The sequence below is a fragment of the Pogona vitticeps genome, chromosome 1 (assembly GCF_051106095.1).
Source record: "Pogona vitticeps strain Pit_001003342236 chromosome 1, PviZW2.1, whole genome shotgun sequence".
Lineage (NCBI taxonomy): Eukaryota > Metazoa > Chordata > Lepidosauria > Squamata > Agamidae > Pogona > Pogona vitticeps.
The window spans coordinates 116,612,615-116,745,760 of NC_135783.1; the positions used below are offsets into that span (position 1 = coordinate 116,612,615).

General features: G+C 39.4%; 2 protein-coding genes, 1 long non-coding RNA gene and 1 other non-coding gene across 8 annotated transcripts; 1 reads left to right on the top strand and 3 right to left on the bottom strand.

Annotated features, from left to right (window-relative positions):
• Positions 1-14,100: 14,100 nt before the first annotated feature.
• On the bottom strand, positions 14,101-21,181 carry SDHAF4 (succinate dehydrogenase complex assembly factor 4). Its single transcript, XM_020785858.3, has 3 exons — positions 19,257-21,181; positions 16,661-16,813; positions 14,101-14,957 (listed from the first exon to the last, which is right to left on the bottom strand). Exons 1-3 carry the CDS (start codon positions 19,705-19,707, stop codon positions 14,848-14,850), a joined length of 714 nt encoding a protein of 237 aa, XP_020641517.3. The 5' UTR covers positions 19,708-21,181; the 3' UTR covers positions 14,101-14,847.
• Positions 21,182-23,227: 2,046 nt separating this feature from the next.
• On the bottom strand, positions 23,228-96,345 carry FAM135A (family with sequence similarity 135 member A). 5 transcript variants are annotated; one of them, XM_020785840.3, is made up of 22 exons: positions 95,827-96,333; positions 81,318-81,402; positions 79,631-79,755; positions 71,067-71,146; positions 65,538-65,677; positions 61,379-61,449; positions 59,756-59,929; positions 55,007-55,133; positions 54,267-54,420; positions 50,029-50,106; positions 46,280-46,335; positions 44,843-44,998; positions 41,928-42,001; positions 40,716-40,870; positions 37,385-39,692; positions 35,014-35,174; positions 34,321-34,412; positions 33,003-33,100; positions 31,070-31,221; positions 28,316-28,426; positions 26,501-26,614; positions 23,228-25,067 (listed from the first exon to the last, which is right to left on the bottom strand). In XM_020785840.3, exons 3-22 carry the CDS (start codon positions 79,705-79,707, stop codon positions 24,862-24,864), a joined length of 4,584 nt encoding a protein of 1,527 aa, XP_020641499.3. In that variant the 5' UTR covers positions 79,708-79,755; positions 81,318-81,402; positions 95,827-96,333; the 3' UTR covers positions 23,228-24,861. The 5 variants fall into 5 exon arrangements, with proteins under 5 accessions (XP_020641499.3, XP_020641498.3, XP_020641500.3 ...); XM_020785839.3 differs by having other exon boundaries at positions 95,814-96,333; XM_020785841.3 differs by lacking the exon at positions 50,029-50,106 and having other exon boundaries at positions 95,814-96,333.
• On the bottom strand, positions 27,087-27,250 carry LOC140703648 (U1 spliceosomal RNA). Its single transcript, XR_012082950.2, has one exon. It is a non-coding gene; the product is annotated as a U1 spliceosomal RNA (small nuclear RNA).
• Positions 96,346-96,524: 179 nt separating the features above from the next.
• On the top strand, positions 96,525-103,268 carry LOC144586920 (uncharacterized). Its single transcript, XR_013542034.1, has 3 exons — positions 96,525-96,846; positions 99,452-99,549; positions 103,162-103,268. It is a non-coding gene; the product is annotated as an uncharacterized LOC144586920 (long non-coding RNA).
• The last annotated feature ends 29,878 nt before the right edge of the window (positions 103,269-133,146 follow it).

Consider the following 133,146-nt stretch of genomic DNA (forward strand, 5'->3'; position numbering starts at 1 on the left):
TCCCTGGCCACCAGAATCTTTGCTTTATCCATGGCCTCATTTTCCCGCCTGCTAAATGTCCAGCCATTGAAATGTCATGTGCCAACATTAAAATCTTCTTCCTCCACTTCTGTGGCACTGCCAATTGTTGGTCCCCTTCCTCGTCTACCAAGTACAGCAATCCCTCGCATATTTCCAATCCCTTCTGCCCTCTTACTATGGCTCCCACCTCCTGGGCTCCACAGAGCATCCTGCTGCCACATTCATGTCTGCTCGCGCAACACTACTTGTAAAAAATTGCTTTCATCTTCATTTTCCACACAATCCCCTTGCTAACCATCTCTAGAGCCGAAGACTGGGCAGGTTCCCACCCAGTCCTGACCTAATAACATTTCCTGTGATAGTTCTGGTACTACCTCCACTTTCATCTGTCGTTATTCTTTTCCTACTTTCACTTCCGCCCACGTTGTCTGATAAGTCTTAACGTCTGATAAGTCTTTCACATACTCTTCCACATTCCCCCCATGGGGTGGAGTTTTCTTTACCGACGTCCTCTGCCATGCAATAATCCTCCACTAGGCGGAGTGCCTCCTCCAGGTTCTTGGGGTTGTTCTTCTGCACCCAGCTCTTCACGTTTGTTCTCAATGTATTAACCAGCTGTTCCATAATAATTACTTCCAGTAACTATTCTTTGTTTCTTTCTTCTGGTTTCAGCCACTGCATCAGGTTGGCTTTCATTCTTTGAGCGAGGGTTCACGGATGCACCCCCGTCTTCATCCGTAACTCTCTGGACCTTTTCCTGTATGCCTCTTCTGTCATGTTCAAAGTCCGCAGGATCGCTGTCTTTACCACTTTGTACTGAGCCGCATCGTCAGGGCTCAAGGTATGTATTACTTCTTGTAGCAGCCCTGTCAAGCAGGGGATCAGAATCAGGGCCCACTGCTCCTTCGGCCATCTGGCCACTATGGCCACTCTCTCAAATGTATGCAAGTAAGCCTCTGGGTCATCTGTCGAACTCATCTTTTGTATTCTAATTGGAGCTGGTGCTGCTACTAGTCCACCCTTATTCCAACTGTAATTCTTTTGTAACTTGTCCTCCTCTACTTCTTGTTTCATAATCCATTTTTTCAATAATGTCTGTTGCTCAGCCAAATTCTCTATCAATTTCTCCTGCCTCTCGATAGTTCTTTGGAGTTTTGAAATTTCTTCCTTTCCCGCCTGAGGGGTCACCCCACGTTGGGCGCCACTGTGATCAGGTTTATCAAAAACTGGTGACAGTTCCCTCATTTTGGCGGGAATAAGAGACAGAGGCAGTTTTAAAAGTCCAACAGATTAGGTTTTATTAACATCAACTTCAGGATCACTAAATTAAATGGAACAAAACAACTCAGTTCAGGGATTGTCCTATAACTCAAGATCTTGGGTCCCAGTGTAAATATGTCATTTTTCACATTGGGGCTGGAGCGCTCGTGGTCAGTCATCACTTTCAAGGGGGTGCTCCTTACTGTGCACACTGTCCCACAACAGGGGTGGGGTCTCGCCCAGTCCCCTTCTGGAGGTGGAATGTTGTAGGAGGGACTGGGCCGGATCACTTTCCTCCCCCTACCTTGGTTGCAGGGTAAACCACAACCGTCCATTCTAACTGCTTTGCCTCTCTTCTTTCTACCTTTGGTAAATCGGGGTCTGGAAGTAATCCTCCTCCTGTCTTTAAGTTCGGAAAGTCTTTTAACAAATCATCGATCTTGTTGGGTGTTTCTTCATTTCTTTCAGTTTGAACCACGCAATCTCTCGTTCCTTTTCTTATCTGGTCTGTTTCCACTCTAAATTCCCACGCATCGCCCCACTCTTTTATAACCTCCTCCCACACTATCAAATCTTGTTCCTCCCGTTTTCCCTCCTCCTTGTCTTCTGCCAAACACACCTGCACTCCTCTTTTCCCCTTTATTCCATCCTCCTCTATTTCTATGAGCACTCCCTCTGCACGTACACACGCCTCTTCCTGTGCACTCTTGGTTGAGGACGGCTCACTAGCTTTCTCCCCTTCACACCTTACTATTGAGAAATTCAGAGTTGAAAATAGGATTTTAAACAGATCCAATTCATACCTCTCAATTTAAAAATCAGGTACTGATCCAACACTATATATTACAAGTATCTTTTGTATTTAATTATTAACACTATTATGACCTGCTACTGTACAATAATATTTAAAAGTCCATGTACTTACCTATTTGCCTTCTTCTGCAGGCTGTTAATATCTTCTTGAGCCTTCATCAGCCTATCTTAGAAAAACTGCAGTTTTACACTCTTGCTAGTTTACTTTGGAGAGGGGGAAAGACAGCATGTAAGATTTGTGTGTACTAGCTGCCAAGTATGTTCTGTGACAGCCTGATCCTACAAGCTACTGTGTTAATAAACCAGCTCTAAGGAAATGGCATGAAATCCATTGCATCACAGCAGCCAGTGATTTTGCCTTGTGATGTGGCACAAGCATTATGACGTCGTTTAGGACATCACACTTACAGTCACGATAGTTATCCTCAGCCATAGCAGATGTGCTGTGTGGTGCTGCTATGTGGCTGCAAACTGGTGGGATAGGTCTCAGCTGTAGTTCACTGAAATTTATCCCACTTCATCCAAAGGATTCAGAATTAGTAACAGTGTGCTAATTATTTAACCCTGTCTTTCTTCCTCTCCTTAAATCCTTGGCTAACCCACACTGTGATAATACCATAAATAAAAGGTAGTATTAAATATTGCTTTATTTCGAGAAAATAACCAGAAGCAGGCTCTGATGGCTGATGAAATTCTTCAAGGTTACCTTTACAGAGAGTAAATATGACAACATACCAAATCATCCTCCTCCTACTGCTCCAGTAAGGATGGCGTCAGCTTGTTATTATATTCATTCATCTTAAAATTAACTTCCCAAGCTCTGTTTTCCTGTGAATATATTTAGCTTTTAAATTGTGGGGTTGGCAGCCATCAAGAACATCTCAAGAACCATCTGAATTTGTGAACAGATGGTATATTTAATTAGATGATAGCAAAATTCTCCTTCCCAGAATAAGGTGGGGTCAAAAATGTAATTAGCTCCCCGCATTGTTATCTGTTCAGCCTTGTTAGGATACTGCTTGATGAGTGGTTGCTGTAGCTCACCACTTGATATGACTGTAAATTGAAGATGCTATAAGAAATGAACTTTCCTCCTTATCTGCCACACAAGATGGTGATTAACAAATGAATGGATTTTTTTCTGATGAACCAACAAATCAATTTGTCAATTTGTTTTTTTCCCCTTTAAAACCCTACAAAATGCGCCCCCAGCACCTAGAGACACAAAAAATACAGAGAAGCTTCCTGTGACTCTCCTTTACAATCACTTCAAGCTTGGTGAAGATTGGGTTTCATACATCCAAGTTATACACCTACAAATTAGACCTCCCCCTCGCCCAGGAAAGTGCCCTTTAGCAGCTGGCTTGGGGCAGCCCAGTCTTCCCCAAACTGGGAAATACCATAGAAGAGAGCCAGGAGAAGCTTCTCTGTGATTTTGGTGTCTCTAGGTGCTTGGGGAATTTTTTTTTTAGGGGAGCCCTTTGTGGGTCTATAACTTGGACATCTGAAACCGAATATTCACCAAACATAGAGGGAATGTAGAGGGGAGTCAGAGGAAACCTATCTGCAATTTTGGTGTCTTTTGGTGATTGGGGAGCCATTTTATAACCTGGCACATCAATGAATCAAAAATCGCTAAAAAATAATTGATTTGTATTCATCAGGGGGACATTGATTCATATGAATACAAATACTGTAGATGAATTTTGCAATTCATTTTTCAGTTCGTGCCCATCTCTATCTAGGATCAAACCAATGGTGGGGTAACAGTTATTGAAGTCTTAGTGGACTTCATTATGTTCTCCAAGGCTGCAATAATTGTGAATAAGAGTAAGTTGTACCATTTGGTGACCAGATGAGCTGTAGCACTTAGATACCCACCACTGTTTTTCTGGATATTTGCTTTGGTACCTTCCAGGCTTATTTATGATTTATTTATCCAGTTAATTAATGTTTTTTTAAAAAAACTTTAATTAGGAGGTTGCAAAACATTGGCTTTCCATGTGGGCCCCCAGAAGCATTCTGCAGCCCTCCACTTCATTTTGAAGTGCGCTCAGCTGCCTAGAAAAGAGGAAAAAGTAATACAGGTGGTAATAGAGAACAAGGAAGTGTTTTGATTGTATTATTTCTCTGTGTTTTACTTCTCTGTTGGGTGTGGTGTGCATTTTGTCTCTCTCTGTGTTTCTCTGGGCAATGCATCAAGAGTTTTCGTCCATGAAACTGGTAATTTGTCATGCTTTGTGAAAGCAAATACATGATTTGGCATTTAGAGCTCAGAACCTGCCTGCCAAGTCAGAAGCAACTTGTAGTGACCCTAATAGGGCTTTCCAGATGAGTGAGATTTAAGGAGAGGTTTTACCAGTTCCACTCCCCCCGTTGAGTTTCCGTGATCAAATGAGGATTTGAACTGTCAAAGAGCCTCGTGGCGCAGTGGTTAAAATGCTGTACTGCAGCTAAAACTGTGCTCACGACCTGGGGTTCAAATCCCAGGTAGTCGGCTCAAGGTTGACTCAGCCTTCCATCCTTCCGAGGTCGGTAAAATGAGTACCCAGCTTGCTGGGGGGGCAATGTGTAGCCTGTATAAGTAAAAAATTGTAAACCGCCCGGAGAGTGCTTGTAGCGCTAGGGGGCGGTATATAAGTCCAATAAATAAATAAATAAATAAATAAATAAACTGTATTCTCCAGGGTTCTAGTCCTGCACTCTATCCACACTACACCACATTGGGCATGTTTCCTAAAGCCTCATCAATTTGTTTCTTGCAAGATAAGTCTTGGATCTAAACACGTAAAAATGGTTTTATATTTTGGAGTTTACACTCCAAATGGATGTCTTATGACTGGTCGTACCCATCACAGCAACCATTTTGTGAATAGATAAATCTTCCCAATGACAGCTGTTTTGTAAAGTGCCTATGACGTTCTTTCAAAATACCAAGTGCACCTATTGAATAAACATGTTTATGGATTCCTATAAACACAGGTAGAATAATTAAGAATGAAATCTGTCAGTGTGAATCAGAGACATAAAACGAATGCCTTCATTCTATGTATCCGTTCTAAGATTCTCAGCAGTATTACATCCTTGTAAGTATATTAATGTATCTGATGTCAGTGCAACAGTAGATAAGAATTTTTTTAAATTCCAGTTATGCCATGTAGATTAATTATATTTAGCAGTCATGTCACAACAAGAGTTGCAAAGTTGATAGTGTTTTGGTATAGTTCATGACTCCAGCAAACAATTAAGTCCTAGTTAATACTGGACTATAGGAGAGCTAGATTAGCAATAAAATGAAGGAAGGATTCTAATCTAAGCAACAACTACATTTAAAGGATGTTTTGTGTCAACCAAGAAATGAAATGCTGCAATAAAACGTTTGTTTCAACATTTTAGGATACAACAGTATTTCATCTCTGTAATGTATCAATTACAGAACAGTGTCCTTGTTTAAAGTACTGTAAGACTTCTGTTGTTGTGTGCTCCAATAAACTAGTGCTCTGGAAATTCTTAAAATGGAAGGCACCAGATTTTGCCATATGGAGTGAGAAATCCATCAATCTTGACAAACAAATTTCTTCAGATAGAAGCTGATGACATTTCCTTCAAGCAGCAGGCCATCATGTGTGTGTGTGTGTGTGTGTGTGTGTGTGTGTGTGTGTTTGTGTAGTTTACCCCATGGCCCCTGCTTGTTTCACCAAACAAAGAGCTCAACACACCCTTTAACACGCTGCCACCAGTTGATCTCTTTCAACCTACAGTGGTGCCCCGCATAGCGAGATTAATCTGTTCCGGATTAACCATCGCTATGGGAAAACATCGCTATACGGGACAAAAAAGCCCATTCCAAATGGGCCCAAACCTCACCGTTATGCGATGTTCCTCCGTAGCGCAGGCATTTTCGCGCCCTCGGTAAGCGAGGGCAGGGCGCGAAAACGCTGCGCGCGGCCATTTTGGGTGTTCCGGCGGCTATTTTGGAACCGCCGAACAGCTGATTTTTAAAAAACGCTATGCGAAGATTGGTAAGCGAGTTTTTGCCTATCTAGGCATCGGTATGCGATCGCATTAGCGATCTCAAAAAATGGATCGCTATGTGAATTCGTCGTTAAACGGTGCGCTCGTTATGCAAGGCACCACTATATGTCTCTGAAGTCCATTCAGCACTGAACTTTTAAACAGAAACAGGTTTATTGATTACAAGTTGTTTTAGGAATAGTTCTTCAGCACATTCTTAAAGTTACACAAAGCTTCAGTATTTTACTTTAACCTCTTCTAAATTAATACAGGTAACACTCTGACTAATCACTCCTTAAAGACTCTCTCTGCCTCAAACCCCTAAACTCTTCTTCAAAACTCTGCCTCTCTGACTGAACTGACTAGACTCTGACTCACCCCTCCCTTCTAGTTTCTCTGGCCCCGCCTCCTGACAGCTCTCATTGGTACATGCAAATACATTGCTGAATATTCATGCCAGGGGTGATTGTTACAGTATGTGTGTCTGTTATTGAGTTTGTGCAAGAAATGTCACCTGTTGATTTGACTCTCAGCATCTCAGTACATATGAATTAAAATTATCAACACTGGCAAGATTGTCTATGTGGTTAACTCCCTCTTTTTGGTACAAAAGGATATTCTAGGAGGGGAAAATATCTGTCTTTGAATTCTGGTTTTGAATCTGAGAGCTCTGCTTTGGCAAGCCAGTTAATCATCCTCCCAGCTACCATCCTGTACACAGCATTCTGTTCTTTTTGTGGCTACATAAATGAATGGAGAGAGAGAGAGAACGAATATTTTAAAAACCTAAGTTAACAGATTGTGTGATATACTGTCTAAAATGCTACTAGCCTAATAATGATATTGTGTTAAAATTCTATTGAAGCATCTGAAGCACTCTACAACAGAAAAGAAAAGCTTGAGAATGAATTATCTAACTTAAATCCCTCCATAAAGAAGCATCATCTGGCAGAAATTCAGCAAATCAACTGTTGCGTAGCTCAGGTGACCACAGCAAAAACAAAACAAAACAAAACAAAACCCCTGAACTCAGCTAACAAAATTGTGAGTTTACATAGCAAAACACTAGAAGAGTCTGTTCTCTCTCAGGGCCTATTTGTCTGCTCTACTAAATCTACAATTCTTTGATAACCCAGATAATTTTTCCTGCTGTCTACAACTTAGAATTTCTTCTATCATGATACTTATAACTGTACCAGCACACAACTGCCACCTTCACAGTACATTGTGGACAGCAGCGAACATTGAATTAGTGTTTTTAAATAGAGCCCACTGAGCTCAAACTGAGACAATCAGCAAAACAGTATCATTCCCCACACAATCTTATAAATGTGTTGTGAAGTCATCCACTGTTTTTGAAACAATATTGGCATCATAATTAAGGAGACCAGTACAAAGAAGGAACTGTCATATTTAAGTTGAACTTAGGAAACAATGTTCCAACACCAACATTAAAGGCCTTTGTTTTCCCGATACTAATGAGATCTATCAGAAGGAACTATACAACTTGCTGACAGAATTTCCCATAGATGTGTAGGACAAAATATACAAGGATATACTCCCAGGAATTTCAAGCAGTCATCTGTGCAAAGGACACAACGCGAGTAACTATAGATGCCTTCTTATTTCAAGCACTGGTACTGTCACAGGGTGTCTGGTTTATAATGACTGTATTCTCAAACACGGGGGGGGGGGGGGAGTTTCCACTCCAGATGCAACTGAAATTCATTGATAATCATTAAAAAAAAAACAATCTGGCTTTCCTGGGTGTAGAGGCCGTTAAACCTGCATTTTTCATAGAGATGAATTAGAAGCCCTCAGGACACCCATTGCTGCTGAGGCTATCTTGCAAATTCCCAACTTAAGTGGATATGTTTGGAATTTTGGAGCGTGTCATAGGCATTCTCATAAAAACGCTGCCCTGGTGGATGTGGTCAGTTTAAAGACAACTGTTCATGGGGCAAACTGATGGGTCTAAAGCAAAGTAGGGGTTGTGTAACCCTTCCAGATAGTGATGGACTGCAACTCCCATGATCATCAATTACTGACTGTGCAGATAGGAGTGTATGTCCAACAACTCCTGGGGACTCCTAGATGTTCCAGCCCCTGTGCTAAAAAGTCTCGTGTGAGAATCTAAGACAGTGTTTTGCACAGTTCAGAATGTAATTTGAGACATAGTTGATCAGTCTGGTATTTTTCGCAGTGGAAACATTAGCTGGAGAAAACAATTGATTTCCATACAGTAAATACCAACTGTACATTTATTTTATCAAGGTAAGTCTGGCAATTATCTAAGAAAACACGTTGACCTTCTTACCTTCCTTGCAGAAATAAAAGTGACATTTCATGCTTTTAAATTTTAAGTGAGTTGCTTGTCTCAAATATGATATTCTATTTTGGTAATTTGCGATTAAATTGGAAAAAATTAAGATGCCCCCTCTTCTCTTTCTCTCTCTCTCACACACACACATACATAAACACAGAGTTTGAAACACTGATATATGAATCCCTTTGCAAGCTAACATGTTGTTTGTCCATACTTCTGAATTGTGACTAATTAGCATTTCATTAAAACGAGCAGTACATTTTCTATTATCTTTTATTGGCCTTGCATTACTGGCCTGTTCTGGCAAGAATATGATCTGCAGTAGTCTTGAGCTAGACATAATCTCACTATGACCTTCATGTGCCCAGGCAGAATGAAACAAACGAGCATAGGAAAAATACACAGAAGAGGTACTGCAGCAGAAAAGCAACTGCAGAAATTCCATAATGAGCAAGGTTTTAAGGCACAGTTGTTTCCTCTTACTTTGCAATTCAAAGTTAAAAATCAGACAAAACAGAAAGGTGCACTCACTTCTTTCTAATCTCATACTTCTGAAAAAATTTTCATCTATCAAAACACTAATATGAAACCTCTCACTCTTGATTCTTGTAGAATTTTATTTGAATTTAATAATATAAATTGAGGTAGTTCATATATATTGTGTGCTAATTCTACAAACAGAATTCAATTTTAAAAACGAAAGTAATATTTTTGAAAGCAAAAAATAGGACCTTCCCCACAGAAAAACACTATTAAAAATGCCTCTTTGAAAACTGGATATGCAATATGCCAGTCTCATAATGCAGTTTGCCACAAAAGCAACTGTGACTATCATTCCATACATGCAGAGGACAGACAGCACAGCCAAAGCTATGGGGCAAGTGTATATGTGGGTTCTGGGAGAGCAACAGAAGCTTGGTCTCTTTTCCCTAAGTCTGTGTTATGAGTGGCGCTGGCTGCAAAAGTGATGTAATAATAAAGAAAATAGTGCCAATGATATGTGAATAATGCATCTCATTCTTTATAGAGTAGTTACAACAAACGTCTATGCTTTATAAGACTAGACCTGTAAGTCAGCGATTCTGCTTGCAAGCATAGCTAGAATCTTAGCAGTTCCCTTTCAGGAAAATTAATTAGTAGGAACCTTATGACAAGACCAGGACAAGTCAAAGTAAAATTTTAATCTGCCTGGTTTTACAAGTTTTATTCAAAGAAATACCCAAGATATATCCCCGTATCCTCACCTGCTTAATGGGGAAATAATTCCAGAGCAGAATGCTTGGACTATTCGCTGCTTCTAATCATCAAAATGATAGTGGCCACAGAAGGAGCCCCCCCCCCAAGAAAGTGCAGACCTTGAACACATTTGGGCATCCCCTGGGCACTGGCAGCGCCCTGTGGGCTGAGATCTTTCCCCCTGGAAGCATAACTGAATCGCTTCTGACCTGAATGAAGAAGAGATTATAATCAGGGATCAACACAAACAGAAAACTCTGGTATAGTTCACAGGGCAGCATGGAAACATTCAAGGAAGTTGGAAAGCCGGGGGGGGGGGGGGAAGATGCTTGTTCCCATTGTTATGAAATTTTCTGCTACTATGCTGTAATCTTTATTGCTCCAACTTTCAGTGTTTTATTTTCCAGGTGAGGTTTCTCAAGAATGCAAAAGTCTGACAAGTGTCCCATTTTCCCCCTCTCTCTTCACAACCTCAAATAATAGTGTGGAAAAATGTACTGTGTTTTGTTTTTTTAAAAAAATGTCCTAGCAATTATTCCTCTGAACTTAATCCTACTTCTAGGAAGCTGTATTTTTTAGTATGTCACCCCATGATTCTACTGATACCACCATTCTATAGATTCAGAAGACCACTGAATATAGCTCCTTGGGGTGGATGGTTCAAAAACAATTATTTTGGTAACTGACAAGGTTCTCTCTGATTTCCAGCCTCTCTGGGCAGGGCTGTGCCCCTCGCGTGGGTGGTGCTGCCCCCCCCCCCCCCCGCAGGGTTCTGTCACGATCAGAACCAATGGGGCTGGAAAGGATCGCTGTTTGTCAAAGGTGGTGGAATGCTGTGGGGGGGGGCAGAGTCATGCAAATGCAGCCGTACACTTAGAGGGAACGTTGATAACTGATAATTTCTGGGGACTGTTCCAACAGTATCCAAAAACCACTGCCTGCTTTTTGGCAATTTCACCACCAAACTGAGAGGCATCCGGAACAGCCCCCCCCCCCGCACCAGTTTTCAGACTTAATATCTTTACCCAAATAAACTTACATTTTCAGAAAAATATGTTCATTAATATTCAAATTAAAGATCCAAAGTTTCTCTTTAATTTTAAATGCATTACTGTCTATTTATTTAAATGTACATTTTAAAAAATTCTAAGTATGGCCACTCACATATCATCAAAAAAGAGGAAAGAGATGATCCAAAAGGGCATAAAAATACTGTTTTGCATAACGTTTAAATATATTCATTAAATATACTCATGCAAAGTTAGAAATACAGTACAGTACATCTTGCCACAGTGGGGAATACTGCATCTGGTTGCTAGTTGTTAATTACTGATGGGCAACTTCAAGTCTCCTGCTGCTCTGCTTGATCATGCATCTTTAAACTAGAAGTGGACTGGGCAGCCTTTCAGAGGCCTGCTCTCTGTAAAGTGGAACATGTGACCACCCTAATCATTGTACAATATAGAACTGGCTACCTCTACATTTATAAACAGACTAAAAATGTTTATAAACATTCAAATTACACATTTTAATGTAAAACTCAAGGTGGTTTGAAAACTGACTCCCTGTCCATTATTTTATATCTCTAGAACAGGGGTCTCCAAACTACATCCTGTCCTTATCATTTTATCCGGCTCAGTTCCTTCAGCGTTCGGGTGCTCAGGGTGGGTGGGAAGGCAGGGGGTGCATGTGTGTGTATGTGGAGGTGTGAAGGGGGTGCAGGGGGTCTGTGTGTGCGGGCAAGGGGGCAGGGAGTGCATTTGCGCAGGCGGACGTGCCTGTTCCTTTGGCCCTGAAAAACGTTGAAAATATCTGGTGTGGCCCTCACAGTCTAAAGTTTGGAGACCCCTACTCTAGAATGATGAGAATACGGCCTCAACACAGAATTTCTTTCTGTTCATATGGATGACGTGGGTATTTTCATGTCACACTTCCTTTACACCAAGACTGTGTCAATCAGTACAATGTCAACTAATTCTCCATGTGGGATGCAACAAATTATCTTTCTCCTCTTGGAATCTCACATTTCTCATTCTTGTTGTTTGCTAGAACTATTTGGACTCTTATGTAAAGCTCCTCCTACACCTTTAAACTGTGATTTTCCTTATGTAACCTCTATAAACAGTATTAAGCCTCCTCACTTTCACACTGCATTTTCTTATCTTTACTTCCTGGAAGATATATGTTGTGTGTTTTGCACTTTTTCTGAAACATTTCTTCTGTTTTTATCCCAAACCTGCTTCCAATAATTATCAACCTTTTTCTATGATTTGCTGGCTTTTCTAGCAAACCTGTAAGGTCCTCCTTTTTTCCTTTGTATCCAACTATTCAGAGCCTTGCTAATATCACCCACAAATTTGTGAGTATATGGAATCCTACTTTAGTTGCCTTTTGAGGTGTCAGAATACAAGTTGCCTGTCTTAAGGACCATCTGTTTCCATAAGCACCAGCAAACATGAGAGATAAAGATGCAACACCATCCAAGGTCTAACAGAGATTTCCCTGAACAGTGTCAAGATAATTTTGCTCAGGTTTTAGTTTTAGTGATGTCTTAGTTTCACTAATTTTATTGTATTTTATGGGTATTTCAAGTAGTGTGTGGTTTTAGATATCTGAAATTTAAAGTTTCAACTAAGTGTTTTTATGTAGTTTGCAAGATGTCCTGACTTCTCAAGAAGGTGGAAGTACAAATAAGATTTATACTATTATAGTCTTCATTATTTTCTTAAGCTCTTGGGAGCTCTTCAGTACCATAAAATGTATTATCATTTCAAATACTGACAAATAGTTTCAGTATTATCCAATGTTATTTATTGCAATCTGCCATTAAGAATAAAAGGAATACAACTTATATCCTAAGATATATATCTTCAAAAGGTAGCTCTTAACAATCAAAAATTTCCTTCTCGTTTAAGCAGCATAACCACTTATGGTTTTTATGGCTGTAGAAAATAAGGTTACGGAGGTGCAAAATACTTTATGTGATTTTCTTGCACCTCAATTTGCACTTCATCACAATGAGACAAAACTCAGCTTCTCCTACTTCTTCCCCAATTACTAGTTTCCACAGAGAAATGATAATAAGACCTTTTAGTCTGCACCAGTTTATCAGTCCATTAAAAAACCCCACAGAAATCTAAGAACGTACAGTAGTGCTGTGAAACAAGTGCTACTTGTTTCAGATACTTGATACATGACAATATACCTAAATCCTAATACTTTGTGACATAAGTTATGAGGACAGCTCAGCACATTCATAAATGGTAAGATGAAAAACCCAGAATTCTCCAGATATTAGAATACCATTGTAAAGGACTCCCACTCAGTTTTTTTTTCATTATCAGAAATTTTAAGTTTTAATAAGATGAAAGACAATTCTGAGTAGTCCAAAGATAAGAATAATCCCTGCATCTCTTGACAAACTCTAAACTGTTTGTTGTGAGATTGTTTTTCATATATACTTCTAGGGATTGAATTTCCTTGTTAAACACAAATGAAAAACACACACATGAAAGAGCCTTTTAGTTTCTTTTTCATGTTCTTTTGTTGATTTTTGAGACTCTTAAAGACAAATGATTCATGTTAATAAAATAGAAGCACAAGTTCCTTTTTTGTGTGTGTTTCCCCCTTCAGTTAACCTTTCTTTCACTCTTTGTTGAATCACAAGAAGTGGCTGTGCATATGTGTTTTAGTCTGCTGTTTTTCCACAGATGTGGGACTTCTCCTGTTTATTTTTAAGGTTATTAAGTTAGTGTGTTTATTTAATCTAATGAAGGTATATATCATGGTAGAATTTTTGGATTATTACCATCCAGTTTTCGAAATTTTATTCTTGGGCAAGGTACTAGAGCATATAGTCGCTTTTCAGATCCAACAGTTTCTGGAAGAGACCAGTTATATGCCAGTTTAATCTGTCTTCAGGCTGCATCCTGAGTTTGGGACATTTTTGATAGCCTTAGTGGGAACTGAAGAAGAGTACTGGGGGGGGGGGGAGATTTTTTTTGCATTTCTTTAAGAATAATTTTTGCTGCTGCCTGCTGTTTCACTTGGTAGTGGTTATGGTTGGTTGTGTTGTCGTCTGCCTTTGGAATAGCTCTCTGTTGTCTTGCCTTTGCTTTTTAGGTGGTTCTACAGGTGAGTGTCATGAATTGGGTAAAAGGAAATCAAATAACCCCAAACAATTAGGCCCTTTTGAGCTAAATGAAAGAACTGGCATAAAAGAGGCGAAAGTGAAAAGAAACCACTCCCCAGAAGCATAGGTTTTTGCTGTGCACATTCCTGTATATGTCTACTAAAATTCATATTGCTTTTTTCACACTATGGGATACAGATCCGCAATATGAACCCAGCTCTTCTGATTTTTCCTACGAGATTTCTATTTAGAGTAGAGTCATTCCTTAGCCAAAGACAGTGACAGCATAAATCAGATCTTTTTCCGAATGAGTAGATAAATAATTTATTCAGTAATGGGCAACAATAAAGAAATATTTCCAAAGCGAAAGAATCACAGAAAACATAGAGACAAACCTAGACAGAAAAATGAAGATATATAGTAGAACTGTTTTCTCAAGGACTACAATTATGCAGTATTCATTGTGTTTGGTTCAAATAATTATATATAGCTTATAGTATGTGGCAGCTTCAGTATGTCTGACAGACAGCTGCCATTTCCTCCATCACATGCCTAAACAATGTTTTGCATTTAAGTAGAAAAGGCTGTGTGCTTTTATAAAATGTTAGAGAAACCTAAACACAAGGCAGAGCAATGACTCATTCATTACTCTATATTTAACAGCTTTTCCTTAAATTTACTATGCAGTCTGCATCAATGAAAGAATTTGGTCACATGAAATCCATCTTACAATTCTTGCCCGAAAGCTAAATTCAGCTTGGATAAACAGGACATCCTCCTGTTTAAGACTGCATCTTTAATCAAAATCTCTCTCTCCCCCCCCCCCCCATTTCTGTCTCTATCAGGGACATGGGTCAAAAAAGGGACAAACACATGCACCCGAACATGTAATTTATCCACAGAAAACATCCCTCTCAATTGTCATTAAAAATGTGATGTGTAATTCTACATAAAAGTGAAATGGAAGTTGGCCTCATCTGTGTCATAGTTCTTCATAAGTTTCACCTTCATCCAACTTTCTGTCATGTTTACAATCTAGAGTCATTTAGAAATCTATACAGCGTCCTTTCCGTTCCCAATCTCCATAACGAGTTGGTTCAGGGCCTTTGGGTCCACCTTTCTCTTTTGTAACAGGATTGATGTCATCTGGAAATTCTAAATAAAGGACAGAAAAATGCTAATAAACAGGATAGAAAGCTTTGAAGACCTTTTTCTTATGATGGCACTTCAGGCAAGGGGTGTCACTAAGTAAACCAGATCAGTGATTTACAGAGTTTTTCCAGTTTTACCAGTGGAACTAACTCCACCCAAAGGTACAGTGAACCAAAGAGATATGATCAGTACACAGTTTAAAACTAGTGATACTACATGGAGTTGTGCTGGAGTGATCTGTTTGGTGTACTGAGTAATAAGCTATTATTAATAACGCTCCAACATATTTCTACCCACCTGAAACAGTTTAGTGTACATTTTTGCAGCCAAGCTGAGACAATGATGTAACCAGCCTGAGAAGAGCATCACTTAAGTCACCTCTAGCTTTTTAAATTTACCCTATTTGACATAAATGGGAAGCATGTTATACTGCACAGGGTACAGAAGATCCATTGCAAATGAAAGTTTTTGAACCAGAAATCAAACTTCTCTTTTTGCTCTCCTGGCAGAAGAGGCTATTAGGAATCCAGGGAGCATAACTTTTGCTGACTATAAATGGAAGTTCTCTAACAAAAGCATGTGATGGCTGCATATTTATATAAATGTGTGTTTCACCTTCATGCAATGGCATAAACCTAATTAGAAATGGTCTCCACCCCTGCTCTAATCAACTGCCATCCAAAGATATGATTATATAGCCATATGCTCATAACACCCAACAACTAAACACCTATTTAGACATCTGAAGAGAAGCTGCTGAAAGCTGTAAACAGTTAATGATTCTGAGACAGTATCTGTTTATAATAGAACAGGTAATGATCCTGAGGCAAGAATTCAATTTACTGAGGACAGGTGGAGGTGGCGGAAAGAACGCAATACTGCAAAAAATCAAAGATATGTTCCTGGATTTTAGCATTAACAAACTGAGACTCATCTATAATGAATCCAGAAAGCCCAGTAAAATTAGTGCATAGACCATCTGAGTACACAATGCCTCAGATCCCTCACACAGCCACAGAAAACAAAGGAAACGATCTTTAAGAATGTATTTATAAATGCTTGAGGATCAGAAGGCTGTAGCTCTGTTCATCTAAGGGCATGTAGTGCACTTGTGTTGAGGAAGTATGCTAGCTCCACCCTCTCATCATGGCTGTCAACATGAGAAAGTCAGTGTGGGGAGAGTGGAAGGATGGTCTTTCTGACGAGGCTCTCCCTGTGAGCCAAAACCAGCTCACATTCTTCAGATGGCTGATTTCACATGTTGAAAGGGACAAAAGAGGAGGCAGGGCTAGTGTGCTTTCATCAATGCCTGTGGACTTCACACAGTTAGGTACAGGCACTCCTCACTTAACGACCAAGTTCTGTTCCTGGGACTAGACTAGGGCGTTAAGTGAGCAGGTTGATAAGCAAGGAGCAATAATAATGTATAAAGTGTAATAAATCATGTGCTGTTGAGAAGGGGCCTGGCAAAGATGCAAGCACAGATTTACAAGGGTTGTAAATGCTAGCAGTTGTTAAACAGGTAGGTTGTTAAGTGAAGAGTGCCTGTAATGACTGAATAGGGATATTGTTAACAGCTGAAAGGTGTAAATGTAGCCCACTGAGCATTTTCATGCTTTGGGCAGTTGCTATTACTACCCGATTCAAGACAGTTGTAGAACTGGATACATCTGAGTAAAATTTATTTTTTACCTACCCACACTTACTTTCTAGTGGCTCCTTCTCTGTGTTGGATTCTTCTGATTCATCAAAACGACCTACTGGCAATTTTGGTTTCCTAAGTGGTTGTTTGGTAGGTTCCACATTTCCTTTTGAGCTAAAGTTAGCACTTCCCAAAGAGCTATGCAGTAAAACTGACCCTGTTGTGTACAAACATAGATTGATCAATTGCAAATTTGTTCACAGAATGTGTACATTTCTAATATGTTTAATATCACTTAAAAATGAAGTACTATACCAAATGTCCAGTATAAATTGAGATGCATACAGGGAAGCCTGAAGCCTAAAATGATATCACATAACATACACACATAAATGTGTGCTATGTTAATCTAGACAGTCATGAGCATGTTGGTCAACAGCAGGCATACATTCATTAATAAAGGTCTCTACCAAGAAATTTCCTTCTCACCTGCAAACAGAAGCATTTCAAAAGAGATTTACAGAAACTGCAGGAAATTTCTATTCATAGTGGCCCTTTTCAGGGTTGAAACATTAACTTGAGGGAAATTAAGAACATGCTTAGACCTTGAAAAGGGCCACTGTATATCCAGCAGCATGTAATTATTACTATTTATTCCATTAACTATGAGCATATTAAGTTAATAATTGGCCTCCTCTAGTCCAATTTATTCCAGCTGGCAACAGATCTTTAAGGTTTTAGTGGTCTCTCACATCCTAACTACTTAAAGAGATTTTAACTAAAGATGAGAACTGAAGTGAAACCCAGTCCTAATGAGACCTTTTATCAGTTACTAATCAATTTAGAATAAGCAACTGTCACTTACTACATTCAAAATCAGCAGTTTGGGTCATAATGAGACCAATAGCTGCAGAGCATTTTCAGCCCTGTCATTTCCCAGTAGAGTAACAATGCATTTTTGTTCAGTTTATGGTTTAGAAGTAAAATTAAAACCAAATGTCCAGTTACTGGGAGGACATTAAGAACTCGACATTGGTACCGTAACAACCATACTCTTTTTTTGAAAATTATTAGCAATTATTACTTAGGGACTGAAATTTTTATTATAGTAATCATCCCTCCTGGGTTCAATAGCCGGTGTTAAGGATTGGAAATTTTAGGGCGAAGGGAAAATGGCTGCAAATACAGAGGTAAGTAGATGAATAATGGCTGAAGATCCTCAAGAGTCAAACACATTTGTGTTAGGAAGGGAAGATGAAAGGGAACGGAATTGGGGGGAGTTGAAACACTATCAAAAAAAGTGCATAATCTCCAACATTTCACAGATGAGGACAAGGACTCTTCTATCTGGTGCGTATGTGGGACAGAGAAAGATTTGGGAAAAGAAAGATCAAGGCAGAGGAAACAGAAAGAAGCTGATTGTTTGCTCCAAGTGTGCTTTCTCCTGTACGACTCTGCCCTTTATTCCTCTCTTCCCAATAGTAAAATAAAGATCAAATGCACTTCTGAGGATGAGCAGAATGCTCTCCCTTGTAATATTAATGGATAACTACTACATGTCGCTTTTAAATACACTTAAAGGAACTGGATTTAAAATGTGGTTACATACAACAACCATTTCAACTAAGCATGCAGTTACACACTAAACTCTACGAGTGTTCCCATCTTCCCCAGGAAAACGTATTCGAAAACAATCGCTTCCCTTTTTTTTCTTTTTGAGCAAGACTGAGATTTAAGGGAGGGTGTGCTTCTCAGCACATTCCCGCCCTGTCAGTAGTTTGTTTCTGAACAAATCCTGTCAACAAAACATGATTCTCTATTTTTCTGTCCAGCTCCCATGTTTTACAGACCTAATTGCAAAGCCCTCGTTCCCTTCAGCTGTTGGAGAAGCCACCGATTTAGACTGGTTGTTGCGGAAACAGACCTAGAGAGGGGGAGAGGGCTGCCAGGGGAGCTTCTGGCTCCGGAGTAAACCCCACTCAGCCAGGTGGCATTTACCTCGAAGTGTACACGTATACAGGATTGCACTGGAAAGGGGAGGGGGAGTAAAAAGGACTAGGAGAAAGTGAAAGAGCAAGTGAAATCGAAAGTTCCCTCCCCTCCAGGCTTTCTTCAGGCCCGCCCCGCCATTCTTGTTACGCAAAGCGAAAGGGGAGGCTTGGCCGCGCTGTTGTTACCGAGAGCCGCCGCCGCCGCGGCCTGGGTGGGCGCCTCTCGCCAACCTTTCCCATCTCCCTTGCACCCCGTCCGGGCACAGCCTCCTCCTCCTCGTCCCGCTCAAGGCGTGGAGGGGCGGGGAGGCAGCAGCTGCAAAGCCCAGAGTCAGCGCATCCGGCGGCCGCCACCGCCGCCCTTTCCCGCGCCTCGGAGAGGCGACCGCCGAGGGCGCAAGAAGGACAAAAGCGTCCGGCGCACGGGGTTGGCGAGGACGCCTGGGCAGCGGGTGCCTCGCGGCAGCGCCGCCCCAGCCCGTCCGGGAATGGTTGGCGTTTCAAGCAGCCAGACCCGGGGGCTCCCTCAATCCAGCCCATAAGGAAGGAAGTCGGGTCCGAGGTGACCCACTTCGCGCCGGCTTTCAGCTCCGAGGGGCCGAGGCCGAGGCGGCTGCGCAGCTCTCCCGCCCTCCGTCACCCCCCCTTCACCCGTTGGCGCTCGCTTACTGGTTTGTCCCGCCGTGGGGGCTAAAAGGCGAGCCAAGGCGAGCGGCGGCCTCCAAGCCATGGCCGGGCCGGAACGAGCGAGCGAGCCTCCCCCCTTCGCTCCCTCAGCTCGGAGGCGGGCCAGGAAGGCCGGGCTGTTCCCAATAAGGCGCCGCCCCTGGGCCCTCGTCACCGTCGGGGCTGAGCCCGGGCGCTTTGCTTCTGTGGCGGGTGGTCTTTGAACGCCTTCGGGATACGCCCGGCCCCAATCTTTTCCCCAACTCTGATTAGCCGTGGCTGTAAGAAAACACGTTGGCATCCCGCGGGTTCCCTGGCGATGGAGGAGGAAGAGAAGGAGGGCCTTGAGCAAAGAGGGAGAAGGAGAAGAACAGCACGAGTTGCACCAGAAGCGGAGTCTTCGGTCCTGCTGGAAGGGCCGACGACAAATCCAGTCGAGCGTGTTTCTACTCATTTTATCTAGCTCTGAAAGAAGTCGGTTGCCGCGCGTTTAGAACCGTGTTGTGCATGGTGTTGCTTTTATCCATTTTTTCCCCGTCGGTATTGCGCTCCGTGGTTACTGAGAAACACTCGTGTCACTTTAATTTGAAGCAGTTCTACTTTTCCAGTTACGCGCCCAGCCTTAGGAATATTACACATAAGGAGAAGTCTACCAAATTCAAGAATAACCGCAGATATTAGTGACTGTAAGTATACACGGGACCAAAGAATGGGGACCGCGTGAGTATTCTGCATTACACGCGTAGTGTACAGTCACACGCGTTTATAAATCACTATTAACAGCCATAGAAACCGTGGAAGCAGAATGGTGGGACAAAAAGCACGATGCTTCTACAGCAGAAGTTAGCAGGGGCAAACGCAGCATTCAACCAGGACCGATGGTGATTTTCCTGCCTCCCTGGCCCCCCAGCCATAACCATCTCAGCTCATCGGATTTCCCAACCGAGAAGAAATTTTTCAGGCCAGTGGGCCTGCGACCATTCTGTAGATTCAACCCAGTGCCTCAAACAATATTTTTGAGAGCCAGGCTTCTGTCTCAATAATGGTACAAGAGGAACCAAGCCTGGTTGCTAGAATTAAAGGAATAGTTAAAATTGGGTATCAGAGTATTCTAAACATTCAGTGGTGGAAAGCAGACATGGGAAGTTTTAAAAAGATTTAAAAGGAAACCATACAACAGTCAGGGATGAAGAAATAAGGTTCAGATTACAACATGAAGTGAAAAAGTAGTAAAGCCATTTGACCTACATCCAGTTAGCAGCACCAGCTAAAAGTAGCCAATACTGTAGATCAATAATAGGATTCACCTGAGCCTTACCACTGAGCAGCTGATTCCATGGATCTAGGCTGACTCAGACTACAAATTGGTTTTAGGCCTAACCAGTCTAGACTTGTATGAAAGTGTGGCTGTGAGCAGCGAAGTTTGAAACTAATCATTAGCTGTTTAAGTGAAATGCAACAACACAAAAGCTTATTTTATATAAGCCCATAAGATGTGTTGTAGGAGCCAAATAAGTCTACCCTTCTCTGCTGGATATAGTAGCCTCTCTTGTGCCATTAAGTAAATTTGCAATGGAGACAGGAAACACAAAGTACTAGCTTAACATGCCAGTGTAGGACACTGCTACCAGAGCATACTGAGTATAGGGAGATAACATTTTTTTCTTACTTATTCCTTTGGGAGCAGGGTAGGCTTATGTTATTCCATGTATATCATCTGAGGCAATCAGTTTGAATATACTAGGTGTTGATATTCTCAAAATTTAGCAGAGATGCCAATTTCTGCTTCTGCTTTATTTTTAATGACAATACACTACCCAAAGAACTTTGACTAGCACGAAAATTTCAAATGGAGGTAAGAAATAAATATGAAAATGACTGGCAAATTTGTATTGTATGTGCAGGAGTATAACTGCTTTGTGTACAGGTGTGTAGGCTGATTGGATTGTGTAGTTCCTGCCTGGAAAGGTTCCATTTGTATATAAGGGTGTGTGAGAGAGTTAAGAATTGGGGAAGAATGAGCTGGTAGTGAGAATGAGTGCCCTCTGTTTTGAGGAAGTTGTGGATAAAGGTGTTGTCTTGTTAGTACAAGTGTCATCTAGTTAGTTACATAAAGTATGTATAAGGAACAGAAAGTAAAGAAGAAAAGTAAGGGCTTATGGCTGCATGTAGAAGAGTAACATTTCTACATTTTTGCCTTTACCTGTTTAACTTATTCATTTGTGCATGTGTTTAATAAAATTATTTTTGAGTTATAAACCCTGGTTAGTGTTTTATACATAACACCATAAGATACTATAACCCCATATATAGCTGGTCAATGCGATGACACATGGTTCATGTAGTATTTGCAAAGTAAACAAAGCTGTGTTTTACCAAAAACATATTTTTAAAAGGGGACTATGAAATAAGCTCTCAGTTTTGGTAGAGTTACAGTAAGTAGCAGTGTAAAAAGGAACATTGGCTGTTTGCCTTGGGTGAACGAAGAGAAGTCCCTGTTCACAAGTTTAAACAGCAGCCACCACCATACATACTTCAGGTTCACAATCCAGTAATAGATTTCGGAATATAGTATAGTCTACTCATAGTTTTAAGTGAACTATGATACAAACTATTCTACTATAGTAGGAAAAGTAGTATCCAACAGTGGCATTCTGCTGGAAGGAGGACAAGATCCTGTGGCACTGGGTGGAGATGAGCAGCCTTCAGATGGGTAGGTGCCTCCTAAGCCTCAAAACCAGCTCTTGGAGGGCTAAGAAACCCTCTGGAGCTGGTTGTTATGTGGTGGAGAAAGGGAGGGAAAGAAACTTCTACTACAACTACCAGCAGAATGGTGAATGTTTACCTAAAAGCAATTGAAGGGAAATACAGTGGTGCCTCGCATAACGATTTTAATTGGTTAAAAAAAAACATGTGAAACATCGTTATGCGAAACACCATTTTCCATAGGAATGCATTGGAAACCGGTTAATCCGTTCCAATAGGCACGGATTGCCGTCCTTAAGCGAAAAAACCCATAGGAAACATTGTTATACAATGTTTCCTCCATTGGAATGTATTGAAGCTGACTCAATACATTTCAATGGCTTTGCGAAGTCAATTTTTGCAAAATTAAGTGTGTCATAAAAGGGTCAAAATGGTTTTAAATGCTTGGATTAGCTTCTGCACCCTCTAAAACTGATGCAAAAGTTAATTTGGCTTTGATCTGACTTTTCGTTAATTTATGGTGAATTTTTTCCCCCAACTTTTGACAGCTGTCAAAATCTGACAGCTCCATTATTTCCTATGGGGGAAGAAAAAATTCACAAAAAATTAATGAAGACTCAGCAACTGTTCTAAATGCTTGGGTGCGTTAGAGGACCCCCTAAGTCGTGTGCAAACCTGATTTAGCTTTGATCTGAACTTTCGTTAATTTATGGTGAATTGTTTTCTCCCCCATAGGAAAGCATGAAGCTGTCAGATTTTGACAGGTCCATTGGTTCCTATGGGCCGAAAAAAAAAATTCACCATAAATTAACGAAAAGTCAGATCAAAGCCAAATCAGGATTGCACATGACTTAGGGGGTCCTCTAACGAATCCAAGCATTTAGAACCGTTTTTGACCCTTCTAAGACACTTTTTTAATTGAAAAAAGAAACATCGTTAAGTGAAGCAGGGGACCTAAAATCGCATTCGTTATGCGAAGCATGGTCCCAAACTTAGCTAAGTGAAAATTGCCCATAGGAAACATCGTTATATGGTGCATATTATTTTCTAAAAAAACATCGTTATGCGAATTCATCGCTAAACGAGGCAATCGTTAAGCGAGGCACCACTGTACTGAAAATTCATGCCCACATCCATGTGCTCTCTGCTGTTTGCATCAGTGCTTTCCTCGTGGTGTTACCTAAGCCTAAGTCTGATTCCTTTTTGCCTGCTTTCAAAATGAGAACTGTTTGTACCCTACATCTTGGGGGCAAACAATGGGAAAAATATTGCAATCTTAGAACTGTTCTTTTAATACATATACAAGGAACCACATTTTTTTGGTGAATCACTATACATAAGTACACATAGGCACTGCAACTAGTAATAGAACAACGTTGCACCCTAGGCACAATAACTTAACTCCTTAATTTGGTGGGGGCTTACTTTTGAGGAAATATGCATAGATTGGGTTGCTGTACACTAGGTGAAATAAATGAACAAGCAGCAATGTCTATTAATACATCATCCTTAGTAAAATTCAGTAAAGTGCTGCAAATGATTTTAAGTCTATGTACAGAATGAAAAACAAATACCATATGTTAGAGCAACAGAAGTTTGAACAGATTCATTCCGAAAGTACTGAACTGAATGATATTAACACACTTGCAATAAAATTCTAAGAATAAATATCCAAACAGTAACCTTCCATATTCTGAAACTATACTCCTCAACACACCAAAAAAAGCAAAACATTGCTTTCTCTCAGTATGTTAGAAGCTTTTTCCATTTATTAATGCAAGATGCAGTAACACAACGCTAAAAATTAAACATGCACTAGATATACAAATTTATATTATCTGAAAATATCTCATCATTACAGTTAGTAAATGCACAAGACCTCCTTTTCAACTTCCAGTGCATTACTTTTTGAAGCAAGTAAAAGGGTTCAATATTGAACCTAACGCTGTTCAGCACCAATAAGAATTCAATAGACCTTTAACCATTCCTGTATAATAAAAACATTTATCAGTATCAGTAAAGTTTCCCATTTTGTTCAATTTCAAGATGCAACTGACTTCTATTTACAATAGTCTCTTGTTCAATAAAATGTAGTATTTAAAAATCTATATTCATAAAAGTATTGCAGTAATTTATAACTTGCTTTTTAAAAATGTACATACAAGGAAGTCCCATGTAAAAGGTTCACTGAAGAATTGAACCAATAATAAGAGCAATTTTATTAAACTTAGCAAAACTCCATTCGAAGGCAGCTCACATTTGAACATTCAAAAATCCTTAATTGCTGCTTGCTTATGAAAACTAAAGTTCCAGTAATAAAGATGAAAATGTAAACCAACATGCTATTGAGATCAGTAGGAAAATGTATCCACAGGCATAGCATGTTCAGTAATGATTCTATAGAAAACAGAATGTAGTGATATAATAGGTGATTCAAAAGAATGGTCTTGAACAGACCTACTATTATTGTAATTATTTTAGCAGCAGTTTTCTTCCAGTTCAGCTTTCTACAATACTAAATAGAACTATTAAATTTAATACCTTCTTAGACTTGTTAAAATTCATCACATAACATGACCTTCTGTAGTCTAAGAGCCAAACAGACCTACCAACTGTACATAACTGTGCTTGAATCTCAGTTCTGAAATAATTAGGTACCCAAAATAAGAAAAATAGAAAAAAGTAAAAACAAACATTTTAAAAAAATATTGCACAGCCACATTACCTAGAAAGTAAAACTGATGTTAAAAAAGCTCTTCACATGGATGATATAAATTACCTTCCATATAAAAAAGTATAAATATCTCTTAAAATACAGCGGCAGCTACAGTTTTAATATCACACATTATTTGAATCATCTGTTAATGAGGTAATAGCCAAGTCAGTTATGATGTTTTTCTTCCTACTGGAAATATTTGAGGCCTGCAACCAGGAAAAACTTTTCCAAAAATATGTCCGAATCCAGAACAGCAATGTGTGCAGCTCTTCCGATGAGAGAATCAGCTGTGTTTGGCAATGCACAATGCACATTATAACGAACTAAACAACATTCCTTGTTTTGAAGAACAGGCAGAAGCAGATTCTGAATCATTTCAGCATATATTGGTCCTGTATATTAAAAAAGGAAATAGCATTATTCATACAATTAAACCCTTGTATCTTTCCTTTCCATCAAACACCTTAAAGGAAATGACAAGGGAGTAACAATTTTAAAGCATTGTAGCATAGAGGGGGAAAAACACAGTTGTGCTCATTCAGGTTAAAGTCCCATCCAAATCCAGGATTCTGTTCCCACTATGACCAATCAGATGCTAAGAAAATGTCAAAGTAACCTTATTTGCTATTATTCTAACCATTGGCAGTTCGCAAAGCGGCTTTCCTATGGCCGATCTTCGCTAGACAACGACGATTCTTCCCCATTGGAACACCTTAAACAGGTTTCAATGCATTCCAATGGGGAAATGCTTTTCGCTAGACAATGATTTCGCTAAACAGCTATTTCAGTGGAACGGATTATCATCCTCTAGCAAGGCACCACTGTATCATTTTGCTTAATTCTTAATTTTTAGTCCTAAATACAACAAAGTTCAAATGGGCATAACCAGAAGCAGTCTGACAAAGACAAGCAGGCAAGGGTTGAACTAAAAGCTTAGGCCATTCCAGTATATAATTGCATTTTTGCCTAGGGACCATATGTGTCAATAAAATAAAATAACAGCCCTTAGCGTTTTCCTTTACAAGAAAAATAAGGAAAAGTTCTGTTTTGTCATATTGAACAGGGTTTGGGGGCTAGAAAATTGATTTCTTCTATGTACATCTATGTCATGGGGCACTGAGGTGCCATGAGCCACCCCTGTGGATTATTTTGGGGCAAGTGGCAAGAATCAGCCTGAAAAGCAAGGCCAACAAGGGGCAAGAAGCACAGGCTGGCCTAGTCTGTAAATCAATTTTCAGGAGAGACAGAAATGGGTTCCTAGACATGGGGACTCCCCCCTCCCCCTTTCCTGCAGCAAATTACTAGTTCCTAGTTCTGATTCTCTACCAGCTTATCTGCTGTGTGGTTCAGTCCCTAAACCGACATAACCTTTGAGAATGCTGATGAGTGTCGTGCTATACCCTCACTATAGTGCAAACTGCCAACTCACCCTAGAGGGGAGGGTCAAGATGACAGAGGACTGATCTCATATCACTGTAACCCATGAATACTAAAATATTCAACCTATGGATGACAGAGATGTCTGGTAGTATCTGCTGAGGACAACAGCCTCAGGATTCAACATCACCCCATGAAAAGATGGAAGACCCAATAGTCTTCCATTTTATGTGTTAAAAGATACATCCTTAATATGAAATTTCTGAGGATTACTGCCCTACAGTGACATTCTTCAGGTGTCAACAGAAGCATTATTAAATTACATGCACTGAAAATAAGCTGCCCTAAGTCTCTATGAGGAAGAGGGGATATAAACAAAGAGGAAGAGGAGGAGGAAGAGGCATATTCTCTCTAAGGGACAGATACTGTTTCACATATTGGATATTACCTGTCTGTTTATCTTTCAAAGCTGTTTTACACATCTCAATGCGTGCAGAATGATAAGGAACATAGCGATCTTGAAGAGATCCTACTAATACTATGTTTCTGAAATACTGAAGACCTGTGAGAAACAATAATGGTAGATATAAAACACAAATTTTAAAAATGTAACACATATTTTATAAACTGCTGGTTCAGAAAGAAACATACATAATAGTTTCTTGCTGACTAAGAAATATTACCATATTTTTCACTCCATAAGATGTGCCCCCCCCAAAAAAGTGTGGGGGAAGTGTGTGCGTCTTATGGAGCGAATACTGTAAAAAGGGTTCAAAACCTCTTCAGCCACCACCACCCAGAAGCCTCCCGCCGCTGTGCTGGGAGGCCTCTGAACTGGCACAAGAGGCTGCTTGCCATGACAGCTGCATTGGACCTCGCCACTCTGCCATCTGCGCTGCTGGCTTTCCAGGATCTGCCTCCTGGAGCCCACCTGGAAAGCCAGCAGGGCCAACAGCAGCAAATTTAAATGGCAGAGGGCAGTGAAAACAGCCAAGGACCAAAGGGGAAAGAAATCAAAGTGATTCTAGAAAGACCAGGGGAAAGCGCAAACACAGTCCCCCACTGCCACAAATTATGCAGCTGAATTTCCCACATTTGGAGAAATCACAGGGATCAGCACGCCTGAGGTGCAATGGATGAGCTTCACCCTGGAAAAACCACTTTCATGATTATGGTATCTCCCCTGCCAGGTAAATATGAGTTGGAGTGGCCTCTACATCCAAGACTGAGACCCACTGCATTTCTAAAGGCAGTGCAGGCAGGGGAATCACTTTTCCCTTGCAAAGGCGGTCTCAGTGACTTGGATCTGGCATTCCCCCTATTTCTCTCCCTAACAGCATGGGAAGAGAGCTATTTGGTTCGGAATATTTTTTTCTGCTTTCCTCCCCTAAAAATTATGTGTGTCTTATAGTCAGGTGCATCTTATGGAGCGAAAAATACGGTAATTTTGTAAGGCAAATTAGACAAATATATAAAGAGGAATAATCAGTATTTTGGGGATATGCAGTTTTGGGGATCGTGAAAACCAATCGTCTTGTGGGTTTTTTGCCCCGTGAGGCAATCGTCTTGCAAGGCACCACTGTATTATAGTTCTCTGTTTTGTTCAGGGAAACCCACTGCATTTATAGTGTACAAACATAGTAGGAAGCATGTTTATAGGAAGCTTGTTTACAAGACTGCATGATGCCAGAAACGGAATAAATTTCAAAAGGGTTAGTTCTGGGACTAAGGGTATTCTGAGACAAAGAACCATAAATTAGACTTGGTTGGAGAAAAGATATTTCCAATGGAACCATTTCTGTTTGCATGTCTTTGCAAACCCCATGTCTAGCACACAGTGATTACAGATCTAATCAAGTCAGCCAAAAGGCACAGCTGTCCTTACCATTTTAGGAGTTAAACCAAATGGAGGAGGGGCTTATTCCCATCCTACACCCACCCTTCCATTTTATTCAACAGTACTGTGAGAACTGGGAGTTTTGTTCAAGTGGTGCAACACAGGCTACGTGTCTTGGATCTCAAAATCCATGTAAAAGCATAACAAGCTTCTCTGGTCCAACAAATGTTTTAAATTTATCAATTTCTTGTCTCAACAGGTAAGTTGTGTATCTTTAAAGATCAGTATCACATGCAGAATTGAATTACTGACTGCACTAGTATGAAGACTAACCACTTTGTCCTCAGATAATACATGGTGTGTAAACTGAAGGACATGATTCATTACAGACAACAGAATAATCTTATAGATGTTGATGTAACCTACCTGCCTTTCTACTCAGTTTGTACAAGAAGGTTTGCCGAGGGTCTGAATGATCTCGACAGGTCAACTGTAGTAAGGACCCTGACTTCTTCCACTTCTGCATAAACCAGAGACCTGCATTTTTAAGTACAAGTACATATATGTATACACAGATAATCATGTATATCATTACCATATACTTAATGTAGCATGACATTAATAATTAATCCACCAACTAAGGTTCACAATATTCAAGGAGTTTGGTGGATCTATTTGCTCCTGTTCTTCTACCTATGCTGGTATAGCTCAATGAGTTGGAACACCTGGAGCCAGCAGTACAGATCCCCACTGTGCCTTCTAAGAAAGTAGACAGCAGAGATCACCTAGAATGGGTTATATTTCGAAAGACTGCTAAACCACTTCTGTGTAATTTGTACCTAGAAAACCCTGGGAGGGTTAGTGTAAATATACTCAAATTATGAACATACCTAATGAATAAAATATATCAAAAAGACAAAATTTTAATTTAAGGCAAATCAGACTGTATATCCAAGTCAATTAAAATGCTTCAAAGCAATGACAACACTTGTCACACTGCATTTTGATCCTTCATTTTGAGGATTTTCATCACTGTTGTCATCATCTTAGAACTGCAGAGCTGGAAGGGACCCTATGGATCATCACGTTCAGCCCATCAAGGAGGCACAGCAGAGAATCGAACTGCCAACCTCTGGCTACCTAAACCACAGAACTATCCAGCAGTATTTATCCTTAAAGCAGAGATGGGCATCATGCAGTCTGCCAGTCGCATGCAGCACCTGCCTGCAACTCTCCCATACCCCACAATATTTTTCTAAATGAATGCTTTCAGCAGTGTTTTTCTTAAAAAGTCCCCTTGTGTCCTCTATGGGGTTATGCGGGGGCAATTCTGCCCTCCTTTGAGAGGTCCACCAGCACCCCAGAGACCAACACACACAACACACAGTTTTAAAATTGATTTTTGCCACTAGGTGGCATAAGAGAACTTTTTCAATTAATAAACAAAACAACACATGCACACCCTACAATACTAGGGTGTGTGTGGGAGTGCCCCTCCCATCGAGGGATGTGATTGTGTAGCTTCCAAGCTCCTCTGGAGGGCCCACTCCACCATAGAGAGAAGCCCGGAAAGAAAGAACAAGAAACCGGGCCTTCTTGGTGGGGCCCCTCGACTATGGAACAGCTTGCCGCCAGAGATTTGCCTGGCACCCTCGCTGGGTGTTTTCAAGAGCCAATTAAAAACTTGACTCTTTAGGCAAGCCTTCCCTCCTGCCATTACTTGACTTTTACTTTTCTTGTTCTGCTATTTATTCCCATCTTGATTATAGTATTATTGTTGTTTTTAACTTGTTTATCCATAATATATTGTGAGCTGCCCTGAGTAGACTTCTGTCTAGAAGGGTGGGATAAAAATCCAATAATAAATAAATAAATAAAAATAAAACCATATCAGCATTATCAAATAAAAGAAAACATAATGCCTATTATCCTGAGCTGTTCTCACTGCTGCTGGTGTAAACATTTAGGGCCCCAAAACAAACAACAACCCCCCGCAAGCTGAAGCTATGTAGTATATTACGTGGTTTCTTTTCACACATGAACCTCCCTGCAATCTGATAAGCAGCCCCTTTTCAAGTTTTATACTAATTAGAAGCCAGAATGGTTTCCACAAGAAATGCAGCCTGCTTGGTCGTCTCCCAGGATTTCTAGAGTGCCATTCCACAGGCTGTCCAATTAATATTCTTTCTGATGCTATTCCAGAATCAAGTTAAATTGGCTTTGCTCTGCTGAATATTTGAAAACTGACCACTGGTATTAGCATTTTCTGTACAGTTATTCATAAGTTTTGGTCTTTTATTAACAAATGTATTGATTTTGTTGTCTCCTCCTCTTGTCATTTTACCATTGTTCATGTGTATATATCACTGTTTAAAACACACCATTTTGGGGGAAATCAGTATGTGTATTATGAGAATACACATTATAATCAAAATTCTCAACAATTTCTTCAGTGCAGCATCCCACTGTGACAAAAATGATGAAGTTTGAAACTTGATTGCCCAGCTCTCTTTCTGACATTAAACAGCCACATGTTTGTGGGAACTCCGGCGTTCATGAGCTTCTTCATGTAGTTTCATGGCAGAGAAGCAACTCTGCAGCTATCCAGTTAAATACAGTGGTGCCCCGTATAGCGAGGTTAATCCGTTCCGGATTAACCTTCGCTATACGAAAACATCGCTGTGCGGGGCAGGAAAACCTATTGGAACGCATTAAACTTAGTTTAATGCGTTCCAATAAGTGTCTAAACTTACCCCCTCCAGCGATGTTTTCGCTCCGGCGGCCATTTTGGAGCCGCCGATCAGCTGATCGGCGGCTCCAAAATGGCCGCCGGATGACCCGAAATGGCCCCTATCAGCGTTTTCGCGCCCTCCCCTTGCTTAGGGAGGTCGCGAAAATGCTGCGGGGGGGCATTTCGAGCCATCCGCAGCCATTTTGGAGCCGCCGATCAGCTGTTCGGCGGCTCCAAAATGGCCGCCGGAGCCCCAATCGTCGCAAAGCGAGTGCGGCGATTGGGGCTGATCCGTATAGCGATCCCCAAAAAGGGATCGCTATACGGATTTTTCGTTAAACGGTGCACTCGTTAAGCGAGGCACCACTGTATATATCACCAGTGAGTTAACATGTGTACCACATTAATACCACTTCAACTTTCAAATGAGCACCAAAACTTTTTTTTACCTGTATTGACAAGAGCACTGCTGTTGTAGAGTGTACCAAGATGTGGTCCAGACAGAGACAGGAAGGTGTAAAGTTTGTTGAGGTAATATTTAAACCTAGGCCTTGTAAGCACTGAGCGGATTATTAAGTTTCCTAATGAATGCCCGATAAAACTGAACAAAACAGAAGAGAGTATGACATTTTGGCAAAACACTTTTAAAGACATTTGCAAGTAAATACAGCAATGTTATCTCACTGCTGCAAAACAGACCTGTAAACAGCAGTAAATGTTTCTTGGAAAAGTTATATTTTTGGCTACAGTTCCTAGAATCCCACCCACCCTGAACCTGACTACTAGCTATGCTGGCTTGATGATTCTGGAAGCTGAAATCCAGACACAATTTTTCAAGTACTGTACTGTAAACAGTATGCTTTCTCTGAAAATGTCAAAACAGCTTTGCAAAGAGTAATATAAAGGGAACTTCAAAAGCTTTAAAATGATCACTAGTAGTAACTGGAAGGAAACAGGTTAGAAGGCATGCTTTGCCCTTTTTCAACTAAGAAAGTAATGTGCTTTTATCTTTGTTAATTTGAGAGGTTTCCTCAGTATTACATCCGTATGCAATCCACTTGTTTTCTACAGCTTCAATTACAGAAAAAGGGAGTGTTGCATATACTTTAAAAACATACAGTTATAACTTTTTTAAAAAAACTAAGTTTTCAACTGATATTCTACATACAGTGTCTACTCAGCAAGCATATGATCACTCTGGTTTTTCTTCATCCCCTTGGAATCTAGGTTTTTGAAAAACTGTTTCTATTTCTGCAAACCTCTAGGTTCCCTCAAGTATGTTGACACTTCCCTCTTGCTTCCCAGTGGTTCTATTTTCATTTCCAGCCAATTCAGTACATGAATTATCTTCTGTTCTTGCACCTAAGCCTGCCATTTCTACTGACACCCTTCTACAAATACACTGTCATAACCAGTTGGGTTGGATATAGCTGTTCCCAGTATTTCCTGCAGCTAACAGAAGTGACCTAGCTTCTTTGCAAGCTCCCTGTTTTGTTTCAAATTTCCTGTTGATCTCAGTGCTACTATAGATGGTTTCATTTTATTTTATTTATTTATTTATTGGATTTATACCCCGCACCATCTGGTAACCAGGCCACTCTGGGTTCTTGCTTTCATGTGTTCAAAAACAGTGGCTTAGAACCTGAATAGCACTTCCATTCAACGCTGTTCCAGAGCCAGTTTTTAACAGCATATGAGGAATAAATAAAAACTGATTCTCCCTTGCTTGTACTGGGGGAACATTCAGTGCACACAATTCTGCTAATGGAAAGAGGAGGTGAAGAAAGAGCAAGGTAGAGATGGGGAGGTTTAAAGAACCAAAACTGTATATCAGGCGCTACAGACCCACATTGAAAGATGAGGACCTTCCTTCCTTCCATAGTAGTTCCATACTAGCACGGCTGAGGGAAGTACAGTGGTACCTCGCTAGATGACGATATTGCAAAATGATGAATCTGCATGACGATGAGGTTTTGCGATCGCTATAGCAATTTGCAAAACAGTGATTCCAATGGGCGATTTTCGCTGGATGATGTTTGGGTCCCTGCTTCGCAAACCGATTTTCGCAAGACAACGATTTTGCCACTGATCGGCGCTTTGCAAAATGGCTTCCCTATGGGCGATCTTCGCAGAACGACAAGGATTTTTCCCCATTGGAATGCATTAAATGGGTTTCAATGCATTTCAATGGGGAAAAGGTTTTCGCTAGACGATGTTTTAGCTAAACAGCGATTTCAATGGGACGGATTATCGTCGTCATGCGGGGCACCACTGTATACCTCCTCTGGATATCTGTGGGGTTTTGGATCTAGGATCCAAAAGCCACTGGTGCCCTCTTCCTATAATGTCCAGGAAAGACTAATCACGCACTAGAACAATTACCTGATTTTTGAAATTGTTAGGTTGTAAATTTGAATATATTGTATTATTTCATCCAGAAGACGATCTGTCATTGAATCAAAATCAGCAAATGTATCATTCTGTAGGGGGGGAAATTTCATTGTTTAGAAACAAAGTTGTTTTCTTATGCACATAAATAGTAATTGGCATAAAAAGCGTAGATGAGAAGAACCAAAGTAGCAATCCCATGAAGAGAGAACCCTTATGGAAATAAATAAACTACTTTGTGTACAATGCATTCTCCTGGAAAACAGTTTGTTTTAATGCCTTAGAATAACTACATGAAACATACAGAATCACATCTTTTATATGGTGTCTACTTAAGTAAGAGAAAGCTTTGCTTTCATAATTCAGCCAAAGTACATTAAAAGAAATCTTGACCCACAGTTCAATTTAATCCATTCCATGCCCAGTTACCTAAATGAAATAGTGAGGGGTGTGGGATGCTGTTGGCTGCTACGGCCTGAAGATTCTTCACAGAAGGAAAGGAAAGACCCTCCTCTATCTCTGTGATATAGCTAGAGTTCCAACTGCCTAGAAGTAGGAAGGCAAACTTCTGATATCACTTTCCAGCCCCAAACTGGAAGGTGACGGGAGCAGCTAATCTCTCTGCCTATCAGTGCTAGACAGCTAGAGTTTCAATTGCTTGGCAGATAGAGAATGCTTGCGTACCTCTGAAGCTTTTCACTGGCTTTGACTGAAAGGGGATCATGCAGAGGGAAATTTCCCTCCTATCTATAATGCTTCCTCCATCACTAGGCCGAGGAAGAACAAGAGGATCAGATACCTCCAAATCTATTCCTTGTACCTCTACTTTGGCTTTCAGTACAATGGAACTGACTCTTACCACTTCAACCCAAGCAGAAAGAAACACCTTTGAAGGCAGCACTAGCATAGATTGTCTGGGTACCTCGATCCAGAAACTGAAATGCATGTATAGTAGTCTGGCTATGGGCAGTCATGCAGTGGGATGACAACAAGCAGGGACCAAAAGCATTCAAGGATTTTTCCAAACCAGGCTGAAAACTAGAACATGTTGCCAATGCCAATTCTCGTGTTAAATGGAAGGGTGTCTCTAGTCATGTGCGGAATGCTGTCTCTTCATTAAGTAACTATAGCAATCGAGTTACAAATCTACAAAGATCAGTATGTACAGGATTACGGTTTAATTGTTTTACACAAATAAAAAGTAGTAATTAACTAGACATAAATTGGTCTGTGTCAATTGCCCATTTAAAGGGGTTTTATTATTTGAAAAAAAATTAACAATCTTAAAAACAGTTCTAGCACTTGCAAATACCTGATTTCTCTCAGACATGAGGAAATCTATACGACTTCCAGGAAGGCCAAGTTCAATATAAGTCTTTACTAATCTTAAATCTGCACTATTGCCTAAAATAAAGAGACAAAGTTTTGTATTAGACAAACTTGCTTTCAAAAAAAAAAAAATTAACATGCTAAAGTTATGAAACACTGCAGAAATGTTGCTCTACATTATTCTAATTCCAGACTTACTGTAATATTAACATTCAATGAATGGAAGAACAACTAATTTTTGCATTCAGTTATCCGAAGAGAGGATAATTAATTCAATAAAGCAATATTTAGAGAGGAATTTCTTCCCTGGTACTCAGTATCGAAACATGTAAACTCTGGGTAAAGCTCGGTGAAAACCTTCTGCTCATAGATCTGTCAACATAACAGGCTGTCTTGAAAATAATGCTCCAGTGGTCTAGAAGAGCCGAAGGTGGTTGAATATCCTATGTTGTTTTTAATGTGACACTGGACTGATTGTTATAACAAGGCTGATTAACAAGAACAAGATACACCATTTAAAATGATTTTTTTAAAAACCTTTTTTACAAACTAAATAACAGCATGACAGGAGAATGTTAACACTCTATTATGTCTGGAGCAAATCTCCATACCAAAAACAAGGCTCTGAACTAAAATCTCATGTGTTCTTAACCCATTATCAGTTGCCACAACATACCATCCAGCCCATGTACACAAACTATAAGATGTATTCCATCTTCTGTACTTTCTTCCTCTTCTGCACTAAAATAAGGTACTGAAGATGCCAGTTTGGCTATATCACTGTACATAAATCCAGGGAGGTGAAGTTGCTTCAGTTCTTCTTTAGCATTAAGGAATCTGAAAAAGCAGATTTTATTTCACCCAGCCAATAAATATTGAATATGAAGAGAAGTAAATTTTGTTTACTTTTCAGTTCATTTATGTGTAGTTATTTAAAATTACCTACCACTCAGTGCAATATTTCAGATCAGAAAGTTACAAGTTTTATACTTACAAAGACTAATACACTCCCCACCCTAAAGATACATTGAACAATGCTGTCTCTCAGAAGCTCCTGCAATATAGCTGTATCAGCACAGCTCTATGTTGAATTGTCAATTAAACCAACATAAATATGTTACACTAAGTATAAGCTGTGCACAGATGTGCTGTAGTAGATGATTCTAAAAGGCAAAATGCTTTTAGGAAAACCACAGGAAGTCACTAAAATCCTATTGATTAGCACAGTAATTCACACTAGAGTAGACTCAATGGTTCAAAGCTGATTTGGCAATTCAACCCCTCTGTAAGTTTCATTGATTCAGATGAATCTAGCTGTGACTTACTACTGTAAGGAACAGGATTTCAGCCACTGTTTCTTCACTGGACAATGCCAGTCTGCCACATTTAGCATCAATAATCATTAGTTGCCTCACATTGGAGACTTCCTCTCTTGCATCTGTGAACTCTCTTGACTATTTTGCAGCACTAGATATCACAGTTCTGAATTAAAACTGTGCTATTTTCTGACAAATATATTCTTTGGAACAGCACCCTTGGAACTGAAATGTTCACAAATCATGAAAATTTTAAGAACTATGTCATACTCTATACCACAATTCAAGGGTTACTGATCAGGTAGGATAAAATTGGGGTGAAAAACAAATATCTATCAACCTTTCTATCTATGCACAGACAGACCACATGTTAAAAATGCTGAAATACTTAATTTTACCTTTATCATAAGGTTTCCAGTTTTCTTTTTCAATACCAATGCAAACTATCATGATCAAGATACGACCATGCTAGTTTCAAAGGAAGTTACCCATGCATCTCCTTACCTCCTGCCATAACTGAAAAACAAGGAGGCTTCAAAACCAGTAAGATCTGCCAGTGACTGGAATTCACCACTTTCAATGTGGATATAAATATAGTGCACTAGAGATCACTTCTGGATTTTTATGTTAAAATAAGAATTGGCTATGAACTTTTGCCAAAGGAACACTTTCCAGATCTTTCTGAAAAGAAGGCTGCATTAACAGAAGTAGTCTCCAAATCCTGTGAAGTATTAATTCCCCTCTATTCGGCACTGGTTAGGCCTCACCTTGATGACTGTGTCCAGTTCTGGACACCACACTTTAGAAAGTATGTGGATAAGCTGGACCAAGTTCAGAGGAGGATAACAAGGATGATCAGGGGACTGGAAACCAAGCCCTATGAGGAAAGACTGAAAGAACTGGGCATGTTTAGCCTTGAGAAAAGAAGACTGAATGGAGAGACATATGATAACGCTCTTCAAAAACTTGCAAAATTGCCATACAGAGGAAGGTCAGGCTCTGTTCTCAGTCATCCCAGAGTACAGGACATGTAATAATGAGCTCAAGTTACAGGAAGCCAGATTTTGGTTGAATATCAGGAAAAACCTCCTGAGAGAAGTATGACAATAGAACCAATTACCTCGAGAGGTGGTGAATGCTCCAGTACTGGAGGCATTCAAGAAAAAAATTAGACAACTATCTGTCAGATGTACTTTGATTGGGATTCCTAGGTTAGAATTGATTGCCTTATAGGCCCTTTCTAACTCCATTATTCTAGGATTCTATGAAAACTTTCAACCACTTTAGGTTTCTGGAAATATGTGCTTGAAACATATAAACCGTAGTCTAAAACAGCAGAAGGCAACTTGTGGTTTCCAAAGATGTCAAATTGCAATTCCTGTCAACCCTTATCATTAGCTATGTTGACTATCATTGATGAAAGAAAGATACCTGAGATGAGCCACATCCCTCATCCCTGGTCTCAATGTCTTACTTAGCAGCAACTGTACTTTTCCTAACAAATGCATAAGCTGCATTTTAACCCCCCCCCGCCTCCATCATAGACATTCTTGTGCAAAAACATCAGAATAGCTACATATCAAGGTAGTAATCTAGGCCTACTGTAGTGAAGAGAACAACTAGTAGGAAACCTCTGTCACAACCGTAATACCCAAAAGAAGAGGCATACACTGTGCATATTTTCCCTCTAAAGTGGGCTTTAAAACAATGATTTTAAATCAAATCACTTACGCAAGCATTTGAGGTTTGGGGAAGAACTCATACCAGGGGACAGATGATGTTGTACTGCAGGACATGCTGCAGGGCTGCTTGAGAACTGCATTAGATCTGTCCTTTGAAGACCATAACACATTACATGGGTATCCTTTCAATGTAGAGGGAAAAGTCAAACTACCTGGAGAATACAGTGGAGTCATACTTGTTGCATTGCCAAAAAGTTCACTAGTCATTCTTTCTGTTCTTAAAGCTTTCTCATCTGTCAGCCCAAAATTCTCTTCGGAATCAACTGTAGCTCCATATAAATTACTATCATCTGTTTCCTCAAAATAACCATTTTCAACCATGTCTTGGTTTTGCTCCTCCTCCTCCTCTTCCTCCTCCTCCTCCTTTTCCTCCTCTGGTGAAATGGTACAAATTGTTCCTCTCTGAGGGCTAACAGGATTGCTACTGACAGAAGAATATATATTGGAAATATCCACGCTGCTTTGATAACCAAAGTAGTTTTCTACAAGTCCTTGCTTCAGCATATCTGTACTGCCCTCTGATGAGAGAACATTCAAACCTGTGAGATTATCATTTTCTGCCGTTGTCAGTTTGACAGCCATTTGTTTTTCCTCCAAAGATTCATTAAGATTTCCATCAATTGGCTTCATAATACCCTCAGCAGAAGTAGACACTGAACCTGAAACAACACAGGTCTCCCCTAAATAAACAATTCCTGAAAGAGTTTCATTTGATTTTTCTGCAGTATGCATGTCTCTCTCCAACCTTTGGGAATCTTTATAAATTGTCTCAATATTCAATTGTGGATTACAGGTATTCACATTTGTACATGTATCTCCACCTGAAACTAGTTGTAACGGTGCTTTTATATTTGAGGGCAATGAAGGCAGAAATGTAGTCTCATCTGACTCTTCTGAACATGCTATAAAGTGTGATGGCACAATATCAGATTCTTCATTGTCATCACATTTTGTCAAGTCAATTGCTCCCAGGTCTAATATAGTTTTGCTGTCACTTAATTGGCATTCAGGTACAAGAGATATCTTTGAATTTTCATCAGGGGACAGATCATCATCAGAAGGGAGAGAGTTTATTGATGTTAAGGAGGACTGTATTTCACTAACAGCACTTGTACTTTCAGTACAGTGACTCTCTATTGGGTTTTTAATATTGCAATCTGGCTTGATTAAAAGCTGAGGAAACATTCTCTCACTGCTACATGCACTTTGGCCTTGAGGAGTTTCAAAAGCCACCTCTGCACCTGGGTGCAATGCAAAAGAACTTGGTTCACTTTCTATACCGGAATCTGAAAACCGGGAAGATGCATAGGTAACACTAATGTCCGGCAACTTAAGTACATCTCCACTTACAACAGTGACAGGAGTTTCTTTTGTTGACAGAGTGGACTGGTTAGTTGTAACCTTTCCTAAGGAATCTTTATCATGTCGGAAGTCTGCTTCTTGCAAAACTTCCTTTTCAAGAAACAGTTCCTCTTCTTCTGACTTAGGCTTCTTTTCAGATTCTGAACTTTCAAATGTAGACTGCTGCAGGTTTTCTCCACACACTCTACCCTGTGAAACTTCTGTTCGTGATCCAATATGAACAAACACTTTCTCTCCTCTGTGCATATTCCTACAATATGGTTTCACTTCTATTTTGATAACTCCAGATGGACCAATAGAATCTTCAACAGAACCTCTGGGTGCCAAATTACTTTTCTCATGAGTATCCACCACCCCTTCCTGGGGAATGTTATGAAAAGTTATTGAATTTGCACACTGGGAAATGGCAGAGCCACATGGGCTTTCCTGATTTTCTTCTGGCTTGGTGGCAATTTGCTCAGGTCTATGTGATAAACTTGTGTATTCTTTCTGACTGATTTGCCGCACGACATTCTTTGCATCAAAAGTAGGCCTACCAACTGTAATATCCACCCCTTCTTTCTGATTACATGAAGGAATTCCTTCAAAGTACTTAGAGATGTCATCCGTTGCTGCCGTTTTTAAGCATTTGTAACCTACCAAGACAACAGAATCCTTAGAATTTTGTTTTACAATTTTTTTTGGATTTTCAGGTTTCATTGTTTTCATCAATTTGGGAACTTTAACTTTGGACTTGTTTGTATCTTCACATTTCCCCTTTGTAGACTTCATAAACTGCTTTTCACTTTCTGACTGCCAAGTGTGGGAGACAACTAAAGATGTATTTTTCAACTCTGGGCTAGAAAAGCCAACCATAGAACCTTCTTCAGTATCCAGTTTATCTGATTTCTTGAAGTCAGATTTCTGATGAGCTGCAGACCAGGCTACATCCATCTCTTATGTAAATGGGGGGGGGGGAAGAAAGAAGAGCATTTTAGAACAAGATAATGCAATAACTGTTATTGCACTAAGATTTAAAATATGAATTAGAGAAACATGCATTTCATGGTCACGAATTTAAGAAAGAAGACAGTTACTCTGAATGCTTCAACTAGCACATTCGACAATGGCTGTCAGCAGGTCTTTAGAATTTCAGAGAAGAGGGTTTCCAAAACTAGCTTGCATGAAAGGCAAGTGCTCTACCACGGGGCTACAACCCTTCTGAGGATTCTTTTCAATCAAAAAGTAAAGCAGACAAGCATATGAATATAAATTAGCATTCAGAGAGGCTGGGCTTTCAAGCAGCATATGCTCTCATATGCACAGTAGGGTTTTGGATGTCTCTTTTCTTGTTGCAATGCCCTTCAGTACCTTCCAACCCCAGAGGCCTCCACATGGACTTGCAATGTAAAAAATAAAGTAAGAAAAAACTGAACGTGAGTAAAGTGGTGCCCCGCATAGCGAGCGCCCCGTTTAACGATGAATGGGCATATTGATGCAATGTTTTAAGTGCCCGAAAATCGCATTGCGATGATCGGTAAGCATTTCGCTTACCGATTTTCACATTGCGATGTTTTTTTAAACAGTTGATCGGCGGTTCCAAAATGGCCGCCGGGAAAAAATGGCCACCCGCTGTGTTTTCGCACAGTTTCCTCGCATACTGGGTGGTGAAAATGGCAGCCGTATGAAGGATTTCCGCATAGCGGTGAGTTTCCCCCCATAGGAACGCATTAAACAGGGTTTAATGCGTTCCTATGGGGTTTTTCTTTCCGTACAGTGATGATTCCGGATAGCGACGATTTTCCTGGAATGGATTATTGTCGCTCTGCGGGGCACCACTGTATATTTAGCACACACCTAGCTATAGCGGGTTTTATTTCAGAAACTCTCTTAAATCGCTATCTATATTATCATCATAAAGTGTTGCACAATACGAACTTTAATTTCATCAAAGCAAAACCTGACAGGTGCTGATTTACCTTCAGTGATGGAATCCACATATCGATCTTCAAAAATTATAGGCAAAGAATTCAGATCGCCATCCAATTCACTGCATTCAATCGGAAGAGGGGGAAGAGAACTACAGAAGGATGTGTTCTTTATTGCAGTACACATCTGAAGGTAACTCTGGGCACTGAAAGACACCATCTTATGTGAAAACATTTGCACAAAGCAAGCATACACAAAGAACTGTAACTGATAAGTTTCATCTCTAATTGTATTAGTCAGAAGCACTAGCTAAAAGTCAATATTCTGTAAGACTATAGTGTCAATTATGAAATAAATACTAAGTCTGATTAAAAAAAATAATTGTTTCAATTTCTACTTTTGTTTAATCAAACAGTTTTCTTAATTAAGTGGCTGAAATCCAGTTGCACAATTAAACCCCATGGAAGGGTGGTGACTTCACCAGCAGGGGGTCATTTTGGGTAAGTAAAAACTTCCGACTTTTGTCCTGCCACTTTTTTTGATTCCCATGTTATCCCTTTTGTCACATGGAAGCCATGGGAGCCACAAGACAGGAGAAAGAAACTTCTTATTTCCTAAAATCACCCTCTACTGGTGACATAATTCCCATTTTGCAAATGAAAGTTACAGAACAGGATTTCAGTCTATACTTTATAATTATAGCTTATAATTTATTTTCTATCCACCCAGTTCACACTCAACAACAACCATTAATTAATCTAACTAATGGATTCATTATTTTTTAATTAAAATGGGAAATTATAATTCATTCATTCATCTGATGGTTGTTTAGGTTTTCTGGGCTCTTTGGCCGTGTTCTGTTTCTTCCTAACTGAAACAGAATTAAACAAATTTAAACACATACAAACATCTCAGGACAATAGTTAAAAACTAATAAAAGGCACCTTTATATAATTCTATTTGCATTCATTTCCTAAAAACTGGGAGGGATGGCACCTGACAAATCTCTGTAGAAAACCTATTCCACACAGAAGAGGCCATGACCGAGAAAGCATGCTTTCTAGTGTTAGTTTTTGCCCTTCTCATGTGTCTCAGTTTTCAAAATTAAAGACTGTGAGGATCAGGTGAGACAGGTAGCTATTTAGTAGCAGAGGTATTCCAACAACTATTGAGATCCTAAATCATTAAGGGCGTTATAGGTCATGGTCAGCGTGCATTCTTGTTTGCATTCACAGTTAATATTTCTACTTAAAGTTACTTACTGTAGTTCCTGATATGCAAGAGCTGCCTCTCTTGGATGTTCAAGACAAAAAAATGCTTCAGAAAATCTACGCACCTAAAATGTTTCAAGGCAATAAAAATAAAAGTTTATATTAAAAGTGTTACCCTTTGGTTTTCTTAATGGCACAGATTCTATATTTATATCTCAATGTCACAGTAACAGTATACATTAATTAATGGAACAGTTCATTTTTAAAAACTGAATACAAGCCTATCATGGAGCAATGAGTTAAAATGGGTCTTCCAGAGATATTTTAAACAATAACTAATTTTCAACACTTTTCATTTTCAACAGCTAATTAGGAGCATTACTGGATATTAAAATCTTTTTAACCACTAGCATATAATTCTACTTTGGATTATGTTTCCTTTCTTCAGATACTGAAGATACAGGCACATAAAAACAGAAACTTCAAAGTTGTTTCCTTAGGCTCAAAAGTCCACATATCCTGGTAAATGATAAGTCTAAGCCATGAAATCTTATGTCATAGTACAATTTATTTTGTTTGCCTTTAAGATACCACCAGGCTTGTTTGCTGTTCCTTCTCCTGGATAATCTAAATTGGATTTCTATGCATTTTTGGCTAGAGTTCCCAATTTAGTAGTTGCATACAAAGTGATCACTGCTCTTCCTCAGCACATTCTAAAAACAAATTCAGAGGTCTCAGTAGGTTTGCTATCTTTGCCTCAGACAGGCAAGTCAACATATACAAAGCTATGTGTTCGTCTTTGGTGTGCAATGGCCCTCGGCACACAGATTTTGAGGGATTTCCTGCTTGGCCCAAAAGTCAACCATCTTAGCCTTCAGAAACCTGACAAATTCCTCCAGGGTTAGAAAATTAGTGTAGCAACTATGAACTCCAAATTCCCAACCAGGAAGAAGTATATCTCAGATATGTAAAACACTAGATCATGAATCCATATATCTGGGGAAGAAAATGCCGAAACTGAAATGAAGGCTATAGACACATGCTTAAATTTAACTAGGGCAAGTGAGATTTTCAAAACATTTAATGATTTGTGTTTTACCTTTCTACAGGGTCATGACTAGGATGGAGCAACTGGGCTTTGCCCCAGTATGCCTCCAAGATTGGTCAGGTTTAATGCCATAGAAAAGGCTGTGGGGGTGTGGCACAGTGTAAACCCCTCTGTCACCAGAGGGTGAAAGTGCAAAACAGCCCCCAACCTGAGTGTGCACATGTACTGTTGACTCCACCCACCCAATTAAAGGAGCTCCACCTGGGGAAAGCTCCACTCTAGGACAAAATTAAAAGCAAAACAAACAAACAAACAAACAAAAAAAAAAAACCTCACACATCCTAATCACGACATACAAAAACACCACAGAAAAGAGGGTGGGTTGGTATGAGAAGCCCCAACACCAAATGAACTGATCAGCTGCTTTATATTCTCTATAGCACTGGTTCCCAACTTTGGGTCCCCATATGTTCTTGGACTACAACCCCCAGATATTCTAGCTTGCAGAACTAGAGGTGAAAGCTTATACGAGTTTTAGTCCTAACATCTGGAGACCCAAGTTTGAGAAAACACTGCTTTACAGGCAGATGAAAGTGGAAACTTCCACTCTCAGGTCCACCTGGAGACTAAGTGCAATTTCCTAGCAGGCTTGATTGGCCCGCTATGTCAGGTGCAGGAAAATAGTCATGCCACTTTCAGGGGATACAGTGGTGACTCGCTTTATGATTGCCCCGCATTACGACGAAACCGCTTAAGGACGATCTTTTTGGAATCGCAATTGCGATCGCAAAACTATAGTCTGAATGGGGGAATTTTACTTTGCGATTATCGGTTCCCTGCTTTGGGAACTGATTCTTTGCAAAACGACGTTTTTTAAACAGCTGATCGGCAGTTTCAAAATGGCCGCCGGGTGATTAAAATGGCTCCCCACTGTGTTTAGGGACGGATTCCTTGCTATACAGGCAGTGAAAATGGCCACCCTATGGAGGATCTTTGCTGGACGGTGAGTTTTTACCCCACTGGAACGCATTGAACGGGTTTCAGTGCATTTCAATGGGGTTTTTATTTTCGCTTTACAATGTTTTCGCTTAACGACGATTTTCCTGGAGCAGATTACCATCGTTAAGCTAGGCACCACTGTACTGGGAAAAAGATGGTGGCACCAACCCTTTGGAGCCAGCCAACAATAAAAACAGTCTCCAGTGAGTCAGGGATTTCTGTTTCACGTGCCAAACCTACAAGCTCATAGGAACCTTTCATGTGGAGCAAGGAATAATGGAGAGAGAGAAGGGGCTGGGTACTTCCTTGGCTGCATGAGGGATAAAGACTGAGGAGGAGGAGCCTGAATAGAGCTGTAGCTTTAACATAAATGCTGCTGTCAAGTTCATTTTTATGCTATACTATTACTGCTAAGTGTTTCATTAATGTTCTAGTTTTATCAATATTTCTAGATATACATTTGGCTTTAAAAATGTACCCTGTTTTCCCGAAAATAGGACCTAACCTGAAAATACAGTAAGTCCTAGTATGATTTTTAGGATGCTCGTAATATAAGCCCTACCCCAAAAATAAGCCCTAGTTAAGTGAAACCCCACCCTCCACTATTGTGCAGCAACCAGAAGAAGAAGAAGTGACTGTATTTGAATAAATGTAGATTGTTTTACATGAAAAAAATAAAACATCACCTGAAAATAAGCCCTGCCTAAAGCATTTTAGAGCAAAAATTAATATAAGACCCTGTCTTATTTTCAGGGAAACGTGGTAGGTTCACCTTATGTTTAACTTTTAAAAGGTTTTGAGACTCAGTTTTAAGAACTACATTTGATACACAGTTTCAGAGTTTTTCATTACTGCAACAGAACTTGGGATGGGCCACTTCCACTCTCAAAACTTGTTTAATTATAGGTTGAATACATACACGCATCATGTGATGTTCTTGTGCTAGTAATGCAGTGACATCCTCTTGACAGTTAACAGCCTCAAGAAATTGTCCCCAGAGAGCCATCAGAAGTGAACACAGCTGAGCAAGGTTCATATTTATAAGCTCTGCCAGTTCATCAGGATTTTCCATTTTCTGCACCAGGAAAAAAAAACAACTTGCATTTTTTGACATAGTTTCTAATACTCAGACAAACGTATAACACATTTTTCCAAGTTTAAAAATGAATATGAAAGTGTCATAAAGTCAGTTATTTCCTCTCAAACTACATTGTAAAACATTTTTATATATTAAATTTACTGAAACACAATTTGCACATGAAGAACAAAACGGCAACACCTCTGGCAATTTCTGTAACTAAGAAGCATCCTATAAATGATACAGTACTTGGGCTCCATCTACTTCAAGAACTTATTTCTAAGACTCTATGGTCCCACATGTGATGACCATATGTCAAAGCAGGATTTTTTTTAAGGGAATTAGGTGTGAAAAAATATCTTTTTTTGGCTGTGTCAAATATGTCCATTTTATTTGTAGACCTGCTGTATTATGATGAGGGAACTTTTTAAAGCCTATTTTTGCCATACTGTTTTATACATACTGTATCCATCTTACCATCTCATCCCTTCTGCCCTCCGTAACTCCCATTTACAAGTGGAACTCTGCTCATGTAATGGTATCATCTCCCTCACTGTATTATACATGAAATTGGGAGTTCTGCCCTAATATCTATAAAGTTATACATATACTGAATATCATTTGCTGTTTGAGCTTGATGTTGAAAGAGATTTTACAGAACTGTGTTTCTATAAAACTGTGGGTTTTTTTTAAAAAAAACAAGGGTCCTTTGCATTGGTGTGAAAATCTCATAGCATGTCAACCCCCTTTTAATTTTACTTGTAATATTGTACAGTATATCATGAAAGAAAATCTTAAAACTCTTTTAGTTGAGAATCACCTTTTAGTTCTGTTCATAATCTGTCTGGAATTTTTCATTAACCTGAATAATCTGGTGTCATCTGCAAACCAGTATGCCAACATTCATCTCCAGGTAAATTTATGAATAAATTGAAACAGTATATAGTACCAACACAAATCATTACTTATTTTCCCTTATTGTGAGATTTATATACGCCCTCTGCTTTTAACCAGTTGACTCTTTAAGAATGCCTGTTCTCTTGCCTTCTGACTGCTCACTTTGAGCAGAGGTTTTGATGACAAATTTGGTCAAAAGTTTGGAAATGTTATGTCTACCAGTACCTTTCCTATCCATAAGACAAACACACACAAAAAAGGAATTACTTAAACCACAAAAAGGTTTGCTATTGAAAAGGGCTAGTCTTGATGGGAGGAGAGTGGAGATTGGGTTTAATGTAGGAAAAATAAATTAACATTTATTTAAATTAGGGAAAATACCTTTAAGTCGTCACAGAGTTCTGTCAGGCGTACTTCTACATCTACATCTATGTTTTCTGAAAATATTAGAGTGCATGTAAAATTAGTATACTGAAGCTTGAACTATGTTTTATAAATTACAAAACAAGACTACTCGGTTGATTCAACTTCAGAAACAAAGGCTAGTATCCTGTTGCTAGAACAGAATGTTCTGCTCATAGACCTCTGAGTGGTTCCAGCTTGCCATTGTGCTATCCAAAGATTGAAATGAATGGGCTTGCACACTGTGGTACCAAATATCTCAAAAGAAGAACAAAAAACAAAAAACAAAAACAAAAAGTAGTGGCGTCTTAAAGACCATTAGATTTTCATGGGACTTTTCATGGATCAAGTCCACTTCCTCTGTGTCATAAGAAATTATAATAGTCTTTAAGGTCCCACTATGTTTTTTTTCTATTTATTTATTCAGCTAACCCCCTGACCCATCAAAGCAGCCCGTTCCTGATATAAAGCCTATGAAAACAGAGTTCTTTTTACCTGAGATCTCTCAATTTACTAGTTAGACAGGCTTTCAAAAAGCAATGCATGAAATGAAATTTAGGCTTTAGGAAGGAAATGTGCAAGCATTAAATTAGATTAGCTCCAATTCACCAATCCTTATGAGAGAAATGAATCAATTGAGTTTTCATTTAAAATGCAGGTGTTTTCATTTTTAAAATGTTAGAATTTAGAGGCTGGAGAATAATAAATATAGTAAGACAACAATGGAGGAGTTATTACCACATACGAGTTTGCATCCTGCTTTCCAAGGGATGTGCAGTGAAGGAAAAAAACTTTCTTTTCCTGATTACCGTTACTCCCTTTAGACCTTGAAAATCTGTTCCAAAGAGTTATAGGACCCTCCAAAACCACATAGGTGGTGTTGCAGTTACTGTAAGAGGGATTAGGCAGTCCCCTCTTCTCATAGCAACATGGTCAACTGGATTAAAATCTCTTCGATGAGAGGGATTATTTTGTTTAAAGAAGGCCATCTTAGACATGTCTTTTTATATAAAGCAAATCCCAATATTAGGTACAGAACTGAAGAATCACAGGAATATCTAGGGATCTACGTATAAAGAAAAAAAGTAGGAATTCATCTTGTCTAACGACAGCAAAATCCTTTTATACACCTGCACCCCCATAAAGGGAATAACATAATCATCCTCATATTCATTTTCATCCTCATCAGAGAGCAGCTTATTAAAGACTTCTTTTTTATATATTTTGAGCTGCACACGGCTCATACACAAAGAGACAAAGTCTTATACAACATGAAATTGAAAAGGGAAGTCTTTAATCAACAGCAATCTGCTGCTGACAAAGACATCATTCTCACTGTCCACCCAACAGGATTTCAGCCTATAACAGAATTAAAATATAAATGAATAAAAGAAAATATTCTCTATCAATTTAAATAATCAAAAAGGGATATGTTTCTTTATTATAAATTAATTATAAGTCTCAACAATAAAACCTTTTTCTACCCAGAGGTTTTCCATTCATTTTCTTTTAAACCCAGACAAACAACATTGGCCATTCTTTCAGAAACAAATCACTCTAGTTCAAATTAAAACTTATCAAGAAAATACAGTTCATTCACTACCATTTATATATTTTGTATAATTCCTAGGTCTGGTGAAGAGATTTACTTGGGGGACCCACTTAAGTATAGCTGGTGGGTTTTTTCTAGTTTGCCATATGCCTTGGTTTTTCCCCCCAAATAATATCCCAAAGCAGATATGCAAACTGCAGCTTACCTAGGACAATTTCTATTGAAACTATTTTGGAACTATTTTGAATCATTGTTAAACATGAATGATTTACTTTGCTGAAAAAACTCTGGCAATCTTTGGGTTGTTAAAGTTTATGGCTGAAAATATGGAAAATTTACACCAGAGAAATGTAAAGATCCACAAAGATGCCACAAGACTCTAGTATGAGCTTTTTCCACCTTCCCGTCAAACCGTTTTCTAAACATCTGCTTTTCAATTAATACTTTTGCATTTAAAAGCAAACATTTCACAGATCAGTTAGAATTCCAAGTCCATCCCAAAGCAGCTATTTAACAGTTGAGCTTCAATGTTGTGTAAGCAAACTTCTGCTTCATGGTTCCTTTCCCCTTTCTTCAGCCCTAAAGAGCCCCCACAAGCTGCTGCAGAGGGTCTCCTAATCCCTTGCATTTGGGAAAGGACACAGGGGAATCCTATTCTCTTACAGATGTCATATGCCATTTCAACCTATTTTCTTTAAACTATTTAATATTGAAAAAACATATAGTATGGGGGCATGAGATTTCAGTACAAAGAGAAGAAAGTTAGCGTTCCCTTATTCTGAATGCATTGTTACTTTTTTCTTGAATAGTCAACTAATGGTTACATTTAACTACAATTAGGCTCAGCCAAAAAAAAAACTGCATTCCTCCAGTTGCATCATTCAGCTTTTAGTAATTTATTTCTGTATTTTAAAGTGCAGTGAGCAATTGATTTCAACCCAAGTTATAAAATGTATTGATCGAAGCATAATGCAATCAAAATGTGATAACCTAAAGGAAGATCAATTCTCATCACATTAGAAATATGTTACATATCCTTAGCAATCTTCTAATGATGCATTCTTTGTTGAAGAATCTTTTACCTTTAACAACAGCATGGGAACAAATGCATATACAAGTAAAAAGGTCTGCTTAATGCCCAACAGAATTTTTGGACTGGAGATGGAGTGCTGGGTGGAGAAAGGGAGAAATATAGCAATTTGGCATTCTGGATAATGCCCAGTATATTCTGAAGAGGTAGAGAAAGCATTCTATTAAACTCCATAAGTATCTCTTCATCCAAGGCAGGAAAAATCGTGCCCTGCAATGCAACCATATTCATAACCAGGCCATTGGATTTCCACAACTCATAGAAAAATGTGCTAATCTTTTCAGGTATTTCAGATTATTGACAGCAGAAAACGTTTCATGCTGCTAATGAAAAAGTTCAGAGTGTACAGGCAGGTCACTTTTGTTCAGAAAGATCAGAGCAGTGAGTTCTCATCCTGAGTTTTCATTAATGGTTATCTAAAAAATATGGAAATGGAATGATAGGTCTTCAAAACCAGCAGCAAAAACAAGGTATCAGTTAGATCTGAACATGCCTTTCCACAAATCCAGATTCTCAATTTATGGAAGGGACTCAGACTTAGTAGAGACTCCCACAGAAGGAAAGACAGGGGAGGTAATCTTCATTGAGTCCCCTGCAGCATAGGCACTATGCTGTTCCAGAGTGCCACTCAATCTTCTAGAGTAGCCTTTTAGGGGACACAGAAGCTTCAGGGGAAGAAGCAAGTAGCAGAAATCTACCTCCTGCTCTTACTCCAGTGGAGCTTCTTATTAACAGAATTCTGTTCCAAGTCTTGATCTCATATGTTAAATATCAGAGCTTTAAATCTATGTTAATATCTTATCCCATAAGTAATATTGCAACTGTTTCTGGTTTATAGCACAAGGTCAAAAATAAAACAGACATTGTGAAATGAGACCATTTCATTGATACTATATCCTCAGATAAAGTGGTACAGAGAATTCCTATGTTCAATTCATAAACCACCTTAAACTAGAGTTGGATGTTATTTTTAGATATTCTACACGTGTTTAAAGATAAGAGGTATTATTTACAAACAACAAAAGCTTTGATGCTTTATATCATACATCCTAATGGGTTATAGACATAACCCACTTAAAAACATACCTAGATATGCGTCTCCCTGGATTCGTAGATATTTTCTTCTGAGAAGGCGTTCATAAAGCACCTGCATGCTGGACTGGGCTAGTTATAAGGATTGTACACATGACTAGTTACTACACTCCTTTTTCCATGTGTTTATTATTATTATTATCATTAGTCTTAAAGTTAGTAAGAAAATTTATCACTTGCCTAGTACTTAGTGCAATTAAGTAAGGACAATTAGAGAACATAATTTAGTAAAATTATTAATGATGTACATCATGGCTCTTATTAGACTTATCATCTGTGTGAGATTTTGTGAAATGGAATAGTTAAATCAAAACTGCCCAAATGCTAACAATTTCTGTTACTTAAAAAAACCCAATGTAAAGCATGTATTTATACAATTTTTTTAAAAAGCCAATTTTAAAATAAAAATGTACATCAGAGGAATAAACATATAGAAGGCAAAAGGGATAGCAGACAATACAAGGAAACAGAAAAGGAAAGGACAGTGGACTTTTTCTGAGATTTAAATAGGTCTTCAGAAGTGTTCTTCCAGAATCCTACTTGAATCTCAGTATTCTGAAAAGGATTTTCTTCAGGAGAAAAATTGAAGGTAGCTTGTAACAAACTGCTTATGATGTCATCATAGTACAAGTCATTCAGAAGATATTCCCCCCCAGCAACCATAATGTGGGTGTTTAGTGGCATATAAATAGGTCCCAATGACATCATTTGGATATACTGTACAGTGGTGCCTCGCATAACGTTTTTAATTGGTTCCAAAAAAAAAACCTTATGCGAAAAAAACTTTATGCGAAACACCATTTCCCATAGGAATGCATTGGAAACCGGTTAATCCGTTCCAATAGGCACGGATTGGCGTCCTTAAGCGAAAAAACCCATAGGAAACATTGTTAAATGATACAATGTTTCCTCCATTGGAATGTATTGAAGCCGACTCAATACATTTCAATGGCTTTGCGAAGTCAATTTTTGCAAATTTAAGTGTGTCATAAAAGGGTCAAAAATGGTTTTAAATGCTTGGATTAGCTTCTGCCCCCTCTAAAACGGATGCAAACGTTAATTTGGCTTTGATCTGACTTTTCGTTAATTTATGGTGAATTTTCCCCCCCCAACTTTTGACAGCTGTCAAAATCTGACAGCTCCATTGTTTCCTATGGGGGAGAAAAAAATTCACAAAAAATTAACGAAAAGTCAGATCAACGCCAAATTAAGTATGCACACATTTTAGAAGGTGCACTAATGATTCCAAGCATTTAAAACCGTTTTTCAACATGTTAAGACACTTTTGTAATTGAAAAAATGAAAATCGTTAAGTGAAGCAGGGGACCTAAAACCAAAAACGTTAAGCGAAGCATGGTCCCAAAATCGCTATGTGAAAATCGCCCATAGGGAAAAACGTTATACGAAGCACAATCTGACTCTGAAAAAATAAACGTTAAGTGAAAAAAACGTTAAATGAAGCAAACGTTATGCGAGGCACCACTGTATATGCATGCAACACTGACTGAACTGCTTCCACCACCTCTAGGAATAGATTTTTTTTAAGAAAAGACCATATTAGTAGTGTTAGCAGATACCATTTAGACATTAAACATTTTGTCAAATACATAAGCCAAATTACAATATTAAATAACTGAATCTTTAAAAATTCACAAATAAAACATTAATAAAGAAAATGGCAGCAACAGAAGCATAATATACTGAAAACTATTCCTTTGTTAAGTTTCAAAATTGGTTAATAATTTAATAATTATCAATATTTTCAACATAGGGTTTGATTTAATTTTTACAAATTAGAATAGCATCGTCTATATTTTTTTGGATGGTATTCATTATTGAAACACATTTTAAAACTAATATTGTTCATTTAAATTAAGAATACCAGTATACTTGGGGGAAAAAGTTTATTAATAAGGCTAGACTAGATGGGGGCATTCACAAATGCCTTCATGGCACATTTTTATAAAGAAACTATGCCTTTATAATAGCAATTTTACAAATGGCACTGGTAAAATAAATCGTGGGGCTTTGGCCAGGATCCAATGGCTGCCATTCATTGACAGAACAGTTTCCATTAGCAGCACTGGGAGGCTGCTGTTCTCCATCCCAACTACAGTTTCCTATGCATCCCTAAACTTGGTTGCAAGGGCTTGGAAAACCTGCCAGAACCAGTTTCCATGTGTCACTAGAACTAGGGGCAGGGATGGGAACTAGGTTCAATCATACTAGTGCTTCAGCACTAGTGCAACACTGGAATTAGGTTTTGGTCAACAATACAGTATATGGTATGTAAGTGTAGAAAGAAATTTATGGCCATTCTAGATGTAATAATCCAATAAAAATATTCTAAATGGAGAGACAGGGTTCTGCATACAAATACCCTGGAAAATTCACATAAACTTGGTTTAGTATACAGGGGGCAATAGTGCACACACAGCAATGTTTTATCATTGACGTTTCAGGATATAATGTTCTATAGAGATTGGAGTGGGCAACCTGCCGCCTTCCAAATGTCAAGACTACAACTCCCTAGCCAACCAACAATTACTGTGCAAACCCTGAGGCTGCTTTTTCCAAATGTTGTTGTATTGCAGACAACTGTCCCATATTTTGCTGTGTTGCATCTCTAAGTTAGAACAGTTTCCTACAGATGCAAAAAGTTAGGAAGAGCTATATTTGCCCAGTAGAAAACCATGTTTCTATAGAATCTAGGAGAGTAAGCTCATTATAAGTAGAAGGGAGCACTCTACCTCACCCCTCTGTCCATGGTTTCTTTACCCTCCTACACATGGAAGGTGACAAGTCTGATGAGGGAGAGTTCCACTATTCATGGGGGTCCTTCCATGACTCTGGGTGTTTGGAAAATCAGGGTCCTTTGCTTCCACAAGAAATGTTTTACTTGCAATGATATTAGACATATGCATATTAATTGTAGATTAATTACATTATTTGTGCTATATTATAATCAATTAATATAGCTTGGAAATATCTATAAGACCTGATGGCAGAATCAGAGACTATTGTACGTGTAACATAATGTATTAACTATGAGGTTTTAGCTTCTTAAGAAATGAAGAAATGTTTTATTTCTGTTAGTATTAATTCCAATCACATTTGAACTCAAGTCATGCATTAAAATAATTGTGCCCAATAAAGCTACAATTATGGTGACATGTTGATCAGGAATGTGGCTGTGATATTTTATAATTTTGTCTCTAAAGGATTTATGCAACCAGAAGGTATCATGAGCAGACTTTGAATTTATTTCCCTTTTGCTCTACTGACCCTATACTTTCAACATTTTCAAATCTGAAAAAAGAAAAACAACAACAACAGTCTATCTGCCTAAGGATTTTTTTGGCTTTTTTTTGGAGGGGGGCTAAAATGGGAAAAACATGTATGTGGACCATAGATATGTTTAAGAGGTCAAACCAGAGGATGGTCTTTCCAGCTTACTTTAAAAAGCTAGAAACTCTTTCAAAACCTATTTTCAAATTACTGTTGCACAAGACGTTCTGCTTAGAAAGTATAAACCTAAACTTGGCTTTAAATGTATGATATACAGTACTTAGTAAATTTATAGTCCTGTTGATAAACAGGTTTTCTAAAGCACTAGGACTGTAAAAATGTACACACTCCTTTTAAAATTCATATATGGACTTCATACTATATCACAGCCTACCCTCCCCATAATAATAAAAGATGTCATGCTACTATGAACAAATAAATGTCTGCTGTGAGTACACAGCAAGCACCCTGAAAATATTTTTGCCTTGTATGCCCTAAACTTCAGATTCATCACAGTGATTTTAAAGCCACATTGAAAGCAATGTCTTATAGGTGAGTAGTGCTGTACTATTCATAGAATATGTGCTAAATGGTACAATTATATATGTATACATATGTTATATGTACATTATATGTACCATATAACATATACATACACACACTCTGCCATTCAGCACAGACGAATTAACACACTATCTTAGCCTACAGGACACAAACTGCAATTTAGATTTGTTTTTCAAAGAAAATAGAGAGTGCATATCCTGAAGTCAAAAAATACATTAAAAAAGACCAGCCTGCAGAATTAATTAAACCCGAGGTACTGTTCTATACTGCCTGAACTATTATTACATTTATCTCCACTCATTTCAAGATATTCCTTATAGATAAAGTAGTACAACAGTTTTGCCATGAGGCAGAACAAAAGAAGCATTCATTTCACATACCTGCATCTAATTTCTGACAGGAAGGCAGTTCTTTTGATAAAGTGGTGAAATAGCTGTGCAATCCTTTGAATGCTAGTAGCAAACTGGCACAAAGGGTACGGTGGAGATTGTAAGCGTGATTCAAGAAAGGTTCTGCTACTACAAAACTGCAGCCCTAAAGACAGATTTATACAATTATCAGATCAGTAGGTAAAAAAATAAGTTGTACACAGAAATTATGCACAGAGCCCAATGCACGACAAATGGCACTCTACATCCATATACAACTTCAGATTCCATGTGAAAGTCTGCTTGAAATGTGGAATCATGTCAGAGCAGAAGCTATGAGGCATTGGTATTGGATGAAGGGGAAGCTACTTGGTCACACATACAGGAGATCCTAGTTCTCAGCCAAAGGCAGCAGTCTTTTCTTATACACTTCTTCAGTACTGGGCCTTACTGAATGTAGTAGATCTCACTTTTGTGTGAAGACTAGCAGGAGAATTTTCAGTAGATTTAACAATTAATTAATAAAAATTTCAAACAAACCCCAAAGCATTATAGAACTGTATCTAGTATGCAGTATCATAGGAAAATACACAAGTACTCCTTTTAATTTATCAGATTCTTGAAGGCATGCATTCATTTGGTGTTAAACAGCATTGTAACAAAACTGTTTTGCATGTTAAAAGTAACACTGTTGAATATTTATTCCTTCTAGCTTATTAAAAAGTCAAAGAGACAAATGATTATAATCTTACATCAGCTGTTAACTGTTTAGTGTAACTGTTGCCAAAGACAACGCTTTCAAGCGATGGAATCACAGAATCCCTGTTCTGTGTTGGTGCATTTCTGTTTAGCCAAGTATTCTTGGTTGGGCGAGGAAAGCTAAAATTAAATGAGAGCATAATTAAAGATGTGTAACAGAAATAAAGGATGAATTAGAGACAGATGGGAGCAGAATTCTAAAAGATATCCCATTCAGTTTATTTAGTATCTGCATTAACTATGGCTACTCGCCTCCAATGATGAGCAATGTTAACTGTTGTAACAATAACAACACAGTTTTGGTATAAAAGAAATGAAGAAAGTACTGCAAACACAATTTTAGATGATTGCATGTAAGTAATTTGATAACATTGGCCAAAATACAAATAAAACATAGCTAATTTTAGGCAGCAAACACAACTCTAAGTTAGCATTCTCAATCAGCAGCATCACTTCCGGTTCATGATCACTTTTTAAACGAGGGTGAATGAATTTCAAATGGTCTGAGTGTCTCATTTTTAAATTCAATCTATGGCTTAAATCTAAAAATATTTTGTAGAAAAGAAGGCACTTCTTGTGCAACTCAGGTCTTCCATTTTTTCTCTGTCTCTCTCTCCATCCACTTGCATTTCCCATGTACTTCATGCCATTCCAGAAAGTCCAGAAGAAGCATAAAATAAAGGAATGAACGTGGGGATGGAGCCAGGAATTGCTTTCCTTCTTATTTGGATTCATTAAGCAAATTCTACTGCATCATCCATGTCCTTGAACACTTTTGAATTTTTTTTAGATGCCAGCCAATAATTTAATTCTGTGAATTACTGATGCAACACGATCTACAGTATTTTTTAAATTGGTCTCATTTTCACAAATTTTACTCTTTTCAGAAACTCCAGGAAAACTATAGTTATTCAATGAAACAACCACATCCTGTACAGCCAGATGTTTAGGGGCTATCTGAAGAATCCATTTATTTGCTAAATTTAAAAAGTACATCATATGGGAAAAGATGCACAGTTTAGTTTACACATATGATGGCTGAAATCCTGTTGCACAATAATGCAAAAGGCATAATGTTTAGGGATGAATTGCGATTAAGTTAATAAATTCCTGTAGACATTTACAGTTTGGTGTACTACAGATAACATCTACAGAGATTTCTTAACTGATGGCAGTTTACCTCTAAAATTTATTCATTTTGCATAACTGCACGATAGGATTTCTGTGAGTTTTTTTTTCTGTTCTAAAATTGTTTAGTGGAAAAGACAGACTTGGAGAAAAAGCAAAGTAACAAAGAAATGTTCATTAACACAGCAGAAAAGTAAATTACAACTTTCATTCTCTTTGCTTGTACATTAAAAAGCTCTTTCAGTTTTAATTTTAAGACAACACTTAAGACCACCTGAAGACAATCACAGATGTAAAGTTATACTACACTCCATTTATATATCAGACAGCGGCTGAAATCCTGTTGCAACTAGAACAGGCCACTGAATCACTTGACTCACCAAATCCCCATTGATTCAAAGGGTCTCCTCTAGTTGTGCCTTACTATGCTAAGGAACAGTATTTCAGCCAGTAAATTATGTTAGCTGCTTAAGATTGACCAATATGTTAGAACAGACAGAACTGCTATGATAAGCATGCATAACCAGACATAGCTAAGGACATCAGAATCCAACAAATGTTAGTGTATTATTAGTTCCAGGTTTGAATGCTGATGCATGATCATAAGGTTTGAAGGGGAAGTTGCACATACAGTCTGTGGCTGCACACAAATACTTTTTAGTGTTTTGCTATAAGGCCAATTTTTGGAAGCATCTTCCCACCTCTGCACAAACACACACACTCATTATATTCCTGCACAAACAGCCAAAGCCAAAGAGTAACTACATATTTGATTGTATGCATAGTATTGTAACTTCTTATAATTCTTCTACTGAAACGCCTTTCAAATATAGCAGGAATGAGTATGGACCAATACATCCGATATAAAAAGATACTGTATACACTGTAAAGGATGATCAGGGAAGAATACTATTATCATTAGTGACCCACTTTCTGGCACTTTTAGCAAGCAGCTGAGTTATGGTAGCTGCCTACAAGACAAATCAAAAAGCTGCCACAACACAACTGCATCAGAGGAACATTTTACCAAAAGAGAAAAATGGCAATGACCAGTGAAAACACTATTCATGACAGGTACCTCAACTCCTCTATTTGTCACTAACAATAAACAGCATTCAAATCATCTTCGAAAAACTCAGGTAAGTGGAAAGTTCCTGTCTTCATAAAGAAGCAACAACTATATGTTTATTGTGATGTTCATGTTGTATTTCATTGTTGGCTTTTTACTGTGATTGATACGTAGCTCTTTAACAGCATGAACTGAGCAAGGAAAGGGATATAGACTAGGCTCAAAGGTTTAAAATTAATTTGCTATTACTGCCACAGAATCCCTGTTACTGCAGTGTATGTACTCATTAGCTCATTTCCTCCCAGTCTTTAATACTGCATCTCATACTAAAACACACTTCATAAAGCATGAACAACATGCTTTGAGAACATAAATGAAAACATCTTGTCTGTTCCTACGTACAACCTGAAAAACAAAAAACGTACTACTCTTGGAAAAGATCATGGAGTTATATTTTATTGTAATATTAAATATATACCTAAAAATTAGTGGATCTACAATAATTATGTTCTTAATGGATCCTATTTTATTCTTTTTTGACTTCCTGTTTATGTATAAGATATACCAATCAGTGGGCAAAATCCTGTTGCATAACTTTGCACCAGTGTAACCTGCACAGGGTACCAGAAGCACTTAACATATGGTAACTTTTTGGTAACTAAAAGCCTCCCATTCCCCTCCTTTTTGGCATCAAGGCTGCTTGGGGCTCCTTTTTGCTGTGAAGTTTCTGGGAGCCTCGGGATGTGGGAAGTGTTTAATAGTAAAAAAAAATGACCAGTGGATCACCACTGCTGATCTGGCAATGATACAGCAGCATTTTCTTTTTTTTAAATTACCATACTATTAAAGGCTCTTCCCTATCCTGAGGTTCCCAAAGGCCTCCTTGGTGCAAACAGAAGTCCTAGGGATCCTTGATACAAAAAAAGAAAAAAAGAGTGTGATAGGAAACTTTTAATGAAATGCTTCTGGTACTTGATCCATATTATGCCATGCAAACTAATGCCAAAATAATTTTGACCAATGAATATTGCAGATTCCAAATGATTAAAAAATTCAGTGGAGACACTAGACTAAAATATATGAAATATATATGAATGTATGAACCATTATTTGCCTTTGTTTCCCACATGTAATGACCACAGTTCAGGAGATACATAATTCATTACTTCTTTCTCTGAACACATAAAAGGCAAGATAGCTATATCAGCAGTCATGAGCACAAAAAATTCTGCATAAACACACATAGTATAAGAAGAAATACTTGAGAAAGCATACTAATCCTGACTTTGTTGGACTAGATTCAGGTAGGTTCTCCAATACCCACAGAGGTTCTGAGAGGAATGTTCTCTTATAAAAGGCAAGGAGGTCTCAGCATGTGAATTCTTAGATACACGCAAATAAGTAGAACATTCAAAGAAGACAATGGGGATGCCTTAGCTCACCAGAAGTAATTATTTGCTTTGGAATCTCTAAAAAAATGTATAAGACGTTGGATCCAGAGTTATATGCATATCACAAGGCTAACAGAAACAGCTCTCTTCATCACCTCCTATCTACAGCAGGTGCTCAAATGCCATAGCCCATCTACTGAACAGGATGGAAGGAGATATATCCCCATCCCATTGAGTTAAGATTCGTTCTATGAATGGGAGCTGAACTTGTGGAATGCAATGAAACCTACCTGACCTTTAGAAAATGCAATAGCTGTTGAATCTGGAGGCATTCTAAAAGAAATTCTATTGATATTATTTTTTGCAGGAAATGAGATGTATAAATAACTTCCAGTAATATTCCCCCCCCCCAAAAAAAAAGTGCTGAAAAGTACAGACCATCACCACCACCTTTCCTATATTGTACAGAATAAGATCAGGATTCCCATAAGCAACTTTGTGAACAAAGTCTAGAGCAGCCAGGCCTGCAGTTTGAGCCAGGAAGGTTTTTCCAATGTTCTTAAGATTAAAGACTGGCTACCCAAAGTAAAGCAGCTAATGAGATACCTATCAAAATAAAAATCAGCTGCCTCACATCACAATTGTCAACTTAAAACTGGAACAGACAATTTCCTAGTGAGTATTATTGTGGAGTTTACTGTTCACTCAAATTCAGGCTCTATGTAAAAGTGATAATTGCCATATTTTTCTACGTATAGGACACCCTGATGTATAGGATGCCCCCACTTTTCTAATCCAAAATTAAGAAATCTAAGTGGTTCTTAGCAAGTGTAGGGGGAAAGGGATCAAAGTGCTGCAGGATTGCTTTGCTCCCTGTTTTCCCCTCCCCTTGTTTTTGTTATCTCCTCAACTTACTTCCATGTATAAGTCAACCCTCAATTTTTAGTCTAAAGATTTTAGACAAAAGTATAGTCTTATACATGGAAAAATACGGTAACTGTGAATATAGTATACAAATTGAGTCACAATTCTCCAAATGAAATTGCTGATACTTTTGCAATGAAACCAAGAACAAAAAATAATCAAGATCATATTTCCATGCTATTAGTTTTGAAAAACAAAACATGTAAAACATCTTTCTTTATATTAATTACCTTATCAGTGGCTGATGTAGAGCAACTAAAGAGGCATGGACTATAACAGAGATGACAGAGAGGTGAAAGTAATCAAACATGACATTGACGTAGTGATGAAGGCCTCGTTGTAAGGTAAAGTGCAACTTTAGTGTTCGGCTGCTAATTAGCTGCAAGGTGTTCAGATCTTCTGGCCTAAAAGAACAATAGCATAATCACAACCATCCTTTTGAAAGTAATATCAGGAATATTATAATGCAAACAGTGGTATTTCCAGATCAGAAACTATTCTATGTATAACTTAATAGCTATTTTGTGTTAAGGAAAAAGACAGAAGCAGCAGTGGGAAAAACCTGGAGGGCTACAAGTGGAAGGCAACATTATCTATAAAACCTGTTAATAAGAAAGGGCTGTGCTGGGGAAAGCCACATATGAGAGTACTCCAGTGATCAAAATTATTTATTCATTAATTCATCCATAAATAAATAAATAAATGAAATCTTACGTGCTGTGCAATTATTCAGCTGTGTAAGAACATGTTCATGAAAGACTTGGTTTGTTTGAGATACAAGACTTCCAATGAATTAGAGTAGTTCTAGCCAGAGAAATCACTGGGACCTACTGTATATTCAAAGATGTACAATCCTTTATAATGTACATACATTGCAATGTGCAGACTTAATAGTAATATATATCTCCATGTGAATTTTAAAAATCTATGAAAAACACCAACAAATACACATGAAACAATGATAAAACATTCAAGTCTAAGATGAGAGTCCTGTGGCACCCTGAACACTAACATGTTTTATTTGTCATACACATCTGTGGACTGCATCCAACAAATTCAGACAGCAACATACATCTGTTGAAGTGGGTTGCATCCATGAACTGTCACAGGACATCGCTCTTTTTTGGTCTGTATTAGAGCATACTGATTAAGTATGTTTAAGGAAACATACTGATTAAGTTTGATTAAGGAAATCAACCCTGAGTGCTCAATGGAAGGACAGATCCTGAAGCTGAGGCTCCAATACTTTGGCCATCTCATGAGAAGATAAGATTGCCTAGAAAAGACCCTGATATTGGGAAAGTGTGAAGGCAAGAGAAGGGGACGACAGAGGACCCGATGGATGGACAGTGTCATTGAAGCTACCAACATGAATTTGACCCAACTCCGGGAGGCAGTGGAAGACAGGAGGGCCTGGCGTGCTCTGGTCCATGGGGTCACGAAGAGTTGGACATGACTTAATGATTAAACATCATCAACAACATACTAGCACAAGTACACACTGGAAAATTCAAATTCAGGCATTTACTCTTGGAAAACCTTTTGTTAAATTATTACTCATAAGCACATTAAGTTTCTACAACCTCTACAATGTGTAACATATATTCAGCCAGTTCAGCATGTGATTTTGAGAACACGGATCTCAAAAATACTCATCCATAGACTTTGCCATTACATTAATATTGTCCACATGACAATGAAATTGTGTGTGGAACTTTCCACCAGTGGGGGAGGGGGAGAATTTCTTAAAGACACCAATACACAGAATTTTACATGAAAGATTTTCTACTTAAAACAGCCACAGCAAGAACAGTAATATTCAACAGTAAAAAATAATTCAGTGTTGAACTTACGAATAATCTGTATCTGTAAAGTGTAGGTCTAAAGACAGCATGAAATTCATTTCATTAAGAGACTCTTCAATCTAGAAAAGAGATTTTGAAGAAAGCATTCATTTCTAGTAACAGAACCTATGGTTTTACTCTACATTCCTACCCCTGATGTATTTATTTAGTAACTTGAGCTGAGTATATTCTGACCTTCATTTCTCTTCAATTACAGGGATCTTCTTAATATTTATTTATGACATTTTTATACTACCCTATTTAATGAAAATCCAGTACTCTGGGCAATCATGCCAAGAGAAATCATCCCCTCACTCCCCACTTCAGAAACAAATAATGAAAAAACTGAAAAGCTCACACTAATAATTAAATGATGGTGATTGTCCTCTACGATTGTGGTTCCCAACTTCAGGTCCCAAGATGTTCTTAGACTACAACTCCCAGAAATCCTAGCTAGCACAGGTAATGGTGAAGACTTCTGAGAGTTTTAGTCCAAGAAATCTAAGGCTGGGAAACACTGTTCTAAGATAATAAAAAAGCTACACCATGGGTCAAATCACTACCAAAGGGGAAGAATGTCCTTAAAGGCTTTTTTAAACAACTCAGTTTTTACTAGCTTCTTAAAAGTCTGGAGGTCAGAGACTTGCCAGATCTGCAATGGGAGACTATTCCAGAGTGACACAGCCACCACCAAAAAGGCCCATTTCTTAGTGGAAACCCTCTTTGCCTCTCTCGACATAGCCACCCTTAACAATAAGGTCTGGTAGAACCAGGTGGAATGAGCAGCATTTGGTATAAATGTTCTCACAGGCATGAATATCCCAAACCATTGAGGCGTTTATATGTTAGCCTGGCATGGAAAGGAACAGGTGGATAATGCAGGTCAGCCAGGACTAAACAGACAGGATCTAACTTATTTGCTCCAGAGATCAACCTAGCCGCCACATTCTGAACCTGCTAATGTTCCTGTATCAGCTTCAAGGCAGCTCCATGTAGAAAACGTTATAGTCATTGATATTTGACACTACCTGTGCATGAACCAGCATTTTCAGGGACCTCCCATCTAAGTACAGGCACAACTGGGCAATCTGCTGAACCTGGCAAAAGGCAGACCTAGCTTTTTTTTGGCTGTTCCATTGAGAGTGCCAGGTCTATGAAAACTCCCAAGCTGCAAACCTGATCCCTAAGGGAGACAGTAACTGTATTCAACTTGGGGAGAGTCCCACTCAACCAGTTGAGAGGGCCCCAGACAGGAGGATCTCCATCTTGTCTAGGTTCAGTTTCAAATTACTGGCCTCTGTCCAATCCGTGATCAAGACCAGGCAGTGTTCAAGGAACCAGACAGCATCCACTGCACATGAGTAAAGCAGCGGTCCCCAACCGCAGACTGGCTGAGCCTCTGAGGAAGGCAGGGCATCCCCTGTGCTTATGTGAGTGCGCATGCGCGAAGCGGTGGGGGAGTGTGTGCCCGCCAGCACCAGCATGAGTGCTCCCCCACCCCTTTGCGCATGCGGAGGAGTGCCTGAACACCCGCCCACACACCCCTTCACACGGGCACTCAGGCACATGCATGAAGGGGTAGGGGAGCTCTCACGCCAGCGTTGGCACACATGCACAAAGCAGCTGTGGGGAGGAGCATGCATGGGGGAGGGTGCGGGAGGTCTGTCTCCGCAGCCCAGTCCGGCTCAGGCCACAGAGAGATTTGTGTGTCGTCAGCATCTGGATGACCTCTCCCAATGGCTTCACACAGATGTTGAAGAACACTGGGAAGATGGTCAACCCCTGCAGGACCCCATAACACAGGGTTCATGAGGTCAAAATAGTCTCCCTAACCTGAACCATCTGTACCCAGCCAGCAGAGTGCCAGACCTCTAACCTCTAACCCAATAGCCTATCCAGGAGGATACCGTGGTTGACAATATCAGTAGCTGCTGAGAGATCCTGATGAACCAACAAGGCTGCATCCCTCCATCAGCCTCCCTCAAAATAATAGGTTGGAACACAATAATACAATATGCTACAATAAAAATGAATAAGATAATGTATAGCAAATAATAATATTCTCAAATAATATGAAATTTAAAATATCTGGTGAATATAGGAATCTGGCAGTAAGTTACAACTAAAATAGGCCCAGTGAATCAGTGGGATCCAGGGAGCAACTCCTCTGTCTGTTTCACTGATTCTATGGGCCTACCTTAGTTGTAATTTACTACTGGATTTCAGCCATTGCCTCAGGGCCCAACAATGGCCACTAAGAACCTAACTCCACTGCTTCAATGGCAGGGATGGACTCAACAACTCTGCTCAGAATAAGAACATCTACACTTCTGCTATCTCGCTTCCTTGAGCCTTCAGAAAAAAAAAGATACATATGCACAACATCAAGAGCCAGGTTCTCCCATCCACGTTCTCTAATTGAGGTCAACTAGATCAGTGGTTCTTAACCTTTGTTACTCGGATGTTTTTGAACTGCAACTCCCAGAAACCCCAGCCAGCACAGTTGGTGGTGAAGGCTTCTGGGAGTTGCAGTCCAAAACTCCTGAGTAACCTAAGGTTAAGAACCAGTGAACTAGATAATGGCTGAACATACTCCCTCTACTCAAGAGGTGGAAACCATGTATCTGACACAAAATTAACTACCCGTATTTTTTGCACCATAAGACGCACTTTTTCTCCCAAAAAAACTGGGGGGGAAGTGCATGCGTCTTATGGAGCAAATACTGTCCCCTCCATGCCACCATCGCTGGCTTCCCAGGCCTCCGGAGGCCTCAGCAGGCCCCGTGGGGGCCTCCCCCAGGCACCATCGCTGGCTTCCCAGGCCTCCGGAGGCCTCAGCAGGCCCCGTGGGGGAGTCCCCCACCACCACCATCGCTGGCTTCTGAGGACCTCCAGGAGGCTTTTGACCGGTAAGGTGCTGCTTTTTACTTTTTAAAAAATGTTCTGGGTGGGTTTTGGAGGGTAGATTTGGGCTGGGGGTATGTTTCTATGTTGCTTTGTGTTTTGGTGATTTTTTTGCAGTCCCAGCATGGGACTTGCTCTGTTTATTTATTTTTACTTTATTTTTTGGTATTTAAAAATTAGTTGCTGCTTTTTACTTTTTAAAAAATGTTCTGGGTGGGTTTTGGAGGGTAGATTTGGGCTGGGGGTATGTTTCTATGTTGCTTTGTGTTTTGGTGATTTTTTTGCAGTCCCAGCATGAGACATGCTCTGTTTATTTATTTTTACTTTATTTTTTGGTATTTAAAAATTAGTTGCTGCTTTTTACTTTTTAAAAAATGTTCTGGGTGGGTTTTGGAGGGTAGATTTGGGCTGGGGGCATGTTTCTATGTTGCTTTGTTTTTTGGTGATTTTTTTTGGCAGTCCCAGTGTGGGACTTGCTCTGTTTATATATTTTTATTTTATTTTAATTTTCAGTATTTCAAAATTAAGTGCGTCTTAACGTCCGGTGCGTCTTATGGAGCAAAAAATACGGGTATACAATTTACCAGTTGGTCTCTTCTGACCATAAATTGTTAAATTCAGGGAACTTGACATCATGCACTAGTGAGGATAATGGGGAACACAGCCACTCACAATCCTTGCTGAACACCAGGTACACTGATTTCTGCAATACCACTGCAATATTCATATAATTATGTGACTAGGATCACTAACATCCCAGGGAATTTAAAACTCTTGTTCTTTAAATTATTCACACTATAATTCTTTGAATTCTTTAAATAACTGTTAGGATTATTCTCCATCTTCTACATAGCAGCCTTCTATAGGATAGCTCTGATATATGACTTGCTGTTATTTATACATAGGAGCATGCTTATGCTCGGGTATGGAAAGAATCTGTGTGTGTAAACTGAGTTGGTTGGTATCACTGTGATGGATAAAAATCGTGTCCTTTTTGTTGTTGCACATGCTCACTGACTTTCTAGTTTGCATGGAATATATGGAGATGGTTTTGAAGTGCAAGATTGCACCTTTGAGGAATGTTGTGGGAGTGTCTATCAATATATCTGTTGCTGCACTTTTGACCCTGCTGCAGAGGAAAAGATCATGACTATATTATGCCTCATTAATCTTGGAATAAGGGAGAGCTACACAGCAGTCCTGCCTGATATGTCTTTAAGGTACTTTAAACACTTAAATAAACAGAACTGGAATACAGTATTACCTTCCTTTCATCCAACAGCATTTTGACTTTGAAGATCATAACATCATTCACAGACACTTCTTCATTTTTATAGAGAATTTGAAAGGTTTTACTGCAGATTACATTGTCATGGGCTGATGCTGGAAAGGCAAGATCAGCAGCTGAAATCAATAAAATATTAAAAACTAATTATGATTCAGAACATCAAAACATTGCCTCTAATGATTTTAAATGTGGGTAATAGCAGTAGTTTTATTATTCTTACACAATGTGGTCAAATGAAAATAGTCATTCAGATAATTAAAAACCTGTTGTTAAGCAAATAAGTAAATGCTTTAATTTAAGTTCGGAGATAACAGTGGAACTTGCAAACCAAATCCAGCTCTGAGTGTATAACTCCAGGGAAGAAATAAATTCAATTGAGTCAGTAAGCAACAAGATGCAGAGTTATTATAAAGGAATGCAGTAGAAGTGGGGAACAGCTTTAAATGGCACTTACACTTGATCTTTTTTCTTCCCCCCTCCACAAACAGTCCACTGAAACTTCAATAACAATGGGGCACCTTAAAGACTATTAAGTTCTGCTGGTTTAAACCTTTGCAGATTTCAGCCCACATCTCAAATGCACATAATACAGCGTCAGCCAGCAGACAGTTAATCACAGGGAGAAAGAGGGACATGAGATGTAGCATAAAATGCAAAAGGTCCCAGCATGTTAATGACCTAAAGCAGGAACAGAGAACTTTATGAGCCTGAGAGCAAAACTTTTGTCCCAAGCACCCATAATGGGTTGTTGTTGTTGTTTAGTCGTTAAGTCATGTCCGATTCTTCGTGACCCCATGGACCAGAGCACGCTGCGCCCTCCTGTCTTCCATTGCCTCCCGGAGTTGAGTCACATTGATGTTGGTAGCTTCGATGACACTGTCCAACCATCTCGTCCTCTGTCGTCCCCTTCTCCTCTTGCCTTCACACTTTCCTAACGTCAGGGTCTTTTCCAGGGAGATTTCTCTTCTCATCAGATGGCTAAAGTATTGGAGCCTCAGCTTCAGGATCTGTCCTTCCAGTGAGCACTCAGGGTTGATTTCCTTCAAAATGGATAGGTTTGTTCTCCTTGCAGTCCAGGGGACTCTCAAGAGTCTCCTCCAGCACAATTCAATAGCATCAATTATTCTGTGGTCAGCCCCCTTTATGGGCCAGCTCTTGCTTCCATACATCACTACTGGAAAAACCATAGTTTTGACTATTCTTTTTGTTGGCAAGGTGATGTCTCTGCTTTTTAAGATGCTGTCTAGGTTTGTCATTGCTTTCCTCCCAAGAAGCAGGTGTCTTTTAATTTTGTGGCTGCTGTCCCCATCTGCAGTGATCATGGAGCCCAAGAAAGTAAAATCTGTCACTGCCTCCATATCTTCCCCTTCTATTTGCCAGGAGGAGATGGGACCAGTGGCCATGATCTTAGTTTATTTGATGTTGAGCTTCAAACCATTTTTTTGCGCTCTCCTCTTTCACCCTCATTAAGAGGTGTGACATTCACCTCTATGAAGCACCTACTTTTTGTGCCCTCACAAAGGTTCCCATCTTTGTTTCCCTCACTGCCACCAGTGGATTACCTCTATCCACAAGACTAAAGATGTTTGTGCAAGCACATGTCTGGTAATTGCAAACAGAACTTATTTATTGAAGTGTAGCAAAGTTAATAATGGGGAGCCCCCTCAGCCCGGTTATAACAAACGTCTACATGGAGCATTTTGAAAAACTGGCCCTGGCTTCGGTACCCCGGTACCATCTCAACAGCATCCACCCAAATATACAATTCACCATGGAAAAAGAAATATAGGGTAAACTCCAGTTCTTAGATGTCATGGTTGTATGCAAAACTGACCTCCGATTGGGATAAAGGGTCTACAGAAAACCCACCCACACAGACTGGTACCTACACAAAAACTCCAACCACCACCCACAACAAAAAAAGAGGCATAATCAAAACGCTAGTAGACCGTGCAAATTGGAACTGTGACGCTCAGTTTCTCAGCACTGAACTCAACCATCTGAATTGGGCCCTACAGGCAAATGGCTACTCCAAAAATGAAATCACAAGAGCCGTCAAACCAAGAAAACACCACCAATCTGAAGAAGAAAAACAGCCACCCACAAATAAAGTATTTCCCCGCATGGGGAAGCTTTTGAAAAACACAACCTACAAACAGTATTCAAGCCCACCATAAAAATACAACAAATGTTACAGTCAGCAAAGGACAGAAGGGACCCCCTCACCACCGCAGGAGTATACCGGATACCTTGCAGTTATGGCCAGGTATATACAGTGGTGCCTCGCATAGCGAGGTTAATCCGTTCTGGATTAACCTTCGCTATGCTGAAGCATCGTTGAACGGGGCAGGGAATACTCACCGTTCAGCGATGCTTCTTAATGGCCGGCAGTCATTTTCACGCCCTCGCCTCGCTTAACGAGGGCGCGAAAACGCTGCGCGCAGCCATTTTAGGCCATTTCCGGGCTTCCGGCGGCCATTTTGGCCGCCAAACAGCTGATCGTCGGGCTTCGTTTTGCGAAGATCGGTAAGCGAAACGCTTACCAGTCTTCGCAAAGCGAATTTTGCCCTATTAGAAAAACGTTGAGCGATCGCATTAGCGATCCAAAAAAACGGATCGCTATGCGATTTCATCGTTATACGGTGCGCTCGTTAAGCGAGGCACCACTGTATTGGAACCACAAAACGAAGCATCCACACCAGAATCAAAGAACATGAGAGACACTGCAGACTAAAACAACCGGCAAAATCTGGAGTAGCTGAACATGCCCTAAAACAAAATGGACATGAAATTCTATTTCAAAATACTGAAATACTGGAAAACACCAGCAATCATTACGTCAGACTGCACAGGGAAGCCATTGAAATCCACAAGCACCAGCAGAACTTCAACAAAAAAATTACCTGTTGAGGGAGGCCGACAGGGGCAAAATCTCCCTGCTGGTCCTCCTCGACATCTCGGCGGCCTTTGATACCGTCGACCACGGTATCCTCCTGGGGAGGCTCTCTGAGTTGGGAATTGGTGGCTCGGCACTTGCCTGGCTCCATTCCTTCTTGGGGGACCGTTCTGAGAGAGTTCATCTTGGGGAGAGCGTCTCGGCCCCGTGGAGTCTCAATTGTGGGGTTCCACAGGGGTTGATTATCTCCCTAATGCTGTTTAACATCTATATGAGGCCGCTGGGTGGGGTCATTAGGGGATGTGGGGCTTCGTGTCATCAATATGCCGATGACACCCAGCTCTACATCTCCTTTTCATCAACTGCAGGTGATGCTGTCCTTTCCCTTCAGCGTTGCCTGGGGGCCGTACTGCAATGGATGCAGGAGAACGGACTGAGGCTGAATCCAGATAAGACGGAAGTTCTGAGGGTGGGTGCCCCTGTGGTAGGTGGCTTGGGTGGCTCACTAACATTTGGGGGACCACTTTGGCCGCGAAGAGTGGGGTCCGCAGCCTCGGCATATATTTGGACCCGACGCTCACCATGGAAACTCAGGTGGCGTCGGTAGTCCGCACTGCATTTTTCCATCTTTGGCGGATTGCCCGGCTGCGACCCTATCTCGACATGGGGGCGCTCACTACCTTGGTGCATGCGCTCGTAATCTCAAGATTAGATCACTGTAACACGCTCTACGTGGGGCTGCCTTTGAGGCTGACACGGAAACTTCAGGTGGTGCAGAATGCAGTGGCCAGGCTCCTTACAGGAGTGAGAAAATATCAACACATCTCTCCAATGCTGGCCGCATTGCATTGGCTGCCCATCTTTTTCTGTGTCAACTTCAAAGTTTTAATGCTTACTTATAAGGCCCTAAACGGTTTAGGACCTCGATATTTGGCGGAACGCCTCCTCCCACCAAGGTCTACCTGGATCACCCGCGCAAGTCAGGAGGTGAGGCTGAGGAGCCTGACGCCGAGAGAGGCCCGGAAGGAGAAGACACGAAACCGGGCCTTCTCGGCGGTGGCTCCTCGCCTCTGGAACAATCTCCCTCTGGCGATTCGCGCGGCCCCCACGCTGGGCACTTTAAAAACCCAATTAAAAACATGGCTGTTTATTCAGGCCTTCCCTCCAGCCAACTCTTGATTTTTTCTTACTTTTCCTTTTTATTTTTACTGCTGTTCTTGTTTGATTATTATGTATTTGTCTGTTTTATTATTTGATTTTATATTTGGAAGCCGCCTAGAGTGGTCCGGTGGGCCAGATAGGCGGGGTATAAATTAAATAAATAAATAAATAAAAAAGAGGAAAGTGTGAACCTCAACAAAACTTGACTCCCAGCTCTCAAAAATACAGAGTGCAAAAGGTCAACGAACTCTACCCAGCCACAAGGACCAGGGATCACTACACCTAAAAGACCAGCTAATGACACCTATCAACCACAGTGACCGATGATCTCTTCTCCTTAGCACAACAATACACCCACAACAATACACAGTAATCACCCATCTACAGAAAAAGACAAAAGCCTCTCTCACAGCCATAAATACTGCGCTCTCAAGCCAACTATACCAGAGCACAGAGTGCTGTCCTCTGAAGATGCCGGCCACTGAGACTGGTGGAACGTTAGGAAGAACAACCTTCAGTACACGGCCAAAGAGCCCGAAAAACCCACAACAACCACTGTGCAGCTTGTTCAAGGCTGTACAGGCTGGCTTTTCTGGGAGGCACAGTGGGACATTGAGCTTTCAACCTCTGGCTTCATAGCCAGATACCTAACTCACTGAACTACCCAGCCAGCTCAGGAGCGGATATCGCTATTCTCTTATTTATTTATTTTTAGTTGCTCTGGCTAGTCTTAGGGAGAGTGTATGCAGCTTGCACTCTTGGTTTAAGAAATTTCCATTAAGATATTTTAACAGTCACATAGACATGACAAGTACAGATCTTAACAGTGGTCAGTGAGAGTTCTTGAATAGTCAGTCATTGGTGGGTAAGAAGTACTACCAAGTGCAGTTAACAGATTAAAAAGAATATTATGCTGACAGTGTTTGTCTAAGCCAAGGATCAGAAAGAGCTTATCTTATGGACATAAGCTCCGCTAATGCTGCAATAGACAACTACCCTTCAATTCCTGGCCACCTCTCCCCTCCCAAATTTTCAGAAGCCCCCTTAGAATGCTTGTTAAATATAGTAATACTACCACTTCATTATTTGAATAAAATAAGATTTATCTAAGAATTAAGGGTTTTGTCAAGACCCAGTCATTTTGTGCAACCTTATAACAGCCTTATATTAATATTTGCATACATGATCTCCAGGTTTACACACACTGTAAGAAGTATTCATACGAACAAAATTGCTAGCTGTTGACTATTAGATCATAGGTTTTACATTTTTTCAATTAATTTAAAATGTATTTATTGAGGTTTTTCACATATACTAAAATCAACCACTCAATCCATTAGAAGCCAGGTGCTTAACTACTTAACACACCTTCAGCTAACTGACAGTGGCAATAAAATTACCACATAGTCTTGAAAAACCGAAACAGACATGAAAATGTTCATACTTACTGGCCGCACGTAGTAAGCTTGCTTCAATTTTATGTGGAACTCTTGGAGGAATCTTCATAGATACACGAATCTGGTAAAAGCTACAACAGACAAAATTATTCCCAAACTTATGCTGTTTACTATAGCAAAATATTCATTTCAAACGTTTTACCCCATCTTCCCTCCAAACATGGTGTTCAAGACTGCTTACAAAGTCCATGAAAGACCCCATCATAAAAATAATTATGTAGTAGATCAGCAAATCACATTGCTATTAAAAGCAACTGAAATAATCCATTACCAATTACAAAAAGGACAACGAAACAGAAAACACGTCCCCTAACAGCCTAGTAGGTATCAGGAAAAAATGAAGTTTTCCAACTGGATTTATGTCTACACTTGACAACAATATTTGGACATGAGAAGTAATTAGACCCATCTTCCAATTCCTGTTGAAGTTATTCCTAGAGTCTTTTTTTATCCTGACATTTTAATCATGTTGATTATTTTTGGAAGCTCTATATTTTCAGGAGTTTGCTTGAGTGATGCTGATTTCTTTAGAGTAGAACGCTAGCTACTGTCCCTCTGCAACTTTGTATAGAGAAGCTGGGGTTTTTAACCTCTTTCTTTGGAGGTGCATCCTCTGGCAGAAAACAGAGTAGATATGAATTTAGTCATATGATTTCCATCCTCACCCTTACCCTCAGTGCATCTCTGCTTGCCATATTCTGGTTATATTTATATTTTCCACAATTTCATTGCCCAGGGCAAATTTTCAAACACCGGAAGTGTCAATGAACAGAGAGAGAATTACTGGAGGTAGAGACCCTCTGGGCAAGGAGATTGTGGAAAAATATGTATTGTGAAAAAATATATTCAGGGGGAGGAGGAAACACACTGAGGGGTTTTTAGTAGCAATTTAAACTGTGATATGAACAAAATGTATCTTGTCATCATCTATTTACTTCTTTGTTACCTTTCCACAAGAGTGCATCGGAAGTGGCGCACAACTGAATAGCAGGAAATACAAAGTTTGAAAAAACAAAACAAATGATTACAGATAACCACTGATGTGCTTTCGCTGGATCCCACTGTTTCTACAAGGTCAACAACCTCACCTTCCCGCAGTACCTTTTTAGGAAACCCTCTGCAGCATGTATTTTGGCATCATACGGGACAGCAATAGGAAGGGTAGGAGAAGGAAGTTTCTACTCTGCTGGCATTTGATATTGACATATATGGTTGGATCTTAGCCACATTAAGGATAATGATTCATTCAGTACAAATAAAACTGAATATTTATACTTTATACAAATAAACTGATGGAACAAACTAACCTTGTTAGCATTAAAAAGGAGAATAAAAACAATATTATTTATAAGGACAAATAGAGTCTATTTCACAGGGTTCCCCACAGATCTACTTAATAGTGATTAGCTCTCAGCTCTCTCCATGGTCTTTCACTTCAAGTGGTAAAGACTGCTAGTGCTCTCTCAAGCTCCTACAACCTCATGCAATAATTATTGACATCTCTGAGTTGGGAAGAAATCTTACCTTCTGAACTGGTACTTTCTAGGCCTAAATTTCCCCTCATGCAGCCCATTGATTTCCTGAAATTATTTGTTCATATTACTCATCTGAAGAGAAGTTAATTGAAGTTATTCTATGGTTTCACTTCAGAAATTTTACATTTTGTTACTGGGATGCCCTGGACTAAGCTATTACGGCACTATTCCAACCTCTTTTGCATACTCTCTGGCCTCATTAATTTGAGGGCAACCAAATATTTCTCTAATCAGTCACGAGAGTTTACGAAGATGCATCTACATTATACTGTGTGTAGGGAAACTGCCTTGTTTATTTTTCAGTTTTCTGTTTGCTAATAATTCTCAGTTTGGGGCCCAGAACATAGATCCCATGTGATAATCTTAATCCAAATATCATTACTAAACAATACAAAGGCAGCTGGATTTCTAATACACAATGAAGATTTTGGTGTTATAAAATAGTATAGTTTTTAATATATAATGTATGTATCTATCTGCTAATCCTAACACGATAATCTCATATGGGTCAATTCAGGATAGGTATGTCAACAAGCTAAAATTCCATTCTCCTCTAAATACAAAGCACACTAATTCTGCAGAGGGTAGCTATGTTTTTACATTTTTAAAGAATTGCAATAAATCAGGGTAAAGGCTTTCAGAAAGTAATTGATTAAATAAAATGTTAATTTAATAAACGAATGAGCCATTAGTTGCTTTATGAAACATTTGCTTAAGGATTCCATTAAAATATATGGCAGAATTTACAAGATGTTTAAAAAAAAGGCAGGAGACATCTAACTGCATGTACCTGGGAAGTGATGGTATACATGTATTTCAGCTATGATGTCATGACATAACATGGGTATGGATGCTTGCTCTAATTACTACTAAAGGAAGCCTTTAACTAAGTCAGCAGAGCAGCCTAGCAGAATTGTTGGAAAACAAGATATGGATTAAAAAGCTATTTGTATGACTGACAATCTGTACTAGCATCAAAAAGCTGTAATGAAAGTTAAAGACCAGAGGACATAGAGATATGAAGAGGACAATATGAATGTGTCCTCTTGTTCCTCCTTTTCTGTTGATACACTAAAAACACCTTTAGAGAGACAATGATTGAAATGTTTGCATGACTGTCAATGGAGATGTTACCAATAACATCTGATTTGCAGATGATACAATTACAGTGGTCCCTCGCTGTGTGAAAACATCGCTGTACAGATCAAAAAAAGCCATTGGAATGCATTAAACTTAGTTTAATGCGTTCCAATAGCAGCTTTACTCACCGTACAGCGATGTTTCTCCGATGGCCGGCAGCCATTTTCGCGCCCTCCCCTCGCTTAATGAGGGCGCGAAAACGCTGCGCGTGGCCATTTTGGGGCTTCTGGCGGTCATTTTGAAGCCACCGAACAGCTGATCGGCGGGTCGCAAAGCGAAGGTCGGTAAGCGAACCGCTTACCGACCTTTGCTCTGCGATTTTGAGCCATAGGGGGCGTCGGTGTGCAATCGCATTTGCGATCGCTAGAACGGCCCCGTTGTGCGGATTCGTCGTTCTATGGTGCACTCGTTGTGCGAGGCACCACTGTATTACCAGCTGATGAGTTAAATACTCAGCAAATATTACTCAGTAAAAGTCAACAAAGTAAATAAAGGACATAGTCTAAAATGAATGTTAAGAAAACCAAGTTCATCATGATCTGTAAAAAAGAAAACAGGCCAAATATGAAGTTGAAGACCCAAAGTGAAAATATTAATTGTTCTGACAAATGGTAACACCTTGAAACTGTCTGAAGAACAAACACTGAATAGTGAACAGCTGCAGCACAGCCATGCAGTAGATGTCAGCACAAAGACAACCCTAAGAAGCTTCTTGAAGATGAAGAATGTGATAAAAATTTGCAGCAAAACTTAAAAATAGCTTTGGGAATACAAACAGAAAGGTGTTTTGTATTTTCAGTTCTATACTGTATGGTTAAAATGGGCTGCCATGAAGAAGATGAAAGCAACTGCAATGTGGATTTCTTTGATTTAGAAGATGACCAATGAAGCAGCACTAAGGTAAATGAACGGAGACCAAGAAATCATAAATGCATAAAATCAAGAGACGCAGAATAATCAGGTCATCTAGTGAAAAATGAAAAGTACAGATTGCTATTGCTGATCAGTCAAGATTAAATAAATGGGAAAGTAAGTAGTAAGAAGGAGAAGAATTTATTGGCTTTAGAACTCTGGCTTTTTGGATGCAGCATATTATTGCTTAGAGTTGCTGCAAGGACACTCGACTATGAAGAACAGTTTTTAGATCTTCCACAATACCAATAGGATCTGACCTTTCTTATTTTTTATGCCAGTTTGGTTCCAGTGCTTTTACTTTAACTGAAAATATTACTAACTTCCAAATTACAATATATATAGACTAAGTTTCCTTGAAAAAATAAATGGCAGCTTGCATTTATTAAATGGGACTGCAAAATGAAGAGAAAATGTGTATTTTCTTTGAAGACTCTGAAATATGTATCTAATCATCAATATTTCACAAATTAATTGCAAAGGCTATTCAAAAGAAAATGCATGCCAATGTGTCCTGACGGATATAAAGAAAGCAACTTAGTGAGAGAAACAGCTGGAAAACTGTATGATATCCTCTGATGAAAAGTACAACCACTGGCTATACTTTTGAAACATAAGGTCTGTTTTATATTAAAACTGCAGCTTCACACACTTTGTGAATGTTTACTATCAGTCTGCGAACTCTCTCAGCCTAAGACAATCAATTCATACAAGGTAAATCAGTATGGGAAATTTTCACCAACCCTCAATTTGCTACACGTCCCTCAATTACTGTGCACACAATAAATTACAATACTGAATTAGATATTAGCAGGTGGAACTGGAGATTTTTCATCTCAAAATACAGTGGCACTTCGACTTACGAACTTAATCTGTATTGGAACGACGTTCATTAAGTCGAAATGTTTGTAAATTGAAGCACCATTTCCCATTGAAATGCATGGGAACGGGATTAATCCATTCCAGCATTTAAAAAAAAAACAACCCAAAAATAGAAATAAAAATAAACAGAGCAAGTCCCATGCTGGGACTGAAAAAAACACACACATACAAATCCAAAAACGACAACACAGAACAGAAACATAACCCCCCAGTCCAAACCCACCCTCCAAAACCCACCCAGAACAGTTTTTTAAAAAGGAAAAAGCAGCATCTGACCAGTCCGAAGCCTCCTCAGCCTCCCGGGCTTCCACTGCTGCTGTGACCACCACCGGCAACAGGCTTGAGCCTGGCGGGGGTGCTCCCAGCTTGCCTTCCAGTGGCGGGAAATTGAAATGGTGGAGGGCGGCAAGGAGCGAGTAGGAGGCAAGCCGGGAGGCAAGCAGCTGAAGAAACCTGGCCAGCTCAAGCCTCTCGGTGCTCCGCTGCCTCCCCCACGGCCAGGGGCGAGCGGCCAAGCGCCCAGCCAGCTCAAGCCTCCCGGCACTGGGCTACCGCTGCCTCCGCCGCCCCACTGCTGCCATCAGAGCACCTGGGAGGCTCAAGCCTCCTGACTCTGGGTCACCTCTGCCCCCACCAGGCTCAAGACTCCTGGCTCTGAGTCATCTCTGCCCCCACCAGAACACCCAGGAGGCTCAAGACTCCTGGCTCTGGGCTACCCCCACCGCATCCCTTTCCCTAACTGTTGGGGCGAAAGAACTACAAAGAAGCAGCCTCTTCACCACCAACAGTTAGTACAGTAAATTCAAATTTCCTGCCTTTCCCCCCCTGCCTTTTTGTGTTTGTAAGACGAAGCTCCATTCACAAGTCGAAGCAAAATTTTGTGAACGGAGCGGTCCATAAGTCGAAATGTTCCTAGGTAGGGATGTTCGTAAGTCGAGGTTCCACTGTATATTACCTTCCAGAAGTAACCTTTCACTTTATTTTACTAGCTCCAGATCTTTCTAGTGACTTAACAAACTTTTTCAGTACCACATCAGCATTTTCCTTTATGAGCCATAGAATGGAGATTAAAAATGTCAGACATCTCATGACACAGTGCTACATAAAGACAAAATATGTCAGTAAAGTTCATGCCAGATCAAGAGAGCTACCAAGGCAACATGAAACAAGAGTCAAGTTTTAAAATAAAGTGAGAAAGGCATATTTGTATTCAAATAAGATGGTAAATGTCACTCCAGATGTTATTATTTTCGTGTAATAAACAAGGTTTTATTGAACTCAAAACGAAAGCTATGCCTGTATGCACCCTTTTTTCTTTCCCTCTGTCCTCATGATTCATGCTATAATGAGATACAAGATTTGTTATGTTGCAGCTTCCAGTGGCATCAGAACTGTGAAACTGTGGTTTAATTTAGCACTGCAAAATATGACATAAACTCAAAGGTCTCTGAAAAAAGCAATTCACTATATTTCCATTAAACTAAACACCACTGGTCAAGTGCTGAAAAGAGTTTTCTGCCCAGAAAATCTATTTAAACAAAGAATCTGTAAAATTTAAATGAATTTTAAATCATTTGCTCTGCCCATACCTACAAACAAAATGCATAAAATAATGTGAAAAGCAACCCCTGGTGTTTTGTTTTTACAAGTTTCAAAATACATTCCTATCTTATTCCAAAATAGATAAGGATAGAAGCATATGTCTGCATAAAACCGCTTAAAGTAATGCCTGAGAACCTAGAAATAAATAGCTCATACAAAAATGACTGCCTAGCGATGCTGCTTGCAGGAATAGTCAAAAGGAGCTCCTTGACTTTCTGCGGGAATGAAAGGAAAGCAGGACAATACAGTTTTTAAAACGTACTGCTCTTTTATGATTAATAGTACATTTCTTCAACTGGCGTTTTAAGGGATGGGGAGAGAGCTGAAGTTGCATTATTTGAGAAAATGAGAATAAATCTTTTAAATACATTCCTTGATTCAAGGCAAAGAGATGCTAAAACCCAACTCAGCATTCATAACATGAATGGCAGGGGACTACTAGCACCTTGGCTTGCTTGTTACAAGGAATCTTATGATGCAAACTGCCTTATTGTGCCTATCTGTAGTGGAAGCTATTACACAAAGCAGAGGTTTGCTCTGTGGCTTACAATACTGTCTCTGTGTGGACACAGCTGGCACCCAGGCTGGCTTCCCCCACATGAATCCAGACAAGAAACCATAAAGATGTAGATTATTGTTATTATTTTGACTTACATACTGTCCTATAGTACTAGAGTGTCTTCTGGGTGGTTTACAATGTAATTATGCAAGAAACACTTTGCCTTCCAGCAAGCTGGATACTCGTTTTATTGACCCTGGAAGTATGGAAGGCTGAGTCGACCTTGAGCCAGCTACTTGAATCCATCGGGATCAAACTCAGGTTATGAGGAGAAGCTTGACTGCAGTACTGCAGATTACTCACTGTGCCATGGGGCTCAAAGAGATACTTTGTCTAATTCAATTAGAAATGTCTTTGAACAATAGAATAGTAGTAGTAGAAGACTATGGTAACATGCTCTGAATAGAGGTCTTGGAACAGAGTCTAGAGTGGCTGAGAAGGCCAATTCGAGAGTGACAATCCCTTCCACACTGAAGACAAATATAATCTGTCCCCTGTCCAGCTCCCTGATTTGACCGGTTTTGAGACTGCCTCTTTGCCTTGGCCTGCTGAACAAGTGTCTCTTCAAATAGGGAGAGCTATGCTGCACCACCTGCCTCCAGGCTGAACGCTCAGATGTCAAAGTTTCCCATCTGTTGAGGTCCATTCCTAAGGCCTTCAGATCCCGCTTGCAGATATCCTTGTGTCACAGCTGTGGTCTCCCTCTGGGGTGCTTTCCCTGCACTAATTCTCCATACAGGTGATATTTTGGAATCTGACCATCAGCCATTCTCACAACATGCCCAAGCCAATACAGACATCACTGTTTCAGTAATGTATACATGCTAACAATTCCAGCTCATTCTAGGACTACTCTGTTAGGAACTTTGTCTTGCCAGGTGATACCAAAATGCATCAGAGACAACGCATATGGAATGTGTTCAGCTTCCTCTCCTGCCGTGTACAAAGTGTCCAGGACTCACTGCAGTACAGGAGTGTTCTCAGGACATAGGTTCTATAGACCTGGATCTTGGTATATGCCATCAGCTTCTTATTAAGCCATACTCTCTTTGTGAGTCTGGAGAACATGGTAGCTGCTTTGCCAATGCGTTTATCCAGCCCAACATCTAGGGAGAGGGTGTTAGAGATAGTTGAGCCAAGGTACACTGTAACCAGCTCCAGTAAGCAATCTTACTGCTGTCTTTTGGGCCCTCTGAAGTTTCTTGGTATTTTCCATCAGTTCTAGAAACTGATGCCCTAATTTATTGTATGGAACTCATGTCTAAAAGACTGCACTGCACTCCTGTGATTCAAGTTACTCAAATCATACAGTGAAACAAAGTCTGCCCTTCACACACTGAGACAGCACAAAAGTGCTGTGAGTAGTTAAGTGTTATAGTCAGTGCTCAGTCCAATCCTAAAATGTCACAGGTTACAGACCAATACTAAACTTTTTCCAACTAGAATAGTTTCTTCTGCAGAAAGATGGCTTAGAAAAATCAAACACACACACAGTTGTCCACTGGATATCTTCCCAACTTTTGGAAAGCCAGGAAAAATAAGATACAATCCAAGCACCATGAACACCAGAAGATCAAACAGATAGTATCTACAGCTCTTCTATATGGATCACTGTGTATGATTAAGTATGGACATATCTTCTGTAATTTTCAATGCAACCAAATTCCCCCTTCAAAAACATGTTGTTCAGATCCCTGTAGTATCTCTTTCTGTACAGCAGTTGCAGCCATTTCTCTGGCCCTGCTCACTGTTACAAACACTGGAGTTCTAAGCAAGGGAGAAGAAAGCTAGTAGGATCACAATAGTCTATCCCATTCTATGACCTACCTACCTTTTCCCTTAGGACTCAAATTCTTTACAACAGTAATGCAATCACAACACCTAATAGACCCTCAAAGTGCAGGGTATGAGTGTCCAGTACTTACCCTCTTTGAAACAAATCCACATTATAAAATTTGTGCAGCTCCACAGAGAATTCTACCATTGCTTGTACTTCACTCATTTTTATAGAGATGTAGAAGCTGGAGAACAGATGTCAGCACCTTATTTACTGAAAAGGAAGACAAAATACTTGAGATGTAGCCAACAATCTGACATGAGCCTTTAACAACTCTTCTACTACTTACATCTATGTCCCTAAATAAAAGGTCCTACATGACTCCTGTTATACTATCTGCCTGGACCTGGGATAGAAATGGATGTTTAAATTTAAAAACAACAGAAGCACAGTACAAAATACTGTACTGTATAGAGAAATAAAAAGAAATAATTCTGCTCATTGAAAGTGACAGTCTTGAGAACACCTGTTAAAAAGTAAACCACATCAAATTCAGTGGGAGTAAAAAACAAGTTGCATGTATTTTAAGTGAGAAAAGCACACAAATTCTATTGCGTAGCTACACAACAAAAACAGTCATTAAGGCTGAATCTTTCAGAACACAACACTAGAAGGTTCAGCACACTGATGGGGCCCCTTCCACCCATGATTTGTACTAGAATTCTCACAACCCTTTATCACTGGCTATTCTGAATGCACCTAATGGGAACCGGCAGCCAGAGTTTCCCGTCCTAAATTTTATTTAGTACATGAACAACAATAATCATTGGGCTTGTGGGCTCCTCCATCCACTGCCTTACTCCAATGTAGCCAAGACAAAGTGATTGGGAGCATCTGTTAACATTTTTAATCTGCCCCAAGTTCCTCATTACATCAGGAAAACTCTGTTCACTTTAGAGTACAATGTGTTCAAAGAAGCCAGTAACAACCACATTGATAATCAGGTTTATAATCCCACTTTATTAAGAAATGAAAGTTCCCATTAGTTCTTTCTGGCTATAAAGGGGAGTGTGCATGTGTGAGGCATGCAATTGCTCAATTCTGTAACACTAAATAATAGTTTGTTTTATGATAAAAGTAATCCAATGGCTTTTCTGTTACTGTGCCTTAAAAACAACCTGAACCACAAAGCCATGTGTTAAGATAGCAAGTAAAAAGCACTACCATCCTCTCCCTAATGAATCATCATATAACAGTGAACTGAAATAATTGAGAGCCAACAGGATTTGAGTCAAAACATGGTGACTAAGAAACAACAGGAAACTATCAGAATGCTCAGGTAAGTACTGAAGGACAAAGGCATACAATTAAAAAAAGATAGCACTCACTCTAAGGATCCACACCTTAACCCAACCCACCAAGAACAGAACCCCCCAATGGCCTGCAGGAGCCATGAAATGTTGAGTGTCAGTTGCAAAAGAATGAGGGGGGATTGGGCTGTTCCCCCCAGCACCTTAACCATACCTTGGAAAAGGGCATGGCTGGCTAGCTAGCAATCACCCCACATTTCAGATCAGGGGGAGGCATAGTTTGCAAAATACTTTTTCAGGGTCCTTTTGCCCAGTGCATAATGGCTGATGTTCTTTGTAGCTTCTGAAATCTCATTCTCCACCAATAACATATAAAAATAAAGATTGAAAAGTCTTGCTCTAATAATTTTGCCAACTCAGCAGATAAAATACAGGTTACCCCTTTGATACAATATTAAGGATGCAATGTGAGTTACACAGCTATATGAGAGATGGAATTACAAAAAGAATCCGTTTCCTCTTTACCTTTAGTAATAAATAATCCATTTTAATATAGGTAATAAGCCATCTTCATGTTTCCCATTTCTGCAGTCAAAGCATACTGCTTGCTCTGCGAAAAAAAAGAACTCAAATTATTGTATATCTGCATGCAACCAGCCTACTTAAACACACAGGCAGATCAGTGCACTTGTCTTCTGAGCTTTCTTATCTGAGTTTTTTTTCTCAAAAAAGCTTTAGTTTGAAAAGTTAATTCCTAACAAACATGAAATGAAACATAAGTTGAAGCCTGCATATGAAAGAGTGCTGACAAGTCTTCTGGATTCTAAAGCCAACCAATTAATTTACTGCAATTCTGTCAGAGCTGGGGAAGAGTTCAGATGTTACATATGTCTGTGTATTAACACTACTTTTTTATTTAACACACAATTTCTTATTAGTCTAAATCTGCATCTTTCATTTGTATGTTGGGTGTCGAATGACATATGACTAAAGCAAATTGTAACTCTCACAGCATTTCAAGCCAGTCCCTGTTCTCTCACTCATAGGTATAATGCAGATTGGTTACAATAAGTACATAATGATTCCCATGCAGCTGTTCCCCATTCTGTCAGTTTCCCAAGAAAAATCATCACAATTTATATTTACAGTGGAGCTATTATGTTTTCTAGGATATTATGAGATAGCAGTAGCGACATGTGACTATGGGGAGAGGGGCTCACCTGCCAATTTTTTAAAGGGGGACTGCTCCACAAATGAACTACTTATGGAGACAGAAGTTTAGAAGCCAAAGCATTTTAGCTGCATTTCAAATAAGACAAATGACTAGAGTATATGCCACATTTCCATTTATTTACCAAATTAATTCAGACTGGCGGGGGTCCCCTGCAACCACAATCGCCGCTTTCAGAGGTCCCCCGGCAGTCCTCCGATGGTGCTGGGCAAGCCTCTGAAGACTTCCCCAGCATCGTTTTTGAATTTCCCAAACTTTTCCCCTGCCCTTTTCCGTTCAGAGGCTTGCCTCCGATGATGCTCGGCAAGCCTCCAAATGGAAAAAGGCAGGGGGAAAGGACGGGAAATTCAAAAATGATGCTGGGGAAGTCTTCAGGGGCTTTGGAAGCCGGCAATCGCAGTCGTTGGGGACCCTCGCCAGTCCTCCGATGGTGCTGGGCAAGACTCCGAAGGCTTCCTCTGCACCACTGGAGGACTGGCGGAGGTCCCCCGCAACCACAATCGCCGGCTTCAGAAGCCCCTGATGACTTCCCCAGCACCATCGGAGGACTGTCAGGGGACCTCTGAAAGCAGCGATCACGGTTGCGGGGAACCCCTGCCAGTCCTCAGATGATGCTTCCCCAGCTCCCTACCTGGTAAGTGACTTTTTCAGAGTTTTTTGGCCCACAGGAATGCATTAATTAAATTTCAATGCATTCCTATCGGAAAATGTACCTTGCAAGATGAAAATTTTGCAAGACGACAGGACTCGTGGAATGATTTTCGTCTTGCAAGGCAACACTGTATGTACCTAACAATGCACCTTTACCATCCAGTTTATAGCATTCCATATCATGTACAGTACAGCTTTTGAACTATCCTCAAGGAAATTCCGACACAAAGCACCTTGCAGTAGTCTAACCATGAGGACAATACTGTTTCAAAGGCAGTCATCAAAAGCTGCAAAATAACATTAAAATTGAGCTGATATCCGCATGTGACCAGACATTCCATATGGAAAAAGTGAGTGATGAGGGATGAAGAGCTTTCACCATTTTTCCTCTGCCAGTCCTCCTACGTTGCCAAACTTCTTGCAAAACTCTTCCTCTACACCACCAAAGAAAGACAGAGGACTGGAGTACAGAAGCAGACCATACTTTCACCTGTCTGGTAGAACACATTTTCTTCTATTACATTGCTCACGTTTAGTGGTACATTTACTGTACCACCAAAGAAGCTTGAATTTCCATACTGGCCATAGAAGATGGTGCCAGGTTGTTTGTTTACAGGCTATTAATTTTATGGGCTTATTTGCAAAGCTGAAATAATTACAAAAATAGTACAGATGGGGACTAGCTACACAATTACAAAAGCAAGTCCAGGTAGAAGAAATTCATAGCCTCTGTAGTGCCTGGCAAATGTGTCAAAAATGGCAGGTACTGTTTCCTCAAGACATTCTTCTTCTCTGCACAGGAAGAATTCCATGAACACATCCCAGCATGGATGGACTGAGGGGTCAAAGCATTTCCTACATACCAACTGTACGGATCATAAGCATTCCTGAAATTACTGCTCTACTTTGTTTTCATGACTCAGAGAAACCAATAAATACACTATCCCATAAGCTTTCTATGATATTATTGTACTTCAAATTTAAAATACTCTGTTTATTTACACGTAATAAATAAAAATTACTCTCTTTAGGGCTGTAACATAAATAAACTGGATGTGTTAACTGGTTTGGCAACATATAATTTAAGGCATTTAAATTAATTGGGCAGCAATTTAAAAAATTCTAAAATGTAGATAGCAAGCTACACATCGAGCAATACAACCATCATACCTTTTTTTCACAAAGGAAGAGAATGTCTCTTGTAAGATGATACCAGGTATGGCACATATACACATTAGTGGAAAAAAATATGCTTTCTTGCTTCAGATATATTTTTGCATTTGTTCAGAAATTTACATCCATTGATCAAACAACAAACAATTCTGTGACTAAATTACATAAAATGTATTTAATCAAGTTGCTCCCATACATGCTAAGCAGATATTACTTAGTTCCTGAAATAATCAGAGACAGCAACACATCACTGTAATGACCAAAAACAAAAAAAAATTGCAGCAAAGAACTGAGCAAACTAACCTAGTTGATGTAATGTATAATACACAAGACATTGTAGAGAAGACAGCAACTTATGGAGAGTGTTGAAGGAGACTAATTCTTAAATAAAAGTAAGTTTAAATTAGTTTGATTAGGCTGGAAAGAAATGGCTCATTTTTCAAGTGCTCAGAAATAATGTACTGGCAAAGTAACTGGACATTTTTTTAAAAAAATCAATTGTTCAATAACCATATAAATCGATGCTGTCCCTCCAACGAAAACAGGAAAACAGGAAAGTTTTGTTGCCACTGAGATAGCCTGCCTGCTCCCTACTGGCTTTGTCAAATACAGCTTTAGGAGCTTAGTAAACACTTCTAAATAATGATTCAATATTAAAATGTGATAATTACAGTAAATGAAAACATAACAGAAAAGGGAGAAAACAATAAACTGGGCTGTAAAAAGGCACGCAAGAAGGTAGGTAAGCAGGCACACTGAGTTATGTTTATAGTGTCTGATTACTATATTTGTTAATATTAATGATGTAAAGTTCCTCGGAGATGCTTTTGAAAAATCAAAGATCACATGCAAGTTATTGACTGGAAAAAAGCTAATGCTGTCTGATACTTTACATGATGCCAAACCAAATGGATAGCAAACCACAGAATACCAGGAGAGTGGGCCAGGATAATTTAACTGGTGAGCAAAATATTGCCCAAAAGCTCTTTGCATACACACTTGACCACTCTTCAGTTTAATCAGAACCTACCTATGATGGAAAAACATTTGACCCAGTTTTGGAGCCCAAAGGCCTATCCCTTCATACCTGATTGGAAGAAATCCTACTTCATAAGGAAGACTACTCAAACAAACTGGACATGCAGGAAGTCAGCTTTTCATTGTGGATGCACACTGTACCAGATGGTTGTTACTTCACTCCCTTTTGTTACTTTCCTGTTTTCTTTAAAGCTCAGAGTGTCTTAACCTCCAGAGACATTGAGACTATCATTCAGATCTCAACTATGAGGTCATCCCCTGCAACCTCTCAGATCGGACAGAAACCTCTTCCTCATTTTTCTTTCTAGCAATGGGTTGGTCCCAGACTAGGTCCATCATGGCCTTTATAGCCAGAATATTTATATGTCCTGTGCCCTAGGCACCCACCTTCCCAAATTCTCCACATTTTCTTGCACTCCCTTTCCTTCTTCCCATCTTTCCTATTCTGCCTCCTCCTCTGTGGATTACATCACTTTTTACCCCCTTGCATCTGACCTTCCCCAGCCTCTGACATTCTCTGGCACTTAATCCGTCCATATTCTGCACTAAATGGGAGCTGGCCATCCTTATTGACCCAAAAGCATCATCCCAGAAGCACCAGGCCTTTCACAACATCACTATGACTCCCAAAGCAACACCTTCAAAACAGCTAACAAGAGATGCTCCAGACCACTAGACATGGTCACAGTGTTAAGGAAAAGGCTTAGTTCCTCTGACAAAAGAGAATGGCAACTCCATGATGTAAATGTTCTTCACCACAGCTGTATCAGTCTTTTCCCCAGATTACAATGTTGTGTCATACAAATTAGGCGATCGAATTCTGTTATGCAATGGAAAGTTCACCCATAACCCATCTTCTTTGATCCCACCCTCTGCTGATCCTTGGCTTTCCTTTTATAAACGATGACCTCGCAAAATGACGAATCGCATGACGATGAGTTTTTGTGACCGCTACAGCGCTTTGCAAAACAGTCTTTCCTATGGGCGATTTTCGCTGGACGATGTTTCAGTCACTGCTTCGCAAGACGGGCTTTTTCCGGGGGTCGATGCTTCACAAGACAACGATTTTCACAGCTAGGTCCGCGACTTGCAAAACGGGTGTTTTTGGGACCGATGCTTCACAAGACAGCCATTTTAACAGCTGATCGGCACTTTATAGCTTTGTTTGGTCTGTGCAAAGGTGATCTAGCGTTAAATTAATGTATCAATGTAGTGATAAGGTGATATACTGCCAAACTCAGTAGTTTGTTTTTAAACAATTTTTTAAAAAATACCAGTACTTTGGGATGACTAGGGATAAAAATTGACAGATAAAAAAGGTTTTATATAATGCAAAAAAGTACAAATAGTAAAGAAGCAAAAGGTAATCTCATACAGGCAAATAAAAGGTTATGCAAGAAAAAAATGGGAATGGAGACATAAAATATGTCAACAATAAGGGATCTCAAGACACAGAGATTTCTCCCTGTGAGGTTTTACAGTCTATAGAAATAAAAAATGTCATTTATGAGTGAAATTATTTAACTTTCAAAAGGCAGTGAACCATATCTGAAAGGGAATGCTTCAAGCCTATGATCTCACAGATGTTTATACCCACACTAGTTCATTTTATTACTGAGTACATATAAGAAGTTCCTGGTCCTTGCTGACTAAAAATAATGTTGTATGTCATGATATATCAATACAGGTAGATCTTCAAACAAATTTTTACAACACTGAATCTACACAATGAAAGGCTCTCCCACCCTTTAAAAATGCCAAATTACACACAACATTAGGATTCGAAACCCTAATTGTTACTCCTACAAGTTAAAAAAGTTTTCATTGAACAGATACAATGTAAGATGTTACAAAAGCTTTGGACTACAGAAAGGGATTGCACTGGGCCATTGCCTGGTTTTGTTTTCAGATCAAATTGAGACCCATCTACCTCTAATGTTTTATCAAACTACTTTTCAAACTCCTTATATAAGAAAGTGGGAGTGGGGGTGACAAGTCATAGGATGTGACAGTGGGGGAAATGCAAATTCACTCAAATTCACTCAGGATGAAGTTGTATCGGGAAATCTGAGTGTCTTTAAGTGGCCACAGGGAGAAAGTCCTTGTTACTGCAGCTCTATTGAAGCACCTGTAGGTGGCACAGTTCAAAGGAATTGCCTTAAGATCGCTTTCTTTCCTCAATTACTGCTTTTCTCATCTTATCTTAAAAACAAAAACCAAAGCTCTGATAAACTATAATCAAAAAAAGGCAAAAACACAAGCTCTCTCTGAGAGAGAGAGAGAGAGAGAAGGTGAGCAGGAAGGTGTTTTAGCAAAGCACTGCTTTTAGTATGTGTGCCTACACTCAGTTTGTCCCCACTTTATTCATCAGTTCAAGCAATCACATACCTAAACCAATCTGAAATATTCATATTTTTAAAAAGTAGAAAGCTCCTCAGTGGAGGAGGAAAAACTACAGTTTGCGGTGGGGAGGGGGGCTCTAGGATTATTCGCATTTCCCATTAGATGGGATCCACAGGGGAAAAAATGTGAATCAGACCACCCAAACCTCATAGTATTTCTCACATTTTTTGCTAATGTGATTCCTGAGATTCCTATACTTGAAGGTAACTTTTATGTTGTTAACCTTTATTTATAAACTTAGGCAACACAAAACCACTAGAGATAAACTACAACATTTTTAGTAAGACTCACTTTTATTAAATAATATGTACACCATCATGCCAGACCTACAGTTAAATTACTTACAGAGCTCTGAGCACTGGCAATAACTGCTCTTCTGCTACATGTAGAATTTCCACTGATATCTGAAGGGGTCTATGGCTTTGGGAAGATTTGCATCTTACCATGTTTCATTCTTTAATGGAATTAAAGAAGAGGATTTAACACGGCTAAATAAGCACAGTTGTCTCATTACCCTTCTCGATATCTCATGGTCACCAATCACTTCTTTTCCTAACCTTTTGGAGAAAGTGTTTGTGGCAGAATGCCCAAGTCACGCCTGTCCATCATATGGAGCTCTAGGGCAGGGCAGGAGGGGCAGAGTCAAGAGAACAGCTGGAGACTGAGGGGAGTTAGAGAAGAGGTTTTGAAGGGTTAAGACAGAGATTGGAAAGTTGGTGTGTGTGGAGAATAGATAAGAGATAAAAGTAATAGAATATAGATAGACAGTCCTAAGATATTGTTACAGTGGTTAATGTGAATGAATACAAACAAGGAAACGTGTAATCCTATCCAAGTTTAATGATTGAACAATAAAAGAACATCTATGACTTAACTTCTGTGATTTACCAATCAAACAATAAATAAACCTGTTATATTTGACAGTCTGGGTCTAAGAAACTTATTTGGTACAGTGTGGATAAAGATCCACTGGTGGTAGCATGTAAAGGGTGAAAATAGTACATTGTGTCTTCTGGTCATTTCACAGCCAGTCTACAAAACTACAGAATTTCTTTACACCAACTATTTCTCTCTCCTAACAACTGAAGCATCTCCCTTGATTTTTTCCTTTCTATAGGCTGTTTTTCAAAGGAAAAAGGGGCAGCAGAAATTGAAAAGCTATATACTGTATCAGTTCCAGTTGTTTCTTTTTCGAATAAAAACAGGCAATTTCAGAGTTCCCTATACCAGTATAATTATTACTTTTTTATTTTTAATATAAAAGTGACTGAATACAGTAAGAGGAGAGCAGCCTAACAATCAAATCTTACATGTTTGTTCAGAAGTAAGCACTGCTGGGTCAGTGGATTCTATTTTGCAAGTTCAGAGAAGACTTGGGAAAGAGGAAATATATTTGCAGAACCTAAAGTGACTCTTCAATTGGAAATGCAGAGCAAATGAGGAAGGCGAAAAAAATGTATCTTCAACATTCCATTCACTTTCCTGAGGACAATTTCTTTCCAACCTTATGAGGTTTTCCACAATTAGTACAGACTGATTACAAAAAAGTGATCATTCCCTGCTCAGCCATGAAAACATATAGGAGTTGCCATAGTAACCCTCTTCTTGAATATTCAAGATACATACATGCAACCTGGAGCTCAACCCTACCATGGGCTGGCTGAGTTGATACTATTCTAACTGAAACTGTGATTATCTGAACATCTCTTAGCTTTGCAATGTCTGAAATTCTTTCGGTCTATTCTCACCCTGGATTAACTTTGTGACAGTACGGTGGCTATATTGCAGGGCTAAAGAAACTTGGCTTTCTGTCCACTCCAGTCTGTCTCTGACTGCTTTTTTATTTTTCTGCCAGAAGAAATGCCACTCCATTGGCAGATCTCTGAAGTATAGTGGTGCCCCGCTAGATGATGACCTTGCAAAACGACGAATCTGCATGACGATGAGGTTTTGCGATCGCTATAGCGCTTTGCAAAACAGTGTTTCCAATGGGCGATTTTCGCTGGACGATGTTTGGGTCCGTGCTTCGCAAACCGTTTTTCACAAGACGATGATTTTGACAGCTGATCGGCAATCCACAAAACTGGTGTTTTCAGGACCGATGCTTCACAAGACAGCCATTTTAACAGCTGATCGGCACTTCACAAAATGGCTTACCTATGGGCAATTTTCGCAAAACGACGACAATTTTTCCCCATTGGAATGCATTAAATGGATTTAAATGCATTCCAATGGGGAAAGGCTTTTCGCAAGACGATGTTTTCACAAGACAGCGATTTCAATGGAATGGATTAACATCGTCTTGCGGGGCACCACTGTACAGCAGAAGTGTATTCTGTTGGCAAAATGGGATTTCTGCTGCCAGAACAGGCTTCAGTTTAACCAGAGTTCGTAAACGGAGTACCCAGTTTTCTGGGGAGCAGGGGGAATGTGTAGTCTACATAATTACATTGTAAACTCCTCAAAGAGTGCTTTAAGCACTATGGGATATATTGTATATACAGTGGTGCCCCGTATAGCGAGGTTAATCCGTTCCGGATTAACCTTCGCTATACGAAAACATCGCTGTGCGGGGCAGGAAAACCTATTGGAACGCATTAAACTTAGTTTAATGCGTTCCAATAAGTGTGTAAACTTACCCCCTCCAGCGATGTTTTCGCTCCGGTGGCCATTTTGGAGCCGCTGATCAGCTGATCAGCAGCTCCAAAATGGCCGCCGGAGCCCCAATCGTCGCAAAGCGAGTGCGGCGATTGGGGCTGATCCGTATAGCGATCCCCAAAAAGGGATCGCTATACGGATTTTTCGTTAAACGGTGCACTCGTTAAGCGAGGCACCACTGTATATGGTATACGGTATATAAGCAGCATCCTTGACTTTTTGCTTTGCTGTACACATTTTCCTGAAAGTAACCCTGCTGAGCTCAGTGGAGCTTACTTCCAAGTAATAATGCAAAGAATTGCACTGTATCTCTATTATCTTTTACAGTCACAGACACAGTTTTGCTTAACAAGTGATGGGAAAGATCCCTCACATCTAGGGACAATTCATGGGGCACAAAACAGACAGCCCCTGTAGCTCCTGCTTCTAAGGACACTCCCAACAATGACAAACTGTCCCAATAATGTCTGACAAGCTTCGTTAGAAGAAGAGAAGGTATTTTCATAAGCAGTCAACCCTAGCCACCAGGCAGGAAGACACCCTCTCCTGTATCAGGCAAAGGAAAGGAACATCTTTTCCCCTGGCTCCCCAACCTGGAGATACTTTGCAACACTCTGTAACAGGTCTCATCTGTTGTTTCTAATATCACTTACCTGCCTTCTAAATTACTTATGAAGTAACATATTTCATCTTATGCGTCATAATAGAGGCTAAGTAGCATTTCATTAAACAATCTTTGAGAAAAAACGATTAAAGAAATTTGCCAATTTAATCCCAACAGATATCAACAAAAAGAACGAAAGAACAAAAGAACGAAAGAAAGACAGACAGACCAGACCATTAAAAGAAAACAACACAATGCAACAAAGGTTGGTCAGCAAGCTGAAGAGGAAGACATTTGTAAAGAGTGTGCATTCATAACAAGACAGACATACTTTCCTATTTACAGCTTGCAGCTAAATCTTTCAAAGCTAAGTAAATCCACTTGAGATCAGTGAAAGAGCAGATAGATACTGTGGTGCCTCGCTTAGCGATGTTAATTGGTTAAAAAAACATTGCTATGGGAAAACATCGCTAAGCGAAACACCATTTCCCATAGGAATGCATTGAAAACCGGATAATCCGTTCCAATGGGAACGGATTACCGTCCTTAAGCGAAAATCGCCATAGGAAACATCACTAAGCGAAACGCGGTTCCCCCACTGGAATGCACTGAATAGGTTTCAATGCATTTCAATGGTTTTGACAGGTACGTTTTCGCTATTTTTAAAGTGTCTTAAAATGTTCCAAAACTGTTTAAAATGCTTGGAATCGTTAGTGCACCTTGTAAAACCTTTGCAAACTTAATTTGGCTTTGTTCTGAGTCTTCGTTAATTTTTGGTGAATTCCCCCCCCCCACTGGAATGCATTGAACTGTAGGTTTGACAGTTGTCAATGCATTCCAGTGGGGGGGGGAATTCACCAAAAATTAACGAAGACTCAGAACAAAGCCAAATTAAGTTTGCAAAGGTTTTACAAGGTGCACTAATGATTCCAAGCATTTTAAACAGTTTTGGAACATTTTAAGACACTTTAAAAATAGCAAAAACGGACATTGCTAAGCGAAACAGGGGGACCCAAACTATCGTCGCTATGTGAGGCATGGTCCCAAACATCGCTATGCGAAATCCCCCCATTGGAAACATCGCTAAACGGAGCGCAAGATCGCTCCTAAAACCTCATCGCTAAGCGAATACATCATTAAACAAGGCAATCGCTAAGCGAGGCACCACTGTACTTGAAGGCCAAGAAAAAGTGACTGAAAAAAACAGGTAAAGCAGTTCCCCCCATTATTTTCTTCTCAAAGTTAAATTTTCTATTTTTTCCATTGGAAACAATAAAATATTTTCTTTTTTGGAATCATTAAAGTGCTTTAAGAGTAGGTTCTCTTTACTCAATATGGAAGGAATGTAAAAGTATGAGGATTTGTATCTAAGTACTGTTTATAGAATAAGAGAAGGGTAACATGTTTTCATCTTCCTAAGAGAGCACACCGGCAGAGGGGGCTTCATCACTTGTGGATTCCTGCTTGGTTCTTCTGGTGACATCCATTTTAGTCTGGTAGAGGCAATGGCAGTGGAAGTAGAACTGTTTCTGTCTAAATAACAGACCTTACTTCTTGTATTGTAAAATCTGTTTCTGTTTCCTTCCCTTATTTCTCAGATCGCAAAAACTAAGATACATATGGTCAGATAGTAAAAGAGAAGCAATTTGCAGCTCTCTTTAGGAAAGGAAAAATTAACAATTTTCTTTGTATCAAATTAAACTTTATATTTTAAAATTTCACAAGTATGCCATATAACATAATTTTATAAGTTGACTATGTTATGGGGAAAGTATTCTATGTTGCTCAAGCAGTAAAATAATTTTAGGTTTGAGATTAAAAATAAGTACTGCATATATTTCAGATTCTCCTCAAATTTCTTCTTCCATTCAAAACAACTCGGAGCGGGGGCTCCTCTCATAGTTACAAAATTTCGAGAAATTTTACATTTCTTCTGAAGAAAACATACAAAGAATTATAGTTTAAAATAAGCCACTTCAATGATTATTCCCAGCAATTATGAATCACTCTAAAGGACAGTCATGAAAAGAGGATAAACTTCTTACTTAAGCAAAACAGCTCTTTTCTAAGTTCCTATACAGATTGTTACTTGGAAGATGGGTTCATTGCAAAATCCTTTCTTTGATCATTTCTTTAACACTGTATATATAGTTAAATAGTTTTTTCCGCTTTACTTCTAAGATTAGTTTCTACAGCACTGTACATTTTAGAAAATGAAAATATTACTTTCCTATCAACAAGACTGACTAAAGTTTCAATATTATTTAATTTTATTTGACTGTGTAAGTAATGTTTTTGGGATTATATAATTTGAAGGGGCAATCACTGAAGTTCAGGGTCACAGTCATATTCACAATGTTGCACAACGTTGAAGATAAAATTACAGTACTTGTTTTGCTCTGTGTACACTTTTTAAAAAAGAAAATAGACATGTAAAAAGTCTAGACTGCATGCAGTAACACTGCCTCCAGCCTTCACACATTCAACACAACATCTGAAGAACATTTATGTACATGTGAATGCACAGCAGCACGGGAAGGTGTGAAACAATTTGGGAAGGTGTGAAACAATTATTTAAATCACGAAGAGAAAAAATACTTACAACACTGATTAAAATCAGCTATTCCTTATTGGCACTTATATACTTCTTTAAAAAGATGTCTTCTAAAAGTAGTTCATATAATAATTAAAAAATTGGTTTGCAAATAAGTACAGCTTTATTCAGTGTAGAAGCACAACTCAATTTTTTTGGATGTGAAGTCCACATACCCGTTACACTAGAGAATTTATTCACTTAGAAATGTCTCCTTGGCTGTCTATCTCTACCTGTTTGTAGTAATCAAGTTACTTATTTGGAAATTAAAGGCTATAATCCCATGCAGACATATATGAATGTGAATCTCACTGAATAAAGTGGTACGGTCAGACCCCTGAATCTGCAGGATTGGTATCTACTGTTTCTTGTACTCACTATATACAACATACAAGGGTGTCCCCTTGTGGCCTTGTTCCCTCCTCATTGTGGCCTTTGTCCCACCCCTTTGTATGCTGTATATAAGGTTCCTTCATATTAACGCATTCATGGAGCCGGATCCCTTGCAGATATGGGGGTTCTACAGTAATTACATCTGAAGAAATACATACATAAAATTAAGTTGCAACATGTTTTCCAAATTTTTGAAAAGCAAATTGTTATTAAGAAAAGTAAGTTTTCCTCACATTACCACCCAAACTACCCAGATTGTGTGCTGGAAATACATAAATAATCAATTTCAAGAACAGGTCACACTGCCCTACTCAGATAGCTGGAGAACATCAAACCAGATCAAAAAAATCACTCATATGGGGGCATAGAGAATCTCCCAATTATAAATGAAATGGTGTGTCTTAAGTTTCAGCATCAGCAATTACTTCCTAATCCTTGATCCCCAATAATAAATTTACAGTATGCTACTTATCATTCATAGTGCTTAAAAGCAAACATCCACTCTATTGCCTATTGTTTCTCCTTGGTACTAAATACCGCTTTTAACTCAGCATCTGATAGACAGCCATGACAGTCTGGACTAACACCAAAGCATGGTTTGTCCACGTTGTCATTCTACAATCATGCAAACCAATAAAATTGTGGCCTTAATGTATTTTAATGATGGGAGAGACAGTAGAGTAGTTGACTCCACAGAAGAGGAATGAAGAACTGTTCAACAAGATTTTAAAATTATGAAACTTTCAACAATTGTATCATTAGCATGGACAACATTTTACAAACTGTCATTCAGACACAGTAATCCTGCTGTTATTCCAAATGACAGATACAATTTGTAGGGCAGAAATCAGGAAGGGCTGTCATTCATACTTTGCATACAAAAATGGTTCAATCCACACTGCCCAGTAGGGCCAGGGAAAATCTTATTCTGAAACCCCAGACAGCCACTGTCAGTCTTTGTACACTATGGAGTCAGATGGATCATGGATGTGATTCAATTTAAGGCAGTTTCTTTAAGACATCAAAACAACAAAGCTTATGTTTTAAACTACAGTATGTTTTGGTAGTTAGAACAAGGGTCAATATAATGATATTAAGTAAAATCAAGCAAATTTTTTGCAGTCGTTTAACTAATGTAGTCCACATACACTTGGCAAGGCCTCCCGATACTGCTCCCAAGATGCTTTATGTACAAGCAAAGAGCTCAACTTTATTCTTAAGAAGTATCAGATGGCTTCTACAGACTTAAAATGAAAACACAATACAGTATTACATTAAGAATGCTAGAAATTCACATGGACTTGGTACAGGTCCCTAGAAGGAAGGGGAAACTGTTGAATATATGGCATGATACTTCCAGGTAACACTTATAAAAGTTGTGCCTGCCTGTAACATAATGACTGAGGTGTACACATATCCTTCTTCCCCACTTCCCAGCAGTTTCTCCTTCGCATTAATCAACCAAAAATAAAGAAATAACTTTAAAGAAAAATTGCTTTACTAATCATAGAAAGGTTATTTTAAAAAGGGCCAGCTATTGTTTAATAAATCTAATTGTGGTATGCAACAATATCCATTTTTTAAAAAAAAGCTATGACTGGTTCTCAGTCATAACTATCCTTCTCAACTACGGAGAAATGAGTAAACAATAGTATTTCTAAAAGCCCAAGCACGGGGTTATCCACGACGTTGTGGGAAGGGAGTGGAAGAACGCAGGGCAAAGTTTCCGGGTCTATGTTGGAGCTTAAGTAAAGGAAGGCAAGAAAAAGATAAAGAAAGATGACAGGATCAAGCCAACAAAACCCACAGGATTCTTGCTGGACCCCCTTCGGGTGGGGAGACCCATCGCTAGAGATGATTCAACTCGCCTGCCCAGTCTCTCTCTCACACCCAAACCAGAGCAGCTCGCCTAGGAACTAGAGCACAGGGAGGTGTTCCTCAGAGGTTTGTTTACGATGCTGCTTTTCAGGTCACACACACACACGTTATTTTGGACCTTCTCTCTCTCTCTCTCTCTCTCTCTCTCTCTCTCTCTCTCTCTCTCAGGAGTCAGTCAGAGAAGCCGTGAAACATCTCCCCGCAGCAATCAGCACCACCACCACCACCATCCCCTCAACCCGCCCCTTTATATCCCCTTCGGTCCCGTCTCAGCCTTCACACGTAGCACCACCGACCGACCCACTAGAGAGAAAGAGAGAGAGAGATCACCGGGAAGGGATGGGGGGGGGAGAGAGAAAAAGACGGCCTGCCCACCGGCCCGCCTGCCCACTTTCTTACCTGTCCCCCTCACCTCCTGCTGCCCTGGCGCTCTTCTCCTCCCGTCTCCGTCACCACCTCCAGCAGAGCCCAGGCCTCAACAGCAGCAGCGGCGTGGCGTAACGCAGGCATCCGACGCCGGCGCCCCGCTTTCTCCCGGCAGAGCGGCCCGCCTGTCGTCTGCCCGCGCCCTCCTCCGGTTCCCCGCTTGGGGGGGGGGGAAGAGAGAGAGAGAGAGAGAAGCCACTAGGGATAGCAACGAGTCCCCTCCAACACCCGCCGCCGCTGTTTCCTCCTCCTCCTCCGCCCCAACAAACAAGCAGGCGGGCAGGCAAGAAGGCGGGCGTCGTGTGAGGATTAAAAAATAAATAAATAAACATAAAAATAAAGCGCCCAAGTTTATGCCTCCGGGGCAGCCAGCAGGAGCAGCCGCGGCGGCATCTGGAGGGGGCTTCTGGCTGACTCTGGCGCCGGCTTGCCAAGCGTCCCCCTCGGCCGCTCTCGCTTCCTCAGGACTGAGCTCCCGCGGAAGATCCTCCGGTGGCTTCTGGCTTGGACGGCGACTCCCGCCCAGCTCGAGCTCCCCCTGCTGCTGCTGATGCGTGTGAGGGATCGCCGGGTGTCGAAAGAGAGCGGCCGGAGACTCTCCCCTGCAGGCGGTCCGGCTAGATGGATATACTATACTATACACAGAGAGAGAATGAGAGAGAAGCGGGGTGGAGTGGGGGATTTTAAGGAAAAAGAACTACTGTGGCAACAGCAGCAGGTCCTGGGCTAAAGCGTAGTGGGGTTCTTTCTCCATCGCCCCCCCCACACACACCGCATACTTGGGGGGGCGCGAAGGTAGGGCCTCCTCATCCACCTGTAAGTCGGCCCTGCTGAGGCGGTTTCTCACCTCCAGCCTTTTGGAGACAAAGCTACTTGGAGGGAAGCAGCTGCAGTGCCAAGGACCCAGGCACCCCTTTCTAGTGGCATCTTAGGCACCCCCAAAACGGCAATCCAAAGCCAGTCCTAAATTCATCATGGGAACACACAGGCACCATGTCAAAAGAAGGTAAATTCTCAAAACTAATCTCCAGATGTTCAAAGGAAGCAGATAGATTAGATATGGCAAGAAAGTAATCTCTGGGGCAAAAGCCCAGGTCATTCTTGAAAGGGTTATCTGGAAGAGTAATAAAAAAGGTTTTAGGAATGTATTGCCTTGCAATCCCACCTCAACCAATGACCTGCCTTTCCCTTCAAAAATAAAACAACACCAGAAAAAGGCAAGCAGAAACCTGAATGACTGATAAGGGACTTCCTCGTAAACACATCTTTAAAAAAAAAAATTGAATGCTTAACCTCTGAGAACAAGTTCTGGTATACGCAGAGTCCCAACTCCATGAGTAACAAATACAGGATTTTTCTTTTGAGGATGGCTATATTTTAGAGACATTTTGTCTTATGTGACTCTAATAATATTAAATAGTTGTAAAAAAAAAATTTACAGCAGAGATGGAAAAAGTTACTTTTATGGAATGCAGCTCCCACAATCCACAGCCAGCATGGCCAGTAAACCATTCAAGTGATAGGATTCTGTAAGTTGGAGTGCAGAAAAGTAACTTTCCCCATCTCTAGCATATTCATAAAACATGAGCTACATTTATTTTAACAATTCTGAACCCTATATGTGAAGTAGGTCAAAATGATCTCTATATTGCAGATGGGAAACAGAAGCTAGGAAATAACTGCTTGCCTCAGGACACCTACAGAGATTGTGGCATTCATGGGATTGTGGCATTCATAGAATATATGAGTGCTATTACCATATATGAACAAAATGGAGCACCAGATAACAACACAGAGCAAGCAGCTAAAAGCAGCAAGGTGGACAGTGGGCATGCAGGAAACAGTGTGTCTGGATGGAAGGTGATAGTGACGAGTTTTGATTCTTGGTGGAAAAGTTTTTTGACTGCTGGTGCAGAATAGAACAAGCTCCAGCTGTGAATAGATCTTTTCAGAATAGTATAACTTACTGATGTGGTGCTGACATAAGCAAAAAAGTGAAGTGGGAGAAGCCTAACATGATACATTTCCTTGGTTTTCAATGATGTAATGTTCAAAAGATGGACAACAATTCACTCTGGAATGCTTTTTAAAGGGTGTAATGGTTTTGCACTTCTGACGCTATAAAATACTGCTTTCTCTCTTGCTTCCTCTTCCAGTGAGCTTGCCATACAACAAAAATCCTTATTATATATTATGACTAGGAACAGTGCAGCAGATGAGTTTCTGACCAAACTAGATGTGATTATAAATGAGTTTTTAGAGTTAGCATTCCTGTTTCCTTTTTGTGGAAATAGAAGAACAAGGATTGTTTTGTTTTGAAATTAGAATTGCTACCAAGAGAGAATGAAATTTTCGTGACTCAGCACGGTCAGTGTCCTGTTTTATCTTATGGCAGCTTTTTCTGTTAAAAACACCTGTGTATGTTAAATGTGATATAATACATCCTAAAAGTGTTGGTTCAGAAGTCTTTGTTATATATAGTTGCAAGGTATAGAGTTCTTGCTGAGTCATTTAGCCTGCCTTGGAAAAGTTCCTCCACTGTCCACAGTGCATGTGTTTTGTTTGATTTGCTTTCTGGCACTAAATGCATATCATTCCTAGCACTTGGGCATTCCTCTGGCCTAACATGCTTTCCCAGTTAGACTAGGCCCATTTATATCAATGGAACTTGCAGAAAACTTGACTCACCAAATCCCCATTGATTCAATGGGTCTGTTCTAGTGTGACTTTTTATACTGATGAACAGGATTTCCACCAATATCAGGGCATACATCACCAGAAGAGAGAAGATGAAAGGAAACTGATGTAACAAAAGAAAATTAGATGCACAATTAGAAATTATTTTAGTACTTGAAGCAGACTTACAGTGCAACTCACCTGAGTGAGGAAGATTGTATCCACACAACCTTTGTGCCTGCTGAGACTCTAGACCTGAGACTAACCAGAAGAGACTTTGAAGATCTCTGATCAATCTTGGAGAGATCCAACTGTGGAACTTGCCATAGCAGTCTGATGTGGTTGCATGAGGTTTTGTGCCTGGTTGCACAATCGTGTGTGACTAGCGCTCTATCAGATCACTACAGCACTTTCCACAGCTGGAGCTCCACAAACATAAATGATGAAGTGGAGATTCGCCTTCATATTTAAACCCAACATGGACAGGACAATTTTCAAACAGAGCATACCTTCAAAAAGAGAATTGTCCTCTGCTAGCCCTTTAAATATAAGGTTGCCCTCTGTGAAAAACAACATATGACCATTCTAGCCATCTGTCTGGTCACACTGTTTATCTGTGCAGGGTGTCCTGGCACAGGCTCTCTAAGGACAGATAGCAATTTCTTTCATACTACCTGCTACTTACACCTTTTAGTAGCGATGCAAAGAATGGAACTGGAACTATTCAACTTGCAAAGCATGTGCAGTGCAATTGAGTAATGTCTCCTCCTGTATATGTGATGATCAGTAAGATTATTTGTGGGTTTCCTCAATATTCATAAAATATCAATCCAAGAAGCTCTCTTAAATCAAAATTTAGTGATTGTAATGCAGTAATTCATTTGCTCACTTGCCTCTATTGCAAATATGAGTTCCTCTTGTTTTTCAACCTCCAGTTGAATGCAAATACAGCCTTTGAGGATTGACTAATGAAGTAAAAGAAGCTTGCATTTTCCTCACCTATTGATCAAGTAATCACTGTTTCATTAATGATGTGAGTCTACAATTATTTTGAAGCATTATTATTTTGTTTTGCTAATGAAATGCTTGAATTATTTATAATCAATTTCTGATGTTGGCAAATTCTGTCCCACTTTTTTGTTGTTGTTGTTGCATGAAATGCATTGTGTGACTTAATTTGGGAACTAATTCATCATCACAGTGACTTATTTCTAGTACTTTTGCAATTCTAACTAGCCTCTTCCTTCCTTGCTTGCTTCTGCAGGGATGAAAATTAGGGAAATCTTATGTATATGCATGATGTATCATAGAATGGTGAAATGAAACATAGGAAAGACCACCGTCAACATAATCTTTTATAATCTTTATACACTTCAACTAGGTGTTGCTCACAAAGAAGCTGAAGAATTTCTGCACAATGCATTTTTGATGGTTTGTTTTCTTCTGTATTCTGGGATTTCCTAAGGTGCAAATATTCTTTGAACTAATCACACTTGTTTACTAAATAAACACCTGTAATTTAACACGAATTCATCCTTTTATTAAATTTCTCATAAATACTTGTAATATAGCATTAGCTAGGCTATGCGGTTGTAGACTATTCTTCAGCTTTTCATAAAAATAATAGGCTTAGGCTAATCTAACACTATTTCTTCCTTTATTACTTACCTTACTTTTCTAAATATTTATTTTTGAGTAGAGGCAAATAAAACATTATATCTTTATGTAAACGTTATTGAAAAATATTCATATCTAGATCACTATCATGAGTGCTATCACAATTAATTCACGTTACCATTGTGATTTCCTTTTCAATGATTCCCCTTTTTTGTCATCAACTGTTTGTACCTATCAAAGAGGTGTTTTTATTATCTTTTTAATTAATTTTTGATTTTTACTGTATTTTAATTGTGCATGGGTAAATTGTTATAATTTATTGTAATACCAGTATATGCTTAGTATATTTTAAGGTTTTATAAGATTATTCATGTGAATAAAAAGTTACTGAAATGTTGTTCTTACAGTGACCACAAGCAACGAAATATGCTTTCATTTTTTTTTCAGTTACAGCTCTCTTCAATTTTTTCAATTTTCAGTGTCTATAATGTGTTACATCTGGGGCATGATAAGACTGTATGCGCTGAAAGGAACTTCAAAAATGATCCAACCCTTAGGAAAGCTACAACTTGCAGATCAACCTGTCTAGTTAATGAAAATGTGTGTAATTAGAAGCAGTCTTGATACTGCCTACACTCAGGATCACTGAAGTCTACTGGACAGCAGGGCAAACGATTGGGAAATAAATAATCAATAATAATAAGCATACTGAATAATTAATATCAATGGTTGCATAAGATTTGGCAAAGAGAATGGAATGATTTAATATAGCTCAGGCTTCAATACAATATATCCTTGACCTGAGGCCTGTTAAGGATGCTCAGGAAGTGCCATTTCAAAGGCAGAAATTGAAGTGCATCTCTCAGTCAACACTTAGATTGCTGAAACTCCCCCAGCCTACATGCATAAACTGCTGGCGTCAGTGTTCTCTGACATAATCGTGAGCAGCACCGTTCATCCCATTTATCCTTCTTATTAAGGATGCATTCAAATGAAAGTACAGTATAGATATTTTCTCCTGAGCACAGCCTGAATCTAGAGAAGTCACTTTACATATTCATATGCATTGAGATCCACCAGGTCACATGGTAAACCACATGAAACAGATGAGTTAAAAAGGAGTAAGATTGCCACATTTATCATATCAAAAGCATACAGACTTTATGCTTCATATTTTGTTGGCAACTTCAACATAACGTTCAAGGACCATGTCCTTTCTGTTTTAGATGGCTTATGGCTGGAATGAAGCTTTCTAAAGACGAAACATCGACAGATCATATATAGAACATGTATAGATCATAGGCCTTATTTTTTTTCTACCCCCCTTTTTATATGGCAGTCAACATTAGCTGCCAAATGTGCTTAACCTGCCTCAAAAATTGTAATTTCACACATGAAATTGGAATTCAACAATTTTATTTGTTATTGACTTAAGTGGGTAATTTGAGCATGAGACAATGGAGATGTATACATATCAAAAGCTTTACTGCTATAGTAGCATACACTTAGGGATAGTGTTCTAGCTAGTAGCCCAGTTTTGTTTGGTTTCTAATGCAAGCAAAAGAGCGTTCCAGAGCTTCATGTGGAACTGTACCAAAAATAAGGCACCTACCAACTGTTTATTTCCTCTCATTCCCTTTCATTTCTTTATTCAGTATTCACAGTTTACAGATGCATACACTTGTCATCTTAGTTAATAAAATATGTGCCATCTGGTCTCAAAGATCAAGACTTCTAGGAATCTTATTTACACCAAGCTATTGCAAGAGGGAAGGATACTTAGCAAGAAAAATCATGGTGACCTGGTTTTAAGTGGCTAGTAAAGGTGTGGCTGAGAAATGTGGTCATCATTTTACATTCCTATGTCTGCTTGCAGATATTCGGAACCTTTTCTGCATTTGGTGGTAGAACATGTACATACACTTGAGGACCCAAGATCTGAACAAAAACATAATTTGAATTATAAAAACACTCCCCCTATTTTTAAAGCCATACATGTAATTTTTTTTGTTTGCTTACAAATGTAAGGTATACAAGCAGCTTTTATTCTCAGAATTATTTTGTTTAAAGTAGGATTAGTTCTAAGCACTATCTGAGGTGATGGTAAGATATTTTTTCTAATCAAAATCTATCTCTTGTTAAACGATTTTTAAAGACATATATTCAATTTGCTTAGAATTAGGTAACAATGTAGGTCCAGTTCTGCTGTACTCAAATAAAGGGTCATTTACTTAAATAGATTTTTAATGGTATATTTTGACTTTAAAATGACAGCTTTTTCCTTGGGTTTCTATGAGGAGAGACCCTAGCATTCATTACTGGAGCACAATGCATGTTCTTTTAGGAATTTCCAATTATTATAGACAGTTTAGTGCCTTGACTTTATTGTAAAATTTGAACAAGATCTGTAGTCGGGTGTCACAATTCCATGTGGCCCCTGGTTGTTTCATCAAACTAGGAGCTCAGTTACATGCCCTTCAGCTGCCACCAGTTGATTTCATCAACAATACCTATTATGAATGATAGATGTCCAGGCCATATGTCATTTTAAAAGAACCAAATTATCTATTGATACAGGTGTTGACAGAACAAACAATGTTGTTAACTCTTAAAAAACATTTTTCTTTATCCACCCTCAACCAGCATTCTCCCGCCCAAACTCCAAAACTCTCTCAACTCTCTCACTAACCCTCTAATTCTCCACCTCAAAACCCTACCTATGTCTATCTCCACTCCTCCTCCTCCTCCTACTCCTGAGTCTCTTATACTTCATGACTCCTCCCCTCCAGCACTCCCATTCATCTATGCAAATAGCATATGAATAACCATGACCTGGGTGAACGCCACACCGGGCATTTAGATTTGAGGTGGCCTGAGAAATAAGAAATTAGAAGGGCAACCAGCATAATGAAGTGAAAAGAATGTGAAGTCTGATACTTGTAAATATACCAGCCAGAATCCAGTGATGTATGTCACCTGGATAACACTTTCTTCTGCCATAATCAGTGACTCTCCCTTCTTCCTGCAGTCCTCTATGCACCCTAAAACCCTTATCAAAAAGGCTGAGAATCCCTCTGGAGCTGACGTTTTGCACTACAGATGGCTGCAGCAGGAGCAGGAAAAGAAAATGTTCCATTTCCAGTGGATCTGGATATTGAAGTACGTTATTCCATCTTGACCAGTATGCAATAGTCACAAAAGTTTCAGTTTATATATTCAAATATAAATGCATAAATATGGCCAGTAGCAGGAAATATTGAACACTTCAAGAATCCCAAGAACCATGGATCTTCGTTTTCCTTTAATTAACAATCTCTCTCAAGCCATGCAGGGGTTCTGACTGGTAGAGCCTGGTTCATAGTCAGGCACTGCTTGCACTTGGTTCACAGTCAAATGAGGTGGACTGGTGACGCCTAGTTGATCTCTCTTGCTGATCAGATTCCCACACAGCTGAATTGGTAGAAATATTACTCTAGCAGAGAACCCTAACTACTTCACCAAATTTCAAACCCCAGGATTCCATGGGATGGAGCCATAGCAATTGAAAGGATACCACAGTAATATGAATGCAACAAATCTATACTCATCAGTCTTTCTACTGCAAGCATTCTAACCAGGCAGCAAGTGGTGGTTGTTTGGAGAGAGAGGATCAGATATGGTGCACCCATAGCCACGAGTCTGAGGAAGAGCTGAGCCCAGTCAAGCAGCTGCCAAGCACATACATGGACACATTATCACCCTGTCTCTCCATTCAACATGAGGCAGAGCATTGTTTAATTAACTAATAGGTTTACATTCTCTCTCTCTCTCTCTCTCTCTCTCTCTCTCTCTCTCACACACACACACACACACACACACAAGCTTCTTCCTTTCTTATGGTTTCACATTCTCCACTAGCAAATAAATGCCTAGGCATACAGAATAAGCACAGCTTTATAAGATCAATGGCCAGCATGTTCTTCATTTGTGAATGGAGACCAGAGGGTTATTTGGGGGACCAGGCTTCTATGGAACCTTCTGTGACTTCAGGGCTGGTGCACTTGATTGTTAGAATCTAAATGTTATTCATCTTTGTTGAACTTTACATTTTTTTTAGTGAATTTTAATCAATTATATTCCATGCTGTTACCATAAGGCATTCATTTATCTCCTCTAATGGCAAAATATTTGTGCATAATTACATTTGCCTGTGTTATGGTTTGTCACTCTGTTTTGGTGAATCTGTATGCGTTAGTTCTCTTGTCTCATAAATACAAGTTTAGCATCTCATAACAGCAATGCTTTTCTGTCTTTGCTTTATTAATTACCTTGAAGCACAAAACAATTGTTGCTTTCGAAGTTTAACCTGCCTACTACTAGTCAAGTCCAATTTTACCATTCCTGGAGTAGCATTACTTCTGCTTTTCCTCAAATATTTTTCTTTGAAACTGGTTTTGTCTATATTTATTGGTCATTATCATATCACAGAAGACCCCCATTTAAATATTTCTTTTCCTTGTTCTCCATGTGCTGATTGCATTTTCGTTATTTCTTTGCCCACACTAATTTAATACATTCATGCTGAATAATTTCATTAATTTAATTGCTGCACCATTTTCCTTTGCTTCTTAAGTAAACAATAATATCCCATCTAAAAATAAGTGCATGCTCCTAATCTCTGCACATTGCCCCTATGATTGCTAAATAATATTAACTTGTGCGCGTTTGCCTATGCATTGTTTCAAATTGACCTGAATATTAATATTAGAATAATGGAATAATTTGTAGAATATGAGAGAGATAATGTTTGCGCAAGTAAGGTTGGAAGTAAGGGCATTTGCAAGGTAGCTATTAATCTTTTCCCCCCTCCCTCTAGAAATCAAAACATCTGTCACAGTTAGAATTACCAGGAGTGCCATATGGAGAACCATTGCTTGCTCCCATGTGTTTCAGATTACGTGGGCATTTTCCTAAACTTCATTGAACTCGTTTAGACATTTCTCACTAATAATGTTCTTCAGTTACTGCTTTTTTATATAAGCAGTTTGTGTGTGTGTGTGTGTGTGTGTGTGTGTGTGTGTGTATTAGAAGGATATTTCAAAGACATGCCAAATGCACATCCTTTTCTCTCTCTTTTTAAACTTAAGTGTTAAAATGTGTCTCTGTCTATGTCACCTGTGTTGACATTATTGCTATAGTTGTTAATTAGTAATAGAAGGTAACAAAACCTGAATAGCTCCCCAAGAGTAAGTTCCATTGATCTAATTGAAATTTACTTCTGGAGAGACATGCACAGGATTGCAGTGCACAGCTGTACAGTAGTTCTTATCTTTATATCTTTTGAGTATATCCTATTGAAAATGGGACACATTTAGTAAACATGTATGGGTGTGTTTAGTAAGGGTGCACTGATAAGCCAAGTTGTGTACTGCTGGGAGGCACAGATTAAGACCATGTTTGCAGTTGAGAAGAAATAGAAGAGCAAAACAAGTCAGTGGCTACATTTGGCTTTCTTTGCTCTCTTCTTATCGCTGTATAGTTTATAGTTACTATCGTCTGCTGCTTGTTTTGTAGATGCTGTGAGTTCCTCCACTTTGGGCTAGAGATAGTTAGCTATGCTGACTTCGTGGAGATTCCATTTAAGTGATCCAGGAGCTTCAGCTTTTTCAGAGTGCTACTATCCATATATTGACTGGGACAATGAGAAGTGAATGCATCACACCTGTTTTGAAATCTCTGCAATAACTGTTAGTGATTGAAGGAATTTATAACAGCATGCAAAGTCTTAAATCACTCAGATTCAAATACTTGAAGGACCAGCTTCCTCAGTATTGACTAAGCCAGCTTTCAAGATTGTCAGGGAAAACATCTTGTGGTGTTCTTGCTGAGTATAGGACAGCTGTACGTAACATGGCTCTCTGGCTAGAGGAATCCCAGTTATGGAATTGCTTGCCAGTACAGAACTGATAGTCAGGTCAGAGAATCTGATGCCTGAACCTCTCCCTAAGAGCCCGACAGAATTTTATAGAGCTCCAGGGGAAAAACAGAAGCCAGTTTTCGTCACAGATGGCATTCATCCCAAAAGGGTTAATTCCAATATGACTCAGAGGAATGTTCTGCACTTTGTATAATTCTCCCTTCTTCTTAATATCCTTTAACTTGTTTGCCTTCTATAAGACAGGCAAACTGAATGTCCAAGTAGATCTCTACTTTTCTTATTTTTATTGAATAGGCACATGCAAGCATATCTACTGTATATGTGTTATACTCTTGTCTATCTATTGAATATCTAAAAAAACCTAATCATAAAAAATTAATGCAATGTTATAGGAGTATAAAAATATCTTAATGGACTGTGTAGTTAACAGAGTAAACTAGAGCACAAGCAATTATTAAATCACATGAGCATATAGAAAAAATCTTATCCCCCCCCCCCAAAGTTTTCTCCCTATAAATGTGGTGACATCCTTTCCTCCTTGCTCTGGCTGTTATTCATATCCCTATCTTTCATTTATCAATTATAAGCAATCCTTTCCACAGAACTTAGAGGTCCAGGGGCCTGGAGTACAAAGAAAAAAAATTCAGTAGGAATTTCTGTTTTTGCTGCACATATTGTAACTCCAAGAGTCTCTAACATAGAATCTGGTAGGCTGCCATTAAGATGATAAAATCATTGTTTTGACTAAAATTTTGCAGAGCTTAGAGGACTCAGGCTTTGTAGCATAAAACATTTGAAACATTAAGATATTGAGAAAACAAGGTCCTAGAGTGCCAGAATGCAGTTATATGACCTAGAAACTCTCCATATTTGCAAACTGTAACATAAATATATTCAGCTGCCAAGATTGTTATGATACAGCGACCTTGCTTGACTGGAAAGCTGGCTAATAGTTTTTGCAAGAACTGTAGTAAACTATTGTTCATACCTCAGTTCTAAAAACACTTTCACATTCAGAGTACTTCTTCTAATTATTTTTATACACATAAAACCCTTATCAGAGGAAGTGCTAGAGTTGTCCCCCATGATCATTTCATGGTGGACCAGGAGCTTCTCAGGCTGCCATTTTTACCCTCAGCTTCTTCCTACTGCAATATTTTTAAAAATGCAGTAAGAGGCTCCAATGTTGCATGGGACATCATCAGGAGGCATGTCTGTACGCTCATCCAGGTATTGCCTCCAAAGCAACCAGGGGTGAGAAAGAGGTAATGGGGAGCCCTGGTGACCACTACAGTACATCCACCTACTAGTAAGTAAACCACGTTGGACATAGTAAATTCATTTTAAAATATGCCTACATATCTTTATGTAGGATTATACTGTATAGTAAACTTTACTGGGAATATCACCACTGGTTTCTGAAATAGTAACATGGAACATTTTAAGAAGTAATTCTAGAAACTGAAATAAATAATTCCCTTGCAATTTTTGAAATTCAATACTATCTCTTATAAACACAACTGAGAAACGACAGTACTTAGAATAGTGTGTGTGTGTGTGTGTGTGTGTGTGTGTGTGTGTGTGTGTGTGTGTGTGTGTTCATGCTGTTTGCACAGAAAATGAAAGCAAATGTTGAATTGCTAAAAATATTGTCTGTCATAGTAGATGTAATGCGGAACCAGAATTGTGTTTTTCCCAAAATTTATGCAGTTTGAATATTAGATGCTGGTAACTGAAATCTACTTGGGCAGGTAAGTTTGCCCAGCACCTTGTCAATTAGCTGTAATTAGCTATAGGCAACTTATTTATTATTTATTTTCATTTATGTGCCATTCTTCTGTTTAAAGACACCCAGAAGAGCATATATCACAAGACAAAAATTGTTCCATAACAAACATAACAATCACATAAAAATACTTCATATAAATGATAAAAATAAAAATTAGTAGCAACTGAAAGCTCATCGGACAATTTTGTCTTATACACACTATCACATGATGGCTGAAATCCTGTTGCTTAGTGTAGTAATAATAATGTAATGAATAATAAATAATAAATAAGTAGTAAATTACTCTAGGACAGGCCCGTGGTACTTTCTTTTACAATAACAACCAATGAATAAGATCAAGAGATTGATTTACTTCAAAGTGACACTACTGGGTTCACATTTAAAGTATCATTTCCAAGTGCTGAAACTGCAGTTTTGTATTTTTTCTTCACTTGTCAGAGTCCAAGAAATCAGAAATCATACTGTTGCAAAATCACTGTGCTTTCTTCTGTACAAGGGCTCTCTCTTTTTTCCCATCAGTCTTTGGTGATTCTATCTCAGTTAAACTCTTTCCACATTTGACAGTAAAACAAAAATAGGATAGTGGAGGGGAAGGAAGTACTAAGTGTTCCAGCCTCCAGTATTACAATACAAAGAAAAGCTGATAAAGAGAAAGTGAAGTAGGTCAAATGATTGTATTAACTACTATCTCTTGTAGTGCAGTACAGTAGCCTTTACTTCTCTCCTTTATTATTTTTTCCAGAGGGGATAGTGTGCACCAGAGTACTCTAACAGAGACAATCCAGGCATAACTTAAATATGTGCCAATTTACTTAAAGACCCAATTGAAATTTTTAAATCAGGTCACTTTGATGTTTTGTTGACACAGAACAATCTTTGCCCAGTTCTAAAGAGGGACAAGAAGAATCTCTCAACATGCTTATTTTCCAGTCAAACAGTGCAATTCTGTGTCTTAAGAGGTATATTCTGCCAGGTTTCCCGGGGCTTATTCTATAGAAGCTGTGTTTAGGATTGTCATGTAAATGTCTACTGCTTTAGTTCAAATAAAATCACTTTAAGAAATGTGCAATATCTTTTCAGGCAAACAGTTTATAGTCCCATCGTTCATGCTGTTTGGCATGTAGACACACTTGGACTTCAATGGGCTACACATATCCACATTTGGTCAGGTATATGGTCCCATTAATAATCTTCAAAAATTATGCGAAAGAGCAAGGTGAAAACGGGGGGAAAAACTTCTATTGTGCTCAAATCAGATGACTTCAAGGGCCTTAAAAACTATGTGTGTGTGTTGGGTTTTTTTTATAAAAAAACGCAGTCAGAGACTCTATTGTCTGTGTTATCCATGTGTCTGTGTGGATGGGAATGGTTACAATATCATGTACTCAATATATTCTTTGTATTCATTTTGGTCATCCATAGTGCACTCACTCTTTTGTACAAGTCTGTCTCTCAACCTATCTCTTATTCTGCGTCGTTTAGTCGTGTCCGACTCTTCGTGACCCCATGAACCAGAGCCCACCAGTGCTGCTCTACTGTGCAGCAACTATTCTTCTTTCTGAGGCTGTCATCAGAAGGCTTCAGAGGTGTTTGTGTGATTGCACCAGAAAGAGTCACTTTAATGGGAGTGATCTCCCTTAAAGTGACCCTTCCATCTGCCAGGAATTTGCTCCAGCCCGGCCACAAAATGCAGAAGCCCTACAACTGGACCAAAAAGGCCCAGCTTGGGGATGGATTCGGATCAAGCTGGAGTACATTTCCCCACGTGTCATGTGATTGCTGAGGAAAAGATCACACTGAATGACTCCACAAGCAGTCCAGATTGCGGTCTATTTCCTATGTGATCCCACCTCCCTCTCTGTGGTCCTACCTCTGTTAGGTTCATTTTTATCTCTCCAGTTTGACAAATTTCTTTGCACCTCATGATACCATCTTTCTTTGTGCAGTCCTCACATTAATGCATGCCACACATTGATTCTGCATATCTGCTTAGTTCCCACTTCCTTTTCTCTGCCTACAGGTCTCTTTGGACCCAATCAGTCACTCGCTTGGCTCCTTTTTTAGAGGAGGGGGCTTGCTCTTTCTTCCGTGGTTGCAGAGCTCAGTGGCAAAGGTCGTACAATGTTGGTGTGCCAGAAACAACAAATAGGAAAACATGAAACAAATGGCCAGCAAGAGTCATTTCCCTTTTGTGTAAAATGAATGGACCAGTACACAAAATATATGGAAATGAAAACAAACAAACAAAAAACAAACAAATGAAACACCACCTAAAGAGTCATCTCCCAAAGGAACCAGAAGCCAAAGAAAGAAAGAAAGAAAGAAAGAAAGAAAGAAAGAAAGAAAGAAAGAAAGAAAGAAAGAAAGAAAGAAAGAAAGAAAGAAAGAAAGAAAGAAAAAGATTTTTTGTTGTGCACATCTTAGATTCATTTGAAAACAGTGGGACTTATACTTGAAAGTGTCCTACTGTTTTTAAATGGATCTGACTCCCAAGTAAATGCACAGGCTTATTCACAGTGCCTCAAACAGAATCACCTATGAGGCCATTTTGTATTAGAGAAACATTTTTAAATCACATGTGCAATAATGCGTATAGATAAAAGGGCTTGCAACCTTTTTACCTTATACACCTGGAAGATTTAAATAATTGTTTAATCTACTAGGATCATCTGTTCTACATAAGTTCACTGAAAAAGTAACTAAAGTGATTTATAGACTAAAATTCCAAGTGCATTTTCTAGGAATTGAGTTCCATGAATTCAGTGAAGTTTATGTCTCATGAAACAGGTCACTCCTTCCTGGATACACAGCTTAACATGGCAAAGGGATCTGAGTCTGTCAGAGAGGTTAAAGAGTAATACTGTCAGGAAGCTAGGCTCCATGAAGTGTCTGAACTCCTGGCAAGGTCACTCAAGACAGAACGGTCAAAGCTGAGACACCACGAAAAGATGCATCCATCCTCTTCAGGAATAGACTGTCAGCAAAAGAGAATTGATTTTTCCAAAGGTGAAGGGGTAGAGAAATTCCTGAAGAGCAGCTATGGTAGCCATCAAACCAGAAGAAAACTGAGATTTGGAAGGGCAATTATGAAGCAACTGGAAAAGACCTTTAAGTATAAAAATGTGTTGGTGGAGATCAAGACCAAGGTCCTCTATACCAGTGATCCTCAACCTTGGGCCTCCAGATGTTCTTGGACTACAGCTCCCAGAAGCCTTCACCATCACCTCTGCTGCCCAGGATTTATGGGAGTTGAAGTCCAAGAACATCTGGAGGCCCAAGGTTGGGGACCAGTGCTCTATACCATTATATTCTTAATTTCCAATGTATGCATGTGGAGTTGAACAAGAAAGTTGACAGGAGAAAACGGATTCATTTGAAATGCAGTATTGGAGAATAGTGTTATGGCTACTGGGAAAAGCTTCCAAAAAAACAAGAGTGTTCTAGATCACTGGTTCTTAACCTTGGGTTACTCAGATGTTTTTGGACTGCAACTCCCAGAAGCCTTCACCATCAGCTCTGCTGGCTGGGGTTTCTGGGAGTTGCAGTTCAAAAATACCTGAGTAACAAAGGTTAAGAACCACTGTTCTAGATCATGTCATCCCTGAATAGTCCCAGAACTTAGATCAGTTCAACTAAAACTATTGTATTTTTGGCACATCATGAGAAGATTCTCTGGTTTCTCTTCAGGTCATAGAAAATAATCAGTAAATGCAAGCACAATGCTTCTTGAGTTGTCACATTTGGCCTTTGTTGTTGCTGTTGTTTTTATTCAGACAGTCTTTCGTCATTATCTCGATGTGATGGCAGTAGGAAAAGAGGAACTCCAAACAGGAGATAGATTGACTCCCTAAAGGAACAACAGGCTTGAGTTTGCAAGAGCAGAGCATGACTGTTGAGGACAAGACATTTTGGAGATTGCTCATTCATGGGGTTGCCGTACGTCAGGGGTGCCCTGAGGACACATAACAGCAATGATGGTAAAATTGAATTTTGTTTGCTTTTTCTGATACATGGCTTAGATCCAGAGAATCATGTAAGTAACTGCACACACCCAGAAATGCTTCCCACTGACAACTAGTTGGCCATTGTATAAACAGTATGCTTGACCAGATGGGCTTTTGGTCTGATCCAGGAGAATTCTCCTCATATGCTTAGAGTGTTTACAAAGAGCAATTTGCCATCCATTTGCAAGGCCATTTAGGAAGGATATTGGCAGTTCCTGGAAAAATAAACCAACCAACAAATTCCAAAGGGCAAAAACTCTTCTGAAACAGAAAGAGATCCACAGTGCAATCTTCTGAATGTTCCCTTTGATGCATGCCTCTCTGTGTTCATTAAGGCTTATTCTCAAGCCACTGTGCATAGGGTTTCAGCCTTGGCCAATAGAGTGCAATATGATGTGGTACCTTTCTTTCCCTTCCTAGAGAAAGGGGCATGAAACTCTCAGTGACCATTCCCAAAATCCTTTCAGTAACTATTTAGATCCAAGCTGCTCTGCTTAAATTTTAGGTGCTTTGGAAATAATGTCGTTATATCACAGTTTCTGCTGTATCTGGTTGATTGACCAATTATTCTTCCTAAAAACTGCTAGATTTTAATTGGGAAAAGACCACCTTGGTTACTGATAGAAAGATTTGCTCTGACATGATTTGGAATTCATCTGGTGGTTTCTTGCTGCTAACTAATATGCAGAACATTGTGTCTTGTGTCAGGGCTTTTTCTGTTAAGCCTCCCCTTCCCTCTGGAATTCACTATTCTTGGCAGGCCATCAGAGCCAGAGTCTAATGACTTTCAGGGCACAAAGTAAGATGCATTAATTTTATACTGACTTCTTTGTTCTTCTGAGCTTCCCCCCCCCCACTTCCTACATTAATAGAATGTCTAAGTTGCATAATCATCTGTGTATTCATTCAGAAATTCCTTTGCTAGGACCTTAGATGTTATGAAAAAAATTGCTAGAGTGGGCCCTGAAATACTGAGTGTAAAACTTCATTTCCCTCCCAGTGCCCATACCGTAGAATGAGAAAGGAAGTTGAAGTGGCCCATCCTCTTGAATCCTCATCAGTTCTGTGTTGTCCTCAGTGCAAGAGAAAGAAATCTCCTATCCTTATAAAGAGTTCAACCTCTGCTTCCTCTTCTTAAAATTTCCCCATGAAAACATGACAGTATCTATGGAATTATCTTAAAGCTGTGAGCTATTGTGTTTTTGCTGTAAAGGATTGGTAGGCACCAGTGAGAAAAGGAAAAATGCAATTGGGAGCTATGGGGTTTATTTAATACTTTCCATATACCTCTTATCTCTAATACTTATGCTACAGATGTACTTATGTGTGGTACTCAGTTTGAAAAATCACTTTTATCCTATTCAGCATTTAGTGTTAGGGCTCAGAGTTCAGTCTTCTCTATGTTTACTGAGAACTGCCCTGTTGAATTCAACAGGGTTTCTTGAAGGTAAGCACAGTTAACCTTGCAATCTTAGAACTCGTTAGCATAATGATTTAAATGTCACATTTGGCATTTCCAATTTTTGGAATGATTCTCAAAGATGAGCACACAGGAGTGTCATCTTATACAGCACTACTTAGGATTAACACTGATTTAATTCAGTGGGACTTTTTTGAATAAATATGCAAGGGTTCAGGCTGCATTATTTCTAGAAAATCCTTCTTGATTTGGGGACAATTCTCTTTCTGCCAGTTGTATGGATTCTTTCTTTGACTGAATTTTCTTTTCATTCATTTCTTTGAAACCTTGAACATAATGCATTTCAGATGATTATTTTACCTATTAAAACATTATGGTTTGGTCTTACATGAGGTTTTCATGACTTTTTTTCATAGTGTAGCTGAATTATAATACATGTTTTATAATGAATATCTTTTACTCATTATTCCTAAAACATTGCTATTTTTAAGGTGGTTGAGATGTTTTATCCATTTTTCTTCTCAAATAGAGTACACCAGTAGAATGAATGAGATAATACTAATGCAATCTCACTGATTAAATAAATTTACTCTAGTTGGGACTAACAGTTGGATGAACCTTTTGTGTTGCTGGTTCCTTAGCTATTCTCATTTTGTTTTTATATCTTGTTTATAAACATTAGTTTGTTTCAACACTCTTCATTTTATTTCTTTTTTAAAAATAAGTTAAGGTTTCCTATAATGGGAAGACCCTGATGTTGGGAGAGTGTGAAGCCAAGAGGAGACGGGGATGACAGAGGACGAGATGGTTGGACAGTGTCTGCGATGCTACCAGCATGAATTTGGCCAAACTTTGGGAGGCAGTGGAAGACAGGTGGGCCTGGCATGCTTTGGCCCATGGGGTCACGAAGAGTCGGACACGACTTAACGACTAAATAACAACAACAAAAATAGTGGGAAGAGCCAAGCTATCTGCTAATTCTGATGGGTTTGTATAGTTAAAATCACATCAAATGCTGATAAGAGGGCAACATAAGAACATAAACATGACCTTTGTGCTGTCTCAAGATATGCCGTATCCTGGCATTGGACCTCTTAGGTCAGTAATCTTTAATGAGATTTCAGAAACACAATGGAAGGTGTCTTCTAATTAATTGTGTCTGCCTCAAAGGCTGAAGAAGAGCACTGCTTCTAAAATGTAAACTGCAGTTTCCTAATTTGGAACAAGCTATGTTGGCCGGGGAGTGCAGTGCAATGTAGCCCCTTCTCCCACCTTTAAATGAATGCAGTGTCTCAAATTGTTCTGCGCAGTAGGAGATGACTGTAAGTCTCCTCTTAAGGTGGGCTTCCCATAGGCAAAGGGTTGGCTATGGTAGTGTGGGAACAGAATGCTAGATTAGGTAGTCCATTGGTTTGAGCCTGCAAGGCAATTCTAATCAGAGTTGCCAGGGCAGTGGCTTGAGTCTCTCAGGGTTTGTTCTGTGCCTCTGTGTGAAGAGACTAGTCTCAGGGCAAGTAGTGCAGAAAAACTGATAGGGGAAAACTGATTTTTCTAAATGAGGTAGCTTTATTGCTTGGGTGCCTGGGGTTCATTGGCTCAGCCCTAAACTGTTTATAATGTGCTGTGCATGTGTAAAGTTAGCAGACTAAAAAGCCAGGAGGGGGAGGATAGAACTGGGGAGAGGCAGTGACTGTGTGCGCTTGGGGCCCTTGTGCCATTTGGAGCCAGCATTGCAACTTCAATTCTCCTTGTGCTCAGTTCCACAGTCAGCCAGGCCAGAAGTAGTTCCAGCCACCTCCCAACACTTACCTACTCCACCCTAATCAGGAACCGTTGCCTCTTATCTTAGGGACCTTTGTCCCTTTCCTACCAGCCTTGTTACTTGCACTCTTAAAAAGAGAGGCGCAGGGTAGCAATAAGAAACAATTAAATCCTAATTACACACGAGATAAGGTGCAAGTCAAAACAAAGCTGGTTTCTTCATGGCAGCTTTTTCTTCCAGGTTTCATGTGGTACACCTTGGTGTAAATGTCAACCACGAAGAAACGAATAACTGGAAAAAAAATCAACATTGTTTCTATTGATTGACTTAAGGACTGTTCTAAGTAGGCCATTCTGTCTTGATGGCAAAGTGCAAGAGTCAGCTCTGCTCCAGTGATTGTTTCCTCATTTTCCAGTGCACATGTGCAGAAACATTATGCTTATCGTAATTTAAACTTATTATCAGTGGAGGCAAGGGGAATTGCAAGAGATTCTTCGTAATAGCTATTAGATACACCCAGTCTTACACTGGTAGAAGTAGTTTTGTAGGAAGGAGCAGGCATGGGTTTTGTTGTATGTAATCCAATATGTTTCAAGTTTTGTCCATCAAGCCAAAAGTACCCAACATATTCTAATGGTTGCCACCGAAGTCATGCTTTCGATTCAGTAATTCTATTCCATCCAGAAAGTTGAAATCATGGTGGTTGAATCTGTAATCTAGAAGTATTAAAGAATTGTTTCAGTGTTTCTCCTGATTTCATTTTGTTCTGCCTGAAACCATGGTTTATCCTTTGTATCATTTTGTACTGGGAGAGAAGCATAGCACTATGGCAGTTCTTAGCATCACTGTTAATGCATCAGTTCTTTTAATCACCCTACTTTTCCTTTTCCTTTTCCCTTTCCTTTTCTCCTTCCCCTTCCCCTCCCTTCCTCTCTCTCTCTCTCTCTCAGCACACACACTCCATGTTCATCCAACCTGTCTTCCTTGCCTAAATGGGTGGTCTAAGCCAGCTCCATCTGGAAACAACAGCATATGCCCAAATGCTAAACCTTTCAAGTGTCAAAAAAAACCCAGTGATTTTAATTTAACACTCTTTTCCTGAGGCTGCAGCATGAATGCATGTGTCACACAGCTTCATGCCAACACCAGAACACTTTTGTTATGTCATTCGCTTCAGTTGAGTTTATTGCTTGGTGGTATTTCGATGTGAATCTCGAAAACAGCTATTAACTTCTATCATCAAGTATTTAAAAGGGGGGAAAGAACAACCTGAAAGAACTGTGAGTAAAATTTTGCCTTTTTAGCTGAGTTCCTCCCAAATCCAGTGTATCCTCCTTCTGTTGTTTGGGGTCAAATTGTATGAAAATGACACATATATTTCTGCATATTTCAAAAGCCAGACTTTGGCATTTGTTTGTTTCTGATTAGCAAATGCATCTGCATTTGTGCAGGTTAGAAACAGGTTAGTTCATATACAGACATCACACTTCACTGTTTTCTTCCTGTCTTAAATTTTTTTAAACCATTGCTTTCTCTTTTTCTCCCTCCAGTCCAGTACTCATCCAGCCAAGTACTCAGCCCAATCCCCTCCACATAACCTCTGTATATTACAGCCCCCAGAATCTCACAGCCTACATGTTCAGTAAAGAGATGACCCATACAGTTATTTAAACTGGAAAATCAGAATTATGTATGCAACATTTTGTGTTGCTAGCCCTTGCAGTTTTGATAAGAGCTTGTGATTCCCTCCTTTGACGTCCATGCCTGTCAGGTCTCCTTCACCCGTGTTTACTTCCATGATGCATTTTTAAATTTATTAAATAAAACAATGATGGTTAGCAACATAGTCTTTCCTTGGTAATCCACCGGCCTGCCTCGCCCAGGGTGTCTTAGCATCCTTAAAGAAGCTGAACATCAAGTTCCTGGCTTCCCTCAGGATGCAGTAGCGACTTCATATATGTGAGGCAGGGGGTGCTGCAACAGGAATGGCTTAGAAGAAATCCTGTCTCACTGATGAAACCATCTTGCCAACTATTCACATAAGCATTAAAGAGGAATACGTCAACTCGAACAAGTTGGGGTTGATTCCTCTAGTCATAAAATCAAGCTTGTCATTGGTCCAGTAACTGAAAAAACCCTACGCACATTAAAAGCAGAACAATAACAACTATAGTATGAAAACTTACATTGGCAGAGAAGTAATTTCCCCCCAATTATAAGTACTTATGTGCTACTATAGTGCTTCACAGGGGTGGGCAGTTAGTTTCTAAATTAATTGGAAACCAACCTAGTTTCTAGATTCAGTGTGAGCTCAGAGTTTTTTATTTTTGACTCAAAGCACTAATTGATGTCTTGCTTAATTTGCCCTTTATTGAGTATTCAGTCTTTTTCATAACAGCCTATATTTAACACATAGTGATCTAATATTACATTTCTAACTAATGTGAGTAATATTGCTTTTCTCACTGTTGGAAATAACACTCTGTTTTGTTGCTGAAAAATAATAATGCAATTTTTCAGGGTCTACTTCCTACTGTTGTGTGTGAGTATATTATTATTTATAAAAGGGAATTATAGATTTGGGAAAGGCTAAAGAAAACACCTTGCTATCAAAAGGCAACTGCTGTTCAGCTGCTGAAAAATATCTCTGTCTAACTAATTTCTGGGAATTGGATATATCTGGTGCCCCCTGGCTCTAGGGAATGTATAACCTATCTACTCATACTGACTCCTGACTTTATCTGTGTCTTGCGTGTAATGCTTTCCTTCCATTATATTTGTTTCAGACCTTTAAAGCATCTTTAACTACCTTTGGGTTAAACTATGATCCTAAGTTTTAACATGTATTTTATCATAAAAATATGCTGCCTTATGGCAGTTTATTTATTCTGGTCATATCTAGAGAAGATGTAAATTGACGTTGGCACATTCCTGCTACTATAAACATATCATTGCTTTATAATGTATAGATTGAATATGGGTTACACAATGCGTGCACCTTCACCATGGCTTAGACAGAAAGGTTTCATACCTTTCTTTGCCAATGGCTATTTGGACCATGATCAATTAAGTCTTCTCATGATTATTGTGGTGATCAAGGAAAGAAGAGTCTACAGATGTCTGCAAAAATAACTATACCTAGCAACTGTTGTTTTCCTCCATCTGCTGACCACGTAACTGATATCAGTCATACATTTTATATGGAATTGCATGCCATATTTCTGGTTGTCATTCTAATCACCTGTTTTCCAAAAAACACCCTGTCCCTAAAATTATGGAGATACAATAGCTTTCTAGAAAATGCTCAGCAGGTAACTGCTGTCCTTGTATTTGTCTATTATACTTACATTCCTCAGTTTAAAAACCTCATAACCTTGCCTAAATGTATATTTGGACAGATAATATTGGTATTGATCTTATTAGGATCACCATGCAGGTCTTCTTATATAAGGATCATTGCATAGGGTTTTTTCCTTTTCCTTTTTTTCTGGTAATGAAGACCCCTAAAGAAACCTAACTGATATCACTGATAACAGAGAAGGACTAATTATTATGGCGGTCAGGCAGAGCTAATTGTGTTCAGGGAAGGACTCATGGAAATTATCATAGCTTAATCCTTCACTTTGCATAAAGAAGCTGGCTTTGCTCCAAATGCAAGCTTCAAAAACATTCAGCAGACTAAATTATCACGGGACACTGGAAGCCATTAGTTTTCATTTATGTGAATATCCCATGAAGAAGTTGGTTGTGGTAGGAAACTGCTCTCTATAACTGCATGGCACAGTAATGCTGGAGCTGATGTTCATCTACTTAAGAGCACACTTTTAGGGATAGCTTAAGGAGTAGCTATGAAAGTAATACAAAAATCAGTGGCTTTATACAGATGGGGTTTTGCTGGAGGTGTATGGATGCTTCTTTCTCTGGGATAGAGAGGGTGCACCACATATTCTCTGCAGAGGGCATAGCAATGACTAACAATGTTAAACAATTGAAAATTTAATATTACTTTGGAGATGCTCTGAAGATGTTAAAAAGATTATTGTCATCTTGCCTGCTTGGAGATCAATGCCATTGCTATTAAAGAGGTAAAATGAACCCCCCCCCCCCCGTATGAATACATAGTAGAACCACCTTTTCTAGGAATAAGTCCCATTCAACCCAGTGGCACTTACCTCTGAGTAAATGAGAACTGAAAGAACTCTTTTGTAAAAAGTAGAAAGCCTTGTGCAATTATGCAGATGTAACTGATCTTCAGGTCACTTTTGGAACCAGAATTAATTGTTATTTATTTATTTTCTTTCATTGGGAAAGGAACTCCAGAGGCATTGTTCAGGTCTGTAATTGTCACTATATACTACCATAACTACAGTAATACTATTTCAAAAGGATTCCCCCCACCCCAATTTTGAATAAGTTTTTTTTTTTTTACTGTGACTCTGAAAATTTGCAGTGACCATACAAGTAGAGTTTTTCTGGGAATTGTAAGCCAAAATAATAATTTCCCATGGTTGAGGTTCTGAGCATACATAGTAAATCACAGTTAGGATAAGCTCATTTAAATCTATGGAACTTGTGGAGGAGCTGACTCTCTAAATCCTCATTGTTTCAATAGTCTAGTATGATTTACTACACTAAGCAGGAGGATGTTAGCCAGCAGGTCATAATAAATGTTAAGAGAGTTATAAGATAGCCCAGAGAGATAGAGAGTAAGCCTGGCAAAGGTAGGATAGGGAATTAGGAGAAGAGAGGCAAAACAAAGGCTGAGTGAGCTCTGAGGTGGAGAGAGAAAGAAAGGTAAAGGTAAAGGTTCCCCTTGACAATTTTTTTGTCCAGTCGTGTTCGACTCTAGGGGGTGGTGCTCATCCCCGTTTCCAAGCCATAGAGCCAGCGTTTTGTCTGAAGACAATATTCCGTGGTCACATGGCCAGTGTGATTTAGACACGGAACGCTGTTTACCTTCCCACCAAGGTGGTCCCTATTAATCTACTCGCATTTGCATGCTTTCGAACTGCTAGGTTGGTGGGAGCTGGGACAAGTGACGGGCGCTCACTCCGCCGCGTGGATTCGATCTTACGACTGCTGGTCTTCTGACCCTGCAGCACAGGCTTCTGCGGTTTAGCCCACAGCGCCACCAAGAAAGACCAAAGTAAAAATAGGCTGCCCGATCGTTTCCACATCGACTTTAAAGTTTTAATGCTCACTTATAAGGCCCTAAACGGTTTAGGACCTTGATATTTGGTGGAACGCCTGCCCCTACCAAGATCTACCCGGACCACCTGTGCAAGCCAGGAGGTGAGGCTGAGGGGCCTGACGTCGAGAGAGGGAAAAGACACGAAACCGGGCCTTCTCGGCGGTGGCTCCTCACCTCTGGAACAATTTCTCTCCTGAGATTCATGCGGCCCCCACTCTGGGCACTTTTAAAAGTCAATTAAAAACATGGCTGTACATTCAGGCCTTCCCTCCAGCTAATATCTGATTTTTCTTTTTCTTTTTCCTTTACTTATTTTCTATTCTATCTTTGTATTGTATTGTTGTAGTATGCTTTATGTAATATTTTGTATTATTTTATTTTTTTTATTATATTGGAAGCCGCCTAGAGTGGTCTTATAGGCCAGATGGGTGGAGTATAAATCAAATAATTAAAATAATGATTGAAAAGAAGGAGTGGTGGGGTGAGGGAGACCAAGGAGTTTCTAACCCAGGCAAAGCTAGTGCAAGCTGAAAAGAGAAAGACCAATGTGAAGAAAAGCATCTGAGGGATAGGGGAGAAGAAAGAGGGCACTGGGGTGAAAATGTGACGCAGGAGTACGTTTAGAATTATTAATAATAGATCCATGAGGAAGAACATTAAAAAAAACACGAAGGCTAAGAACCATAGACAGATTCTTGAGGAACTGCTGGAGAGAACCACAGTGTATGAAGTTGAGAGACAGTAACAAGCAAAAACTCTTATTTTCCTTTTCCTGTATTAACATTTTACTGGGTGGGGGTGGGGGATGCACAGCAGCAGTCTTCCTTAACGTAGTAGGCTTCATAGGGAACTGTTCCCATGCCTTTAAGCAATTTTCTCACTCACTTCCGAATTGCATCTATTTTTTGCTTTGCTTACATGCAATGAGTACATTTTATTTCAAAATCTCTCCCCATGTTACTGACACTGCACAATCAGTTTTGCTCGAGAGAACACAACCCAAGTAGGTCAGTAATTGTTTAAATGAGAAAACAGAACTACTTAGCTCTTTGTGTAGATAGTGACATTGCATAGTCCAGAACCTCCTTTAACACAACTAGACACAATTAAATATATAGCAGGTTTTTTTCTTTTATTATTGGTGAAAAAGTTGCTAAACATATCAGCAGTATTTTCTGTTATAACCCACGGCATGTGTTCCAGTTTATTAGTCACAGCCTCACTCATAGCAGTTGTATTCAAAGTAATTCTTCGAAATTGGTTTAGAATATTTAGCAGGCAGAATCACAGAAAGCTTAATAGAATCCTTAGTAGTCTATATCTCTATGGCTGAAATCCTGTTGCACTACTATGAAATGTGTACATGGCGATTATGTCACCACCTGGTGACATTTATCTTTATTTTAATTTATTTTAAAACATCCTATCCTCTTCAAGTTTGGTGTATCTCAAGAAATCTCTTTTTCCATGGGGAAGCCTTTGGAAGTCTTGGGATGGGGGTGGGGGAACCTTTAATATTTGAAAACCACCGCTGCTGGGGCTGCCACTTGTGATTTCCCAGTATCTTCCCCCATCCCAAGTCTCCCAACATCATCACCATTTATGTGACATAGTAGTGCCGGCTGGATTTCATCGCATTACAGTTAAATTTAACCATGCCCCCTTCAATACAGTAATTTCAGAACTGCGTTGTCATTTTGACTGACACGTCTGCAGGATGTCAGTACAACAAGAATAGCTTAACTTGCATTGGCTGCAGTCCTGTAGCTTTATGTGTAAATGAAAGTTCTGTACAGGATTCCAGCTTCTCAGTGTAATGCAATTAGTGCTTGCCTTAGCTGTGTTGGCATAAACAAGACAATGCTTTCCTATTACCATTAAATCTATCCTCTTATTAATGTACTGTATTTCTAAAACTTTCTTTGGCAGTCAGTTGCATCAGTTCATTTCAGGAAAGGACCATCAGAAAGCCCTTAAGATGTTGCACAAAGTATTTTTCTCAGCCTTTTTCTGAGAGCTTTGGGCTGCTTCACTCCAAGGAAGTATTTTATATTGATTCATTATGACAATTAATGCAACATTCCCCAACCCACACATGTCAGATTACAGTTCTTGCTATCTCTAGCGAGCGTAACCAATGGCTCTGGCCAGTTGGAGATGGTAGGCACTCTAGTCTAGAGGATATAGGGTTGGGGAAGATGAATTACACTTTAACAAAAATGGTTCTTCAAGATAATGTTTCTCTCTTAGATTCCCTGAAATCTAGTAGTAAATCTCAACTAGAGTAGTCCCACTGAATTAACAGAATTTACATAGGTGTTGACTCATCAGGTCCTCACAGATTCAATGGGCCTTCCCTAGCTACAACATATTATTGGATTTCAGACAATTTTGTTGTCTCTTAAGGCAATATAACAGGCCTTGGTGTGCACTGCTTTCAAGATACTGGTGTCAGTAAGTCAGACAAACAGAGAATGGTGGACTTAAAGGGTTGCTGATGGCTTCTCATTGAGAAGGCAGCAAGTATTTTGGTGATGCGCTTCATTAAAAAGATATATATCCTAAAACATGACATGGTTCTATTTCACATGTGAAATGGAGTTTCATATGCTGCGTATGAAGTAAATGCTCCCAAATTATTGAGATTAGGGCTATACATGGGCACCCTAATCCAATAAGGGGAACATAGGGAAATTGAAATGTATCCCAATTGGGACCAATCACTGATTGTGCTCCATCTGATTCCATTTGTACCTTGGATCCAAGTTTGTTTGTAAGCCTCCATGGACTTGAGTCAGAAAACAAAAATGTCTATAACTTTGTACCTTCATGTACATGAAATTTGGAGACCTGGTAGACTCCAAAGTAGAAAATAAACCCGCCATATTTCAGAGAGCTAAATTCAGGGATTTTGGTGCCAAGCACTTTTTGCTCTTTTTCCCCACTCAAGGACTGAAGCAATTTGTGCCCCTTCCAGTACACCTAGTGCTATAGATACAAACTGATTTGTAACATTGCTTCACTTCATCCTGAAACTGAAGGTATAACTAGATAGTCAAATTAGAATGGACTAAACAGGGTCACTTAAGATCGCTTAGAAATATGGTGTGCTATTTGGGGCGATCCATGCAACTGAGTGGCTTCAGGGCAGAGAATCACACTGCACCTCAAGTGACTGTATTAGTTAATCCTTCTCTTTAAGTGGAAAGAGATTTTAAAAAGGATCCTTTTCAGATATTTCCAGCCATGGACTGGTGAGGGCTGAAGCAGCTCTTTATCACCCTGTGCCCACAATGCAGGATGAGGTGGCGAGAGATCATGTTGCCATTTGCCACTGCCAGCAGGTCAGAAAACTGCACATGGTGAATCGGTGCCGTGGGAATCCTCTTTTCCTGCTCCAGACTGCTTGCTGTGAAGGAACTGTGAGGAGAGAGCAGGTGTCGATGCCAGGCGTGATACATTTTATTTGAAAACAACTCCTTCATGGGGCAGCAGGAAGAAGTGTTCAATTAAAAAGAATTTTTTTAAAAGTAATGCAGTGCTGACTTGACTAACAAAGTAATCAGTTCAGTGCTTGGTTCAAAGGGCTGTTTTCAAAAAACCGCTTTGCTTCTTCTTCTGCTCTCCCCTCTTTCGGGAAGCAGAAAGAAGCTTTCAATTTCATACTAAAGAAGTCCTTAAGTTGCCTGCTTTGGTTTGATTCCAGCAATCACACATGCCGGAATCAAATGGAGCAATCCTACCTGCAACCCTCCCCCCCTTCAAAGAGTAGCCACTGGAAAACCAAAAGATGTAGGTAGGCATGGATCTGGGATGGGCTAGTCTGCAATGGCCTGCATGTCATACAGTTGCTGGGAAGAACTAGATCATCCTCTGGGTGGACTGAACTGGGTCTAGTCACACCTTGAATTTGGCTGTTCTGTTTCAATCCAGACCTTTACAAATCTTTACAAATCAGGCTAATTCAGTTCAGAATTTGGATTTGTCTGAATCTGAGATAATTTTTAGGCAAAGCATCACAATAGTTTGGGAATTACTCCTCCCATCACTGTTCATGTTAAAGTGACTTTACTTCAGAACACTGATCAACATCTCTACACTGAATGAGGTAAGTGATATAAGGGATGAGATGGTGGTTTTTGAACATATAGAGCGTATATGAATCCATCTTTTTATTATGAAATGTGTGGCCTGAATCACACTAAAATGTAAGATTACCATTTAAATCTGAGTTTGTACCCTTTCCAATAAGAAGTAAACCCTGTGGAGTTCAGTAGGAATTACTTCTAAGGAAATTTGCACGGGCTTAAACTCTCTACAGTGTATGATTTTTCCCACAAGACAACAATATGTTTGAACTTGTCTTAGAAGGATTGCTGGTTAGAAATTATTTTTAAAAAGTAAGATGCAGTATCTAGAAGGTGACTAAGCCCATAATTGTATGTTGACTTATCATAAATAGCTTAAATTTGCTTCATAAAAAGGACATTGTGCCGCTGCTTAGTGTTCAATACTTGAATGCTGGGGGAGGGAACTGAAGCCACAATGTATAAGTGGCGTTATGTGCACAGTCATTCCTGAAAACGTCTTATAGATTTGTGAGTCATTGTTTATTATCGCTAGCATTACTACTATGATTTATACATGTGCCAGTTCCCTTGCTATGAACAGTGCTTCTCGTTAAACACTCATTAAATACTTATGATACTTCATTGAAGTAGGTAATCATAATTCCCATTCAACAAAAAGGGAATTAAAATGAGAAACAGAGGCCTGCCTGAGGCTATCTGGTGACTCAGAGTTGAGCTGGGATGTAAGTATTTGTTTGCATTCCATTTGTTCAATATGGTAAACATGAACCAACTTTTTAATATTTTTGCTTAATTAAAAATATTGATTTGACAGAACTTCAACAAAACAAATTTGGGTTGACACAGGTTCTCAAGTAAAGCTGAATTCTTGCCTTTAGCAAAGGAAATTAGTTCTGTTGAGCCAAGGCAATAATTTGTCCTCAATTTTTTATTCAGATGATAAGCAGCAAGAGCACAGCTTGTGAGAAAAATGCACTTGTTTCATTTTTAATCAGCTTTATTTTTTTTAATCACCATTTGACCCCACTGTTCAACAGTCAGCCACACCAGGATGCAGGTATGATCTACAATGCTTTCAGTTTACCGTACACTAAGTACACCTTAGAAGCACTGTGATTCAGTGTCTCACTTCAGTTCTTTTAATGGGGGAAGTGAATTCACCCACCAATTTAGTTCCTGTTTGGTGTCAGGACTGTGAAGATGCACAAACTTGGAGTACTTTGGGGCTGACATGAATATATCACCTACTGTATACTCTGACAAAGGGTCTTTCCATGAACTATTGTCCTTACTGAAATCTGAGGATATAACATTCCATAAGCTTGTAAAAAAGCCTATTAGAATTATTTATTGATTGTGCTACACGGAGAATATAGAGCTACAGTCTAATAAAGACAGAAGGCATTAAATTCTTGCTATGGATTGGTATGAAAGGATTTATACCGTACCTCAGTTATATTTTAAATCATTTGCAAAGGTTTTCACAGCTTAAGCTTAGTAAGCAATTCCCACATTGCTTCGTTACAGATAAGCATATTCAAGTCACTGAAAATCTTTCAGGGCCTCTCTCAGCATCATTCCCAGCTCATGCCAAGATGAAAGAAATGAGCAGAAAATATTTTTTGGCTTTTGAACAATTTTTAGGAAAAGGAAGGAGGACTAACACAGATACTAGCCATATCATTTACTGACCTATGGGGCTTCTGTTTACAGATGGAATTGGCAGTGCTTGAAATGGGGAGCTCTTCCAAATGGGCCATTTCTAATATTGGTCCACCTTATCCTGCACAATGATTGAATTTAACTTGAGTTTTACCAGGATTTGTGTCCAGAAGCAGACTCTCACTCCCTATGCTGGAGTGAACCTTATAACAAAGGAAATTGGGCTTCTTCCTTTCTACCCAATGTTTCTTACCTGAAGAAGCAAAACCTACCTCTCTCCCTCCCCCCACTTTTTAAAAAAAACTGATGAAGAACTGCATGTCTGCTGCAGGTTAGGCAGGAACTGCTAAGAGGAGCTTCTTGCTGGGACAGCCACAGGCGGAGGTGGCAAACTGTTTATGGGTGCCCCCACCTTCTCTCATTTAACGTTTATTAATATAAATACCACAATGAAAAGATGGGTTAAAACATTTTTTTAAACAATTAAAAATCTCTAAAGTCAATAAATGTGGCATTCCTGAGACCCTCCATCCCATAGCTCAAAAGCCGGCCTGAAAAGGAAAGTCTTTGCCTAATGATGGAAAGACAAGGGGGGGGAGCGACCTAGCTTCACAGGGAAGCACATTCTGAAGCCTAGGAGCAGCCACTGAGAAGACCTCCTGTCAATCTTGTCACCATTTCATGAATATCAGTGGAATTCCTCAGGTGGTTTTACCTACTGCTTCAACATGTAAGCATACACAACTACTATCTCCAGTTAATGAGAACCGATATAATGTAGTGGATAGAGTGTCTGACTAGGAGACCTGGTATCCTGTCCTCTCTGGGCCTTGGAGGCTCACTGGGGGTGATAGTAAAACCACTCCTGAAATGTCTCACATACCTGGAAAAATGTATTAGATTTGCCATAAATCAGCTGTGACTTTGATGGCACTTAACACACCCAATTCTTCCATTTTGCTTAGTCTTGTCTGTTCAAACTGGTAGCAGTTCTTCAGGGCTGCAAGCTGGGGTCTTGACCATTATTGCTTAGAAAATGGCCGTGACATGACCCCTCCTCTTGGGATATTATAAGCAGGGAAAGCACTAGGATCATTTTTAAAATGCAAGGAACGAAACAAGCTTCAGATAATGAAGGGAAGTGCCATCGAGTGACACTCTCTAAGGAAAGAACAGATACAAAATAATATTGATAAAGATAAAAATCATCATCATTTTAGAACTGTTGAACTGGAAGTCACCCTACAGATCATCAAGTCCGTCCCCTGTCAAAGAGGCACCTTGGGGAATCAAACCCCCAACCTCTCCTAAACCACCAAGCTATCTGGCAGTTCTAGATAATAATATAAACCAGAATTTGGGGTAGGGATAAAAAGTTCTAAGAAATCAAGAAAATATGCAATATGAAGTCTGATAAGGGACACATCATCTGGCTCGTGGGGGGTGGTTCCATTATGATCTGTGCTTAAAAAGAGATAAAGGCTTTTTAAGAATAATCTTAGTTTATAGAGCAAGAGTCTCCAAATCAAATTGGCAACATATGAATAGGGCCTAATTAATAGAGAATTGAGCTATGTGGGTTAGCTTATTTGTCTAATATTTGTCTTGAATTAGTCAGGACAGAGTTTGTGAATATTCTGAAGCAAGGTAAATTGTTTTTTTAAGGAAGAACAAGGCAGATAAAATCAGTCATGGAAGAGAATACTAAAAAAAAGTACACCAATTACTTTACTTGCCTAACTGATGGCTAAAGAACAGGATGTGAGGCTCCTAGATAGTTTTAGTGCATTATTAATCTGCCTCAGGAAGACATTTATTCCTTCAGATGGAAATGCACATTGGTCTGTCTTGAATAAGCATATATGCACTAGAATCCGGCACACCACTCTCTTAACTGTTTTTTTCAGAAGCAAAACATATCATTCACTTCTACATATTAAGAGTGCCATCAGAGTTTTGGAAGTCTATCAGCATAGACCAGTTACATTTCTGCTGAGTTGTCAGAATGACATGACATGAATCATATCGATGAGGTGGGAACAGATCAACTGTGACATGATAGTATCTTATGAAATATTTGCATTCTGGTTTGAGAGGATGAGACCATTTGCTATGTGAGTGACACAATGGGCATTAACGTATTGTCAGGCTGAAGCCACTTGGTGTAAAGCCAGTGAGCAGACAATATGCAGTTTTCAAATCAACACAGTATGAATAAAGCATATTTCTGTATAACAAAACATCATTCTGTATATGAACTAGAAGAGGGAACACATGTATTTGTTCACTTCTCCCTTTAATCCATAAGGCAACATCAAACTCAGCAATATGTCTCCCATAACTAGAGATAATTCTATAGCCCTATTTCTAGTATGGAGATCTGTAGATTACCCAGTTGCTTAATGAGCTCAGAACATTGAGATGCACTCTCCCTTTCCTGAGCACTTTTGTAATTATTCTGAATTTCTAATAATATTTTGGCTGGGATTGTTTTAAACTTAACCATTGCTCTTGACACTGTGTGTGCTTTGTGAACTGAGATGAGAAAAATAGCTATTCAGTATTGGCCAATTTTTTTCCTCAGAGGATTTTAGTTAGAACAACCTGTTTGTTCTGTCAAACAATGCCTCTGCTGCTGTTTGCTCTGGAGCATTGTAGAAGCAGAGCAGATGGCTTGAATTCTGCTAATTAGAAGTACAGTTAAGAAAAAAATAATTGTTATATTTAACAAATGGCTGATGCAGAAATGCTTCATTTTCTCAAACAAGAAAAAAATGAAGCAAGTCTTAATATAAACGGAATGATTGCTAAAGATGAAAGGGTAGAGGTTAGGTACTTTGGTCAAAATCGTATTGGTGTAAATCTATACTGCAGAACATGGATGATATCATTATCTCGGAATGGGAATATTTAATTTAAATCATTCAAGGTTTCCTACCCCCCCCTTTCAGAAGTGGAAGCTCCCTAAGACTCTCTTTTGCCTAGAGGAAGCCTTTGGGAGCCTTACAACAGTGGAGACGGGGAGCCTTTTATAGCTAAAAATGGCTGCTTGGATCACCACTGGCAGTTCCAGTCTCTTACAGTGAAATACTGTTGGAGATGGGAAGCCACCTACAAGGAATTGGGATTCCAAGTCTCTACTCACAACAGAGCATCAGTAACCTGTACCAGTTGTTCTTTTCATAAAATGTTTCTAAAATTTATTTTAAGAAATAGCAAAAACAAAACAAACTGCATGTGGAGAGTGATGCTGCAACTCATAGTTCTCTCCCCCACTTGGGATTTCTTTATGTCCCTCTGAGGGGCACACACCCAATTTAAAAACAAAACCCATTAAAACAATGTAAAGCTGCTGTATACCCTGTTTCCCCGAAAATAAGACCTAATCTGAAAAAAGCCCTAGTAGGATTTTTCGGGATGCTCATAATATAAGCCCCGGTTAAGTGAAAACCCGCCCTCCACCATTATGCAACAACCAGAAGAAGATAACATGGCTACATCTGAATACATGTAAATTCGTGTACATGAAAATAAAATAAAACATCCCCAGAAAATAAACCTTAATGCGTTTTTTTCGAGCAAAAATTAATATAAGACCCTGTCTTTTTTTTGGGAAAACACGGTAGATATGAAGAAATGGTCTTGGGAGAGAATGGCTGGAATCTTGTTGCACTGCTATGCAAAGGTCATAACTTTTGAAGGAGAATTGCCTCAGGTTAAGAAATCTCAGTAGACATTATCTGTTGCATACTGAGTCACACGACTTCGTGTTAGAGATGGGATATTCATATTTGTCTCCTGGAGGAGACGAATACGAATGTTGACACCACAGGTGTTCTGGGCCCTTTCGACCCTCCCCCTAGAACCAGCCTGGATCCCTTACGGGCTTCACATGGTGCATGGGGCTGTCATCGGAAACATTGCGCCAATCATGGAACTACCCTGGCTGGCCCATCCCTGACTCCCTGTGCTCCTGTCCACTCTGTCAAGGAGATGGGACGACAAGTCTCCCCGCTCAGCTGCTGAGTGAGGGAGGCAGGGCTACTTCTGCAATTGATGCAATGTTTCCGACCATGGCCGTATGTGCCATGCAAAGCCTGGTTCTGGGGGTGGAGGAGAGATCCCATCAACCTGAGATCCCATTAACCTGGCCACCTGTGTTGCAATATTTGTATTTGTCTCCCCTGGGAGACAACTAGGACTATCCCATCTCTACTCAGTATCCAAAGGATAATGTCTACAGAGATTTCTTAACCTGAGCCAATTCTCCTTCAAAAGTTACAACTTCTGCGTAGCACTGCAACAAGATTTTGGCCATTATCTCCCAAGATCAACTTCAGCCATTGGAAGCACTTAAGCAAAGGTTGGATGGCCATCTGTCAGGGATGCTGCAACTGCATCCTGCTTTGAGTAAAGGTTTATAGAGTATCTAACTTGATCTCTAAGGTCCCGTTCATGCCTCTGCTCCATTGAAACCATGGGCTGAAACATGTTTGAAACAATTGACACACTCTGTAGAGAGGTCTGACACTCAGCAATGGCGTCGTTACAGCATTGCCGCTAAAGTCTTCAGAGTCTATCAGGGTCGGACAGGCACAACAGAAGAACTGACAGGATGACCTCTGATTGCCACCCGTGGGACTGAACTGAGTTACTGAGTTAGTGTTGCATTTTGAAGCATATTGTGACAACAATAAAAAATGTTTTGTTTCTGACAGAATCAATTTATTCGGAGAATGACTTGAATGAAAGTATTTGAATATCTCCTTGGCCATTTCTTAGTTCCGTATGTCTCCTTTAACTTCTGAAAAAGCCCAGACAACTATAGGCATCACCTCCTTTTTAAGCTCCTCTTTACTTGGTTTTGTTGGCATGTTGGGAGTCTGCTTTCATCCTTCTTCCATTGCATTATTTCTAATTGTGCAAATGTACAGTGGTGCCCCGTATAGCGAGGTTAATCCGTTCCGGATTAACCCTAGCTATACGGAATCATCGCTAAACGGGTAGGGGAAAGGTATTGGAACGCATTAAACTTCGTTTAATGTGTTCCAATACCTTCGTTACTTACCCATTCAGCGAGGATTCCAGGTGCCGGCAGCCATTTTCGCGCCTTCGCTAAGCGAGGGCAGGGCGCAAAAACGGCTGCCGGCAGCCATTTCCGGGCTTCTGGCGGCCATTTTGGAACCGCCGATCAGCTGTTCGGTGGCTCCAAAATGGCCGCCGCAATACCCGATCTTCGCAATGCGGGTTTTCCCCATTGCGAAGATCGGGTATGTTTCCGTATAGCAATCCCGAAAAAGGGATCGCTATACGGAAACATCGCTATACGGTGCACTCGTTAAGCGAGACACCACTGTATTTTCAAACACCCATCCAAATTCTTTTTTATTCATTATTTCCTTGATATAATATTATATCCGTATGTTTGTCAGAGGTATCATTTAGGCTTTGTTTGGGCTGATGTTTGTTCTTATCCAGTTTGCACTCAAAACACCTACAGGGCAATAGGCCTTTAATTCATATTAGATTAGCTGGTTTAACTTGTTAAGAAACATTCAGACAACAATCCTAAGTGCGGCTTCAGTGTAAACATGATTAGGATTGTTCAACAAGATACACTGGTTAGTCCATCTCCAGTTTGATAATTAACAAGAGAAGATTTTTACTGGTTCACAGACAAGGTTGCAAAATTTTATACTGATCACAGCTTCAGAGATTCTAGTAATGATGTACAGTACAGATATTAGCTGGTGCTAACACTTGTTCCCATGCTGTGACAACTTTCACCAGCTAATTCCTATAGATCTAACTTGTGGTGAACACACAAAAGCCAGCCAGTCTATATTTTGGTCTATATCAGGATTAAAGATTCCGACAATTGTGTAAACTTTTGAAATATACAGTTGCCAATGCCCTCACTTAGTATGATAAGTATGAATATGAAGTCACTAATTCATAAGGTTGTCATAAGTGATGGCACAAAATAATAGCAACAACTCCATTTTCAGTCTAATTTTGTTTGTGAGGTTTTTAATGTTGTCATCAAATTAAATAGGAAGCAATCATGTTTGATATTTATGATTTATGTCATTGGAGTGGAATGAAGGGAGGTGTGTCTCACACCTCGTTTCTGTGAAGACTGATTACCTGCCTGAGTCTATAAACCACAAAAAAGGCAAGTGATTCTAGCTTGAGCAACTGTCATCTTGCCACCCACTGCCAATTCCAAGCTCTTCTGCTGCTGCTGTTGCTCGCTGGTACCATTTAACCTATCAGCACTCAACTGTGGTAGGAGAGAAGGCAGCAGATGATATTTTGCTGAGAATCCCCTCAGATCTGGAGTTGGCCCTGACAGTCAGGACCCTCTATAAATAATTCATTACACTGTTCAGTACTTCAAGATTAAGCTACAATTTCCCAGAGTGAGTGGAAACACTGATTTAAGTTGTTTTTGCTTATTTCCTCAGCTTTTTTTCTACAAATATTTTTAATAATTATGATAATGTTGTTGATGATGATATAAATATTTTCCAAAGTTTGGAAATCTTACTACTAGTTCTTACATATTAATGTTAAATCCCCCTTTTCTTTATTTTTAAATTTATCAACGTTAAAGCATTAAGAGAAACTTATTTATTTATTTATTTATTTATTTATTTATTTATTTATTTATTTATTTATTTATTTGGATTTTTATCCCGCCCTTCTAGACAGGTGTCTACTCAGGACGGCTCACAATATATCATACACAAAAACAAATTTAAAAACAACAATTAAAATCTACAATAGTAATATAATCAAAATGGGAGAATGAATGGCAGAGAGTTGTGAAATTAATTTAATTAAAACATTAAAAATAACATTTTAATTCCAAAATCACCCTTTAAAAGCTGAAGAATTAAATTGACAAGAAACATCAAATATTTTTTGAAAGAATTCTGAGTTGGTGCTTAGCTATTAACGTGATACGTCATTAAATTTTTGGAAATTTCAACACCTTTGGGGCAATAAATTAGCTTTAATTGTTTCCAAGGTCTGAAATCTTCTGCACAAGAGGAGGGGTAAGGTGAGGTATAAGGCTGTACAGTATTATGTCTGACTTGAGCCTCAGACGACAAAGCAGTCAGCAGAACAGCCAGATCAAAAAGAGGCATCTTTCATACTTATATTGCAGAGG

Coding starts and splice junctions, on each gene's coding strand:
- SDHAF4 (XM_020785858.3), bottom strand. CDS start 19,707: ATGAGTAGAAACACGCTCGACTGGATTTGTCGTCGGCCCTTCCAGCAG. Junction 16,814..19,256: donor CCCCACGGCGGGACAAACCA/GTAAGCGAGCGC, acceptor TGTACACAACAG/GGTCAGTTTTACTGCATAGC. Junction 14,958..16,660: donor AGAGAAGGAGCCACTAGAAA/GTAAGTGTGGGT, acceptor TCCTTTATTTAG/AATTTCCAGATGACATCAAT.
- FAM135A (XM_020785840.3), bottom strand. CDS start 79,707: ATGAGTGAAGTACAAGCAATGGTAGAATTCTCTGTGGAGCTGCACAAA. Junction 39,693..40,715: donor TGTGGATTCCATCACTGAAG/GTAAATCAGCAC, acceptor CATTTACATAAG/AGATGGATGTAGCCTGGTCT. Junction 31,222..33,002: donor CTAACAATTTCAAAAATCAG/GTAATTGTTCTA, acceptor TGTTTTGTTCAG/TTTTATCGGGCATTCATTAG.